Source organism: Dromiciops gliroides, chromosome 2 (assembly GCF_019393635.1).
Source record: "Dromiciops gliroides isolate mDroGli1 chromosome 2, mDroGli1.pri, whole genome shotgun sequence".
Classification (NCBI taxonomy): Eukaryota; Metazoa; Chordata; class Mammalia; order Microbiotheria; family Microbiotheriidae; genus Dromiciops; species Dromiciops gliroides.
In genome coordinates, this window is record NC_057862.1 from 437,782,872 (window position 1) to 437,913,997 (window position 131,126).

Sequence of the window (131,126 nt, forward strand, 5' to 3'; positions counted from 1 at the left end):
TGGGGATAGAAAGGAATATACCTTTTTCTCAGCAGTACATGGCACATTTTCAAAAATTGACCATGTATTAGGGCACAAAAACATCATAGTCAAATGTAGAAAGGCAGAAATAGTAAATGCATCCTTCTCAGATCATGATGCAATAAAAATTACATGTAAGAAAGAGCATATGGGACACCAGATTTCATTATAGCCCTGGGGACTCCTCAGATAATTCCTAGCTAGGCCTGTAGCCTTAGAGGAAAGAAACAGCTACTTCTGGGTAAATTAGTCAAACTTTCATAGACACTATCCCTATGCCTCCTTGACTTTAACCAGCTCATGCTCCCTACTGAAGCATGCACCAAAAGTTTAAACACTAGTTCATGTTGTAGCAAGGAGGTAGCAGGCATTGTTGACCCCATATAGCTGATCTCAGTGGCTCCGGGTCTCCCCTTCCTATGCTTAGCCTAGACATTCTTATTTTTTTTTTTTTTGCAGGGCAGTGAGGGTTAAGTGACTTGCCCAGGATCACATAGCTAGTAAGTGTTAAATGTCTGAGGCAAGATTAGAACTCAGGTCCTCCTGAATCCAGGGCTGGTGCTTTATCCATTACACCACCTAGCTGCCCCTAGCCTAGACATTCTTAATATTCAGGGGCTTTGCCCCATGGAGAGCCCAACTCTGTGGACATTTTTCCTGGACCAAGCACACCTCTAAGAGGATGCAATCCCATAGGCATCAGGCCCAGGGCTCAGAACTGACACTTCCTTTGCATGCATAGAGCATAGACTTCCTCCTGGGAATGGCTAGTGGGCTATAGAAACTCTAGGTCTTCCCCCGTAGTCCTAGACAGGCATTCTGTCATAGGAATTGTTAGAATCAGGAGTCCCCTTGAATCATTTCATCTGCTGTAGTTCTAACTTCTTCTTTCCTATAGAGATATACAGGCACATACTTGACACGTGTACTCATCCAAAATAAGGGGGCCAGGGATGGGTCACTTGGGGAATGGCTTGCTTTCTGAGCCTAGGGGTTCCCCCAAAAGTCAATTTGGAAAAGAGAAAGTAAAAACACATTCTAGTATATAATGAAATGTATTTTGTAAACTTTGAGGGTGATCTGTGTTCCAAATTGTGGCTAAAAAGAGTATTATCTGTAGCTATCCTCTATTTTCTCATTTTTCCTTGAGTTTTCTGGGGTTAAAGAGGAATCTAGATTGCAAGTGATTAAATGGGAATTTATAAGAAACATTCTTCAAACCCATCATGCAACAAGGAAATGTCCTGATTGGCTAAAGAGTTAAATGAAATTGTGTGATAGACCAATAAATTTAAGCTATTTTGGGGTAGGAGACACCGTTTTCTATGGTGGCTATTCAAACCTAGAGACAGGCAAAACCCAACCTAGAGAAGTATATCTAGTTTTGGATGTTTAACCTGGGACTAGGTATTTTTCTGGCACATGCTAGGTTCTTAATAAAAACTTGATTGATTAATTTATTTGAATATTTAATGAAATTTCCCATGACTTTTTTTTCTGAATTCACATGTTCTATTTGCTTTTATGAATAAACTCTAGAAATATACTTGTTTTGTAAAGAGAATAGGAACAGAAGTAGTAACAAAAAGTATTTACAGTGGCAGAGGTAGAGAGACAGGTAATCAGGATTAGTGTGTAGCAGATCTCTCAACATAGGAAGTAAAATAGACTTGGAGGCCAAGAAGGTCGGGTTTCCACTGCCTAGATTGGGGGGGTGGGAGAGGGGTTCAGTGATCAGAGAAGGTTTAGAAAGGAGTGTAGGGGGGCAGCTAGGTGGCACAGTGGATAACACACCGGCTCTGGATTCAGGAGGGCCTGAGTTCAAATCTGGCCTCAGACACTTGACACTTACTAGCTGTGTGACCCTGGGCAAGTCACTTAACCCTCATTGCCCTGCAAAAAAAAAAAAAATCAGGATCAGGGGGCGATTGAAGTTAGCATATATGTGTATGTTAACAGATAAAAATTAAGCATTCCTAGATTTAAAAGGACAGGGGAATCTGGTAGCAAAAGGAAAACATTAAAGTCCCCAGTTCAAGGAACTACTCCACTAAACACACACACACACACACACACACACACACATGCAATGCACGTGCAAGTGTGCTATCCCCTCATACCAGAAGTTTGGAGACTTGGGGTCATCTATTCCTCTTTCCCCTCAAAGGACCCATAGGACAGGCTTTCTCACACTACCGTTACCCCCCAATCAGAGGTTCTGTTCCACCGCCCCAAGGAAAGGAACAAAGTGGAGTAAGGCACCACTTGAGCTACTACAAGAAGACACTGGAGGCTGAGTGAGGAAGAATAGCTAGAAGATCTCAATAGCTAGCTGATCTCCCTAATCTCCCCCTTCATTCCAGCTACCACCACTTCATAATCCAGGATCATGAGGGTTCAGGGGCTCAGTCACATGTGGTACATGGTTTCATCTCTGTGCCCCTCCCCAAAGTGCCCTAGCCCCCATTCCTGCCAACATATGTCCAATACGACACAAAGCCTCTGATCCTGAGGCCTCCTCAGGGCCCCCCTGAGACCCTGTGGTTTCTGTTTGAACCTTTTAGGAGAGTGGGGAGGGGGTGGTAACCCCCACTCAGCCTTTGATCTCAGCCAGGAGCTGGGAGGGAAGTGAGGGTCCCTGGCAGAACAGGGCCTGGCCAGATGTGAGGGCAGCCCTGGGGGTGGGGGGGGGAAGGTTGCAGCTGCAGACAGCTGTTGAGCAGCTTCAGGCCAAGTTCAGGGGCACAAACCTGAGGTCTAAAAGAAATCCTGAAAGAGACATGCTGAGCTTGACCTATTCTCTCCCCACCATTGCATTCCCCTCATGGGATTGGGGAGGGATAATTTTCTTCAAATCTGTATAGAGTAGAAATACATCCTCCCAACCCCAACACACAATTATTTGAGCTCTGCCACACACATACAAACAAACACACATCTGAAGGATGGGGAAATAGTCAAAGCTCTTCTTCTCTGACCTCATCCCCAGTAGAAGCAGTAGAAGCTGCTCCAGGGGAGAAACTGAGGCACGAGGACTGTAGAGGAGGCAAGACGCTCTTGGGATGAGCCAATGTTCGGATTCCTTCCCATCTTCCCCTAGCCCCTGGTCCAATAGGATAAAAGGAGGGGGTACTGTAAGAAAACCCCTGGCCCCAGGCTCACTGAAGCTCTCCACCTTCTAAAGTGAGGAACTTGTCCCTGAAGAAACCCATCCCTGGGCCAAGGCTTTCCTCTGTACAATCACTACTCTTTAGAACTCCTGCATATTGGCCTGTCTTCCTAGCTGGCCATTCGGCACCTGCACGCCCTGGGTTCAGAGGTCTGCCACATCCTGTCTTTGGCTGCCTTGTAATTGGTTGGTGTCACTGCCACCATGCTAGCACACCCTCGCTCCAAAAGCACTCCACCTTTCTCTTTCAACAACCCATTCTCTGTGCACTTCAGTCTACAAGTGGATTTAACCACAAAGGAAAGCATTGTACACAGAGGTAACAATTAGTGTTTTTGATCTTCACGTATATATGATAGTAACTATAAAAATCACTTGGTTTTCATCCTTTAAGGGTTTTTTAAAATTTATTTGTGTGTGGTGGGTGTTTTTTTTTGGCGGGGGGAGCAGTAAGAGGGGAGAGGAAGAGAAGGTTGAGACTGAGTCTCCTGATCTCTCCCAAGCTGAGACCTGCTCCATTCTGACTTGGCCTGGTTGACCCCACCTTAGTCAGCCTGGTGCCTTAACCCATTCCAGGACTCACTTGTATTGGTGCCAGACTTAGTGAGGACAACTAGTAAGCTTCAACTCTACTAGAAGTCAGATTGCTTGGTTCAAGCAATCTACCAGCCTCAGCCCCAACCTCAGCCTCATTGGTGTTTGAGACTCTAGGCATGCACCACTATGTCCAACTTCTTCAAGGTTTACAAAGCACTTCCTTCACCTTGGCCCTGTAAGGACGACACTTCAATGGCTCAAGGACCTTACTGAGATCTGCATTCTCTTTACCACTGCAGATGGCAACTCATTTCCCTTCCACTGGCTCTGAACCATGTTGCTTCTCCTCCAGCCTTCATCCCCAACACTTCTCCACCATAACTTGGACTATGACCAGTGAACCCCACAGAGCTCTGACAGGTGAGTTATTGTCTTGCCCAGGACCTTCTACCTCACTTCCCCAACACCAGCACCAAATCATGCTGACTCAAGGATAGCACCATGTCCCCAGCTCTCCATCTCCCCTTTGTAGGTTGTCTTCCCCCACTAAAAGATAATCAAGCCCCCTGAAGTCAGGGACTGCCTTGCTTGCTTGTATTTGTATGATCATAACAGCACAGTGTCTGGCCTGTAGTAAGAACTTAGTAAATACTTTACCTGTCTATTCACATCTTCTCATCCTGGACAATCCCCCTTCATATCCTCCCAGAAATCCTCCATAGAGGATTCACCCAATGAATGGAGAATGAATGAGAGGAAGCTCTGGGCTTTTTTAATATTTTCTAGCTAACTAATGAAAGCCCACAAACCATCCATTTATTAAGCTAAACTCTTGATACATGACCAGCTTGCCTCCTTCTCTGATCATATATGATGTCCTTGATGACATCTCTCATTAATAAATCATTGTTGGTAATATGCTTTGTCCCATTTGCACCCTTCAGGTCACCCACAGCTCTGGTCTTTCAGACATTGCAGTATTCTACATAGCCCCATATGGTGCTCCCCAGCCATTTAACATCACTAGGAGAACACAAGTGCTTTCTTCAAAAATATTTTGGAGTCAGTGAGCAGTTTAAGGTCACTGATAGCTGATAATCTAATCCATTCTCTTCTTCCAACTCAGTTCAAGGTTCAACTGTTGTTATTCAGTCATTTTTCAGTAGTATTTGACTCTTCATGATCCCTTTTTGGGGTTTTCTCAGCAGAGATACCTCAGTAGTTTGCCATTTCCTTCTCCAGCTCAGATGAAGAAATAGAGGTGAACAGGTTTAAGTGACTTGTCCAGGGTAATAGAGCTAGTAAGTGTCTGAGGCCACATTTGAATTCAAGAATATAAGTCTTTCTGACTGGAGGCCCAGTGTTCTATCCACTACACCCCCAAAGCTGCCTCTGTTATAGGGACAGCTCATTAACCATCTCCAATACTTTTCCCACATGTTATACTAATAGACTAACTCTGTGGGTTCATCAGTCCAACTGCAGATCATACTCTGGGCAATAGGCATTCCTTTTTCACTTGGTTCTTGGGTGATAATTATAAAAACAACCATTGTTAACATTTATATTGTGCTTTAAGCACTTTTACAAATATTATCTGATCCTTACAAGAACCTAGGGAGGTAGATGTTATTATGGATTCCCATTTTGCAGTTCTGGAAATCAAGAAAGTGAGGCCAAGGGACTTGCTCAGAATCACACAGCCAGGATAAGGTTGGATTTGAACTTAAGTATTGAGGACTCCAGGTCGGTGCACTATGACGCTGCTTCCTGCAAGACCAATCTCTCTCTCTCTCTCTCTCTCTCTCTCTCTCTCTCTCTCTCTCTCTCTCTCTCTCTCCCTCCCTCCCTCCCTCCCTCCCTCTCTCTCTCTCTCTCTCTCTCTCTCTATCTCTCTCTCTCTCTCTCTCTCTTTCTCTCTCTCTCTGGCAATGAAGGCTAAGTGACTTGCCCAGGGTCACACAGCTAGTAAGTGTCTAGTGTGTAAGGCCGGATTTGAACTCAGATCCTAAAGAATCCAGAGCCAGTGCTTTATTTACTGTACCTCCTAGCCGCCCCCAGGGACTAATCTCTTTTAAATGGTCATGGATTTTATAAAAGAGGTTCTGTGGTTCTTTGAGGGTTTACCAATAGCAGTGTAATGGTATCTATCTGCACACAGGAATATCTGGAAAAACTTACTATCTATAGAGATTCACCTTACAGTTGAACTATGTCTAGGACATGATGAATCTTTTTGGTAACATTATGTCTCCCCGTGTTATGCTTCACTTGATTCTTGATGCACTTATTAATCCCATTTTACAGATGAGGAAACAGAAGTGTGATTCGACTTGCCCTACAGCATAAGGCTAATAAGTTGCAGAACCAGCACTCAAATCCAGGTCCTCTGATTCTAAATCTAGTATTTTTTCCACCCAAAGCTAAATACAAAGAAAGAAAAAATGACCCAATGTAGGCTGCAGAATTCTGTGGCTCATCCCAATCTCACTGGTCCACTGTGAAGTCCTAACCAACCATGATTTAAAAGACTCCCACCATCACTAACACGCACACAACACACACATCATCCTAGCAAAAGCCCCACACAGCACTCATTTGTCTGTTGTAGAAAATTGCACCAAATATTAGCCAATAGGGAAGGCTCTAGGTGTCCATCTCTCGCTCTCCACCCATATATTCCCCACTGACTCACTAATTAAACTCTGTCCCTACCTCTCCCCCAGAGAGAGGAAGGAAATATCATCACACAGTGTCACAGATAGCTCTTCCCATCATCCAGGGAAAAAAGGAAAAAGAAAACAATTAGTCATCCAGGTCATCCCCAAAGGTTACCAGAGATACCTCTTTCTTTACAGAGGTCTAAGTCAAAGTAGGGGGAAGAACTCTTGTGCTCACCCTCAGCTCTCCAAAAGGTGATACTATAGAGTTAGTCGGAACTCAGAGAACAAACACACCTGACTATGACTGAGCCCAATCAGAGGACCAACCTGCAGTAGGTATGTGGCCAACAATGTCCCTACACAAAAATAAATACGAGATTATTCTTTGCTTGGCATTATTGGTACCTTGGCTCTCACTCTGTCTTCCCATTAACTTAGAGGTGAAGGCCTTTAAAAGGACCTGAAACTCTGGTTATTACTCCAGGCCTTGGAGGGAGAGAGAGAAGAAGGGAAGGAAGAAGGGAGGGAGGGAGACTGGATTTCTTCCCCCCACATCAGAGACTCACCCAGCCTGGATAGCATTTTCAAAGCACATGGCAATGTATAGCAAGCCCTACTAAGCATGACAAAGATACAAATGTGGGAGGGGGAAGAAGGATCCCCCAAGGGAGGGGATTATTCCAGAGGAAGAAGCAGGAGTTGCTGGAGCCTTTGACACTGGGCCTTTGCATCTGGCACTTAACAAATGATACTTGGCAGAGATACTCAGTGGCCTCAGGATGGCTGGAGGGTGGGATGGGGAGGTGACAATCACTCTTGAAAACTGTCTTCCCCTAGAACCGGGGACATATGAGGGGGCACATTCCATCCTATACCCATGATTGAGACCCCTAGGAATAAACCCTAATAAAGGGGAGGGAGGGACAGAACTTGTGAATCGGAAGAGGACCAGACACTCTAAGTAAGGGGTAGGGTAGAGAACCAGATCCTGAGGGGGAAGGGTAGCCAAAGTTCATGGTTTGGAGGGGGCGGATAACATCCAACAAGACTCCAAATGGAGGGAGGGCACAAGACCCTGACTGGGGGGCATGGAGAAGAAGGGTTAAGCCTTCTAAAGGGGGTGGGACTTGGAAGATAGCAAACCCCTATCAAACCACCTCCCTTTCATTGCAGAAGAAAACTTCGATGAATTTTTCCCCTTTTAAGCACTCTGAAGAAGCTATCTTCAGATCTGATTAGGGCCATGGCACAGCTCATACCAGCCCCCAGTCTCTTCCTTGGCCAACCCTGGAGGCACCAGAACCTGTGAGTGAAAAGTAACTAGACTCAGTTGGGAGAGGAAGATAGAGAACTAGACCCTCCCATGGATGGGGGAAGCAACCTCCTCTCCCTGAGATGGCCTGGGGCAGCTCTGAGTTATTTCTGTTTCCTCTTCTCGCCAGTTTCCTTTTTCCGGTTGTTTTTGCTCTGAATCCACCTAAAGCCCTAGAGGTTCCCCCTGGATCTCATTCCATCTTTGGCTTTGTCCTTCCAAGGCCCCTCCCCTTCCCTCTTTTTTCCCATGATCACCCCACATGAGAATGCACATATACTCACAGGGACAGAGAGACGAACGTACAGTCACACCCATGGAAAACACACACAAACATCTTATAGTCCAAAAACATTTTCCCCAAAGTATGTCCCCCACCTCCTAATTTTTCAACTTCTGTTAAGGGCATCACCATCCTTCTAGTCACCCAGATTCAAAAACTCAGGGTCATCTTTGATCATTTCTTCCCCTTAATTCCCCACCCCCTAACCTAATGAGTTACTAAGTCCTTGGAGCCTAAGAATAGTGGTGGAGATGGAGAACCAGACCTTGTGGGACAGAGAAGACGAACCAAAAAACTGTGCAAAGGGTTTGATAATACCTCCCCTTCTACCCCTTCCTCTCTATTCCTATTGCCAGGACCTTGGCCAAGAACTATTTCTTTCAAGGGCAGCTAGGTGGTGCAGTGGATGAAGCACTGGCCCTGGATTCAGGAGGACCTGAGTTCAAATCCAGCCTCAGACACTTGACACTTACTAGCTGTGTGAGCCTGGGCAAGTCACTTAACCCTCACTGCCCTGCAAAAAAAAGCAACAACAACAACAACAACAAAAACTATTTCTTTCATCACCCAGATTATTGCAATAGTTGCCTACTGATCTTCCTGCCTCCTGTCTCTCCCCCTTTCCATTTCATCCTTAACACAGCTGCTAATATAATCTTCCCAATGCATAGATATTGCTTGTAGACAATGAGTTCCCTGTGAACAGTGATACTATCTTATCTATATTTGTATCTCCTCCGATGTTGAATATGTGACTCTTTATATTTTGGCCTATAGTAGGCTATTAATAAATATTTAAGGAATGATGATTGACTGGATGGTATTCCCCTGTTCACAAGTGTTGCTGAACAAGAGACAAACTCCTCAGTCTGGCATTCAGAGTTTTTCATGATCTCCCCTTATCTTACCATTCTAGCCTTATATCATGCTGGTTTTCCCCCAAGTGTCTTATTCTACAGACAAACCATTCCCCAAAGGTTCTGGTTCTTTTCCAGCCTTGCCTTTACTTACACCTTAGCCTGGGATGGATTCCCTCCTTCCCCTCACCCTTTCCCCATCCCTGGTCCTCCAAGGTCTCATGTTCCACCTCCTCCATGAAGCTTTTCCCAGCCACCCCCAAGCTATCAGTGCCCTCTTCCTCCTCTAGACTCCTACAACATTCTGTCTCTCTGTTATAATACTCATTACATATTTCCTTGTATTCTAGATATTTGGGTCCATGCCTAATTGCTCCTATTGGCCTGTAAGCTCAGCAAAAACAGAATTACTGTGAAATACCAACTTTCCCTAGGTCTCAGGTCTTATTGATCTGGCTCAACTTCCTGTGGATTTCGATATAGCCTTAGAGACAGTCTTAGGGATCCTTGCCCTGGCCCCAGGAATTTCCCTACTTACCAAATATTTTCAGATTCCTGAACTTCAATTTGAGATACCACATCTTCTGATCTCCATGCCTTTTGAACCTCCTTGGCTATCTGGATTCAGAGATCTGCCTTAGCCCTTCCCTGATTAGCCTGCTCCCTTTCTTCTGACACTGCACTATAATGAGATGCCCAGTTCTAACATTTGCTCCCTCTCCTCCTTTCTGTCTCCATACTACATTAATCAAGAGGAGGGTTTTCTAGGGAATACATAACCTCATAAATACCTCACCAAAAGAAGGCTATTAGAAGAAAACTACCAAATTCTAACCTGGATATTACTTAAGACTTTTGGCCTAACCTTTAAGTAAAGTTCCCAAAACATAAGTTTCATGATCCTCACTAGGCTGGAAGTGTCCAGCTTCTTCATGGTCCCAGAAGAGAATTATGTCTTCCAACTCCAAACAACCCCCACTCTTCTGATTTGGGAGTTGGTTTGCTTTGGCTCTTTAGAACAAACTCATTGGTCCTTTCTATAATATCAAGTTTACTTTCATACAATCAGAGCTTGTCCCAATTTCATGGAAGACTGGGGAGAGTGATAAGTTCCATCCATTTAAAAAATTTTTTTTGCAGGGCAATGAGGGTTAAGTGACTTGCCCAGGGTCACACAGCTAGTAAGTGTCAAGTGTCTGATGCCAGATTTGAACTCAGGTCCTCCTGAATCCAGGGCCGGTGCTCTATCCACTGTGTCACCTAACTGCCTCTCATCCATTTTTTTTTAACTTCATTAAGAAAATCTAGAACCCTGGGTTCTAGAATGCTACATCAGTGCAAGCTCTGGTAGGCCCTATTAAGCTGGAAAAGCTTCATATACGGTGTCAGAGATAGATATGAGACTCGGAGACATTAGGTAAATACCAAAGTAGGTTAACAAATATTACTAAGTTCCTACTATGTTACAGGCTTGATGTTTAGCACTTGGGATACAAAAAAAAGGCCAATTTTTTTTTTATTTTAAATTGGTGCCTCAGGGAAATTAAAGTTTAATGGGGGAGATAAAATTATGTATATTCTTAAAAAGGAACAGCCTGGAAGGGTTCATCCCTCAAAAGTTAACTGCTAGATAGTGAATTCCTTGGATACAGCACTCCACCAAACAGACAAAAATACAACACAATCTTTAGTATTTTTCAGTTCCTTTCCATTTCTACAGTTTCTCCAGGTTGTGGCAGAAAAGGAGACAAGATGTTAAGAATCACATCATTTTTAGCCATCTACAAACATTAATTTAATTGTGGTTCATTTAAATATGAGATCTTTACCAAGTGGATAAATTGCTGAGGAAATTTAATCACATCCATGTTGATATTCTTCTATAAATGTCTAGAAGGCAAATAAGTTGTATCCAGTGGAAGGCTGGCTCACAGGTTCTCCTCAGTGGAACCTACAAAAGAGTTGTGAAAGTTAGTTTCAACACGTTCCCAAGACAACAACAAACATCACTTCACAGGGCACTGTCATTATGCAGTCCTCATCTTGAGCTTAAGCAAAAAAGCTACCTTGAGGACAATTGCAGTTTACATGCCAACATCTGTTGCAAAGGATGAAGAAACAGAGGAACTCTACAAATAACTCAACAACATCCTCTAAATAAAGACAATGTTTACCTTAATATTTAGAATTTTGATTTCAATGCAAAGGGAAGAACAGCAAAAACCATCTTGGAAAATATTGTTAAGACTTAAGAAATGAGAGTGGCTAAGAATTTACTGATTACTCATAAGCCTTATATTTATATGATATGAATATTTTCTTTGAGAAGATAATCTGGAAGCAATGGACATGGTGAGAACAAGGCAATGTTACCAAATAAAATTAAGTTATTGATAACTTAAATGACAGGAAACAAATTGACATAGAAGTTGTTTACAAATTAGTTGCCTATGTGCACTCAGATCATTGAATAGTTAGCATGAAGGGCAAGGTAAATACCAAATTAGGGGGGAAAAAACAAGCTAAAAACAAGACAATACAGCATCTGGTTACAGCAATTCTAACTTGCATAATCTATTGACTCCAAAAAATAGGAAATAGACCAAAATAAAGATATTGACGGTGCTCTGCCTATCACCATTTCTTAGAGAAATTTCATCTGATGAAAAATTGCCACAATGAGGATGCCAAAAGAGCAGAAAAATTGTTTCAGCTAACAAATAGTAGATGACCTTGCCACTTAAAGGGCAGCCAAGGGCAATAAATACTTAATAAGTTCACTTGCAAAACATTATACAGAATATCAGATTATATTCGGTATCACCTTACAAAAAAGCAAAAAGCAGGAAAGAAGAAAATGCTGCTACAGAAAGCTTGGTGTGGTACTCAACTAAACCATAGAATCCCAAGCACATTTACATATGGAATAGGAAGAAGGAGAACAAATGGATGTGAAATGGAACAGATTGGTTATTGAAGACAATGGAACCACCACTTTTGGACTCCTCCACTTCAGTACTCAATATGCTATTTGGAAATAGTGCTAAGGAGATGCAATCAGAAAGAGGAGCTAGACCCAAACAAACCTATACATTTTTATAACCAAGCAGGGATCAACTTCCAAGATATTGCTAAAAGAGAGGAAGGAGATATTTTGTTTTAGTCAAAAAGTCCATAGTACCCAAAAAGGGTAATTAAGAAGATATTGGCACTACCTCTATAAAATCATTATGGTAATCATCTTTGAAGTTATGCTTTATGGAAACATGAGAAGAGGCTTGTGTACATAATTTTGTATAATAGACCATATCTCCACAATCACACAACTGATTGAGAGGTCAAGAATGCAAAATCTTGCTGTGTTTGTTATTTGTTGATTCAAAAAAAGCATCTGACTAGGTAAGATGAAATGTTGCCTTAAAGTTTCCCTTTGAGTGTTAAGATGGTGCAAGAGTTCATGACAAACATCTACAAAGATACATTTGCTTAATGTTCCTCTAAACATAAAGCAAGTCACAAAATGGGAAGATATTTGTTCTCTAGGGTCATGGAGGATGTTCTGTGAAAAGTCTAAATAGAACAGGAATTCCCTACATGGGGTAAGAATCTACAGATGTTCATGTTTGCAGATATTATAATAATTGCATTGAATCCCAGAACACTACAAGGTCAATCTCTTCATGTTTCGTGAGTCAAGTTTCATGGCTGTACAAAAGACATCAATCCAGCCCTTCACAATGGAAAAACCCAGAGAATGAAAAAATACATATTACCCAGATTATATAAACAGTTAGATAAGCAGACCAAAGAGTTAGCTCATTAGTCAATAATCAATAAACATTTATTAAGCACCTACCATGTGCTAAGCACTAGGAATACAAATATGAAAAAAAGAAAGTTGCTGCCCTCAAGGGGCTTACAATCTAATGGGGGAAGACAATACATAAAAAGCTAAAGAGTGGGCAGGGGGCCTGATGTGAGGCACGGTGGAGAAGTCCCAAGGTAGTGCAGCTAGATGAGAAATGAGGAGATAGCTGAGTTACACTCCATCCTTAAATTGAGATTTTTAGAGCATAGCTCCACACTCTAATCAAAGGGGCACAAGGTAGTCATGAGGTAGAGTACCAAGGCTGATAGGATCTTGTAGGATGATAAGGTTTTCCCAATAATGACAAAGAGTTCATATGGGGGATGATCGTCCCATAAAGAAAAGGAAGATCAGGTTAGATCACATTTGGGAAGTTGTTCTGTGCTTTTTATCATCACAAGCTGCCACAAAAGTCCATTTTTTCAACATCAATACTGGGGGCAGATAGTACAGTGGACAGGGCATTGTGCCTGGAGTTAGGAAGACCTAAGTTCAAATCTTGCTTTAGACACTTACAAGCTGTGTGATCCTGTCTAAATCACCTGATCGCTTTCTGCTTTAGTTTACTCATCTGAAAAATGTGGGAAATAATAGAACTCACAGGATCATTATGAGGATCAAAGGAGATATTATTTGTACAGCCCTTATCACAGTGCCTAGCACATAGGAGGTGCTTATTAAATGATTTTCTTCCCTTCCTTTCATCATCCAACTCTGAATTATGGAACAAAACACTCAGAAGAATAAAAAGTGCAGACCATCCAAAAGACCAATGGAGAGACATCTAAAGGAATTGAATTGCCAACAATTATTTGTTTGAGAAGTTACATATAAGGCATCATAAAAGAAATCTATGACCTGAAAATGAGGAGGACAGTCACTATAGTGAGGAGTAATAGAGGGAGAACCTGAGCACTGTATTGTTATCTATTAAAAGAACCAAAGGAAATCCTCCATCTAGTTGGATAGAATTCATGGACTACATATGGACAAGAATCACCCAGGATGAAAAGGTATAGATAACTCATGGCTCTCACAAGTGAGAGGTGGGAGCACTCAGACCTAGGAAATAATGGATCCTCTTGTGTGAATGCCTAACTTCCTCTCCACCCAACCAAAAAGTAGACAAGGACATATAAATATAACAAATCACCTCAAAAATAAATTACCGCTGGGGCAGCTAGGTGGTGCAGTAGATAAAGTACCGGCCCTGGATTCAGGAGAACTTGAGTTCAAATATGACCTCAGATGCTTGACACTTACTACCCATGTGACCCTGGGCAAGTCACTTAACCCTCATTGCCCCGCAAAAAAAAAAAAATTAACTCTTTTCTCCCCTCCATAGTGCTCAGAACTGTGCCTTTGCAGGGCTTGGCACACAGATAATTATCAGTAAATGTTTGTTGAGTTGAACTCAGAAATGGCTATGCATAAACAGGCACTTATAAACACACTCTCCCTTGGGAAATGGGCCTCAAAATCCCTTGGTTTGGGGGGAGGAAACAGAATCCTGTGAGTCACAACCCCTTCCACATCAAGCCTGACTGCCTATAAATCTGCCCTGACCTTGCACTGAGTCTACAAAGGAGACTTAGTGAATGCAGAAATCATAACCAAATCTTGACTGGGAAAGGTGGAAGGGCTATTACATAGAGGGGTCAGTCTTTATCTGCTTGTCCCCAGAGGGCAGAAATGAGCAATAGGTGGAAGCTGCAAAGAGGACAATGTAAGTTTGATGTCAGGAAAACTCTCCTAACAATGAGATCCATTCAAACGTGCAGTGGGTTACCTCAAGAGGGGGTCGGTTCCCCTTCAATGGAGGTCTTCAAGCAGAGGCTAGATGCCCACTTATTGGGTACATTATAGTGATATTTCCTTCCAGGTCTGAGTTGGACTAGATGGTCAAAGAAAAGTCCTTTCCAACTGTCAAATTCTGTGGTTCTGTACTTGCTTGAAAAGTCAGACCAGCCACCTGTGCATCCTTCTTTCCCTAATTGGTCTATTGCCCACCTGGGGTGGGGGGGTGGGGCAATTCACGGCAACACCTCACTACATCGTAGTTAACCGTGGCAATCTCCCAACTCCACCCCCAGAAGATATTCCTAACTTCCATCCCCATCAGATGTCCCTCATTGGGAGGACAGGTCCCAACTTTCTCCTTTCCAACCCTCTTTCCACAAATGCAGGTGGGAGGAACAGAGAAAGGAGGAAAATAAAGACTGGGGTAAGGAAGGAGCCTTGGGCTGCGATGGGGCCAAGGGAAGCCATAGGATCTGGAAGCAAGGAGTTCCTGGATCTTCTGACTATGGCATCTCCCAGAGCCTCCTAAAGGACAAAGTGTCCAGTGTGTCCTACGCCCGCCCCCTGCTGGCCACTAACATAGCCAAGACTTGAGAAGGGAGAAGAGTGAATGGGAAGAGAGGAGGCTTTGTTGGGAGGAGCTGGGCCCTGGGGGACAGCTTGCCACCCCAGGTCATACTGACCCCTGGTGGCCTCAGCATAAGATATGGACCAGAATATACACTGTATTGTATATCAGAACCAGCATTAAATCAAAATATCCCTCCCACTTCCTCAGACCTCTGGGACCACTAGAAAGAGCAGGGAGACAGTTCTGGTCTAGATCCAAAGGAGTAGGGGTGGGGTTGAAGTGGGCCTAAGAAAGGTTATGCAGACCTTCTCTCTCATAAGTCGCTGACTGACCCAGATGAGTCCCACCCAAGATAGCATCACTCAGGTGAACTGGTTGAGGAGAGATTCTGCCTAGGTGAGCCTGGCCAAAAATAGTTTGGCTTAGGAGAGACTTTTCATTAGCGTGGGGAACATTTTCCTGAGTTGCTAAGGGACTTCATTAAGCTAATTTGCCAGGAATGAGGAGGGGGGTTCAGAAGAACAACCAATACCCAATACACTGTAGGAGAGCCCTACCTGTTTCTGGAAATTAGGAGGGTTTATGCCCAGGAAACCTGACTAAATATCCACTAGGATAACGCCACAGTGGCCTTCTAGGTTTTGGGGTTCAGCTTTCCCCTGTTACAAAAGTCCCTGTATCCCCTTAACAGAAAGACTATACAAGAACAAAAAGGGGAGACAGAGACATGGAATGGGACTGAAGTGAGAAGGGGATACTAGAAGGTAGAATTAAATGGCATCTCCATAAGCAGTTCTCCACTCTCCCTTCTTAGGAAACTCAGTAGAGGGACTGAGCTATATATCTGAAGAAGAGTCCTTTTTCCTTGGGATTCTAGTGACCCAACAGGGAAGTCAGAGATATCAGGGCTGTCCACACCCTGTGACTAAGCTTAACACAAAAAGCTGGAATGGGGAAAATGGGGGGAGGGGAGGAGCATGGCAGGAGTGTCACAAGGAGGCTCAGGTTAATCCAGAAGTGATGTGAGCAAAACAGACCATACTGGTGTAAATGCCTAAGCTGCAGCATCTGTCCAAACCTAGAATCTGATTCCAGGACAGAGAAACTGGACAGTTGTTCCCCTGGAAGTTCCAGCCCAGGCTTGGCTCTTAATCACCCCCACAGACAGCCTTTAAGCACAGCAGGGTCTCTGGAGCCATTTGGTTGAAAATTATTCCTCTCATACCAGTAAATTCTGGAGAACTAGAGAGGAGACTTGATCAGGTTCGGAGTGACCTCTTTCTCTGTGAGCAGATCCATGACTAAGTACCCTTCCCCAAACCCTTCTACCTCTTTCCCCCAGAACTATAAGGGCCCTACTGCCTTCCCTATAGGATAGGATAGACTGGATTGCAAAATCAGGTTGGGTCAATCATTCCCCCGTCTATGAGACTGAGCTATGTATACAAGCCTCTTCTCCAGCTCCCAATTAGATACATTAATGTCTGCAAGAGTCAGTGCCTGGGCAGATGAATACCTGAACAAGTCAGTGTCCAGAAAGTTAGTGCCCAGAAAAGTGAGTACTGGGACGGGGTTAGTGGAGAGATGCCAGCCTGATGTAATTACTGCCCCGGTGACATCCGGGTGTTACAGCCAAAAATCATTTATTTCCTAGAGGTGTTGAGATGGGAGTGAGGAGGATTTTCAAAGAAGTAGCTGGAAACCTGGACCAACAGACCCACACTCAGGTAAACAATGAGGCATTCCACCAACTACAGACCTATATTCTCTTGGCATCCCGAACAGGGAAAGGAGTGATGTAGCAGGGTAAAAAGGTGCATATAACATGTATCAAGTTAAAGTGAAGGGGCTGGGAGAGGCTATTCTTCCTTGTCTTCAAATTGTCTCAGAAGCCCCAGGTCCTGCCTTGTGTCTGTAAGCCTGGCGCGGTCACTATTCAACATCCCCTCCCGCTACCCTCCTCTATCCAGTCATCTACCCACCCCTGAGGCCTCGGAGGGGGAATATGGCCCTTGTCAAGGGCCGGATCCTTGGGGAGAATAGGTGGCTTGGCAGGCTGCCATATCCAGACAGTAGGGAGGTTCAGCTTCAGCGTGGGCTCTGAAGCGTGTTGGTCCAGAAAAGCCTCCAGTGTGGTGTTAGGGGAGCGCATTAAGATAGCACCATAATCGCGCTGCCGCATCACCTCTCCCCTTGCACCCCTCGGCCCCACCCCGCACCCCCGCCAGTACTCAGGTGATATACAAAGGCGTAAATTGCTAATGTAGTTGCGGGGACACTAGACTAGGGCTCCTACTCTCCATCCCTCCACCCCCAATTTGCATCAGGGGGTAAACTCAGCCGAGGGAGGGGCAGCTAGATGGCGCAGTGGATAGAGCACCGGCCCTGGATTCAGGAGTACCTGAGTTCAAAACCGGCCTCAGACACTTAACACTAACTAGCTGTGTGACCCTAGGCAAGTCACTTAACCCCAATTCCCTCACTAAAACCAAAACAAAACAAAAAAAAAAAACCTCAGCCGAGAGAGCGTGGAAGCAGACGGTGAAGCGTTAAAAAGTCCTGTTTAGCCTTAAAGCCCCCCAGCCTCAGGCGCCGCCGACCAAAGGGAATTCTCCTTTCCACCCTCCCCGCCCACACATCCAGCCACATATGTAGACTATTGGTGGAAGGAGGGGAGACTTGGTAGGGGGAAGACATAGCACCTACCCTTCCCTTTCTCCAGCCCAGAAGCCCCCAGAGACTAAGTCCCGAGGCACCGAGGAGGATACACCACGGACCTCCCCAGACCCACCCCCGCAGCCCCCCCGCCCTCTTCCCCGCCCCCCCTAGTAGCTCCCAGTGGCCGAAGCCAAGGAGCGCAGAGAGAACAATTTCTCCCAACAGGCTGCCAAGTGTTCCACGGCTCCCAATAGACGCCGTCTCTGGCCCCGACCCCGACTCCGACCCGGGGCAAGGGCCGGCTCCAGGTTCAGCTCTGGCTCCATCTCCGGACCCCGCTTCCGCTCCTGCCACTCCTGGCTCAGCCGCTTCTGGCTTCGCTGACAGTGGGGACAGTGACAAGGAGAGGGTCAGCGGGAGCCCCTGGTGCCCCCCTTCTCCCAACCCTCATCCCTGTCCTACATGCAGCCCACACCGCTCTTCTCCGGAAAAACCGCGGGCAAAGCCGTGAGGGATCCCTGTCCAGATGACCCTTTGAGGGACAAGAAGGCTCCTCACAAGTTAACTGCGACCTCTGATCTGAGTGGAGAAGGTCTCTCCTGGGTTGGGAGTGAGGGGCGGGGACGGACCTGATGCAGAGTCCCGCAGTACTCTCGGGTCACTGCCTCAGTGTGCATGGCCACCGTCCACACAGCCTTCTCCAGGGCTCCGCGGCGGCGTCCAGGTCCGGCCCCGGTCCCTGCCACTGTCTTGCGCAGAGCGCGTCCCATGGATGAGATAGACATCAAGATGCGGTGCTCCTGAGGGGGCAAGGAGAAAGAGATTGTAGTTTCAGCGGGTCTAGTTTCGCCCGTCATCCCTGCTCCGCCCCTGCTCCCGCATTCCGGCCCAAGTCCTGGAAGAGTTCCAATTCTTTTCAAACTGATGAGGTGGGGCAAGAACCCTTCTCTGAGAAGGGGCCCATCCAGTTACCTTTTCTGCCCGGCAGGAGGCTCCCCCTGCTCGCCCTCGTCCCCGGCGCCTGAGTGCCCCGGCGCCCGTCAAGTTTTTCTGAACAAAATCAAAGAAGGAACTTGGAGAGTGACCCTTGCCCCCCTCCTCAACAGGCCAGAAAAAGGCATTCCTGCGACTCCCCCCACTCCATTCCCAGAAGCAGTCTCCTGTCCCCCTGTCGCAGGCTCTGCTCCCCCATCCCATGTACCTCCCCAAGAAAAGCCAGTCCCCACGGGGTCGCCCTCACCACAGTCTGTAACTCCTCAAAGATGACAGCGCGGTAATGTCGAAGCACGTCGGGAACGTTGCAGTCCCTGCGCCTGCCGCCGCGCCCTAGAGCGGAGCCCAGGATAGCCAGGAGCAGCACACACAAAGCAGGCTTGGCAAGCACCTGGGTGAAAGCAGGGTCTCGGGGTTCATAGTCCCAGCACCAGTCACCTGGAGGAGAACTTATCACTTCTCCTACCTCACTCTCTCCCACCACCACCCTCCATCTCTCCAGATGGGGCCCCGCACCCCCCAGCTGACCAATCAATTCACCATTCCATTCAGGCATACTTCCCCAGTCATAGCATACTGCACTCTCCCATCCACCCCCTGGTAGTTCACATCCTACAGCTCTGGGAGAATTTGGAGGGTGGTAGCGAAGTCACTTGCTATATGCACTTCTCCCCTTACTGCCTGTTAAGTGCAAGGGTCACAACCAAGGATATGAATATGACAGATACATCCACTGATGTCTGTATTTCAGCTGCCATTGTCCTCTCCCCAAATCATCATTCTCTCTGTTCCCAAACATGGTATCCAACTGAGTCCTCTGCTAAGATGCTGTTCGGTTGCCTCTCCATGATCCACTTGTAGGATTAATGTAAGATATCATCCTTCCTGGATCACAGAATTAAATCTAGAAACACGCTGGGAAACTCATAAAGAACACTCCAGAGGCAGATTGGAGTCTGGATACATTGTACCCTGTGGATTACCCATGCTACACCAGATTGCCAAGGCTTGAAAAATGGAGATCTGGGTGCACTTCAGGGCCAAATAGAATAATCACCTCCCTGTGATCCCCACTCAACATTTCACCTCCAAAGGCAGAACATGAAAAACATCTTTCTCCTGAATCCCTGTTAAATTGGCTTCCTAATCTAACCAGTGCCGCAACTTTTCAGTGATTGCCTGTAATCCAAGGCCACACACATACTCCCCAAGGAGGAGCTGGGAATCCTCCTTCCCCCCCCCACCCCCAACACTGGAGCAATTAGAGATCAGGAAGGTTACTATTATGATCTAAGTGGGTCTCTGAAGGCTTCTCCAGGACACATTACTTTTTGCCAAGAGCATAGGCAGCAAGTGGGTGAGTAGAGTAGTTTGGGTTAAGGGGGAAGGAACATTTTTGAGTGGATACCTTGAATGAGAGAGCAGGTAGGTTGGAAAGATTTGGTCAGTGGGAGTTAGTGAGTGAGTGGATGGATGTTTCTGGTCCTCTGTAGAGAAGTTAAACCCTGCTCGACCACACAAGTGCATTCAGATCCTCTGGAGAAACCATATTAGGACAACTGGACAGAGTTTCCCCACAAGAAAATGGGGAAGAACAGGTCATCTGTTTAGAGGGAGGACAATACAATGCTTCCTGAAAGCAAAGTGCCGGATAAGGTGACCTTGGATGTGCAGCCTTTCTCCTCAGTAGAGATCCCCCTAAGGCTCCAGTCTGTTGGGTAGAACAGGTTTCTTTCATGAGGGACACTCGATCTTGAAAGCCTGTTACATGTAGGAGAGGGCAAATGGACACGGCCAGGTCCTGGTTCTTTGTTCAACCCACCCTGAGGGAGGCAACTGGAAGTTAGGGGCAGCCTCAGTGGATTCCTAGGGTAAAGCCTGATCCTGTGAGTGCCTCTTCTTTGTGCACCCAAATTATGTACTCCCCACACCTCAGCACATATATATGTGTGTGTACACACACACACACACACACACACACACACACACACACGCATCTCTACAGACTGAGGGCACTTTAGATATTGCCTCCCAGCATACCAAGTTCCACTGTATACTGTTTGCAGCCAGAGAATCCAGTCCCAGAGAGGGTCTGAGTCTCTACCCAACCCCCTCCTCCCTAGCAAGACTTTCTTCCAGAGGCCAATTTGTTAGCCAGGAAAGGGGCCCCGGGGCTCCTGCTGGGTTACAGGAACCATTTCAGGGAGTTTCCCGAAGGGAAAGGAAATGAAAAACTGACTAGTATTAAGGCAGTCTATTTCTCCCAATTTGCTCAAACCTCAGTTTTGGGGGATTGGCTCACCTAGGAGTATACTCTGGCTTCCAACCCACAAAACCTGGGGTACTTATAAGGACTCTCAACTGCCAAGCTTCATCTAGAGTTCACCTTTTCTTCAGGCTGCATCCCAGTGCCCCAAAGTTCCAGCCAGGGGCCCTTTTTTCCAGACCCCCCCAAAAGTCAAAGTTTCCTTCCTCTTCTTACCCGGACCTATTAACCTGATTCCCCAACCTCAACCCAGCCCCCTTCCTTCAAGACCCATTCCAAGGACCCTCGCCACCCCTCCAAACCTCAGATGGGGTCCCCGCTCACCATTGGGCTCTCTAGGAGCCGGGTCCCCCACGGGGCCCCCCACTCAGGCAGAGCAGCCTCAAAGCATGGCCCCTGCAGGACCGTGCTATGGGGGGGGTCCCTGCCCCAGCCTCCCTTTCAAGCTGAGGTCCGGTAGCTCAGTCGCTCCCCCTTGGGCCGATGACTGCCAGACTCCCTAAAAGTGCCCAAGGCTCTGCATTTGAAGTTGGCTCCACCAGGCGATAGGGGAGCGCGAGGAGGGAGTGAAAGGGGGAGGGAAGGGGAGGGGAGGAGAGGGGAGCACTTCGGAACTGCCAGTCCTCCCCTCTCCGCCTCTTCATATCCTGTCTCATCAAGTCTTTCAGGCAGATGATCAATTAACCAGCCTTCTGCGCCGCCTCCCTCAGCCAAGATCCCCTCCGGAGGGCCTTCGTCCTTGATTAAACTGTTATCGGCCAAAAGGAAAAAAAGACATCACAGGAGCAACGTGTTGGTCTGGCGGGTCGGTGTGAGGTCAGTGAAGGTAGGAGAGAGCCCAAGCCATCTTTAGCCTGGTCTGCCTGGAAGCAGAAAGAACTCAATTGTACAAGCCTGTGCTCATCCCAACAGAGGCCAATTCCGTGAGACTCCCACTGTCTCTGCAGCGCCCCGAACTCATTTATCATGAACAAATAACCTTGAGAGTCAGGAAGGTCAGAGCCGTGAAGTACTCTTGAGGGTGAAACCCAAAGTTAAATTTCCCCTGGGGCCAGTTGCCGAATACCGGTCTCGCCACCAACCAGGGAAAAGCTCAACTTAGGTGTTACTCGAGTAACAACCATTCCCAGAGCCCCACAGCTTGGGAGATGAGTGGGGACAGGGCTCTGTGGGGTGAGACCAGCACCAAACTTCCACCTGGCCCCAATTAGAAGCCCAATACCAAGTTGTTTTCTTCCCTTTCTGATGAGACCTGCGACAGGACTTGCTTGAGGGCTTGCAAGGCAGTGAAAGCAGAGGCCTGTATCCATCCTGTGGCTCTCTGTCTGAGGTGCTAACCAGTCCCAATGTTCCCAGGGAAAAAAACGTACGGGTCACATTCCTGCTATTTTGGCGGCGGCTGCTGCTTCTGCTGCTGCTGCTTTGGGATTCTGTGAAATGGCTGTTTCTTATCTCCAATTAAGAAAGATTGGGCTTTCATGCATTTCAGCCCCTATAATTCAATGGAAAGCTTTCTCCCAAAAGACTCATTTTCTGCTGATTACAAGAAAACAAAGCAAAGCGAGAATGTCAGCTTCCCTAAGCAACCAATGCCAGACAATGTGAATGTGACCTGACACCATCCAGTCCTGTCACGTCCTAGCAGCTTTGACCTAGCTCCCTGACGCGGGGACTTCCAGAGACCACTGTGGGAGAAGTTTGTTGCCAAACCAGGGAGCACTTTCCTTCTCCACAGAATCCAGGATTTCAAGCCAGGGGCTGGCCTGCACCTAATTCCTGGCAGCCACCTACTCCTCCAAACTCAAAGCCCTTGTTTGAATAAGTGGGGGTGGGGAACAGGTCTCTTGGCTTGCTCAACATGGTGACTTGATTTCTCCAAGTTATAGTAAAAAGGCCATTATAAAAGACCTGTCCTGGTGTGTACAGAGATAGCTAACACGGCACAGAGCAGCTGTTTTTGTTTTTTTCTCATTTCTGAAACAAAGAAGTCTTTCATACTTTAGAGTGGCTCTTCACACAGAGCACAGGAAAAAGGTTCATTCCACCTCAAGTTAACTTTTCTTCTCCAAATATTCAACAAAAACAGTAATCAAACTGCCCCCCTAACCTCCCCCCCTTTCTTCTCATGCATAAAGCCCTTTAAATCAAGTGGGTGGTAAACCAAGGACAGGCTGGTAGGTAGGCCTGGACCTGAAATTAACTGGAGAGCACAAACAGCAATTTCCTTCATGGAACCAGTGTTCCTAGCCTATTCTCAGGGACTCAGTTTCCATCTCTGTAAAATAAGTCTCTCTCCTGGTTTCATTTCCTAGAAATCTCTGAATTTATAAAGGATAACTCAGCAAAGACAAATGACTTCACCTCATCAGACAATACACCAGGGCCCTGAATTCAAAGAAATACCTGATTCTTCTTTCTTCTACTTCTATAGATTATCTACTTTCAAGGAATTATGGGAGAGCTGGAAAAGGAATCCCACTAACCATAAATTTTATGAGCAATTCCAAACACCAGGTTTCAGATTTGAAGATACATACTCCTCAGGAAATTATGTACTTCTCAGCAACAGTATAGTCTGCCAGAGAAGGAAACATCTTAGGTGTTTAACATCTTTTCTTTTTCCTTGGGTCACCTATGGTATTCATCCTTTCCTTTAGGGTTACCATTTCAATATAGGGTTGACTATGAGATTATAGACTAGTGAAGGCTAGATGGAGGGTAAGCAGAGAGATGACTGAACAGTTTAAACCAAGAATACAGCAGAAAATAATCCGTAGAACTGAACTTGCTTTTATTTTTGAAGCTAACATTTGAAGTTCAGTTTTCCACTCATTCTAGAAATACTGCTAATTTCAAAAGTCAATAGCAAGTAATCAGAATAGTGTAGGTAGTATAGCTGTCGCAATCTTTTTTTGTAAAAACAGCACTAAATACCAAAGAGGAAATTCAAATGTGATTGGGGGATAGGGGAGAGATACACAGGACACATCTTAAATGAACCATGTTGCAGTGGGGAACAGATCTGAATAATTTTCTCACCAAGTGCCCTGCTGTGGGTCACCACCTGAGGAAACAGGAGGTGTTCCCCTCAACTATGGATTTCTTTGTTTCTGTAAATTTATCTCTATAATCACTTAATGTGGTGGTGTGTATACACAAGGCCTCCAGAGAGGAAGGGATATTTCTAAATGAAATTAAAACATAAGTGAAATCTGGAAGTCTATACTATCACTCCCTACACATTAAATCATCATGGATTAAATCAGCTCAACATTGGAAGGAAAGAATTGCAAAGCACTTAGACTATCCAAGAGATGTGGGTATCCTAACCTTACTCCTATGCTCTCTCTCTGTAGGCAACTGAAATGAAAAACATCAAGCTCATTCCTGGAGCTATATCTACATAATCAACAAGGTCTTTGGTCACATATATTATTTTTGCCACTCAAAAGTTTTCTAGACAAAATCTCATAAGAAGCTTTCTGTATATTTTCTATAACAATGTATTTTCCTTACCCATCTCCCCAAAGGCAACACAATGTAGACCAGTAAAAAGCTGGTAATTAAACTGGCTTTTAGATTTCCATACATAACATCATGCATATAGATTAGGGCCTCAATGTCTAGAGCAGTGCCTCATATACTAAAAGTTTAATGAATGTTTGTTGAAAAGTGATCATCACTCACATTCAATTCATCCTTGAAGAAAGAGACAGATTACTTTTCCATGGAAAATAGTGAAGTTTGGGGTTTTATTTTTGTAGAGTTAAGAAGGTTGGAAAACCAGTGAGCCATCATTTGTAATCACATCCTTCAGGTTTTGCTAATAAGGCCTTTAGAAAATACTATCATAGGCAGTACCTTCCTCACACACAAAGTTTCCCCAGGAAGGAATCCTCATTTCTCAGGAAAATGTGTGGTTAGCAATTTCCCTACCGACCTGCCACCGGGTGCAAAATCAAATTTACATCTCTTAGTCTTTCCTTTCTTTATCATAACCATCAGAAAACTCTCTTGGTAAATTTAAGATACTGCAAGCAAGATAACATGACTTTTCCACCAGCTTTAGTATTCTGGTAAACTAAGAAATGTAAAATTAAGATGACATTCTCAATCCTAAATTAGGTCATATCTCTACATTCCCCTAAACTTGAAAGTCTGTATTTTTCAATGTCATTAGAACAAAGTTTTATACAGAAACACAAAATAGTCACATAACTGGTTCATTTCAATGCCTATGTACTTTCTGCATAGCTAGTAAGATAAAGAAGTCATCCCTCCAAATGTCCAAAACCAGTACTCCTTTCCTTTCCTCCAGAAAGAATGGCTGTCTATCATTACAACATATATATGGAAAAGATTCAATTCTCTCAGGTAACTATTTTGTGTGTTCAGCAATGAGGATAAGGTATTTTTGCTGGATAAATGCTGATTACAAGTAAAAAAAAATCGCCTGTAAAAAATGAAAAGAGCCTCTTGCTGATGAGCCAAGAATATATACCCAAAACAGGCCATGTCTGACAGCACCAGATGAGACTTTCCAAAAAAGGTGATAGGGAGACATGAAGAGGACTTGGCTTCCCTTTTTCTTCTGTTCAGCCCTGCATCAGCTCATGATCCAGATCCAGAGGGGCCCAGGGAACTGTTAGCTTGAACTGTAGCTAGAAACTTGTATTCTCATATAATCCCTGGGGAGAACCCATGCACACAAGTCAATGAACACCTAACCATTTTTTATTACAGTTATTTGAAGAAATATACTTTAAAACTTCAAATTTTGCATTATATTTGCTGAATGAAGGAAATAACATCTCTCCCTCCCTCCTCCTCTCTCTCCCTCTCTCTCTCTCACACACACACACACACACACACACACACACCCCTCTCATGCAGGCTGTACTTTGTAGTAAAGTAAATTATAGTGAATTGAATTCTAAGTAAGGAATACAAGATGGCTAAGAAAGCCAAACCCAATTTTCCCAATTTAGAGATTCAAATAGCATAGCAACATTGTTTGTTTTTCTTCCACTGAGTTCTCCACAGTCTTGTTAAGTGACAACTTCTCAGTCCATACCTACTTACTGTGAACTTGAGTTGTTAGTCTATGACAAACTTCTTTGGAGAAAACTCAGAGCTGGACAAGCCCAAAAATGGAAATGGAAGCAAAATAGGCCAGTTAAAGAACAATCCAATAACAAACGATAGGTTACCAAACCTGACACATGGATTTAAAAAAAAAAAAGATTTAATTAAATTTAAAGAGCAAGCCAACCCGCTTAAAGAGATTGCTTGTTCAGCACATCAGCACTCAAAATCCTAGTGTCTCAAAGACCACTGCTCATGGTATGCACAGTTCATCTGAAAAGCATCTTCAGCACAGCTACTAGGAGGCCTTCCTTTACCACCCTCCTTCTGCACCTTGGATAGCAAGACAATACTACTTTCTCCAGGGGCAGTGACAGGAATGGATAGAGCAACAGCTAGAAGGTGTTTTTAATCTTGGCTGCTACAAGCACAAGGATCTCTCCAATCTTTTTCTGCCAGTTCTCAATGTCCTTGGACACTTCACACCACAGCTCCCCATGGCGAGGCTCCACATTCTCACAGCGCTTCTTGACCTCCTCCTGCTGCTCCTGGAAGAAGAACCAAAACAGTACTTTAAGCAAGCATCTAGCTACTTTCATGTGGAGTGTATCAGCTCCAAGGTCCCCATAGATTTACTCTATCCCAAACCCCAGCACAAGCAGTCAAAGCATATGACAAGACTTCAGTTCATAAAGGTTGTGTTGTATAATTAAGGGACAATGAGTTTCCAGCAACAAGGGGGTCAAATGTTAATCAGTGACAGAGTAAAGAGATGTGCTTTTGTTTAGCCCTATTTATTTTCAATCTGACAATTAACATATGGTCAACTGAAGCAAGAATAACACAAAAAAGCAAATAACCTTAAAGTCCTTTAGAGCTGACTTTAGCATACATAACTACCATGTTTTCTATAATTTTGTTGTTGGGGAGGATGGGGGGGGAGGGGGGAGAGAAGGAATGCATTTGGAAGTCTAGACAATTTATTCATCTATGTTTAGCTCAGGTTGAAATAAAAAGTCTACCTTCCCTAAATTCAAAACATCTAAGCATGTGTGTAAACAGCCCAGGGAAGTGTTAAGTAGAAAGAAGTAGTCATTTGGGATTAAAAATTCACCACAGATAATGGGATAATCAATATGCGGATGACAGAGTTGATTCTACTGTTTATCCTTAAAATCAAACATTTTCTTCACCAGCACACAGTCCAATGGGCAAGTGGCAGGTGGAACAGAGGAAAATATATGTCTACTCTCCCAGGGATTTCTTAACACTCATGACTTCTAGCACACCTGGGCTACCCTTGCACTGACTGGCTCTTCTGTCCCAAGCACAAGGATGTGCCTGAGATGATTTCTTCTGGGAAGGGATCACACTAACCCATTCCTAAAGGTGACATGATGGGATAAGGTGCTGGGCCTGGAGTCTTGAATTTAAATTCAGCTTCAGACTCTTACTGTGTGGCTCTGGACAAGTCACTTAAACTATCTCAGTTTTCTCAACTATAAAAATGGAAATAATATTAGCACCTACAGATAATATCTGTCAAGAGCTTAGTACAGTCCCTGGCACATAGTAGGTGATTAATAAATGCTTGTTTCCTCTTCCTACACTATCTCCTCCCTAGGGAACCATCTCTATAAAGAGACTAACATAGCATCTTGGACCATATTTTAGAAGAGGAAGGGAAAAACTGAGCTCAAATCTTAGCACCATTAGCTAAAGAAGTTTATAGTCAAGTACTTAAGGTTCATGTCAGAGAGCAAATTTTTTTCTAATACTCTTGTAATGATGGTAGTACATAATTTGCTGTCCTGGAATAAATATTTAGTGTGTGTTATCTTTCCCAAGGTAGATACAGGTTCAGCAGAGAGGAATTAAAAATGACTAGAAATTAACATAGGCCAGTAACTCCACTATATGCTGTAATATATCCCAATGCGTAACTCCTGTGAGTGACCAAGGCACTGCTAAGCAACCTCACTCATTCTTCTCAAAAAGCATCCCCAGAACTTAGGTCAAAGAAAATGTAAACCTGTTTAGGACGCAAGATACTTCCACATTAGAATGCTATACTTTTACAATTGCCCCATAAAAACAGGTCACAAATTAAAAACCTCAAAATGTCTACTTCTGGATTAAAGAATAGGGTTCTTAACCTTTTTTGTGTCAAGGACCTCTTTTAGAAATCTAGTGAAACCTATGGATACCTTCACAGAATAATATTTTCAAACACATAAAACAAAATACATAGGATTACAAGGAAATCAATCATACTGAAATAGTTCTTTTAAAATATTTGAATATTTTAATGCAAAATAAAAATATTTTTTTAAATTAAAAAAAATTATTTTAAAGTTCATAGACCCAAGGAAGTACTAAGATTTTTAAAAAACAATAAATTCCTTAACCATCATCTAACAATTTACTATCAGTTCAAAATTGCTTTTAACTTGTTTAAAAATTATTTAGGATGGTATATTTAGTTTGGGAGTCAACTGCTAAAAAACAGATATAGATTCAAAACAGACTGCAAGATATGATATTTGACCTACTTATGGTACTGTAAACATTTTACATTCTTATCATTACTATAGAAGGCCATTCCTTTTTTTCATTAAAAAAAAAAAAGAAAATCATGATCTAATTAGCAGCCTCTAAGAACTGGTATTTAGAAGGCAAAAGCTCATATTACTGAAGAGAAGGCTGTTCAGAAGCCCAGCCTTGAGTAAATTCAAGCAGTATTCACAACAAACCCCAAATCAGAGAATATTAAAAAGATAGACAGGTACCCCAGAGATCCTCTAGATTCTTTCATTTTATAGAGGATAAACCTAAGGTTCAAAGAGATGGAATGATTTACCTATGGTCACAAAGCAGAACCAGGACCCTAACACGGGTCTCCCAACTTTAAGTACCATGATCTCCTGCCTCACAATCTCAAATCACCTCAGCCTTTCACCTCAGGCTAGAGAAGGGAAATGGGAAGATAAGGGGTTACAGAACAGAATAGCAGCTGTTATTTTAAAAGCTGCCTTACCTCTGTCCCATGCTGTAATTCAAATTTGTAGAAGAAAGCCCAGGCATCCCCCAGGTCTGAGTCAATCTTTACTGTACGGTGGAACCACTCCCTGGCCTTGGTGATCTTCCGTTCACTCCAGAACAGTCTATGGCAGAGAACAAAAAGAACTAAGAGAAGGCTGTGCATCATTTCCAGCACACGCTTATTTGGTGACCACAAAGCTGTACAGGGCTAACAGGTTTAGGTGCTCCAAGCCCGAGAGTACTAAAAGCTCTGAGCCAGGAAAAAAAACAAAACCAAAACCAACGAACTAGCTTTATTGTTAAAGATAGGGAAATGTACGGTCTCTCGGAATTAATAATCCATCATTTTGAGAAAGTTCTTCATTATGTCTAGACAAATTGTTTCTCAAGACATAAGATCCAGATTTTCAAATCCTAATAAATTATCATTTTCCCATAGGTCAGACAAGGAAATACAAAACTGAATGCTCATAACTGCATTAAATTCATGATATTACCAAGGGAGGGACAAAAAGAAATTTTCGTGGAAATTAACCTCAATTAAGGGATTTCCTGCATGTTCCTGTCTTGCCCAATCTAAAGCAGGACTATGAGTACCCAATCCATGAAAGATAGAAATTTCCTTGGAAGAAAGCTGATGCTGTCTATTAATACCAATAAATACATCATATTTATGAAATCTTTAGGACTGAAGTTTCCAAAGGGTCTTTATCTCCTTCTTATTCCATACCAGCAAAACCCTATTCATCACTCAAAAACATAATACAAGAATTGTAAAGGAAAACAAAAGAGAAAAAATGAAAAGGAATTGGTAAATTGGGGTGCTAAGACAACAACGGGGGAGGGGGGGATGAATTATGTTTGCTAAAATTCAAAAATTCAGTCTCCAGATTAAGCCATAACCAGCTACAAATCAGGACCAGACTGCACTACAGTCTAGCTAGACATAGGTTCAAAGGGACACCACATCAAAGAAAATTCAGTGGGAACCTTAAGGCCACTACCAAGTCAGATGGGGGACCACAACAGTTATATCCATGTCCAGGGCAGGTATAATTTAATTTTCCCTCTCTGGCTACAGCTACCACTGTGCAAATATTTTATGGGCTTGGTTTCTGCACATCAAACAGGGCTCAATTATGCCAGTCAATCTCTTATGAATAAGGTGACTGTTTTGGCTAGTACAAGTTACTAAATGATATAATTTCATGGCCTGATAACATGATTGTTTTTTAAGCCTTATGGTTCTGTAAATTGCCTAGTGTTAGATAAACTGTGATTTAAAGAGCATGAACCCTGATAAGAGAGATACAAAAGACCAGCATGAGAACAGCTAGGAGTAACTTATTTACTTTAACCAAAGCCTTTTACAAGGCTGTTATAGTTATCCCTATCAGATCATCATATATGAAAGTTATCAGAGGCAGTAGAAGCACATGTACTGGATTTAGTTGTATAACTAAAGAAGTACAAGTTGGACCAAGAGGGGGTCTGGAAAGTCTTCTCCTTCGTTGACTAAACTGAACTTGTCACATTATCTGTCAGTCTCTGGCAGCCCATAGTGCTAAAGCCACTAGAGCCTGTGGGGCCTCATTTGCTTTGGCTTGGAAGAGATTGTGAAAGAGCAGGACACTAATTTCTACTCTTCATCTATTAAATGCTTTTGGCACTAAAGAGAAAAATGAGCAATAGAGTACTTGGCTCTGTTTACTACAAACCAAAGCCAGTCATGCTCTGGAATAGAAGCCATTAAAAAGTCACTGTGGGGGCCAGGAGAAAGCAGGGGGCAAACTTTAGCAAGGAGACTTAAGTTCAAATAAATAGGACCTGACCACTAAGAAGAAATAGGGAAAGGGGAATTTTCATCAAGCCTAATTTCAATATCAATATATGCTTAGTCAGTCTTTCAAATAAACTGTATCAAGAAAATGAGTGGCCAGGGTCAACCTTTTTTTTTTTTTCCCATGGGGCAATGGGGGTTAAATGACTTGCTCAGGGTCACACAGTTAGTAAGTGTCAAGTATCTGAGGCTGGATTTGAACTCAGTTCCTCCTGAATCCAGAGTCGGTGCTTTTTCCGCTGCGCCACCTAGCTGCCCCACAGGGTCAACTTTATAACAAATGAACCTCTCCCTGGAAGAGTACAGGCCACCAACCTAATGGAAACAAGTGTATCTGTGCTAAAGAGCTGTTTTCTACTTCAAAGTATTCTAGACAAAGTCTTGTAAGAAGTTTTCTATATATTGTAACTAAGTTCTTATCTTAGAAAATACAAGGGTCAAAGTAACAAGAGCAGTACTACTAGACGAAAGAGTGGAGATGGACAAGGTAACCATCTAAAGAAAGAGAAACTTTAAAGGGAAAAAGAGAACATGCAAGATTTCATTCACAGACTATTGGGACAACCAGGATTGTGTTTCCGAGATGCCTTTAGTCAGGGAAAAACTAGCTAAACTCCCAAAGAGAAAGTACAGCCTTCCCACTACACAAGAAAAGACCTACTCAGAAAACATAACCCATGTACATTTCAGGGAGGAGGTAGGGAAAAAACACTTATAAGAAAGCTCTTTCCACAGACCCTACTTAACTTAAATAAAAATAAAAGGCCTAAATCGTGAAGATTACAGCAGCTCTGAATCTTCTTTATCATAGCCTAATCACAAGGCGTATGATGACTAAGGATAAAAGAGAAAAATAGCCTCACTCAGAGAGTAACTAACTCAGAGAGAAACAAGCATTTTCTTCCCTAGGGAACTTGCACAACTAAAATGCCTGTAACTATCTTGGGATGATTAATAAAGAATCATTATCTGATTAGATGAAGGGGCCTGGAAAAGATTACAAAATTACATATTAAAAATAAAGTCCCACAACAAAGCACACATTTCTCTAAATCAGCAGGCAGATTCTAATAATCTATAATCTTAAAAATATCAGAGTTGGAAGGAATCTTATCAATGATCTAACCCAATTCATACAACCACCACCACTATCACCCCAAATCCCTAACATAAACCCACCTGACAAGTAGTCGTCCAATACAAGGGTGCCTGAAGACCTCCAATGAGGTCTCAGTATCCCCAAAGCAGGTCATTCCACTTTGGGATGGTTCTTACTTTTAAGCAGTTTCCCCTTGACATCAAGCCTAAATTTGCCTCTTTCCAACTTCCACCTGGTTTTGTACACTAGGGCCCAGCAAAACAAATCTAATCCCTCCCTCCATACGACAGCCTTGACAAAATTAAAGAGTCATCATATCTGTCACCTAATAAATAACCGCAGGTTCTCCTAGCTACCCTCTAATGGGATAAACTTGAAACTCATGCTGTATCAAAGACAGGAATTTCTTGGGAGACATTGCTATCCACTAATGCCAACAAACCCATCATGTATATGAAATCTTTGGGACTAAAGTTCCTGTTCTGCACCTGAAAAACCACATTTATCACCCAATTACATAAAATTGCAAGAATTGTAAAGAAAAATAAAGTAAAATGGAATTGGTAATCTGGGGTGCTAAAACAACAACACATTGTTAGCCCTTTCTTCTTCTTCTTCCTTTTTTTTGGTGAGGCAATTGGAGTTAAGTGACTTGCCCAGGGTCACACAGCTAGTGTCACTCTATCCACTGTGCCACCTAGCTACCCCTAGCCCTTTCTTCTTTTTTTTTTGGTGAGACAATTGTGGGTTAAGTGACTTGCCCACAGTCACACAGCTAGTTAGTGTTAAGTGTCTGAGGCCGGATTTGAACACAGGTCCTCCTGACTCCAGGTCCGGTGCTCTATCCACTCTACCACCCAGATGCCCCCCTTTCTTCTTAAGGCTAAATAACCCCAGTTCCTCCTACCTATCTTCCTTTTTCTTTTTTTTCTTTTTAGTGAGGCAATTGGGGTTAAGTGACTTGCCCAGGGTCACACAGCTAGTAAGTGTTAAGTGTCTGAGGTCGGATTTGAACTCAGGTACTCCTGACTCCAGGGCCGGTGCTCTATCCACTGCGCCACCTAGCTGCCCCCCTACCTATCTTCCAATTGCATAAGCTTGAAGCCCTTCAACAATCCAGTTGTCAGATTTGGGATGTTCTACAGAGTTCCATCAATGTCCTTTCTATAATATGATGCAAAAAACTGAACATAATACTTGAGATGTGGTATCACCATAATGAGATTATCACCACTTTATTCCTGAAACCCATGCCTCTCTTGATACAGCCACATAGCACACTAAACATATAAAGGGAAGAGTTACTCACTTAGCCACAGCTAGCAGGACATGGGGGTCATGTTCACACTTCTTCAGGGCATCTACACTCTTGGTCTTCCTCTGGGGTCTTGCCTCAAGGAAAATTGCTTCTGACCACAGGATGCCTAAAATTGAAACAAAAAAAATCTAGCCATTGGTTATCTCAGGATCCAACTCCTAATTTTAAAAAAGTTTCATAATAAAAGTCTATTTAAAGTAAATGTGACATTCCCGAACTAGAAATCCATAAGCAAATGTACTTGATCCTCAATTTTCACATCCTCTGAACCTCTGATGTATGTAATGATCTGGCACACTTATGTAACATCTACCAATCAATAAACATTCACTATGCACCTACTATGTACCAGGCAATTTGCTAAGCTACTAAAAGAGGCAAAAAACAGTCTGTGCCCTCAGGAGCTTATAAACTAACAGAGCAGACAACATGCAAAAATATATATACACAAAAAGGTACATGCAAGATAAACAGGAAACAACAGTAGGAAGGCATTAAAATTAAAAGAGGTTGATGAAAGTATCCAGTAAAAGAAGAGATTTTAGTTGGGACTTAAAGGAATCCAGGAAGGTCAGTAGTGAGAGCAGAAAAAGAAGAGCATGGAACTTGGATTCAGAAGGATCTGAGTTCAAATCTAACCTCAGACACTTGACACTTACTAGCTGTGTGACCCTGGGCAAGTCACTTAACCTTCACTGCCCCGCCTCCCCTCCAAAAAAAATCAGCTGTGAAAAAGAAGAGCATTATAGGCTCAGAGGGCAACTAGGGAAAACACCCAGAAATGAGAGATGAAGTGTCTCATTCCTTGAACATCTAGGAGGCCAGAGTCACCAGATCAGAAGAATATGTGTCTAGGAGTAAAGTATAAAACATTCTCCTATCATTCTATGGTAGGAGCAGGCTAGAAGGGTTTTGAATGCCAGAGCATTTTGTATTTGATCTTGGAGGGACTAGGAAGCCACTGGAGTTTATTTGGGGGAGGACCTGCAGATGGAGGTGACCTGTGCTTTAGGAAAATTACTTCAGTGGCTGAATGTTTTGGAGTGGGGAAAGACTTAAGGCAGGCAGACCCACCGCAGGTTAATGAAGTAATCCAGGCATAAGGTGATGAGGGCTTTCACCAGAACACTGGTAGTGTCAGAGGATGGGAAGGAGCTTATTCAAGACAAAGGCGAAATTGATAGGCCTTGGAACCAGTTGGATATGGGGGGTAAGAGACAGTGAGGAATCTAGGATGACGCCTAGGTTGTGAGCCCAAATGACTAAGATAATGTTTTTTCCCTCTACAGTAATAGCAAAGGTAGAAGGGGCAGAGGGAGTTTACAGAGAAAGATAAATTTTATTTTGGATATACTGAGTTTAAGATATCTACTGTACATTCAGTGAAGAAATGTCTGAAAGGCAGTTAAAGATGCCAAGATGGGAAGTCAGCAGAGATTTTGATCAGAAATGACAAATTCAATAAGAGATGAAATCACCCTATTTTCCCTAAGACTAAGAATTTATTTCAAATAAAAAGTATCACCTTAGAGGGTAACAAAGACAATCTCTGTCATCTAAAAATGTACAGTATACAGGGTAGCTAGGTGGCGCAGTGGATAGAGCACCGGCCCTGGATTCAGGAGGACCTGAGTTCAAATCTGACCTCAGACACTTAACAATTACTAGCTGTGTGACCCTGGGCAAGTCATTTAACCCCAACTGCCCTGCAAATATATATATATATATATATATACACACACACATACATACAGTATGAAATTAAAAGCTGAAGTACAAACAATATAATATAGTAGAAAAAGCACTAACTAAAGAATTTAAGGGTTCAAATCTCATCTCTGACACTAGCTGCATGACCTAGAACAAATTAATCACTTAACAGTTTAAGTGTCAGTTTCCTCATCAGAGCTGGTAAGGACATCAAGGAAACAGGGACAAAGTGAGCAACTTGTGCAAAGCCACAGAGTTAGTAAGTAGCAAAGCTAGGGTATAAATCCAGGTTCTCTGGCTCCAAATACAGCATTCTTTTTGCTATATTGTATGCCAATGTGCAAGATATAGATGTACACTTTGTAAGGTTTAAAGTATTATATAAATATTAATTGTTTCAACCTGAGACATTTGATAGAACATGGGCAGAGACTGGCTAGTTTGGCAAGTAGAGAATCCTACTTTGACCCTAATGAATCTCCCCTTCATACCATCACATCCTCTTTCAGTCATTCTAGTGCTGTTTTTTTTTTAATATTTTGTTTTAATCATCTGCAATCTGCCTTCTTACCCTCCTGAACCCAACCCCCAAATAAGAATACAAGAAAAACAAAACCTATTGCAAATTTTCACATTGGCCACGTCCAAAAAGTATTTCTCTCATTCTAAATTCTGAATTCTTCATCTATCAGGAAGTGGATAGCATGTTTCATTATTAGTCCTCTGGATTCCTGGTTGGTCATTATGCTAATAAGAGTTCAGTACAGTAGTATTCTATCATATTTATATACCATCACTTGTTCATCCATTCCCCAATTTATCGACACCTCCTCAGTTTCCATTTTTTTGCACCTCAAGAAGAGCTATAAATATTTTTGTACATCCTGAGAATCTGCTTTGTTTTCAACTAATCCCTCCCTTAATCTCCCTTCCCATCTAATTTCCCTTCCTCCCTTCTGCCCTTTTCCTATTTCCTTGTAGAGTAAAATATATTTTTGTACTTATGTGTATGTATGCTTCCTTCTTTTCACCAATTCAGATGAGTGAGGTTCATATGCCAGTCACTTATTTGTGACATTTAACAATTGGGGAATGACTCATGTTCTTATAAATTTGATAAAGTCTCTAAATATTTGAGATGAGACCATTAACCAAGAAACTGTCAACAAAATTTTTTTCTAAATTTTCTACTTTCCTTCTAATCTCAGCTACGTTAGTTTTATTTGTACAAAACCTTTTTAATTTAATGTAATCAAAACTATCCATTTTCTATCTCCCAATGCCCTCTCTTGTTTGGTCATAAATTCTTCTCCATCTGCAAATCTGATAAGTAATATATTCCATGTTCTTCTAATTTACGGATATCTCCCTTTATATCTAGGCCATGTATCCATTTTGACCATATCTTGGTAAATGGTGTGTAAGATATTGTTTAATATTAGTTTCTGCCAGACTGCTTTCCAGTTGTCCCAACAAATTTACCAAATAGTGAATTCTTATCCCCAAAGCTTAAATCTTTACATTTGTCAAACACAAGATTACTATAATCATTCACTGCTGTGTCTTATATGTCTACTCTGTTCCACTGATCCATCTTTATTTCTTAGCCAGTACCAGATAGCTTTGATAATATCACCTTATAATATAGTTTAAGACCTGGTATTGCTATTTACTTCTTTCTTTCTGGCTACCTGCAGTATTTTTCCTTTGACCAGGAAGTTCTGGATTTTAGTTATGATGTTCCTGGAATTTACCATTTGGAGTTTTCTTTCAAGAGGTGAACAGTGGATGCTTTCTATTTCTACTCTGGCTTCTGGTTCTAAGAGATCTGGGCATTTATCTTTGAAGATTTCTTGAAATAAATGTCTAGACTCTTTTTGGGGGTCATAACAGTCAAATAGTGTGATTATTTTTCTTTTTTTCCTTTACCATTTTCAGGTCATTTATTTTTGCTCTATGATTATCTTACTTTTTTTTTTTTAGTGAGGCAATTGGGGTTAAGTGACTTGCCCAGGGTCACACAGTTAGTAAGTGTTAAGTGTCTGAGGCCAGATTTGAACTCAGGTACTCCTGAATCCAGGGCCAGTGCTTTATCCATTGCACCACCTAGCTGCCCCTATCTTACATTTTTTAAAAAAAATTTTTTTAGCCTTTCAACTTTGTTTGAATATTTCTTGTTGCCCCATAAAGTCATTGGCTTCTACTTGGTCCATTCAAATTTTCTGGGATTTTTGTTGCTTGGACAAGGTTTTGTACCTCTTGTGACAAGATGTTAATTCCCTTTCCATTTCTTTCTTTTGTAGCTCATTTTGTTTCCAATTTGTTCCTTAAGCATTCCTATTACATTTATAGAAACATTTTACACTTTTAACCTCTTGCTTCATCTCTTCTAAGAATTCTAGTTGAGTTTGAGCCCAAGTTGTGCTTTTCTCTGAGACATTGCCTGCAGATGTTTTGGAATCATTCTCTTCTGTATTTGAGTCCTGAGCATCCCTATCACCATAAATAGTTTATTACGGTGGAGTTTTTTTTGTTTGTTTGCCCATTGTTCTAGCCTACTTTCTGACTTCATACTCAGTGTTAGGGCCTGCCTCTGCTACACTTCTAGAGAGAAGGCCTGAGCTATTTCTGTTGCTTCTTTCTTGGGGTATGGAATGTTATGTTATTCCAAGGTTTCAATGACAGTCTGAAGACCAGCAAACTTTCAAGGTTCCCAAAGTGGTTTGATCTAGGGCAAAGCCTGATAGCTGTGACCTATTCTGAGTTTTTTAAGTTCCTTACCTGGGTTTGGGTCTGAGCAACAGTAGTCTGCTGCTGGACTTACCTCCAATCAGACAGCTGGAAAGCTCTATTGACAGAGTTACCATATGGTAGGCACCTCTTTGGTATGGGCTTCCTGTTCTGCTTATTCCTTTGCAGGCTAGGCTAAATGCTAAAAGTGAGACTCTGTTCTAAGCCTGGGGTCTGAGCCACACTACCTTCTGTGACTGTCTTCTGAGCTTCCTCTTTTCTCCACAGGTAGCCCAAGGTATTTATTTAGAGATGCTACTTCCTATGCAGGTCCCCTTATCAGCCTGCCCTGTATATCTGTGACATGGAACTAGGTTGGCATGGCTCTTTATCTTGATGAAGAGGTTTTGTGCTATTTCAGAGCTCAATGCTATTAGTACATCACTTTCACATATGAACATTTAGAGAACCTTGCCATCAACAGGGAAGTCCTTTTTTTGGACTTTGCAGAGACATCTTTTATAACAGTGATGAACACCCTCTACGAGTGTAAGTCTCACTTTGATGCCAATATCCAGTAGTTCGCAGCTCAAATTTACCTTCATGAGTTTATCTGTCATTGATTCTTGTGTAATCTTCATGTTTAATGTTTCACATTTTGTGCAAAGAAAACATTCAGGGTTCTATTTTACTCTACCAAAACAAATACCATTTTAAAAATCAATCAAGGAGAGATAGAAAGAGAAATTCCATTTAAAGTAACGGTAGGTAATATAAAATACTTGGGAGTCTACTTGCCAAGACAAACCCAGGAACTCTATGAACACAACTACCAAACACTCTTCACACAAATCAAATCAGATCTAAATAATTGGAAAGATATCAATTGCTCATGGATAGGCAGAGCTAATATAGTAAAAATGACAATACTGCCTAAATTAATTTACTTATTCAGTGCCATACCAATCAGACTACCTAAAAATTATTTTATACAGCTAGAAAAAATAGTAACAAAATTCATCTGGAAAAACAAAAAATCAAGAATATCCAGGGAAATGATGAAAAAAAATTCACAGGAAGGTGGGTTAGCTGTACCAAATCTGGAGCTTTACTATAAAGCGGCAGTCATCAAAACTATCTGGTACTGGCTAAAAAATAGAGTGGTAGATCAATGGAATAGGCTAGGCTCAGGAAATGCAGTAGTAAATGACACTAGTAATGTAGTGTTTGATAAACCCAAAGACTCCAGCTTCTGGGATAGGAACTCAGTATTTGACAAAAACTGCTGGGAAAACTGGAAGATAGTATGTCAGAAATTAGGCATAGACCAACATCTTACACCTTATACTAAAATAAGGTCAAAATGGGTACATGATTTAGACATGAGGTGATACCATAGGTAAATTAGGAGAGGAAGGAATAGTGTACCTATCAGATCTTTGGAAAGGAAAACAGTTTTTGACCAAACAAGAGATAGAGTATATTATAAAATGCAAAATGGATGATTTTGATTATATCAAATTAAAAAATTTTTGTACAAACAGAAGCAATGCATCCAAAATTGGAAGGGAGGCAGAAAGCTGGGAAACGATTTTTGAGGCCAGTACTTCTGATAAAGGCCTCATCTCTAAAATATATAGGGAATTAAATCAAATTTATAAGAATCCAAGTCATTCCCCAATTGAGAAATGATCAAAGGATATGAACAGGCAGTTTTCTGATGAAGAAACCAAAGCTATCTATTCCCATATGAAAAAATGCTCTAAATCTCTAATGATTAGAGAGATGCAAATTAAAACAACTCTGAGGTACCACCTGACACCTATCAGATTGGCTAAAATGACAAAAAAGGAAGATAATAAATGTTGGAGAAGCTGTGGGAAAATTGGAACACTAATGCATTGTTGGTGGAGCTGTGAACTGATCCAACCATTCTGGAGAGCAATTTGGAATTATGCCCAAAGGGTGATAAAGCTGTGCATACCCTTTGACCCAGCAATTCCACTTTTAGGTCTTTTTCCCAAAGAAATCATGGAAGGGGGAAAGGAACCCACCTGTACAAAAATATAGCTGCTCTTTACGTGGTACCAAGGAATTGGAAGTTGAGGGGGTGCCCATCAATTGGGGAATGGCTGGACAAGTTGTGGTATATGAATACAATGGAATACTATTGTGCTGTAAGAAATGATGAGCAGGAGGAGTTCAGAGAAACCTGGAGGGTCTTACATGAGCTGATGATGAGTGAGATAAGCAGAACCAGAAGAACATTGTACACAGTATCATCAACATTGAGTGTTGAACTACTGTAATGGACTATATTCTTCTCACCAATGCAATGGTACAGAAGAGTTCCAGGGAACTCATGATAGAAGAGGATCTCCAAATCCAAGGGAAAAAAAAAAAGAACTGAGTATAGATGCTGATTGAACCATACTATTTCTTTTGTTTTGGGTGCTGTTTTTTTTTTTCTATTTTGAGGTTTTGCATCACTGCTCTGATTTTTTCTCTTGTAACAGGATTAATGCAGAAATAGGATTAATGTTATTATGTGTATATATATATGTATATATAGATATATCTATATGTGTATGTATATAGATATATAGATATAACGATATAACCTATATCAGATTACCTGCTGTCTAGGGGAGGGGGGAGGGAGGGAGAAAAATCTGAAATTGTAAAGCTTGTATAAACAAAAGTTGAGAACTATCTTTACATGTAACGGAAAAAATAAAATACCTAATATGTTAAAAAAAAAAATCAATCAAGGGGCAGCTAGGTGGTGCAGTGGATGGAGTACTGGCCTTGGATTCCGGAGGACCTGAGTTCAAATCCGGCCTCAGACACTTGACACTTACTAGCTGTGTGACCCTGGGCAAGTCACTTAACCCCAATTGCCTCACCAAAAAAAAAAAAAAAAAAAAAAAAAGGAAAAAATCAAGTACTGAAGTGGAGTACTGAATGTGGGTACTAGTTATGTGACCCTAGTAATTTACTTAACTACTCTGTGCTTCAGCTTACTCATCTGTAAAATGAGGAGATTGGATTTGATAACTACTGTGACCCTAAAATCTAATACTTTCTATAACAATCATTTGCAAGACTCTAAAGACATTTGCCTTAGAAAATCATAAACAAGTAAAGAAAGTATACCTGTTTATTTATCACATTTTCATAAAGGATTACTATAGATGCATTTATTGTTCAGTTGTTTCAGTCCTGTTCAACTCTTCATGATTCCTATTTGGGGTTTTCTTGGTAATGATACTGGAGTGATTTGCCATTTCCTTCTCCGGCTCATTTAGAGACAAGGAAACTGAAGCAAACAGGGTTAAATAACTTGCCCAGGGTCACACAACTAGTAAGTGTTTGAGGCCATCCACTGTGCCACATTACATAAACTATTATCATAAAGATTCTATAGAAAGAAACTGGATCATTAGCAATCTTCTTTGTCTTTTTTGATTAAAGCATCATCAGAAATATTTTGCAACCTTTTGGAAATGGAAAATTTCCCCCCTTTTAAAAATATATTTTTTCTTCTCTTTAAATATCTTTAAAGAAGATCTGTTACTACCTTTAAAAATGTAATGCCTTTAGTATGGATGTTTTTCTGCATTTGGTCAGGTCCAGACACTTTATTAGAGTACATCTTTTTTCAATGCCATTTCTACTCCTTTAAATATATTAGATACTGAAGGGATAAGTCTAAATATAATTGTTAAACTAGCATCACTTGAGAAAACAAATCAATAACAATGCCAATCTCTAATATGACAGAAAAGGAAAATGATAAATATTGGAGAGGATGTGGGAAAACTGGGACACTAATGTACTATTGGTGGAGTTATAAACTGATTTAACCTTTCTGGAGAGCAATTTGGAATTATATCCAAAGAGTTATAAAACTGTGCACACCCTTTGAAACAGCAAGACCACTACTAGGTCTGTATTCCAAAGAGATCACAAAAAAGGGATAAGGACCTACCTGTACCAAAATATTTATAGTAGCTCTTTTTGTGATGGCAAAGAATTGGAAGTTGAGGGAATGCCCCTTAATTGGGAAATGGCTAAGTAAGTTGTGGTATATGAATGTAATGGTGCCATAAGAAATGTCAAGCAGGCAGATTTCAGAAAAACCTGGAAAGGTTTACATGAACTGATGCAAAGTGAAGTGAGCAGAACCAGAACATTGTACACAATATCAGCAACACTGTACAATGATCAAGTATGAACAACTTAGCTCTTCTCAGCAATATGATGATCTAATACATTCCCAAAAGACTCAAAATGGAAAATGCTATCCACATCCAGAGAAACAATGGAATCTGAATGCAGATAGAAGCATGCTATTTTCACTTTATTATTATTTTTTTGTGATTCTTTTCTTTTGGCCTGTTTCTTCTTTCATAACATGACTAATATAGAAATGTTTTACATGATTGCACATACATAACCTATATCAAACTGCTTACCATCCTAAGAAGAACATGATAAGAAAGGGAGGGAAATAATTTAGAACTCAAACTTTTTAATAAACAAACATTAAAAATTGTCTTTATGTATAATTGGAAAAAATACTATTAAAAATAACAATGCGCTGTGTGACCCTGGGCAAGTCACTTAACCCCAATTGCCTCACTAAATAAATAAATAAATAAAATAACAATGCCAATCTGTTCCTTTTTTAAATGTATGTAGTGTTCTCTTTCCAACTTCATGTATAAATGTTCTCAGTATGATCTAAGTTCTCTACAGACTAATTTTCTGAACTGTCTTTCATTGTTTTGTGAGATGATACAATACAAAGTCTTCCAACATGTTCCCTTCAAATATTTTGCAAATGGACTTATCTTTTAAAGGAATGCTGCCCTTGGCTGCCATGTCTCTCTGCTTGGCAAGAAGATTGTGTTTGCAGACTGAGGAAATTTCTTGGCTCTTTCCAACTCCATATTCTAGCAACTGTTTTGTATCAGTTTAACTTCTCTAACAAATGGTAACAGAATGTCTTTACTGTTGTTTATTTTAAATTTTTTGTAATTTGTAACATATTTAAAACGGTCAGGTTAGAGCTGTTTGTAATCCAAATGCCTCATTTTACAGATGAAGAAACTGAGCCCTAGAAAAGTTAAGAGATTTGCCAAAGGGTACACATATTCTAATTTTATCCTTTCTCCTAATTTAGTATTTACTTTGGTCTCTGCTATAACCAGCTAATAAGCTGACCACACACAGACAGCTGATTTTAAAATACTGCTACATCTATACTCAGTTGCTTTCATGTCTTTTAAGATTGTCATTTTCATTTTTATGTTGTTATTTGATGCCCATCATGTCCAATACCTTTCAACTCTCACTGAAGTGTACAGAATATTCAGGTACGAAGCTTCTTAATCTACAAGCCTTTGATTTTTCTCTCTTTTATTTCTTGATCCTTGAACATATTTTCCGACAACTTTTGCTGTCCTCCTTCTGCCCCTATTTTCATTCTAAAGTCTGTACCAAGGCATATGCTGACTCTTGTTAAGTTCTTCATAGAATTTCTGTGTTTTTTCATGCTCCACAACAGATGTTAGTGTATAAGCTCCAATTATCTTCATGGTGGTCTATTCATTTACATTTACTATAGATGACCAAGCTTAAATGTTTCTTGTTCCCTTTGGGCACAAGATGAAGCCAATTTCACCAACCTTTTTTATTTACCTCTCTGAGGTGATTCTGTAACCATCCTTAAATTTGGCTGCAGCTTTGTGTCTTCTAGCTTCAATCATTGCAAAAAGTCTAACCATAGCAGTCCCCTATTCCGTAAACTCCAATGGCTCCCTATTGCCTTTAGGATCAAATACAAACCTCTCTGTTTGTCATTTACAGCCCTTTATAACCTGGTCCCAACTTCCCTTTATACAGCCTTGGCCTATTCAATGTCCCTTACATCACACTCCATCCCTCCCACTACCCTTTACACTGGCTGTCTCCCATGTGCATTCCTTCTTCACCACCTCTTATAATCCCTTGTTGAATCAAAACTCAGCTCAAATGCCACATCTTCATGTAGAATTTCTTGATCTCTCCATCTGCTAGTGCCATCCTCTTCAAAATCGCCTACTAATCTGTGTGTGTGTGTGTGTGTGTGTGTGTGTGTGTGTGTGTGTGTGTGTGTGTGTGTCCCCTCTTGAGAGAAAGTAAACCCAAGGACAGCAGGATCTTTTTTCTTTATATCCTTAGCTCTTAGCACACTCCCAGGCACAGAGAAGGTACTTAATAAAATAACATATGGTTGGTGATTGAATGATTGATATCTCACCTCTAACATTTACTGGCTGTGCAGCCATGAACAAATTATTTAACCTCTCTGAAGGTCTGTTTCCTCATCTGTTAAACAGAGACAATACCCACAATACCTATATTCCAGTTCTGTTGTGAGGACCAAATTAGAACGTATACAAAGTACTCTGTGAAACAATGTACTAAATGCCAGCTATTATTAAGAGCAAACATTTGATTCAGGAAATCCTTTGTAACTTATACAGATAAGAATACCTGCTCTCTGAAACAGTAAATAGCATATGATTCTTAGTTCTACTAATCAAGCTTACCTATATCTCCTTAGCTAACTTTTTGAATCTGGGACTTAGTCAAGCAGATTGGAGAGATCCAAACTCTAAGCAAATTCAAACACAATAGCTTTTTTTTTTTTTTGGACAGGGCAATGAGGGTTAAGTGACTTGTCCAGGGACACACAGCTAGTGTCAAGTGTCTGATGCCGGATTTGAACTCAGGTCCTCCTGAATCCAGGGCCAGTGCTTTATCTACTGTGCCACCTAGCTGCCCCCAACATAATAGCTTTTAATGAAATATGAATTTTAATCTTAGATTCTAAAGGATCTATTGCTGTCTGTCAACAGAGAATAGCTATATACTAAAGAAACTCATTCCTTACCTGAGTTGGGACATTCCTGGAGTGCCTTTGCCATGAGTGTATTGGCAATGTTCTTTAGTCCAGCTCGATATTCTAATCTCACAGATTCTAACCTGAAGTCACAGATATAAAATAGCCAATCAAAAATAAGCAACTAACCCAATTACTACCCAAGTAGCTTCAAAAGAGTTCTAGCTAAAAGACCAGTGTTTTAAACTTACTAAACAATAGGACTAATAGCCATAAGATACTTGGATCACTTAATAGTTCCACTGTACCTTGAATAATGCATTTATGAAGAGTAGTGGAAAAGATTCTGATGTGCCTATCCCATTACCATTCTTTGATATAAAACAGATAATTTTAATAGCCGCCAAGAAAAGGTTGAAACTTGATGTTCCTTAATGTTATTCAAGTCAAAAAGGGAAGATACACTGAAAAATGATAGGGCTGGTGGCTAAAGATACTTTTCACTTAGGACACTCAGCATGGCCAAAAGAAACAAAAAGTAATCAGCACTTACAACCACTCAAAGCATAAATATAAATTCAACCACTCCAGAGAAAGCCAGGCTATCAAAAAGGAACTGAACAAGAAGGAAGAAGTTCCCTGTATCTCCTTTTTAGCAAGGCATAGTTAAGAAACTCTCATTTTACAGAGCCTAGAAGTAGAAGTTCAAATGCACATTAAACATGACTGTGACTCACCACAAATCAGGGTTCTTTGGGTTTTTCAAACGAGATTTCTCCAAGATGGCTCTTGCTCTGGTTAGCTGTCCAACCTTTTCCTCCAGTCTTGAAAGTAAAAGCCATAGGGGTGTAGAGTGGGGACACTTCTTCAACTATTTCCCAAAAAGTTTGAAGACAGAGTAGAAATCAGGAAATTACTCCACCTTCTACAGAGATCTAGGAAACAGAACTAAACAAGCCTCAAAATAAATCTGTCTCTGCTACATGACTACCTCATTTTTTTCTTGCAGGCTTTTCATATGTTGCCTAAGAATGTCCTATCTTTTCAATGTTTAGTCTCAACCAGAATGACTGAAAAAAAGAAATCTCTAATGTATATCACCATAGACACAAACAAGGTACATAATAGGCAGTTGTAACGATTGGAATAACGCCACCTGCTGGATACTTACTGTAGAGGAGTTCTGCCCATGAAGGGAAGGTCTTTGAGGGCAAGACCAGGAGTCAGGAAGTGACGCGGGCTAGTGGGAGGAGGAAGGAAGAGACTGGCGCTCAGTCTCGGGCTTTTTCCTGAGGACGCTGGTGGAGAGCGGAGCTAGAAATGTGCTCTCCCTTTAATAGTTAGGAATCTAGGCCTTTCTCTCTCTCTTTACCAAATTCTTATTCTCCTTAATAAATGCTTAAAAGTCTAACTCTTGCTAAAGCTTATAATTTATTGGCGACCACTCATTAAATAGTTTAGACAGACTAGCTAGAATTTTAACCCTCAACAGATGGCTGACCACGAAGAGGAAAGCTAAACCTCAGTCTTCTGATCTTCTGGTTGGGTAAGGCATTTTCTCTACCCTCTCCCTTTAACTGCCAAGTACTGGCGTACTGGCTGTGTTTTCCCTTTAAATTTTTTCAAATGGACCTTTTAAACTCCCTAATTACCCTATTTTTGATTTTAGTCTGTTTAACCAGACAAATGGGAGATAAGATCATGTTAATGCTTTGTTTTTGTGGATTTTCTATTTTTCTTTTTATTTTTGTTAAAAGAGCCAGCAACTTACTCACACAAGGAAATATCACTCCCTCTCCCAACCATGCTTTTTCAGAGAAACCTGAAGAGATTCCTGCAGCTTTTCCCAATTCTAACACTAATTGTTGCTCTAATTTTGCATGCCTGGAGGCAATGGCCCACCCTCTAGAAGCTTTTAATCCCCTAGCACCTGGAGGCAAAGTGGGGGAAGAGGAATCCAGGCCTGAGTTCAAAATCAAGTCTGATTCAAATTGTGCTGGTCCCTCCCCTCCTCTCCAAACCCCACCCTCTACTCCTCCCATGGCCAAGCCCATTGCTTCCCCTGCCTGGGAAGTCCAGAGAACTGATGCGCATGCTCAACTTTCTCTAACTACATTTGCAGCTTCAGGCTCAGCTCTTCCCCAGCCTGGCTGTGCTTCTGAGACAACCTTAGAAAGCCCTTTAAATTCCAGATATGCTTGTTTTGTTCATAATTTTGCTAACCTGCTTTTGTCTTTAATTAGTAATCTTATAAAGCATTTGTATGGTGAAAAGCCCGACAGACAATATAGAGGGGTCAAAGAAGAAAAACTTAAGCTGAATAAGAATGACAATCAACATAGTTCAAGACTCTGCTTCTTTTGCCATGGAAGGGTATATATTTTACAGAAATGTAGAAGTCAGCAGCAAGGTATTGATATGAGTATTGGGGATTTTAGATATCTGAATCAAAAGTGTTCTGAATTCACTCAGAGTAATAATGTCAGTTCAGAGGTTACATAGGATTTCTATGCTATTACACATACATTTTGAAATTAATGGTATGGGTTTATTTTCATAGAGATTTTCATGCTTTTGAGATTGTGTCTTATACTTAGTTTTTAAAACAAGGAGAATATTTGTAAAAGCTTTTTAGTCATGTAATCAAGTTTATATTTTATAATACTCTTATTAATATTAAGTTCATGCTCATTTAGATTTCCTTAGTTTGAATTTCACTGTCTTTTATTGTTCCATGTGTTTTTTCTTCTATTCATTTGTCTATCTAATTTTGAAACATTGCAAGATGGTTTTGATTTTATTATACAATGTTAATTCTAGGAGTATTGTGCTCCCATATTCTGAGTTGTTTGTTTTTGTTATTTTTTCTCAACTGATTATTTGATCAAACTCTTTAAAGCATTTCCCTGGCAAATTGTTTGCCATGGCAAGTGTAAATTGATTCTAGAAGTATTATTTTTGATAAGCATATTCCAAAAAAAAAAAAAAAAAGAGGGGAACATTTGTAAAAGTTTTCTTTTTTCAAAAAAAAAAAGTTTTGAGATTCTGTTGTGCTTTAACTTGTATTTAAATATGTTCTGATTTTTCACAAAAGTAATTGTATACTAAGTAAAAAAAAGGGGTATTATTTGAAATTGTTGCATAATTATATATAATATTCTGAGTCAAGATGTATTCACATTTTTTGCAATCATTTATTATCCTCAATTTTTAAATCCATATGAGACTTGGATTATGGGAACTTATCATTTAAGACATTAATTGCCTTTATTCTGAGTTATCAGATGCCAGTTGGCCAAGATGCCATCCAATCACAAGAGGAACACACGCAAGAGCAGACACTGAACTGTCACATGAGGGGAGACATGCATGAAGTCAAGGTATGGCCAAGGGAACGGCTTTTGACAAATGTTGAGGTTGGATTCTCTTGGTTTAATATTTTATTTTATTTTTCCCCACAATATTGTACGGATGGCTGGAAGTATTGATCCCACCCATCTCACTTCTACACCTGGCTTCTATGCTCCCTCCTATATGCCTGATGCCATGGACATCTTAATCCCATGGATCTGATTAAGTCTGACTCAGTTTCCTCCAATATGTTCGGTGGCATGGACGTATATTCCATCCACCTATTTTAAGCCTGGCATACTGTATGGGCAGTATATATTGCTCAAGTGTGGGAATGCTCATATCCCATCATTTCTCTGTTCTTTTATGGTAACCCCCATAATTATCTCAGGTGTCATGATAAATACAGTGTTGAATTTGGCCTTGACACCTGTTACCAATTATATTAGATTTTCTAATTTCTCATAATGGCATGAGGATAATTAGGCAGATGATGCAAAAAGTGATGAAACAAAGATAAAAATTATTTTTAAAAATTAATATCGCAGCAATTGTCTTCTCAATTACCCTCCATAAAGGGGGACTATAATAATATTATAATTTTAAAGAATGGTTCAATTTTTGTTTTATTATATGTTTCATGTGTAACAACTAAGATTCTGAATTCCCTTAGACATGTTTTTGAGAACTTTCATTGTTTGATTTGATTATTGACAAAGCTATTTTAAAGTTCTGTTAAGCTCAATTTTGTAGGAAATTTTCCTGGCTGATTACCAGCATCCACACATCAACCCCTGAAGAGACTTCCATTCTACGACTACACCTAGAGGACATCTGAGAAAAGACTTTCAGAGACTTTAAATGAACAGTTTTGATTTGTTGTTTTTGTTGTTTTTTTTCTCTTTCTATTATAATATACACCATCTGTAACATGTATTCTCTGCAGAGGCCCTCCCTTTGCAAGACTAATGTCAAAGCGTCGGTTCATGAGGACAAAAAAAAAAAAAATCGCCCCTCTGGACAAAACTTTCCTCTCTTCCTTTTCTATATTGTCGTTCACATATTATTAGTTAGCTTACTGTTCCGTCAAGGAAACATTTTGTTTCTTGAGGAACAACAGGGGGGACTGTAACGATTGGAATAACGCCACCTGCTGGATACTTACTGTAGAGGAGTTCTGCCCATGAAGGGAAGGTCTTTGAGGGCAAGACCAGGAGTCAGGAAGTGACGCGGGCTAGTGGGAGGAGGAAGGAAGAGACTGGCGCTCAGTCTCGGGCTCTTTCCTCTGGACTCTGGTGGAGAGCGGAGCTAGAAATGTGCTCTCCCTTTAATAGATAGGAATCTAGGCCTTTTTCTCTCTCTTTACCAAATTCTTATTCTCCTTAATAAATGCTTAAAAGTCTAACTCTTGCTAAAGTTTATAATTTATTGGCGACCACTCATTAGATATTTTAGACAGTTTAGCTAGAATTTTACCCCTTAACACAGTATAGAAACCAAAGGTGTTATATAAATCTGGATTCCTTTTCCAAACCTTAGCTCTTAAAATAGTTTCATTTGTGCCACTGCCAAGTTAACACTGCAATTTGTATTCATAGTTCTCAAAGGAATTTACAAGGTTTACACATATCTAATGAAGTTAAGAAGGCAACACTCAATAATCTTGGCCAAGTCATTTTACTTAGCAGTGCCTCACTACTAAGCCCAGGGCTTTATCAGTATGCCTACCAATAAAGATTAACAGCTAATTCACTAATGGAGACCACCACTTTGAAAGCGACAGCCAGGAGAGCCATTTGATGAACGAAAAACAGTTTGATTCACAGCTCCCTTACCCCCTGGTTATAGGCTTCCCGGGCTTTTTCGGTCAGCTCCTCCTGCTCCTCAATCTGCCCTTTCATCATCCACAGTTTGGGAAAATCTTCATAGTGCTTCAAGGCTTCTTCACAGAGATCCTGAGCAGCTGCAATGTTCCCCAGCACCCATTCAAGCTTCACAGATTTCATGAACACCTGGGAAAGGACAGAATGTGTTTTATCACTTATTAACGACAAACCTATTTATTGGTATTCTTTTTGTCATGCAAAGAAAGAAGCTTCACCTAAGTGCAAGCCACCAAATGGGAAGAGATTAGAATAAAAGGCATCACTGCTGCAGTGTTACTAGGACCATCATATTTTCTTCAAGGAATACTATAAAAAACCCTTCTGTATACCAGCTTTTAGCCATAGCATGTATGGGCATAAAAGATGGTCCTGTCTTCTTCCAAACATAACAAAATCATAGAGTACTTGAATAACAAAGGGACCTCAGAGATCATTTGGTCCAATCCATACCTGAAGCATGAATCCCTTCTTCAACATCTTTGATATTCAATTTCAATTGAAAACCACAAAATAAGGGGGAATTCACTACTTCCAAAAATAGCTCTTTGCACTTCAAAACAACTCTAGTCATTAGGAAGTTTTTCATCATATTCAGCCAAAATTTACCTTTCGACAATTTCCACCTATTGGTCCTCCTTCTGCCCTCTGAGGCCAAGTCAAAAGGTCTAAATATCCCCCCTTTTACATGCCTGTCTTTCAAATATTTGAAAGCAAGTATTATGTTATTCTAAGTTCTCTCTTCTCCAGGGTCAACATCCCTATTTCTTCAAAAGATACTACTATATTGAAATCCCTCACCATCCTATTTACATTCTTCTATATGAACTGCAGAATAAATAAGAGCAAAGTTCTGATCAGGACAGAACAGAAGTGAACCTATCACCTTCTCTCCTTCTGCACACTACGCTTCTATTAATGCACTAAAAGATACCATCAGCTTTACTGGCTGCCTTGTCACTCTGCTAACTCATACTGAGCTTAAAGTTCCTTAAACCCTCTAGATCTTTTTTTTTTCACATGAAACGCTTTCCAGCTATAGACTGCTCAAGCTACACTTATGCAATTGATTTTTTAAATTTCAGTGTAGGTCATTACATTTGTCCTTATTTAATTTTATCTTATTAGATTTGGTCCATAATTCTAGTCTGTTGAGTTATTTTCAGATCATGATTCTGACATTTAAGCATAATTAGTTTTCCTTCCACTTTTGTGTCACTGCAAATATAATGAAGACATGTTGTCATATCTTCATAAAATAATTTACATCTATATAGTAGGGGTTTTTTGTTCTGTCTGTGTGGTTTTGTTTGATTTGGTTTTGGTTTGTTTTGGTTTGGTTTGGTTTTGGTTTTGTTTGCAGGGGCAATGAGGGTTAAGTGACTTGCCCAGGGTCACACAGCTAGGAAGTGTCAAGTGTCTGAGGCTGGATTTGAACTCAGGTCCTCCTGAATCCAGGGCCAGTGCTTTATCCACTGCACCACCTAGCTGCCCCTTGTTTTGTTTTTAATGAGAGGTACAGTGGAGCTGGCCTTGCAGCCCAGAAGCCCTGGGTTTAAGACTCACCTCTGACATATACTGACTGTATGACTTTGGGCCAGTCACAGCCTCTAAGTCCCCTAGACAGCTCTCTAAGACTGTAAGCTGCAAAGAAGGTAATGACATGGGGCAGCTAGATGGCGTAGTGGACAGAGCACTGGCCCTGGATTCAGGAGTACCTGAGTTCAAATCCGACCTCAGACACTTAACACTTACTAGCTGTGTGACCCTGGGCAAGTCACTTAACCTCAATCGCCTCACCGAGAAAGAAAGAAAAGAAAAGAAAAGAAAAGAAAAGAAAAGAAAAGAAAAGAAAAGAAAAGAAAAGAAAAGAAAAGAAAAGAAAAGAAAAGAAAAGAAAAGAAAAGAAAAGAAAAGAAAAGAAAAGAAAAGAAAAGAAAGGAAAAGAAAGGAAAAGAAAAGAAAGAAGGTAATGACTTTCATTGTCAGAGGAAATCCCTCACTGGGATCTCCCTGCACCAATGAACTCACAGATCCAGGCCCTCTTGTTATACAAGGAGGCCCAAAAGTCTTAATGGGAGTTTAAAAGGTTAAAGCTTAAAACTGCCCTAAACTCTAGGGACAATCTGTGGGATTTTAAGGTTTACAAAGTGCTTTCCACATCATCACAATATGAAATAATTGGGAGAAATAGTATTTTCATTTTATACACAGGGAAATCAAGTGAAGTAAAGTAACAAAACTGCTAAGTAAAAGAAAGAAGACTAAGACTCTCCCTAAGCCCTCTGACTTCAGAGCCACCTGCCCTTTTCCACCATCACCAGCTTCTCATCAAAATGGGAACAATGATGAACAGAACAAAACCAAGAACAGAACCTCCTGGACCTAGACCTACCCAATTTCTGTCTTATGATAATACCAGATCCTAAGGACAAAAACCTAGCCCACCTGTGTGCTGAGCAAACATTTTTTTTTCAAAGAATGGCATTGTTCCTCCACAAGAAAACCACAATCATAAGCAATAAAGATATTTTCCAATATATTTAACAACCCCAGATTCCTCCAACTCCCCCACCCTGATCTGCCAGAACAAAATTCTTGAGTGCTTCCTCACAATACCCATTCCAGAGGATGCCCACAAAGCATGGTCAGGCCTGTTCCTCCTCTTCCCTTGCTTACCCTTGCAGTGGGAGCACTACTCCGAGCCTTGGCCAGCAGCCTCCTTGCCCGTTCATATTCATTGTTTTCTGACTCAAGTTTCACAGCAGCCAACCAGATATCTTCACTGTTAGGGTTGGCCTGTAAGAAAAAACAAGCAAAGGACATACAGCTTATCAACAGTACATTTATTTCTTGCCTCATTAAAACTTCTGAGCTACCTCATAGCATTAGAGGAAATCACAAAATTATGCCCAATGGATATACTATAAATGTATATTATCTAACCACTGCCTCTCCCTCCCTTCCTTCTTCCCCTTCTCTCTCAGACACACACACACACCACCACCACCACCACCATTACTAGACAATAAATATTTATGATAGCCAATCCTTGATAACTAAAGTATAGATTACTGATGACAAAATAAACAACAACAACACAGCTAATATCCTTCTGCTACTCAGCAACATTCTAAGTTGCTTCTCCCTGATTTAAATCTATGTTTAATCAAGGAAATGTACTCAGGTTAAATACACACACACACACACACACACACGCACACGCACACACACGCACACATATCAGTTATTTTAAAAAAGGATAATGTACTCTCAAGTCAAATATAAATACTTCTGGATTATTTTGTTTGGGATTATACAAGTACTATCATACTACTTCCCTTTCCTACGTTCACCCTATCTACTTAATTAATACAGAGCAATGAAGTCATTTTACATGTCTCTAGTAAGGGAGTTAGAACAACTGTAAAAGTTCAAGAGATATTCACTTAAGAAACTGAGAAAGCATCAATTTTTAAAATAATGCATTTAGTTAATGCCAAAGATGTTAGGATGTATTAAAAAGAGCAACAAAAAAATAAAATTAACAACTATTTGAATGCAACCAAGGCCAAATTAACCAAATGTATGATTTTGTAAACTCAGAGCAATGAATGAATTCCTTGCTATCTTAGGCCCCATTAAAATTTAGTAGCAGGGGGGCAACTAGGTGGTGCAGTGGATAAAGCACAGGCCCTGGATTCAGGAGGACCCGAGTTCAAATCCAGCCTCAGACCCTTGACACTTACTAGTTGTGTGACCCTGGGCAAGTCACTTTACCCTCATTGCCCCACCAAAACAAAAAAAAATTAGTGGCACAGAAATCAGAGTCTCTTACACAAAGAATGATTCACTCTTTAACATATTTTCATGGCCCCCTTCTTAAGTTGGTCTGTACTATCTTCAATGTAGATCTAGAAGTTGCTATATATTTCTGATGTGGAATTGGGATTTCTTTGACTTCTTCTCTGATAAAGATATCTATCCATAAAGTTGCAGAATATTTGCATTGCAGTCCATTTTAGATAGAGAGAGCTTGAAGTGTGATGACTTAAGATGTAAGGTGCCACTAACTGCAACAAATTTCCCATTTTTGAGAGCAAATACTGAACCAAGCAGCAGAAGCCAAGTATGACTCAGCTTAACTTAGAGACCAGAGAGATACAGAAAGCATCATGTTTGAGTAATACAGAAGCTACATAGGATGAAGTAGACCTTGCCTTTTGCCCTTCTGCTAAGTGAGCACCCCAAAACTCTAAAAACCTCTCAAACAATATGTATAACATCTCATATCCTAGTTTTTAGCTTATCCCATCACCTCTCAATTATTTTAACAGAGAGGAGATAAGATGTTGAGATCAAAGCATCCAAAAATCATTTCTATTTGACTTAAGAAGGTAGCCAGATATATTCTGATCTTCACTCCTCCCTCCTGCTTCAGACCTACTGTCAATGCAGGGACTAACCCATTCCTCAGTAATCACAAGGTCTTGGGGAAAGAAAAGGTGGCATATCCTTTGAGGAGTTTTGCTATTTCCCATGTCCAAATTCCCTCAGGCCTTGACATTTCCCCTGCTTGTGTTAATGACAGTTATACCCACCTGGAAAGCCAAGGCCAAGATGCTTCTTGCAGCAGGCACATCTCCCGCCAACCACTTGGACTTGGCACCCATGAGCCAAAGCACCTCAGCCTTTGGGCAGTGGGCCACTGCTCTCTGCAGGAGTGCTTCAAGGGATTCCCTACAAGACAAGAGGGAGTTGTAGTTACTCAGACATGGCCATAAAACTTGTGGAAGCCAGTGTGCTAACTTCCACTATCATTTGATGTTGTAAATATAGTTAGTGTTTCAAAGTCCAAAACTATAAATGATTCATCAAGTTTTACAATGGGGAGGATTCGGGAAACTCTTTTTGCCCATAAAAATCCTAAAACCAACTTCACAATAAGGTTCTACAAAGCACCTCATTGTTTAACTACCACTCTCTGATAAAAGCAACTTCAGGAGAGACCCCTTTTACAGCTTGTGTGTCTTGGAAAGAGTCTACCCACTGAAGCAATAATTCTCATAGGATATGGTGTTAAGTCAGGCATTTTCACCTTGAATCATTGAAAACAGTCTGGATACCAGTGATAAAAAAATTATAGTCAAGTCTATTCTTCCGACAGGAAAAGAAGAAAATTACAAACACCATATTATTTTAGAAGAGTTATTTTAAGGCGGTTGAGCTTGACATTTCAAGGTTCCCTTTTAAAAAAAATATTTTATTGAGGCTTTTAAAAAACATCATTGTCACTTCTAAATGATTCCCTGTCCCCCACAAAAAGACATCCCCCCAAGTAACAAAGTTCCTTGATCTCTGACATTGTCAGTAAAAATAATAATAGCTAACATTTATATAGTGCTTGAAAGTTTGCAAAGCACTTTACATATTTTGTTACATTTTATCCTCACAACAGCCAAGGGAGGTACTTAGAATTATCTATATTTTACATGAGGGAATTAAAACAGACAGAGGTTAAGTGCTTTGCCTAGGGTCACACAGGAACTTGAGTCTTCCTGGCTACTGTCCAGTGTTCTATCAACTGTGCCACCTAGCTGCCTCAAGACTAGAAACTGAAGGGGGCAGCTAGGTGGTGCAGTGGACTAAAGCACTAGCCCTGGATTCCAGCCTCAGACACTTGACACTTACTAGCTGTGTGACCCTGGGCAAGTCACTTAACCCCAATTGCTTCACTAAAAAAAAGAAGGTGAATATACTGCATCCAAAGTCCAGTGATCCACTGTGAAACCTTGTAAAAATATAAGGACTAAGGCTGAAGTTGTGTGGTCCTATGCATACACCATCCAAACCCAAAGAACAATTCCTTTACTTCTTTAGCTTCTGGTCTGGAGTAAATTGGGAATTAAAGAACTACAAACAAAGATATAGTCATGTAGCGTGGTAGCTGATCACTCTAAAGTTATAACTTTAGGGATTCACATAGAGAAATGCCCTGAAAAAATTAACAACCTTAAAAAAGAGAGAGAAATAAAATATAGTCTTTTAAAACAACTTGGCCCTAGAATAAATCCAATAGGGTAGATCCAGATTCAAGAAATATCAGATGTACATCATACACAGTAAACATTTAGAATCACTAGCAAGATTATGTTTGTATGCTAACACCCTCAAGAGTTAAACGTTTAAGAAATTGCAACACTTAATTTAATCAGAGCTTATATCCAATAAACAAAACCTCAAATATTTTTTCAATTAAAGAGACAATTAAAAATTATCCAGGACCTCCTCAGAGCATAAGCATTAGCCAAAAATCAAAACCAAGTTTAAATGAAAAGCATATGATTCTAATCCCAAATGATTCACCCTCCCACACTGTTAAAAGCCCAATTCAATTGTATGAAGATCTCTCAACACCTTTATTCTCATATCCATTCTAAATAAGCAATTTATCAGAATTCCCCCCTGAATCAAGCATTCTAAACACCTGACTGACACCCCCCCCCCAAAAAAAAGCCTTAGGTCAGCAGCAGTTAAAATTCTCAGGCTGTGCATTCTAACTCTGGACCTGCCACCAACTAAATGGGTGATACTTCTCCCTTAGTGTTTCAGCTTCTCCACCTGAAGAATGATGATGATAATGCTGTACACAATGGTTGTAAAAATTAACTAGCAAGACTACAAAGTAGTTGGCCAACAAAGTGTTATAAAAAGACTTTTATCCTCATCACGACCTGCCTCTGAGTACCTCTTCCCCCATAAATCACTCCAAAGGATCAGAGTTTAACCATATAGAAAGAAGAGAGTTAATGCACTCTTAAGAGATTTTAATCAAGCTGCTACTCAAATCAGAAGTTAAAACTGTTCTTATGGATTTACCCCCATCTGAAAGGTACTGACCATCCCACAACTCACCTGGTCCCATGGGTCTTCTCAAAGTAAGCAGCTCGCAACCACACACTCTTCTTGCTAGGGAAAACTTGCAGGGCATAGGCATAAATAGCTCGGGCACACTCCAGTGCATTGTGGGCAACACACTACACAGAAGAGCAAAATAGATAAAAATAGGCATCAGAATATTCTCCAATGGGAACAGATGGAATGATTCATCCTTGCACAGTCATGATTCCCAGTGAATGATACTTACTAGGAATTGCATAATATTACTTGATCACAATTAAATGTAATAATCGAAGGCAGAGGAAATGCTGTATAAGAAATGGAAAACCAAACAAGAAACACATGGGCTTTCTGTTGCTGGTTAGTGCTGCTTGCTAATAATTTTAAGTAAAATTCAAGTACATTAATTGTCTGATACAGGTGTTCTCTCTTGATGACATCATCAGTTCACACTAGTTTTATTAAAATCTCTATTATTATTTATTAAAATTAAAATTCTAGGGGGCAGCTAAGTGGTGCAGTGGATAAAGCACTGGTCCTGGATTCAGGAGGATCTGAGTTCAAATCCGACCTCAGACACTTGACCCTGGGCAAGTCACTTAATCCTCATTGCCCTGCCCTCCCCCTTCCCCCCCCAAAAATTAAAATTCTAGATCTATATATCCAACTCTAGTCTCTCTCTTGAGCGCCACTTGTACATAAACAGCTGCCTAATGAACAGTCAAACCAAGTGTCCCATATGTATCTAAAACAAACTCATCATAATTTTCTTAAAATCTGCCCTCCTCCCAAACTTCTGTATTTCTATTTAGGGTACCACAATTCTTCCAGTCATTCTTGACTCCTCACCCTCATTCACTGAATATAACTAAATTCAATCAGTTGCCAAATTTTGTTTCTATCTCTTAACACACCTCTTGAATCTGTCTCCTTTCTCCATTCAACCACTACCCTAATCCAGACCCTCATTACCTCTCACCTGGACTACTATAATAACTTTCTAATTCATCTCTCTGGCTGAAGTTTCTCTCCACTCTAATCCATCCTCCACAAGATCGTCAAAGTGATTCTCTTAAAGTATAAATCTGACCATGTCACTCCCCTACTCAATAAACTCCAGTGACTATTTATTGCCTTTGAGATCAAATGTAAACTCTTCTGATTATAGATATCTAAAGCCCTTCACAACCTGGTCCCAATCTACCTTTCTAGACTTTTTTACACAGTACTCTTCTTCAAAAATACTAGTAAAAGTGGTTTTCTTACTATTCCTCATATACTACACTCCATCTCTCAACTCCATGACTTTACATCATGTATCTGTGCCTGCAATTCACTCCTTCCTCACCTCCACCTCTTTAGAATCTCTAGATTCCTTCAACATGGCTCAAATATCACCTTTTATACGAAGCCTTTACTGATCCCCCCAGCTGCCAATGCCCTCCTACCAAAAAGACCTCGTATCTATTTGATACATACACACATGTGCATGTTGTATCCCCAGGTAGCTTATAAGCACCTTGAGAGTAGGGTTTGTTTTTTAAAGTAAATTTTTAATGATTTCTTTTGTTTTTAAATCATCTATATTTTCCAATGTATCCCTTCCCCTCACAGAAGGCAATCCCTTAAAACATTGTTTCATTTTTGTTTTTCTATCTCAGGTGCCTAGAACAGTAACTGACACATTGTAAATGCTTAATGTCTGATTTCAATTAAAAATATTATTACGCAATCAACTGATAAATATTTATTAAGTGCTTACTATATGCCAAACACTCTGCTAGGTGCTGGAGATACAAGTACAAAGAATTAAATTAAGCAAAAACTCAAAAGGAGGTGACAAATTTTTTAAAATTATACAGGGTATTCCAAAAGTCTTAGGACAGTTTTAAGCTTTAATAGCATTAATCTATTAAGGTAGCTAAGTGGTACAATGGATAGACCTCTGGACCTGAAGTCAAGAAGACAGGAGTTCAATTCAAGCCACAGACATTTATTACCTGTATGACTGTGGACAAGTCATGTAACCTGTCTGCCTCACTTTCCTCAACTATAAAAGAGGGGGTAACATTTACCTCCCAGGGTTGCAATAAGGATCAAAGAAGATAATATTTGTAAAGTATTTATTGCAGTGCCTGACATAAATAAGCCTTAATAAATGTTTGCTTCCTTTCTTCTTAGTAAGCCTTATGAGGAACCCTATATAGGGCAAATATAAAGTGAAAAAATACAAAGTAGTTAAATCAAGGTAATAGGGGAACATAAAAGGTTGGGAAATCAGGATGGCATTATGTAGAAGATGATGCTTGAAGTGAGGACACTATGAGGAGGCTATAAGGAGGAAATACATACATTCCAGATATGTGAGGTGGCCAATGCAAATGTATGCATTTGGGAGATGGAACACCATGTATGAGAATCAGAAAGAAGGCTAGTTTGGCTAGACCACTGAAGTTGGGAGCGAGGGGTAATACTCAACAAAATTAGAAAGAAAGGTAAAGCCCAGGTTATATAAGGATTTAAAAGTTAAACAGAAGAGTTTATATTTTATCCTACAGATAAGAGGAAGCCATTAGAGTTGGTTGAATGAGAAAGTCACAAAATTATATCTATGTTGACAAGAAAATTACTTTGGCAGCAGTATGTAGGAAAGAGAGTCCTGAGGCATACACACCAATTAGGAAGCTGTTCCAACTAAACATGAGGTGATATGGGTCTGATCTGGCGGGAGCTATATGAGTAGAAAAAAGATCTGGCAACTGAATGGATATATGTGCTGAGGAAAAAGTGAAGACCTGAGGATAATGCCAAGATTATAAACCAGGGAGATCAGCAGAATGGTGTTGCCTTTGACAGAATAAGAAAATTTGGAAGAGGAGAGAATTTAGGGGAAAAGATGATGAAATGAGTTTTGGATATATTGAGCTGAAGAGGACATTCAGTTTTGAAATATATCCAATAGGCAACTGATGATGTGGAACTGAAACTGAGGGGACAGACATGGGCTGGATATATCAATCTTGGAAGTCATCTGCACAGAAATAGTTAAATGCCTTGAGAAGGAATCTACTAAGAGAAATTACCCAGAGAGAGTGTAGAGGGAAAAGAGAAAAGAGCCTATATGGAACTGTTAAGGGTTAAAATTCTAGCTAAACTGTCTAAAATATCTAATGAGTGGTCGCCAATAAATTATAAGCTTTAGCAAGAGTTAGACTTTTAAGCATTTATTAAGGAGAATGAGAATTTGGTAAAGAGAGAGAGAAAGGCCTAGATTCCTATCTATTAAAGGGAGAGCACATTTCTAGCTCCGCTCTCCACCCGAGTCCAGAGGAAAGAGCTCGAGAGTGAGCGCCAGTCTCTTCCTTCCTCCTCCCACTAGCTCGCGTCACTTCCTGACTCCTGGTCTTGCCCTCAAAGTCCTTCCCTTCATGGGCAGAACTCTTCTACAGTAAGTATCCAGCAGGTGGCGTTATTCCAATCGTTACAGAACCCTGGGAGAACAACTACACTTAGGGGACATTATGTGGATGAGCCAGCAAAAGAAATTGAGAAAAAGCACTCAGACAGGTAGGAGGTGAGCCAGGAGAGGAAAGTGTCCAAAAAAATGCAGAGAATAGGCTCCAGTACAAATGAGGGGAGGGTAGCTAGGAAAGGGGACAGACTTTTTTGTCAGACTGAGAAAAGAGGCTAGAAGGAGAGACAGGATGCTATTAAGGGGCTCTGAGATGAAAAGAATGAGAAGGGAAAAAAGCTATCAAAGGGTTTCAATTCTCTCAGAAAAGAGATAATATTCTCAGCTGAGAGTGGGGAGAAGAAAATTGCTTAGGTTCCCTCCCTAAGGAGGGAAGAGAAGGTTTGGAAGAGCAGGTTTGGAAGAGCTTCTGCAGAGAGATAGGGAATACACAGAAATAAAAAGACTGTCTTGCTGCAGTGAGGGCCCAGTTGAGGTTAGATAACATGAATTTGTAATGAACTCACTTTTTCCAACTGTGTTCTGTGACTCATGAATACGAGCAGAAGTGAGAGCTGGGAAAAATCTAGGGCTGAGGTTTGGCAAGAGAAAAGTAGCACTAGGTTAAGGGGGTTAGGAATTCAAGAGCCAAGTACAAGATAAGGATGAAACAGCTAACTACTGGGTTGAGGTCAAAGACAAAGGAAATTAAGATCAGAGCAGCTCCCAGAGCAGATTGGGAAAGTACTGAGAGGCAGAGGGACTTGAGAGTTCTTAATGAAGACAAAAAACAGGTTTAGAAGATGTAAAGCAAAGGGAGAAGTAGAATGATAGGAGACTGAATGGTTATAGAAATGACCAGTGTTGAAGCTAAATGCCAGTTTCTAAAAAACATAAATTGCCCTTGCCACAAAAAGTACCAAAGAAGAAGTCAGACACAAGACAGACAAAATAAATATTACTTGTCAAGTACAATTCAAACAAAAATAATGCAGGAGTGACTAAAAACCTGAAGTTTATAGAAACCAGTATAAAAGCTGCTTTCCAAGTTTCCAACTACCTTCCTGGAGAGTATGAATTATCACCAATCCTCAAATAATAAGGCATCAATTATGGAAAACATTTCAAACAGCAACAGAAATGGTAGAGGGATTCTTTTGTTGTTGTTGTTGTTGTTGTTGTAGCAGGGCAATGAGGGTTAAATGACTTGCCCAGGGTCACACAGCTAGTTAAGTGTCAAGTGTCTGAGGCTGGATTTGAACTCAGGTCCTCCTGAATCCAAGGCCGGTGCTTTATCCACCGTACCACCTAGCTGCTCCTGGCAGAGGGATTCTTTTTTTTTTTCTTTTTTTTTTTTGTGAGGCAATTGGGGTTAAGTGACTTGCCCAGGGTCACACAGCTAGTAAGTGTTAAGTGTCTAAGGCTGGATTTGAACTCAGGTCCTCCTGAATCCAGGGCTGGTGCTCTATCCACTGTGCCACCTAGCTGCCCTGGCAGAGGGAGTCTTACTTCAGATTGGTTCCTTCATGAGTAAGATAACCAGACTATGTACCTTTGACCAGCCTAGAAAGCAGAAATGTCACACCTACCACAAAACTTCTAGTACCCAGTCAGGCAGATACATCAGAATGAAAAAGGACACTATACTATAGACAAATTAGACAATCCATTGTTCTTAAATCTTGAACTTTCTGCTCCCACCTTCACACAAAGCTTGTGTCCTATACTTGGAACTGACTATGCAGCCCCAACCCCCAATTCAAATCTGTCTATTGAAATCCTTCTCTTTCTTCAAGGCCCAAATCAGGTGGAACATTTTGCATAAAACTTTCCCTGACAGTTTCTACTAGAAGTGATCCTTCCCTCTTCAAACCATTCGTGCCACTCTATCTGACATCTCCTGTACACTAAGCTGTATTGTAATCTGTATCATAGTTAGCTGTATATGCCTCTTTCTCCCTACTGGGTTGTAAATTTCTTAAGTGAAGAGGACATCATCATCTTTTATGTTGTTATCACCAGAGTTTCCTCTGGGGTCTTACACATAGTAAAAACACTTATGAATGAATGTCTGATAAATTGAAAAGTATGCAGAGAAAAAAATATATAATCATTTCCATGCAGAGGAAATAACTGTTTTTGTCCCAGGGGTGAACAGAGCCAGTCCTTGGTATTGTGGACAGTAGTACAAAGAATGTTCTACCCTTTGGCACAGAAAAAGCTTTAGGTTTCATTGTTTCTGATAGAGCTGATTTAGAAAATAGGCACTGATGAGTTATGTGTGAAAGACAAAGAAGCTGTTTAGAGGAATAATCTAAAAAGGCATAAACATCCCCATTATATGTTAGTCACATTTAAACAGACTGTTATCAAATAAGCAAAAATAAGGAAGAGAATAGCTAAACAGAGAGGACTGGCTCTAAATTCATAGGAAAAAATATGGCTCTGAACAGTTAGAAAAAAAATACAAATTTGGTGGTCTATGGATATGATGACTTATTCTCTACTTCAGTGAGTTACTGCTCATTTGCTACTGAGCTACTTGTGATTCAGTGACAAAGCTGCTTCCAAATACACATCATCTTATTCTCTATAGATAGTCCATTTATTAAATATTGTCATTTGTGAATTCAAAAACACTTACTAAGCATTAATATTCGACCGGGGAAATACAAAGATAAATAAGACTTGATTCATTATCTCAAGGAATTTACTGGAGGACATAATATATGTATACAGATAAATTTCACATATGCTATTAAATGACAAAGTGTCTTACTATAAAACGGGACTGTAATTAATCCTTCCTCAGCTATAGTCATTGTAGCCAGGCAAGAGTCCAACAACCACAAATTCAACGTCCCCCATGAATTCATAACAATATAAATTTGTTTGTATACTTTCAGAAATAATGGCAAGAAAGAAAAAGGGTGAAGACTGGTCAGAAATTGTGTGACTATTTTGTCTAGCTTCCTGCAAAGCTCTGTTCAAGTGTCACCTCCTAACCAAGGCCTTTTCTGATCACCTCCAATTTTTGGTATTCCCTCTGATCTCCAAACTACATATATATTTTATATATACTTCACACTTAGTTATTTGTATTCATATTGTTTTGCCCCATTAGAATGTAAGATGGCTGGACTAGCCAGAGGACTGGGACTGTTTCATTTTTGTTTTTGTATTATAATACCTAGCTCAGTACATGGCATGTAGTATTTAATAAAAAAAATTTATTTAAGTGAACTGTTAAAACCCACCCCACCCACCACCCACATAGAATTATATATATCCCTGACTTACACTATCTGCATCCTCCATCCAGGTATGTTTTCTATCTTCTTCCTCAATCCCAATTCCAATGACTGCACGCATAACAGCCTGGCAGGTGGCCACACTCCCAGCTTTATCACACTCCTCAGCATCCTAAATATAGAGATATAATATTAAGTGTAAATACTCTAGAGTCTAATTTTGAGCACGGTGTTCTCCCCATGTCAAAGATTCTCCGAAGGATGACAGAAATTTTTCCGATACAGGAGCTTCTGCATTATTGCACGCTTTTTTTTTTCCTAGAATCATCCATCTCTTAATCATTGATGCTATTTTTCATCTCCATTGGCAAACTATAACATGCCTCATAAACATACAATGTAAATTCTTCAGAAATCTGTACTCAAAAAGTGGTTGAGCAAAGTGGTTATTGTGAAAGAATGAAAAGCTAGGTGTTACAGGCATTTGGCAAATATACATTTATATCTGATATTTATTTGTCACTGCTACTAACAGTATACAAATGCTAATTACTTATCTTATGTGAGATTCCTCTCTCCTAAATGTGCTGGTTGGTTTTCCCTAATATTGATGTTTCCAATATTTCATTATAGTTTTAAAACATTTTGAAATATCTGATTCTATATTGTAGTCATTTAAGACAAGACAAATATTGGTTAGTACCTGGATCCACTGCTCTCTGTTGATTTCTACACCATTTGCTCTAAGTGATGTGATGGCTCTGTCAATGATTTTCTCCACCATCTGAGTATTTCCATTAGCTTCCTCTAGTTTTGCTGCAGTAATCCAGATATGCCGATCTGTGGGAATGTTCTCACGTGCTTTGTTTAAGACCTTTCTTGCATTCTCATAGGTCTCCAGCCTTGCCAAAGCAAGCCAAAGCTATATGGAAAGACACCAGATAATGAGATAGATTACTATGGCAAAAGAGACAGTACTTAAGGCAGCAGTGCCAACCTACATGGTGAATAAACTTAAATGTGTACCACCAAAAAGGAACTAGGGAATGCTACTACAGAAATTCAATCTCTTGATTTTAAAACTGAATTAGTTCGTTTTTCTTACAACAACAATTCTTACTTAATGAACCTTCTTTTAAGTTAACTACTAACTTATTCAGGAGTTTTTCAGTTAGCATTTTAAAAACTCAAATAGAATTCCAAGCCAATTTATCCAATAACTAGACTAAATCAAGTCAATGATTCTGTGATATTATTTATTAAATACATTCCTTTAAAAAAAATACCCAGCGTCTCTACTTCTCACCAAAGCTGAAAATGCAGTGCCTACTCATGGATCTGATCCTACTACAGACTGGCACAAGAACTTAGACTGCTTCATTTATGACCTAGACTGGTTAACCACTCCATCAGCAATAACCTAGTACGGTTCAAAATGATCAAGCTCAGAGATATGCCAGCCTCAGTCTCCACAAGATTAAGAACCACTGCATTAAACAATGAAAGGGAAAAAGCTTTAAAAAGCTAGATTTGGTAGGGTTTCAGGACACAGATGACTATGCTAGACTGGGTAGACACATCATATTATTTCTATCTTGCCACTTTTCTCCCCCCAACTATTAGTCCTAGAAGCATGAACAAATACTGAACATAAACATAAAGGTAATGCCCACTTGAGTCAGAAAACACAAAGTGACTCTTCTTACTCATCATATAAGCAAAAAACCCCATAAGCCCACACTACAAAGATACAATAAATACAATAAACCTAAAAAAGGTTTAATACACAACTTATTTCCAAGATTCCAAACTTCTAACCTATGCCAAACCTGAAACAATTACTTAGAAATAACTTCAATACCTTACCTCCACACTAGTGGGGCAACATTCCACAGCTCGGCTGAGCATTATTCTAGCATCTTCTGGCTCTTCCAACTCCACAGCTGCCTTCCACAAGCGAACAGAGTTTGGAACATGTTCAAGAGCTAGTAGAGATAAAATGAGAAATGTTAATCATGGAAAAAGGGGTACAGAGAAGACACTTATGTGAACTATGAATGCTACTGCCAATGTGATAAAACAGTACCTCCTCTAGGACTACAGTCAAATAACAAGGTTACACATTTATCCATTAAAAGTATCAAAAACCCGGGGGCAGCTAGGTGGCGCAGTGGATAAAGCACTGGCCCTGGATTCAGAAGGACCTGAGTTCAAATCCAGCCTCAGACATTTGACACTTACTAGCTGGGTGACCCTGGGCAAGTCACTTAACCCCCATAGCCCCGCAAAAAAAAAAAGTATCGAAAACCAGCCATCCCCCAAAGGAAGGGCAGATGCCCCTTTCCTTTTGGGGTTTGTTTTGGTGGGGGATTTTTTAAAGTCAAACCAAATGATACACTAGGGGGGAAAAAATCAAATTCTATACCTGCATGGATGTGTTTAAGTTGTGCATTAATCCATTCCTATTCAAGTAGTTTCAACCAAAATTACTTTGGAGCACAAAGAAACAAATTCACTTTCTGAATTTGTTGAAGACTTCATAGGCATCTTCATCAGTTTTCAACCTCGATCAAGTCAAATCTATGCAGAGTTTTAAAATTTTAATATGTATTTTAAATAACAAAGCTAGAGACCCTTTGGCATAAATCAAACACCACTGCCTGCTCACTACTGAAAATGTTTCTTACGTATTTGCTACAGCAAAGCATATCATTCCTTTGAACACATTTGTTCTGAACAAGGTATGTGATAGATTTGGGAGGGAGGGGGGGAGCAATGAGGGTTAATGGCTTGCCCAAGGTCACACAGCTAGTAAGTGTCAAGTGTCTGAGACCAGATTTGAACTCAGGTTCTCCTGAATCCAGGGCCGGTGCTTTATCTACTGTGCCACCTGGCTGCCCCCCTAGATTTTTTTTTTTAACAGTGAAACAGATCACCATTGTTATATTCCTCTGAGAAGTGTCTATTTAAGGAACTTATGACCCCAGTAAATGATGAAATAACTTACTTGTAGACCCAAAGCTAGGAAGGGGTTTAGAAATCATCTAGCCCCATGTTCTTCATTTTATAGAAGGGGGTGTGGGGGGAAGGTCCAGAAAAAGGAAGCAATGTGCCCAGAGCAATACAGCTAGTTAATGGCACAACCCAAATTTAGTGAAAAATAATACTATTCAGGAGACTAGAACCCAAATACAACCTAACAATTCAATAAACATTCATTAAGTGTACAAAGTTTTTTATCTTTCTTATTCGATTGGGGCAACACAGCTTAATGGATAGAGTGCTGGACTTAGAGACCTGGGTTCACTTATACAACAGATAATATTCATCTTGACTGATGTATCTTAATATCTGCATACATCTACAAATTCTTATGAATAGTAGCCACTACTTCAATTCTCTAAGTCAGATGCCCAAAATGCAGCTTTATTTTAAGCATTCACTGACAGCTTAATGGAAAATAACCTAACTTTCTCAAAAGTAATTTATCATTGAGTCACCCCAAAAAAGTCAGAAGAATGCTGGTTTCAGAAACACTAAAAAGAAAAAAAAGGAATGTGTTGGGACAATACCAACATTAACATCCAACCAGTTGAAATCTAAGTGTCATTTTGGTAACTCAATATTCTTTCAATTTCACCAAGGGGTTTTCAGCTTAATGTTGTCCAAGCATTCTCTCTCAGAGAAAACATGCTGTCAAGAGACTTGTTTTTGCTATACAGTTCAGAGCATCCCAAGCTAACAACTATTCAAGACATGCCTTCTGATGACCTTGAAACATAATTATGCTAACAATGTCCCAAAGAGACTCTGCCACCCTACGTATGCAAAACCAATCAAAAATGTATTCAAGAAATTTGCTTTCTCCAGTGAATAGTAAAGTATCCACACATACATTAATTGCCTTTCATTACATTCAATGCAGCAGGAGAATCTGTAGAGCTTTTCTAAATGAATAATGCTAATTGCTAATAGCCTGATGTGTTATTCATTAGTAAACTGTTTTCCTGCTTGCAAAGATAAGCAATCCATTTCTATAACCCAAGACAGATGCTAGTTTTCTGCTTGTGGCCTCACTGTAGAGAGATGCTGGCTCAGAATCCTCCAATGAATAAGTGAGATTACAGTAATGAAACCAGACTTCAGCAAAGGAAGACACACATGAACACACACACAAAAACAAGTACAATGCCAATAAGAACTTAGGAGAGCAGAGATCACACGACATACAAATTTCTTCTGGCAACTTAGAATAGGTCATAAAATTATCAGAAACCACAATGAGGTGATTTTAAATAGCCACAGCTGAACACTCCTAGATGTCAGTTTTTCATTGCACTTTGGCATGAAGTGGATAAATATTAATATATGAAGCTGAGAGCCAGGTGGTGAAAAATAAGAAATAGATGAAAATTTTAACATTAACTCTAGTACTCTAGTAGAGCTTATTAAGGCAGACTTTCCTCAAATTCTCTTGCCATAATGTAGGAAACAGATTATCCTAGACCTGCTACCCTTCCTTTTCACTTATATATTTTTTTATGACATCCTTTAAACTATTTTTCTCTCATAACTGCCAATTTGCAATATATTACAATTTGGTCATACCCATTGCCTTTAGGTGACACCCAACTTCAATTCTTCAGAAACCATACTGTTGGGGGCAGCTAGGTGGAGCAGTGGATAGAGCACTGGCCCTGGATTCAGGAGGACCTGAGTTCAAATCCAGCCTCAGACCCTTGACACTTACTAGCTGTGTGACCCTGGGCAAGTCACTTAACCCCCATTGCCCCACAAAAACAAAACAAAAAAAATATATAATGATCATGCCTGGCCCCAAACAAGAGACCAGAGAATCAGTATATTGGGAGAGACTGAAGATTAGAGAGGATGACAGAAGAGAAATCTACCTTGCTTTTGCTACAGTCCACAGTAACATTCCAACTAACAAATTCAAGACATGCTTTCTGATTACCTTGAAAAGTAAATATAAAAACAGTGCCTCAAAGATACTGCAACCTTATACATATAAAATTTTTTCATGCATTAAGGAAATTTACTGCTCTAATTCTCCAGTGAACAGTAGGGTAACCAATGAGACATTATATGCCCTTCAGCAAATTCACTGAGAAAATGAATGGGAAAGAGTTATAGTAGAGGAGGGAAAGAATTCCAGTTCTGGTTAACAGCTATAGAAAATGCCAGGAACCAAGAAATGGAATGTCTTGTTTGTAGAGCAGCCAAGAGGCCAGTGCCACTGAATCAAAGAGTACATGTGGGGGACTAAGGTGTCAGAAGACTAGAAAGGTGGTCTTTGAAACGTCTTAAAGATTAATCCCCAAGTTCCTTGATTTTAGAATGTGTTGTCACCAATTTGGATGTCTTCTGAATATATCTGGCCAAATTCAGCTGCTCTTCCAAAATTTCATCTTTGCAGGAGCCATCCATTTCCATTTCCTCACATAGTCCATTATATACTGAAGGACTAAGCCCAATAAATTGCTAGAAAAACATCAGCTGAACTGGACTATGGATTATGCTTATTGTGAATGAAATAATCCTTGTAAAGTGTTTGGCCAAACTCACCACAGGTTCCTTTTCAAATAATCAATCAATAGACATTTGCTAAGAGCCTAGTATGTACCAGGTATTGTGCTAAAACTCAATTCTTTGGGGCTGTTTTGTGAAATGACTGCTTATAGCCTTCTGGGACCCTTGCAATGTTTCCTAAATGGATTTTTACTCTAAAGTGATCTTAACCCACTTCTCTACAGTTAACTGGGTATTAGCCAACATAGTCTCTTGCTATGGCAACTGTTAGGGATTGGTTAAACTTCTCTAATAAACAGTCAAAGAATTAAAAAAGGACCCAATTAAGATTTAATAGCAGTAGTTTCATGACTTCCTCCAGCTTCATTCAACAACATCTGAGGACATGAGGAGAATGGTAGAAGTAATCCAGAACTGGGGTTTGGCAAAGCATGATGAAGTACAAGAGGGCAAGGAATCTGAGAGCAAAGGGTATTACAGAATTGAAATGTTTTGCCAAGGGTGAAAAGTGGAAATGGAATAGAGTGTAGGTAGGAACGGTCTGAAAAGCAGTGAGGGGTGAAAAAACTGAAGGTTATGGGAGGGCAAATAAGAGGGTTGAGTTGTAACATAAAAGGAAACATGGAATGATAAGAGATGATCATCTTTCTATTGACCTGAGGTGAAGTGAAGGAATAGGTCATATGAACCGAAGAGAAATGAGGAACAGGAAAGTTAGGGTACTTGCGGAAACATTCATGCTGAAGACCCCTAGCATAAGGGTAGTTTTTGAAGTAAAGAGGAAGACTATGAGCCATGCACTGAAATCCCTGAGGAAGAAGAGAGAATATCATGAGACTGTGGAAAATGACCAACAGCAATGTAAATCAGGTGATAAATTTCAAGAGTGTGAACCTCAAAGGTGGAAAGCTTGATAAGTGGTAAAAGGTGTCTAGAAGTACTAAGAGATCGAAAGAAGTATTCTGACAATCATTAGGATCAGAGTTGGGGATTATGAGAAAAAGTACAGCCAGTAATGAAAAAAGCAGACAGGAAAAACTACAGCCAGTAATGAAAAGAACAGCAACACAATGTTGTCTATAAGACAGGTCTTAGTGAGTGCCTGAAGATGGAAGGAGAGAGAAAAAGGTTTAAAATGAAAAGGAAGCTTGTTTAATTATAGAGGGGTATTCCAGAGGGCATAGTAAAAAAAAAAAAAAGTAGTCCGAGCTATATAATGGGACATTGTTGGGGGATAGGGTTGAATCAGGTAAGAATGATGGAGTAGGGGCAGGTAGGTGGCGCAGTGGATAAAGTGCCGGCCCTGGATTCAGGAGGATCTGAGTTCAAATCTGGCCTCAGACACTTGACACTTACTAGCTGTGTGACCCTGGGAAAGTCACTTAATCCTCATTGCCCTGCAAAAAAAAAGAATGATGGAGTAGACAGATGGCCCTGGGGAAGGGGGACCATGGGATAGGAAGAATAAGGGGACAGGAACATGGAACCATTAAAGATGACCAAGAAGAACATCAGTAGATAAGAAGAGAAAGACAGGTGATTAGAAGGTTCAAGGTCATTCTCTGATGATATCCCACAGTGTTGCAGTACCCTGGGAGGCCTGAGGCAACCTGCATAGACCCAACACTATGGTTTATAAAAAGCATCAAATTCAACACTCTCAGGTGCATGGAGTGAGCCAGTGGACCTGAGCCAGATTAAATAATCAAGAAATAGTTAACAAATCAAAAATACAATAAAATATGTTAATTTATGGTTTTCTAAGTCAATATGCAGGCCACAGGGATCCATTTCTTTTTGAGTCTGACACCACTGGTCTACAAACATGACAATGTTTCCTCCATGCTTCAAAAATTCTCACTAGATTCCATAATTCCCATTAGCTATGGTCCTGTATCTCTCCTCTCCTATTGCTAAACTTCTTGAAAAATCCATCTAACACTTATTGCCTCTACTTCCTCTCTTCTCACTCTCTTCTAAACAATTGACAATCTATCTTCTGACCTCATCGTTAAACTGAAACTGCTTTCTCCAAAGTTACCAATGATCTCTCAATTGCCAAATCTACTGAGACTTTTCTCAATCCTCATCCTTTCTAACCTCTCTGGTGTAATCTTGTATACCTCTGATATAAGCACAGAGATACTTTGCTGCAGAATTAAGATGCATTTTCCTCTACTGAATCAAATGCTTTTTTATGGTCAAGAAACAATCAGCACACTGGTTTCTTCTATACTCCACATCTTTGGCCAACCTTATGATAGTAAGATGTGATCTTCTTTGGAATATTACCATGTATAAGTCAGCCTGTTCCCTTCTAATAGCCTCATCAAGAAAGATCTCAATGTGCATGAATACAAGATTATTTTTGTAAAATTTTTATACAGCAGAGAAAATGGGAATGGGGTTAGTAGTTAGTTAAAGTTCTCTCAATAACCTTTTTATGACACTGACAATCTCTGATATTTTTTTCTGTGTCTTTGGCTTATCAAGTTCTTCAAGTAATGTCTCTACTTCATAGTGCTTCAAAGTAGCTATTGACATATAAGCCAAAAATTATTTTCCTGGCAGTATCTCTACAAATACTTATCATAATTATTATTAAATAGAAAATGACCCCAAAAGTCTCATGACATTTGTCTTTGGATACATAATATGATAAACTCTATCAAATCTTTTGTTTCTCCAAAGATCTGTCTATCCCCTTTCCATTTAGCTAAAACTTCCTTTTGTCTTCTGGCATCTTATCAAGATTGATATAATTCAATTATTTCAATTAGTATGTGTTTGCTCATTAGCCATTGGACAAAAATCTCATATTCAAAGTAGCAATACTTTGGTTAATGTTCATGGTCTAAAAATTTTGTGTTTCTTAGCACCTTTTACTTCCTTTTCATCCACTCTGACATTACTGAAGAAGAAGGAGGAGGTAGCACAAGACAAAGGGGTATTTTGTATCTTTTTTTGCTTCACAGATTGCCAAGGCCAAATACTTCTTCACTAAATGTAAAGCCTAGTAATGATAAGCTATTTACTGAGAGGTAAGGAGTAAAGTAATTAGAAAGAGAAAAATGCCAAGATCCAAATGATACAATTACCTTTAAAAACTCTGAAGTTGGGGCAGCTAGGTGGCACAGTGGATTAAAGCACTTGCCCTGGATTCAGGAGGACCTGAGTACAAATCCAGCCTCAGACACTTGACATTTACTAGCTATGTGACCCTGGGCAAGTCACTTAACCCTCATTGCCCAGCAAAAACAAAAACAAACCAACCCTGCCCCCCCCCCAAAAAAAAACCCCTCCAAAGTTTATGCTTTAAAGGACAGAAATTGTCCTTGAACAAGAGACTAATTGTTCAAAGGTCTCACCTTTCCTAAGAACACGCTTCTTTGCTCGTATGTCTGTTTCTAGTTCTGCTGCTCTGATATAAATCCGGACAGACTGTGGGAGGTGACGAACAGCTTGGGCAACCACAGCCTTGGCAGTATCACCAGGCTGTAGACGTGCTGCTTCCAGCCATACATCTTCACTCTGTGGAGCAAAATAATAGGAGTAAAAAGTATCTATGGCACCTGAAAACAGTAAGAAAGTCCAAGTGGCTTCTCAGCAGTACTGACTGTTAAAAGAGGAAGGTTTATCTTCTCTTAAGATCACAAACATCTACGAGAAATTCAACTATACAAATTTCATATTACTTGTGCCCAAAAGATCTTTGCTAGTATTCTGGAATATGGCTAATCATCATTTTAACTTTCTATGTTACAGGGATGAAGGTACCCTCTATCAATGGTCTCCAGTATAGGGGCCAGGATCCCCTGGGTTGAGAAAACAGGACAACTTCCACCCTTGCTGCAACAGTCAACTGAAGGGTTTGTCTCCAATAAACCCACACCTATCATTGTTCTCCAACACACATACCTCCCACCAATTCAGTTCAAGTTTGCAACCTCTCCACTTCTGGGCCTGGTGTTGAACTTTAAGAGCAGTTAAAACCTAAACTAACTGTAACCCCCTGCAATTGCACAGGTGCCACTGAGAAAACTCCACCCTGATTCCTGCCCCCCAGATCACCATGTGGCTATATCATGTGCCCCCAGAGGGTGATCTCTGTATTTGGGAGTAATGTCTGGTAAGAGCTTGGCCTTCCACCTTTTCATTTTGGAATGGAAAGTCTAAATCATACTGTTGAGCAAGCAGAGGTGGATTTGTGATCTGATTTCATTACATTATCTTTACCCTGAAAATCTGCTCCTCTGCCAAACTTCCCCACCAAGGACACTACCATTCTTCCAATCACCCAGGTTTTTACCACCTTATTGTCATCTATGACTTCACTCTCACTCCACATCCATGTAATCAATCGAGATGCCAAATCTTGTTGGTTCTCTGTCCACATATTTCCCATGTACCTTTTTTCTATTCACAAAGACATCATCTACATAAAAATGTAGACTCCTGTGATAGTCTTCGATTTGGTCTCTCTGCATCAAGTCTCTATCCCCTCCGATCCATCCTCCACACAACTGCCAAAATGATTTTTCTGAAGCATTGGTAAATGTCACTCCCTTACTTAATAAACTCTTGCAATTTTTCATAACCTCTAGAATCTCTAGAAGTTTGCAAGGGCCCAGGACTCCAGGACATTTCTTGACTGTCCCCTCACTATGATCCTGTGTAAGTACCCTCCTCTCTCCTTATCTCTCTTGTAACCTTCCCCACCCTTCTCCCCCATCCCAGCCAGCTTTCCAGCACCATTTTATGTGTTTTCTTTCCCCATTAAAATGTAAGTTCTTTCAGGGCAGGAACTGTCTTACTTGCTTTTATAACTGTATTACCATACTTAGCACAATGCCTGACATATATCACTTAAATGCTTACCTAACTATATCACATCCTTCTTAAATTTTTGTATAAATTTTATAATGTACATAATTACTAATATATTAGCACATGTGTATAATTTATAAATCTATTAACAAACACATATGGATGGGGAATGCAAACAAAAAACCTTAAAAATCATTGGTCTAAGTGACAGCTAGGTGGCACAGTGGATAAAGCACCAGCCCTGGATTCAGGAGGACCTGAGTTCAAATCCGGCCTCAGACACTTGACACTTACTAGCTGTGTGACCCTGGGCAAGTCACTTAACCCTCAATGACACACACCCCCCCCAAAATCACTGGTCTATATAATGCTCTGAACCTGAAGACACAATTTGAACTTCACTGAATCTACTGAATAAATGAATGCTACGAACTGAAGCTACTGACTAAATGAATAAATGATGCCATTATAATGGGGCTTTATAAAGTTTTTTAAAATCACAACAAAGGTTTTTGGCATTCCATTTCTACCTTTTAATCCCTTCTAGAAAATGTGTAAGCAACACTGTCTTAAGATGTTGGACTACTGCATTTAATTATTTTTATATAAGGCGACAGGGGAGGGCTGGGGCAGTGGGGTACTTTTTTCCTAGTTAGCAGTGCTAAATTATTTTTCAGTTCACTAGATCCCACAGTAAATCTTTTATTATCTACTAAGATGAAAAGAAAATAAAGCCACCATGGTGATTCAATCTTCAATCCATATGGGCAAGATGGAAAAACCTTTTCCACTCTCCCCTACTTGAGATGCATTTAATATCTAAAAGTCATTGTTCTAATTTAAGTATTTCTCTCTCTTTAGATGTTGGAACATAACATGGACTCTTAGAATCACAAATTCAACTGAAGACAAGTGAATATTTTCTTTTCTTTTCTTTTTTTGACAAGTGAATATTTTCAACAAATTTACAATTATCAAATAAGAGGAAAAAAGTCTTACCTTGGGACACATTTCTGTCCCTTTCATAATGAGGTTTCTAGCTACTTGTAATTTTCCAGTGACTTCTTCCAAGCGGGCTGAAGCAATCCATGCTGGAGGATGATGGGGATTTGTCTCTCTCACAGATTTTAGAAGTAGACGGGCTTTTTTAATGTCACTAGGAAAACAGGAAAATTCACACTGTTAAATTTTTCATGACATCATAATCAATATCATAAATATATAAAGTGGCTACCCAGGTCCATATGATTAACTCAATAAAAAACATTAAGATACATACAGACCAGGGGCAGCTAGGTGGCACAGTGGATCAAGCAATGGCCCTGGATTCAGGAGGTCCTGAGTTCAAATTTGACCTCAGACACTTACTAGCTTGTGTGACCTTGGGCAAGTCACTTAACCCTCATTGCCCCATTAAAAAAAAAAAAGATACATGCAGACCAACACATTAAAGAATCTAAATTATTTGCTGGTTCTTCAAAAAGAGGTTGTGAATGCAGTAACAGAATACAACCAAATAAGTTTGGGACATGCATGGGGATGCAAATATTTATGGACAGGACATACATCTGTGATTTCAGTGGTTACAGGGAATTCCCAAGTGAGGAAACTGTCCCTTATTTGTAGTTTGGAACTTTCTCAGCAACTCTTAGTCTTAGAGGGTTATCTAAAGCAGAAACATCAAACTCAAGCCCAAATCACATTAAAATGTAAATGGAGGGGGGCAGCTAGGTGGCGCAGTGGATAGAGCACCAACCCTGGAGTCAGGAGTACCTAAGTTCAAATCAGGCCTCAGACACTTAACACTGACTAGCTGTGTGACCCTAGGCAAGCCACTTAACCCCAATTGCCTCACTTAAAAAAAAAAAAAAGGAAATGGAAATGGTTTAAAAAAAACAATATAGATAATGTTAATTTGTGGTTTTTAAGTTAATATGTGTGTCCTTCTCACCCAAGGATTTGTTTCTATTTGTTTGCTATTCCTGGCCTAGAGCATTGAGAGGTTAAGTAACTTGCCAAGATCACACAGCCAATATGTGTCAAAGGCAGGACTTAAATCCAAGTTTTCCTGGCTTTGAGGTCAGTTCTCTTTCATGCTACCTCTATGCAAATATTTAAAAGAAAACAAAAAGCTAGAAGGCTCCTGACTCCAGGGTTGGTGGCAATTTTATATGATCACAAAATGAAATACTTACAATTAAGAAATTTAACATATCATCCCAAACACAGTATTCCCCTAAACTACCTACTTGATATCTCCTCCATGTGTGGGAATCATAGAATTCAAATCTGTGAGATAACCCTTGGGATCCACCACAGTCTGCCCACTCACAGAATCAGAGACCTGCAAATGGAATTTTGAGACAAATAAAACTGAAAATCATTTTGGTCACAAAAATTCTACCTACTGGATTCCTGGAGGGGGGGAATCCCAAGGCCTGGTGATTAGTTGTGAAAATCTGGAGAGTATAAACTCAGATAACAATTATTAGCTCAAATAACAATTATTTACAAAAACTGCTAACAATATGGCAGGGAAAGAAATAGCAATGATGTAAAAACCCATGTTCCCCGGAATGCACTATATTCTAATATTATACCTGGCTCAATCGCATATCCATCAAAGTGTTCCTGGCTTGGCCAATCTTCCTCATATCCAATTCACCTGTTCCAGGTGTCATTAGCCCAGGCGTCATTCCACCTGGATATGGAGTATTTAATCCTCCTGGATAAGGTGTATTAAGACCTCCAAATTGCTAAAAGAAAAAGAATGAAAAGGAAATTTATGGGTTGAAGAAGTACTTTACTTTGTAAAGTCTTTCAGGTTAAGTCATGAGCAGTCATGTAGTTTATATAACCACTATATTTGGTTATCTCCAGAATTATTAACTTATAATTTTCCCAAGACTTCATCATAAATATTCCATATTGAGTGCTCTGTTGAGTTTTTTTATTCATATGGAGTCTTACTGTTTGTCGGGGATCTACTGAAGTGTGGTTCTCTCCAGTCTGTAAATGTTTAGCAAAAAAACTGTCAGGAACAGGGGTAAGTTTCTCATATCGTGGATTCCGCTGGCGTTTGTTTCTAGCATCACCAACTTCAGGAATACTTAGCCACTCTTCTTCTGTAACTTCTGCCAACTTTCTCTGGGGAAAAAAGAATCAGCCACTTAAGTTAATACTTCAATTTTTCAAGCGTTTCTAGTTTTATTAAGGGAGGTGTTTCTCTCTCTCTCTCTCTCTCTCTCTCTCTCTCTCTCTCTCTCTCTCTCTCTCTCTCTCTCTCTGCCAATGAAGATCACAATCTCTCCTACACAATCTTCAAAAGTTGAAAAAATCCATCAATCCTGTGGCCAACCTGCTAGTATAGTCTTCAGGCAAGAGATATATACAGTCCATGACAGGCCTAAAATAGAAGTCCTTCCATTTTGGCGAGACTTCCCCAGCCTATGCTTCATTGGCACAGCATCTAAGAACCAATGTAATATCCACACAATGGTGGAGGAATTTGGTGCAGTTAATTAACTTTTAGTTATAAAAGTCCATACTCAAAACTTAAACCTACAGCACCCAAATTCTTATGTAGTTAATCAGAAAAGATTTTAACATTAGAATAGTTTTATGAAGGTATAGTTTTTACTTTACTAGCAACTCATCATGTCTTCTCCATTCCACAGGACTGAAAAAAACCTCCTCTAAGAGCCCAAACAGCATATCTTATGAGGCAAACTAATCTGTGTTAAACTAGGAAAACTTTCAGAGTTTAGGCAAGGGCTTACATTTTTTTTATTGTATTTGTCTACAAATTTTTTTTCAGTTATCCATCAGCAAATATTCAGTTATTTATTTTTGTGGTTTTGCTTTAACATTCTTTTTTTGGGGGGGGGGGGGCGAGGCAATCGGGGTTAAGTGACTTGCCCAGGGTCACACAGCTAGTAAGTGTCAAGTGTCTAAGGCCAGATTTGAACTCAGGTCCTCCTGAATCCAGGGCCAGCGCTTTATCCACTGGGCCACCTAGCTGCCCCATACCATTCATTTTTTTAAATTTTAGAGTTCCAAATTTTCTCTTCCCTCCAAGCCCAATGGAGAAGGCCACAATATATCAATTATAGACATAAAGTCATGCAAAACATATTTCCATAATAGCCATGTTGGGGGAAAAAGAGTAAGGAAAATAAAGTGAAGAAAGCATGCATTCAGAGTTCATACAGATTAAAAAAAAAACAGGAACCCCACACACACATTCATTATTCTGAATAAATTAAATGATAACTGATAGGCACACTATTTCTGTGCCAAAATTAATAAAAACAGAATGGCTCTCTTGAGTGTTGTATCAGAAGCACTAGAACTGGCTTGCTAAAGTTTGCTTACTTTCAGATCAGAGAACTGCTGCTGAATTTTAGGACGTTCCATACGGTATTTTTCAATTTCTTCTTTTTCCCTCTGTTCCCTAGAAAAGGAAACATTTACAAAAAATATTGGGTCTCCATTCTGCAAGGATACTTGAGCGTTACAACACTTTTCAAGCATATGTCCACATAGAAACAACTTCTTAAGCTCTGCATCTAATCCAAATGATGAATGTTTTATATAACAAACATTCATTCACAGATGCAACTATTTAATTATCTTTTCTAATGGAGCAATGCAGTAGTACAAATAATGCAACAATTAACATACTAGAATCTTAGGAACCTGCCTACCAGAATCTTAGGATGTTAGCACATTAATTTTTACATTACTTGTACTTCTGCATTTCTCCATTAGCAAAGAAAATGAAATTTTATTGTATCCATAAATGATGCTTGTTATACTTGTTTACTTTAGTGAAGAAACTATCAGTAACAAGTGTAAGTTTTTGGAACATGTTTCCATATTGACAATTGAAAGGTGTATCTGATGCTCCAGGAATCAACAATACTTCAAACAATTAAATGATACTAGAAATATGCAGTTCAGGAGGAGGTAAATGCTGTCTACCTTCTCCAACCTTTTTCTACTCAACACCTTCCCCTCTCCAACGTGGTAAACTGCACTGCTTCTCAAATCATGCTAAATATGCATCACAGTTGCACTGGCCCATTTCTCAAAATTTACAATTTATCTTGTTTTTTTACGCTTCCTAGAAAAAGGAGGATGATTAAGTGTTCTTGTGTAACAGGATTATCCTTGTAGCAGAACCTCACTCAGTACATAGTGGAAACTTACACACTGCCTTCAAAAATAAGAAAAAACAAGAAAGATTAAATTAACCAAGAAGTTAAACAGGAGACCCTAATATGAACAAAATTTTTAAAAAGCTTAAAGATGGCTATGTCACTTAAATTCTCAGTATACAAAGGCCACTAAGATCATAATTAGTGATGGGGTTTCTTCACTTGTCAAATTAAATCCCAATGAAATTGAAGTTCTAGTTGGGGGGAGGGGATGGACTTTGACTAAAGTAGAAAGCAGTTACAAGTGGATAAGGAGTTAATTTTTATTCTGAAAAACTGTGCAATGAAAAATTCTTACTTTACATCCCCATGTCAATTTTTTCCCCTCAATAACTTTGCCTTCCTATTCCAACAGGCTATCCAAAGCTCTACACCGTTCAACATTTTTATCAATGTTTTCAATGGAGCAATAGATAGCATGTTTTTCAAATCTTCAGATCATACAGATAAGATGAATAGCTGACACACTGGATAATAGAATTATAACTTGACAAAAGATCAGATGGATGGCCAATTTCTGATGAGATGAAATTTAATGAAATGCTAAATCCAACATCTGAGCTAAAAAAAAAAAAATCAACTGTACAGGATAAAATACTCAGAAGTAGTTCATGACTAAAAAGTAGTTCACCTGAAAAAGACCTGAAAGTTTTAGTGGATGGACACTCAGTGTGACACGATAACCAAAAAACCTCTTATTCAATCTTAGGCTACATTAATAGAAAAATATCAAAAAATGAGGAAGGTGACAGTTATCACATTTTATTCTCTTCATTTTAGATGATACCTAAAATATTATCTCCAGTTTTGGCTACTGCATTTTCAAAAAGGTTTGAAACTGATGAGCTAAAATGAATCCAGGAAACAAATAATCCGAGACAATGCTGCACTCTCTCCTTCACTTCATAGAATATCCCTCTCTTGAAGACACCGCTGAAACATGCCTATGTATGAAGCATTTCCTGATCCTTTCAACTGCTCATGCCTTCCTTTCCAAACTACTTTGTATCTATTTAGATGTATTCACTTTACACTTTGGCAACATGTTTTTACATGTGCTTGATTCCCCCATTAGACAAGTTCTTTGTGAATAGGGATTGCTTCATGCTTTGTACTTGTACCCTCAGCACCTGGCACAGTGTACACAGCACAGAGCAGACATTTAATAAATAATTGTTGATTGAGGGGTATCAAAACGCCTCATGAAAGGACTGGTTGACAGAAATGTTTAACCTTGAGAAAAGAAGCAACTGGAAGAAAAAGATGACCAAGTGAAAAGCCTAGCTCCCCCACAAAAAATTCCCAACAAAAATTTAAAAGGGAATCAGATTAAGCAGTGATCAATAAAACAAAAGACAGACACCAGTAATTTCCTCCATCCAATTCAGGACTGCAGAAAAAGGCAGCCAGCAGCCTCTAAGTATTCTGTGCAGGCAAAGGCCAAAGGGTCCTTTATTTAAGCCTACTCTCCAGTGAAGAGGGTCTAAAGTTGGCACAATCTTAGCCCTGGCCTGTTGGAATCAAAACAGGAGGAAAAGCCAGATCTGAGTAAGTCATTGTATAAGGAGACTGAGACAACTTAAGAGTCATCCAAATGACCTCAAGCCAGTCAGCTCCCAAGAAGGGACCATGCAGAGAAACAAGTAGCAATTATCTAGGGAAATAGAAGTGACAGTACATGGATTAATGGACTGAGTCTGATTGGAAAGGAGGATAAACTAGGGGAGAGAAGAGAACTTCCAAGCAACTGACACTAACCCCCTTATTTGGTGGTTGTACCACTGGAATTTAGGAGACAAAAATGAGGGAAGGCAGCTTGAGGTTATCTGGTAGGGGCCTATTAGGTCCTCAGCAGAAGACAGAGCTAAGTCCCAAGATAGGATAAGGAAAAGAGAGGCATGAGGAGACTAAAGCAGAGAGCATGGCTTTTATCTCAGCCCCAAACCAACCAACCTCTCCCAGGACGGGCCCAAAGAAGGAAATGAATGGAACCTGGAAACAGTCATCCCATCCAGAACTTTAGGCAGGGCACTAGCAGCATCTAGGCCACATATATACTTAGATATACATACATATACATGTATATATATTTACAATGTTTTTGCTTATTTTAAAGAAATTTAAAATGACTAGAATTATAAACTTGGGCAAGAAACTGAAGATGATAAGGGCTTCAGAAAACAATGGCAAGTTTGGATTTGTGAACAAGATTTGGATTTTTGGACATCTTACAATATAAGAGTGATAGACTTTTGGCCAAAGATGGAGTACATAAAAGAAGAGTTGCTAAGAATGCATTTGCTGGGGGCAGCTAGGTGGCGCAGTGGATAGAGCACCGGCCCTGGAGTCAGGAGGACCTGAGTTCAAATCCGACCTCAGACACTTGACATTGACTAGCTGTGTGACCCTGGGCAAGTCACTTAACCCCAATGAAGGAGAAGGAGAAGAAGAGACAGGATGGTAAAAAGACCAATCTGGACGCATGGGAAATTCTTTTTTTCCCCCAATAAATGTCCTTTATTGTTTTTATTGTATGTTTTAAATAATAATAAACATTTTTATTTAAAGTTTTGAGTTCCAGGGGCAGCTAAGTGGCGCAGTAGATAAAGCACCAGCCCTGGATTCAGGAGGACCTGAGTTCAAATCTGGCCTCAGACACTTGACACTTACTAGCTGTGTGACCCTGGGCAAGTCACTTAACCCCCATAGCCCCGCAAAAACAAAAACAAAAACAAAAAAAAACACAAAAAATAAAATTTTGAGTTCCAAATTCTATCTCTCCTTCCCTCCCTCTCCTCCTCCCTCCCTGAGGCAGTAAGCAGTCAAATATAGGTTATACATGTGCAATTATGTAAAACATTACCATATTAGTCATTTTGTATAAAAAAAAACTTGAATAAAAGAAAAAAATGAAAGAGTAAAAAATAGCATGCTTCAGTCTGTGTCTAATCAGTGTCAGTTCTTTCTTTGGAGGTAGATAGTATGCTTCATCATTAGTAAAGGTAAAAAATTGTCTCAAATCATTGTATTACTGAGAATAGTTAAGTCATTCACAATTCTTCATCAAGCAATATTGCTGTCACTGTGCACAATGTTCTCCTGGGTTGTGCTCATTTCACTATACATCAATTCATATAAGTCTTTCCAGACCTTTATGAAATCATCTTGTCATTTCTTATAGCACAATAATATTCCATCACCATCACATACCACAGCCTGTTTAACCATTCCCCAATTGATGGGCATTCCTTTGATTTCCAATTCTTAACCACCACAAAATGAGCTGCTATAAATATTTTTGTACAGATAGATCTTTTTCTCTTTTGGGAGATATATTTGGGATATAAACCTAGTAGTGGTATTGCTGGATCAAAGGGTATGCACAGTTTTTTGGGGGTTTTTTGTAGGGCAATGAGGATTAAGTAACTTGCCCAGGGTCACACAGCTAGTAAGGGGTATGGACAGTTTTATAGCCCTTTGAGCATAGTTCGAAATTGCTCTCTGGAATGGCTGGATGAATTCACAACTTCACTAACAGTGGATTATTGTCCCAGTTTTACCACATCCCCTCCAATATCCAACATTTTCCTTTTTTGTTATATTGCCACTCTTATAGGTGTGAGGTGATACCTCAGAGTTGTTTAAATTTTCATTTCTCTAATCAAGTGATCGATAGCATTTTTTCATATGACTATAGATAGCTTTAATTTCTTTCTCTGAAAACTGCCGGTTCATATTCTTTAACCATATATCAATTGGGGAATGACTTCTATTTTTATAAATTTGACTCAATTCTCTATATATTTGAGAAATGAAGCCTTTATCAGAGACAAAAATTCTTTCCCAGTTTTCTGCTTTCTTTATAATCTTGGTCACATTAATTTTGTTTGTGCAAAAGCTTTTTAATTTTATATAATCAAAATTATCTGTTTTAGGGGCAGCTAGGTGGCGCAGTGGATAAAGCGCCGGCCCTGGATTCAGGAGTGCCTGAGTTCAGATCCAGCCTCCGACACTTGACACTTACTAGCTATGTGACCCTGGGCAAGTCACTTAGCCCTCATTGCCTAGCAAAAAAAAAAAAAAATTATCTGTTTTACATTTTGTGGTCCTAAATTCTTCCTCTGTCCATAAATCTAACAGATAAACTATTCCATGCTCTCTTAATTTGCTTATGGTATCACCTTGTATGTGTAAATCATGTACCCATTTTGACCTTATTTTAGTATACATTGTGAGATGTTGGTCTATACCTACTTTCTGCCATAGAGTTTTAGAGTTTTCCCAGCAGTTTTTGACAAATAATGAGTTTCTGTTCCAAAACCTTGGATCTTTGGGTTTATCATATACTAGATTACTATAGTCATTTCCTATAGTATAATTTGTACCTATTTTATTCCACTGATCCACTTCTCTATTTCTTAGCAATTACCAGATTGTTTTGATAATTACCACCTTATAATATAGCTTAAGATCTGGTACTGGGGCAGCTAGATGGCACAGTGGATAAAGCACCAGCCCTGGATTCAGGAGGACCTGAGTTCAAATCCAGCCTCAGACACTTAACACTTACTAGCTGTGTGACCCTGGGTAAGTCACTTAACCCCAACTGCCTCACTTTTTTTAAAAAATTGTTTTAAATAAAATAAAAGTATAAGGACTAGATGGCCCCTGAGGTCCCTTCCAGTTCTAGATTTGTGATCCAAGCAAATACTACCACAGTCTAGAGATCTAGCTGTTCTCAGAAATTAAATAAACAAAAAAGTATGGAGCAAAAGTTGTCCTTACCTTCTTTCTTTTCTTCTTTCATCCATCCTTTTGTCCAATGCTGCATAAATAGCATCTGCTTCCTCATCATCTTTTTCATAAGGACCACTTGAAAAAAGACTTCCCGCATAACCATTAAACTAAAATCCAAAGAAATAATTTCTAAGTTAATTTATGTTGGAGAACCCAGGGGGTTCTCTGTCGCCCCTCTGACTGAGTTCCCCCTCCCCATACTTGCATTGGCCTGCGACCCTGACAAATTTGTTCCGTTAATATGAATAACATCAACAGAAATAAGGATAACCACCTCTATCAACATAATCCTAGGTAAAAATGTCTCTTCCACACTTTCAGGAAAGGTACTTACTATAGAATATTTTAAAGAATAAAACCTTAATTTACAAAGCATCATACAATTAGGAATCACAGAATACCACAATTCCAAAGTCAAAAATGTAGGGTGTAACTAGGTCAGATGGATCATATTAATGATGACATGTTCAAATAGTGGTATAAAAGATGTTTGTCATGGGGGGCAGCTAGGTGGCGCAGTGGATAGAGCACCGGCCCTGGATTCAGGAGGACCTGAGTTCAAATCTGACCTCAGACACTTAACACTTACTAGCTGTGTGACCCAAGGCAAGTCACTTAACCCCAGTTGCCCTGCCCAAAAAAAAAAAAAAAAAGATGTTGCCTTAGACACCTAACTAGGAAAAAAAGGTCAAATTTTAAGAACAAAGAATAAGAGACAGACTACTTAAGTAGTGAACTGGTACCCAAGAAATACTCAAAGAAAAAGAGAAATGTCTCCAGGATATTGGAAAGATACTCCTGAGAGAAATTTAGCATAAGATGACAAGATATGAATAGAATGAAGTCTAATCAGATGAAGAGAGTATCTATCTAGATGAGAACATGTATCTAAATTATTTCTCTGCAAAAGTATAACAAAAAAAACCCAACAAAACCCAGCAACCAAACTTGTGAGTATTCATTATCATTCACACTGAAGACAAAATGCCCTTGGCCTCAAGGAACAGATAGAGAATGCATCTCCCTTCTTGGCAAAGGGGACTACCAGAACAGTGATGTGTTAATTAGTTTTTTGGGGGTTTTTTGGGGTTTTTTTTTTTTGGTGGGTCAATTGGGGTTAAGTGACTTGCCCAAGGTCACACAGCTAGTAAGTGTCAAGTGTCTGAGGCCGGATTTGAACTCAGGTCCTCCTGAATCCAGGGCCGGTGCTTTATCCACTGCACCACCTAGCCGCCCCCATGTGTTAATTAGTTTTACTGAACTTTCTCCTCTTTTTTATTATAAGTGAAAGCTCAGGATAGGGTGGAGGAATACACTGGAAAATGTAAATATAATATAACAAAATATATCAATAATTTTTTTGAAGTCAAGATGCTACTTATTAATGCAAACAATTCTCTTGCTTTTTACTTGTTATTCTGGTATCGTTGAACCTAAAGGATCTCTTCTGGGGAGATGCAAAAGCTATACAAACATTTCAATTTACTCTTACCCTTTCTCATGTTGTTAATGGTATCATAAGTAGCTAAAATATAAAAAACAAATCAGCTACCCAGAGTATTCTCTAGCATAGGTGTGGTAGTGTAACAATAGGAGGAGTTTAGAGAGTCTGTCTTCCTAGGTAGGGGTGGTCAAAAAAGTCCATGAAAGGCCAATTATAAGTTATAACCTCATCATAGTTAGTGTCATTCAGATCTTCATCATCATCATCTGCAGCCTGGTTTTTCTTCATCTGGTCTCCTACAGTCCTCTTGCCTGGTGGAGCATGTCGATCATCCACTGGGTCATTGGCATCCCGAGCAGGACCAATATCTGACCGGGTGGTGAAACCAGTAGCTCTGTAGGAAAAGACATGAATTCAGCTACTGATGTATGAGCACTCTTAACAAATGCCTAAGAGGCTTGGCTTGTTTTATATATATAGATGGTCCCAGAGAATTGAGGCAAGTGTGGTTAAGTGACTTGCCCAGGGTTACACAGCTAGTAAGTGTCAAGTGTCTAAGACCAGATTTGAACTTAAGTCCTCCTGACTTCAGGGGCAGTGCTCTATCCACAGCACCACCTAGCTGCCCATAGATCCAAAATAACCCTGTGAAGTATATTCCTCTATTACCCTATCCATTTATTAATGAAGAAGCTAAGGTTCAGAAAAGTTAAGTGATGTGCATGGTCACACATCTAGTAAGTATAGTATAAGATAGAATTTTAAACAGTCTTTCTGACTCCCATGTGCAGCCAGCCTCTATCCACGATGCCACAATGCTTCTTAATAGATTTCAATCAACTCAAAAAGTATTTATTTAGTACCTACTATGTTGCAGGATGCTGAGACACTGGGGATACAAAGAAAAGCAAAAACAGTGTCTGCCCTCAAAGAGCAACAACTCCTAATGAGGGGAGAGAACATGCAAACATAGGACAAAGGGGAGAAAATCCCAGAGAGAAAGCACTCAAATTCAGGAGGACCAGGAAAGGAAGGTTTCTTGCGGAAGGTGGGATTTTAACAGACATGAAATAAGCCAGGTAAGGTTTGGAAGGAGAGAAATTCCATTTCATCTACTTTACCTTTATACCCATTTCCCGCCTCTTTTTTTCTAGCATTCACCTAAACACTTTTACTTCTTTAAGTAAATAGAAATTTAAAGTAAATGGAAATTTAAGGGGGGGAAAAGCAATTTTAAGATGCCACTGTTATTTCAATGGAAATTAACTAATCATTGCTGTATTCAAAAAACCAAATCTAAGTGCTATAAACTGTAAAGGAAGATGAAATCTCTAATGTATTGTTGAAAAAACAGTGCATTCAGTTTTTGTCTTTTCCATAACTGGATAAATTTAAGTTATGGCAGAAGAGAGAATGGTATGAAAAAGGGAAAGATGATAGTGAGGATAACGTGGGGGAAACTGAAATAGAACGAGATTTTACAATCCAACCATCCCAGGATTAAGAAACTGAGCTTGGGGGGCGGCTAGGTGGCGCAGTGGATAAAGCACCGGCCCTGGATTCAGGAGTACCTGAGTTCAAATCCGGCCTCAGACACTTACTAGCTGTGTGACCCTGGGCAAGTCACTTAACCCCCATTGCCCCCCCCCCAAAAAAAAAAAAGAAAAAAAAAGAAACTGAGCTTGAGTGCAGGGCACTGGGGTTTTCCAGAAAGACCCTGGACTGAATCAAGAATCCTGAAGTTGAAAATCCCTGTAGTGACATTTACTGACTAAGGTGGCAAATTCATCTAACCTCCCTAAACTCCAGTTTATCAGACTTGAAAAATGTAGGTGTCGTACACATGCACCAGTCACATCAGAGTTGCAAGGGAAGTCCTTTGCAAACCCTGAAGCCTAATGAAAATATGGCTTCGTTATTATCTAAACGTGAACTACTGTGATTATTGTTACGAGGCGGTACTTATTTGGGGGAAGATGGGTAAGAAGAACAAACAGAAGATTGGGAAATAGAAGGGAAGGAGGACAGAGAGAGACAGGAGAGGAATAGAATGAGGAGAGGCAGAGACAGAGAGAGAAAAGAAAGGAGAGGGAGGGAGAGGCAGAGAGAGGAAAGAACGAGAGCTCTTGGGGGTAGGGGGAAGTGCGTTTGTGTGCGTAGCGGGGGGGGGGGGGGCGGGTGTCAGCTTTAGCGACCAGCCCTCCCCAGAGCAGCCTCCACAACTCCCCACCCCTCCCCCGAGGACACGGGCGGACGACAACAAGAGGGCTGAAGTGGGATGAGGGGCGCAGCTTCCAGGGCCCGGGTCCGCCTTGCTCCTGTTTTGGCCCCGGACGGCTGCAGCCTTTAGCTCACCCGCGGCCCAGCCCCGGCACGTAGCCAAGAGGCGCGGGCATTCCTAGGAACGGCTTCTTCTTTTTGTTCATGGTGGCGGCTGGAAGGGGGAAGGCCGGGGGTCTCCGGGAAAACGGAGGGGACTGTCTGCTTTAGTCCTCCGAGACGAGGTGTCGCAGAACCGCTCACCCGAGGGGGCGGACGTGCGTCACCCGAAACACGGAAGTGTAGGACGTCTCCTTTGCGACGCCCCACCCCGCCTCTTCCTCCCAGGAAGTTGACAGGAAGTGCTTTTCCCCTAGCCTTCCGGCCGACGGTGTCAAAATGGCGAGATACCTAAGTGGTGGGTGTGTACGCATGCGTAGGAGTTCTACGCTAGGGATGTTGTCGTGGGCGTGTGAATGCGGGAAGCTTCTTTTGTGCACATGCGCACAGGTACACAACTTCAGCTACTACCTGCATAAATCTGCCCACGGTTTTCCTACCTCGCTCAACCCACAGGTGCAATACACACAGCAAAAACACATGCAAATACAGTTCAATTCATTCAACAAGAATTTATTTAACAGGGGGTGGCTAGGTGGCGTAGTGGATAAAGCACCAGCCCTGGATTCAGGCGTACCTGAGTTCAAATCTGACCTCAGACACTTGACACTTACTAGCTGTGTGACCCTGGGCAAGTCACTTAACCCCCATTGCCCCGCAAAAAACAAAACAAAAATAAATATATATTAAGAATTTATTTAACACCTGCCAAATTTGCCCAGGTATTCTGCTAGGACCTGGAGATATAATGACAAAAATGAAACAATGCCGACCCTCAAGTAGCTTACATTCTACCTTTGGAAACAGGCACACACGAGTAAATACAAAATAATTTAGTGGGTAGCACTAGGGAATCAGAAAAGGCCATGATCAGGTGATTACACTAGAGCTGAGATATGAAAGTAGCTGTTTGGGGCAAACTGCCTCAGTTTACCCAAATAACTCGAGGAGACCACCAAGTCAAGCAAAGACAGATTTATTACATTCCCTCGGGAATGGGCAAACTCAATGCCTGAGTCGCAATAGCTAATACATGTCTTGACCTTTTATAGGAATGTTGGTCAGAGGGGAAGTCCCCACGCACACTAGGGCGAGCTCACAATCTAACATCCAATCCTGTCTCACCCAGGGTGCGTGTTTAGCTCTCGATCAATGTATGGAGACATGCATACGTGTTCCAGAAACAAGGGGAAAAAGGGGAGGGGGAACAACGTCAAACCAAAGGAAGAGGGAACGGGGGAGTGACAGATGTTTCAGATCTCACAGTTCCCACTGGCTCCCCTCTCCTGGCCTCTATCTCTAAAGATATTCAACTTGAATAACAGGAAGAGTCATTCAGGTGTTTCAGCATTGTTTTGTAGTCGTGTTAATTTTAGAAGGATGACAGGGTTAAAATTTATCTTCGGCTATGTTGGGAAATCAAAGAAATAGAATAAAGAATAAAAGAATAATCCATTGTTGGGACCCCAGGGTCAAGGGGATTCTGCTCTGAGAAAAAGAGACATGTCACTTAACATTTGGTCTCAACTCAATTGCTGCATCCTGTGCCGAGCCCTGTCCTTTCTTCTTGAGTCCCGAGTATTGAATTGGTGGGCAAACTCCCCGACCCACTCAACAGGGACTGGGGTTCTAACACATGATGGATTCCAGATAAAACTAAGATGTAGCTGACAAGTGGGGAGACTGAGCAGAAGTAAAAATACTGTTAATTGGCAATAAAACTTAAAGGAGACAGTGAGAATTTAACAAGCAATAAACTTTTAAACTAACTATACTGGGGCGGGGCTGGGTACCTTCCAGACCCCATCCTCAGAGTTTAATCTGACTCAAATCCATAATCATCTCATACATAGCTAAGGTTTCCAAAAAGCAAAAGTGAGGAAAAAACTTTTTAAGTGTGTGGAACAGCCTGAATAAAGGAAGATAGGATATGGATTTCAGAGGAATAGCAAGTAGGTCGGTTTGGCTGAAAGGCAGAATTTGTAAGTGGGACTAATGTTTGGAAAGAGAGTTTGAGGCCAGATTTTGTAGGGCTTTACAGACTAAATAGAGGAGTTTGTATTTTACCCAAAATGCAACTGTATGACTTGAAGAGCACAAATGTGAGAGATGTAAAGGTTAGATCTCAATAAAATTTAGCAATTGATTGGATGTAGAGGATAAGATAGAATTAAGGGTCAAGGATGATACCCCAACATTCTATATGAACCTGATTGAAAGGATTGTGGTGCTTTCAGCAGTAATATGAAAATTAAAAAGAGTGGGCTTCTGTGATGGACTATATTCTTCTCACCAATGCAATGGTACAGAAGAGTTCCAGGGAACTCATGATAGAAGAGGATCTCCAAATCCAAGAAAAAAAAAAGAAAGAAAGAGCTGTGGAGTATAGATGCTGATTGAACCATATTATTTCTTTTGTTTTGGGTGCTGTTGGTTTTTTTTTTCTTTCTATTTTGAGGTTTTGCATCACTGCTCTGATTCTTTCTCTTGTAACAGGATTAATGCAGAAATAGGATTAATGTTATTATGTGTATATATATGTGTGTGTGTATATATATCTATATGTATATGTATAGAGATATATAGATATAACCTATATCAGATTACCTGCTGTCTAGGGGAGGGGGGAGGGAGGGGTGGGAGGGAGAAAAATCTGAAATTGTAAAGCATGTATAAACAAAAGTTGAGAACTATCTTTACATGTAATGGAAAAAATAAAATACCTCATACATTAAAAAAAAATAAATTAAAAAAAAAAGAGTGGGCTTAAGAAGGAACATTATGAAATTCTGTTGTGAACATGTTGAGTGTGAGATGCCTACAGGGCATCCAGGCAAAAATGTCCAGTAGGGAGTTGGTGATGTAAGGTTGGAACTGAAGAATGAGATGTAGGCTAGATATGTAGACCTGGAAAACATTCAGAGATGATATTTGAATCCATGAGAAGCTGATGATATCACCTACAAGAGGGGCTTTTAACTTGGGAACTAAGAGCTTGGGGTTTTTTGTTGTTTTTTGTTTTTTTTAAGAGCTTGGGTTTTTTAAAATAGTTTGATAATAACTTCACTTTAATTGTTTTACTTTGCAATCCTATGTATTTTATTTTATACATTCAAAAATATTGTCTGAAATTGGGTTTGTTGCTTCACCTTACTGCCAAAAGGTGGCAAAAAAAATATTAAGAACACTAGTTGGGGACAGAAATTAAGATGGTACATGGCACCAAAAAAAAAAAAAAAGATGGTACATGGCATCTTGCAGGTGGGGAGGGGGTGAAGTATATGGACAATGATCCAACAAAGGAGATTGAGAAGGATCTATCACACAAGCTGGAAAAGAAATGAGAGTACATAATAATAACTAACATTTATATAGTGTTTATTATGTGCCAGGTACTATTATGTTACAATTATTATCTTATTTGATCTTCACAACAACCCTGAGCCAGGCTGCTGGCAGGGGAAATGCAGAGAAGAATTTTGTTGTTGTTCAGTCGTTTCAGTCATGTCCAACTAACTCTTCATGACTCCATTTGGGGTTTTCTTTGCAAAGACATAACATTTTCTATCATGAGTCCTTTGGAACTATCTTGGACCATTGTATTGCTGAGAAGAGTCAAGTCTATCACAGTTGATCAACACATAATGTTGTTGATACTGTGTACAATGTTCTCCTGGTTCTGCTCATCTCACTCATCATCAGTTCATGCAAGTCCTTCCAGATTTCTCTGAAATCCACCTGCTCATCGTTTCTTATAGCACAATAGTATTCCATTATATTCATATACCACAACTTAGAGAAAGCCAGGGAAGTCAGTATTTGGACTGGAGGAAGAACATTCAATGCACGGAGTGACATCGGATGGAATTTGGGGTCAGATTGATCGTGAGTCGTCCCAAAAGAATTACAGGACACAGTGACTCAGTTTCCCAAGTTTTATTGCAATACTGTGAGTGACCACAGGGAGAGAACCAGAATAGTGAAAAGGTATCTCTCCAATAAGGAAAGGAAAGACAGTTATATTTATAGTATGGATAAATTGATTATCAGTCTCATTATAATAATCTCCACCTTGGGGAGGTACAAGGGAGGGCCTGTCCTATCATTATAATATTCTCCACCTTGGGGAGGTACAGGGGAGGGCTTATCCTAATTTGGAGTTCCTGGAATCCTAAACCAACTCCTGAGGTGGGTACCTTTTTCCGTGGAGGTGTGTTTTGGGGGTTTACATATCATAAGGTGAATCTGGGAACAAATTTGGCCTTTTCTGCGCATGTCCGATTCCCTTGGCTAGTTTCAACATATCTTCATTTTTCATTTATTTCTAGTCTGTCAATTCCTTTATTGTTATAGTCTTAGGCCTTCACGGCCTAGTTTCCTCTGTTCTGTTATGGGCACTGATTTCTGTGGGTAAGAGAACCTAGCATCCTGACTTGTAAGTTATCCATTAACTGGGGTCTAACTCCCTTTTGGAGCTAATATCTGAATTAAAGCTTGGGTCTTAGGTTTTTCGGTTAACCCTTTTCTCACCTCCTACATCAGAAAAATGCCCAGAGCTGAGAGATGGAGTATCTTGTTCATGGAACAGCCAGGAAGCCAGTCCCTGGATTGAAGAATATGTATTGGGGAATAAAATGTTAGAAGACTGGCAAGGTAGGAGGGGGATAGATTGTGAAGGACTTTGAATGTTAAACAGAGCATTTTATATTTGATCCTGGAGTTTGAGAGCATTGGAGTTTGAGCTGCAGAGGAGGTGGGGGAGTGACATAATCAGTCCTGTACTTTAGGAAAATCTCTTTAGTGGCTGAATGGAGGAAGGAGTGGAGTGGGGAGAGACTTGAGACAGGCAGCCCCACCAGTTGGCTATTGCAATAATCCAGGCTTGAGGTGATGAGGGCCTGCACTAGAATGGTGGCTGTCAGAGAAGAGGGGGCCTATTGGAGAAATGTAACAAAAGTGAAATCGACAAGCCTTGGCAATGGATTGGATATGGGGGGGGGGGGAAGGAGGGGCTGAGATCATGAGGAATCCAGGATGACTTCTAAATTATGAGCCTGAGGGACTGGGAAAATGGTGTTGCCCTCTACAGTAATAGGGAAGCTAGGATATAGGGAGAGTGTAGGGAGAAAGAAGTAATGAATTCCATTTTGGACATACTGAGTTTCAGATTATCTACTGGACTTCCAGTTAGAGATATCTGAAAGGCAATAGGAGATGTGAGATTAGAAGTCAGCAGACAGTTTGGGTCGGGTTAGGTAGATTTGAAAATCATCAACATAGAGGTGGGCCTGGAGTCAGGAAGACTCCTCTTCCTGAGTTCAAATCATTATCCCTGTTTGCCTCAGTTCCTCATCTGTAGAAAGAACCAGAGAAGGAAATAGCAAACCACTCTAGTACCTTTGCCAAGAAAATCCTCAATGAGGTCAGGAAGAGTCCAGCACAACTAAACAACAAAGAATTTATTGTTTTGTTGATTGTCTAAACTTAAGAAAGGGGTGGAGAAAATGTTAATAATACTGATTAAACTTACAAGTGTCACCTGCTTTTCAGGGTTGAGTGTTAAACATTTACCAACATATCCCTGGATCAAAGGCATACCTAACACATGTAAATGTGCACACAGATGAGTCCCCAAAATTCCTAAGACAAGACTTATCATAGGCTGACAGTTTCTCAATATGGCCATCACATTTCCAAAGTCTTTCATTCCTCGGGCAGTCACCTTAATGTGCCCAGCCATAGACAGGGCCCTGGGGAGGTCTAAAGGAAAGCGACAAGGACTACTGACTTACTCATAGCACGCTTTACTGGGTAGGAAAGATTCTACAAGATGGGCCTGGATCTCAACTTCAGTTGGGGTTGGGGTTGGTTTTCAGGGGCTGGTACAGAGGAACTTTATACCTAAGGCCCTCCCTAAGCCATCTCTCAGTTGTTTACTTGTCTTTTTATCTCCTTTAAATTTCACTTTATCTTAGTGTGGTTCTGGGGTTCTTATATCCAGGTCCCATCTAGACAGTCTGACATGTCCCTTCCCTCACCTGAAGAAAGAGGAGAGACTGGAGAAACATACACACACACACACACACACACACACACACACACACACACACACACACCACCTTCTAGCTGGGCAGAGTTTATCCCCTATCCCCTTTTCAGGGTCCCCTGGCTCTTGTAGCCCCTGCTAGATAGATCCTGTGACATATGTAGTCCTCCATTTCTGTCCTGAAACATTCAGGAGTGGGAGGAAGACTAGATTAAGGTCATTTGGTATGGGCTAATTGATGTCTCAGCCATTGTGCTTCAGAACCAGTAGAAGGGGAAGAAAGATCAGAATCTAAGGGAACATCCTCTGAGCCAAATTTCCCTCATTCTTCCTCATATTCCATGTGTTTGCTCATGTACGTGAGAAAGTATCTCTAGACACATCAGCATGCTACCATTTTCTCTTTATAACCCCTTGGCCCAGACTTGTGACACACATGTGACCTATGTAACTATCAAGCCACCCATCTGGAAGAGATTTGCTCAAGATCACACAGAAAGTGTCCCGTGCATGTAGTTAGGTACCCTGTTCAGATAGCCAGTTCTGAGGGAAGAAGCTAGAGGGCCTGAGGCTATGAACTCTTCCACTAATACCACCACCACCACCCCTATACATACTCACTCAGGGGTGTGCTAATAAATGCTTAAAAATAGGCTCTCTAGAAAAATGCACATATGACAAACTTTTAAGTTTAATCTGCATCTAACAGTTTTTCCAACACTTTCTTAAGTCTAAACAATCAGAAAAGTAATAGATGAAACCCTGATTTATAAAACTGTTCAATTTCTGAGATGAAATACACAGAAAATTTAACATTCAACTCTCCCAAGAAGGTTTGAGCTGGCTCCAGCATACTCCTGCCACTCACTCCCGAAACCTACAGGAGTCCCTCCCACAAGGTGAACTTGAGGAAGTGGGTAAGACTGAACATTCATTAGCTTTAGGAACTGTCCATCATCAGTTCTTCTCTGCTTTCCCTAACTAGCTCAACTAGCCTCAGAAATTATAGTTGCTGTAGTGGTGGGCATGGTTAGACAACAGGAAGGGGAGACAGTCTCCTAGCTGTGGGAGCTTGTGGGCGTGGTAGCAACCCCCACCCCCATCCCAGGGTAAAACCACAAGGTCACTAAAATAGGAATGAGACTAAAATATATAGAACCAGAGCACTAGAAAGAGTCCTACGCCAGGTCAGTGCAGCCAAACGGATCCTGAGAAGCTGCCCTGGGATCAGATAAAGACGGACTGTTCTCACACAAAGCTCCTAAAACAAGACTAAGGTAAAGGTTGAGCATGGGAATAGAAATGGAGCCCCTAAATTATCCCAGCCAAGCCTTTCTGTATTAAGAGATTTAGACTCTGTGTTCTGAAGATCCTGTACTGTCACATGCTGTTTGTCATCATCACTGACTTAATAAAGCTTCTTTTGAAAAACTCAGGCTTTCTCTTTGTAGTGTAGGGTTTAGGGCAGCAATTCTCAGGAGGGTGCATGGGGTAAAAACTATTTTTATAATTATACTAAGACATCTTGATTTAAAATACAATAAATATCATCATATAACTCTACACGAAATAAAGCTCTTTGGGACAACCTCAGTAATTTTTAAGAGTTACTATAAAGAGACCCAAAAGTTTGAGAACTGATGGTATATAGTGTATCCACACTTAGGATGAAGGAGCTTGAAATTGCTGCGCCCCCTGGGGGTTCATATTGTGGCTGATTTCTCTTACTTCCTTGAGCCTTCCCCTTAACAGGACTTCCCCAGGGTATCTGACTGAACCTCCAATCTATCTAAGTCAGAATTAGGGGAGCTCCATACACAATGAGATGCAGCCAACCCTATTCTCCCCAAACTAGTCACTGAATTCACTCAAAGCTGGACCATATCTAGGGTTGACTGGACAACTCTTCCGTCTTTGGGGGTTTTATCCAAAGAAAGGATAGTTCCCTGGTGCCCAGGACATTCAAGATATCTTAAGCAGGAGGAGCATGATGAATCTCCAGAGTCCATGAGGAAAATATTCACCTTACTGGATTAAAAAATTCAAAGGAAGAGCAAGGACTGTCTTGTTTTTATAGTTATATCCCCTGGGCTTACAGTGTTGGCATATAGGCACTTAATAAATGCTTCATTAATTGACTGATTGATGAATCACCTCTTGGTTCTGCCTGAAGCTCTCAGACAATCCATACCTTTAAGGATTTTACATCTCCTTTAAATCTTGAAATTCACTATGGGGGATAGTGGCTTGACACCCAACTCCTATCCCCCTTAAGGATATCTCAATTATCCCAAGTGCCTGGAAACTAACTTTCTTTTGACCAAAACTTCCTGAGCTCAGCCTCTACGTCCCCTTTTCCCTTAGCCATTGTGTTTTCCTTAAATCTCGTATGGGAGGGAGCTGCCTCTGATTTGGGAAATTTATTACCTACCCCATAAAAGGAGCATCCAAGGCAGAATTCTTATCCTTGGGCTTGGAAGAACCAGGAAGAAAAAGGAGACTAGGTTGAAGGACAGAGCCTTAACTTACCCCAAACCATACAACTTAGCATCAATAATGAGGACTCAATTGAAAGCAAGTCTTTTGACTTCATCTAATATTCATTTCACCAAACACATACATCACTTCTTCTGAACAAATGAGGAAATGTAGGTCGAGAGTAGAGGTGACCACAAATCATAGACTTAAATAGCAGTCAGGATTTGTACAGAAACAGTTCGATGGAAAAACTGTTCCATACACATAATGACTTGATGAAGTTTCACCATCATATTTTGTTGTTTTATTTTCCTTTTAGCTTGCTAGTAAAGATTTTTAAAACCCTTATTTTCAATAGGATTTGATTGAACAAATATTTATTAATAAGAGATAGCATTTACATGGCACTTACAGGTTTGCAAAGCCCTTTATAAATATTATCTCATTTGATCCTTACAGCAACCTTCAGGGGTAGATGCTATTATTATCCCTATTTTACTGATTCAGAAACAGAGGTAAATAGAGGTAAAGTGACTTACCTAGGGTTACACAGCTAGCAAGTGTTTGAAATAGAATTTGAACTCGGGTCTTTTGACTCCAGGTCCAGGGCTCTAACTGTGTACAGAGCACTTTGATAGTGCAGCATTCTCTCTAGACTCATTCTCCCAAAGCCCATTAGACTCAGTCCCCAGAAAGTGGTATCTTCTGTAAGGATTGTGGTTTCTACTTCTATCACTGTCAAGCTAATATCTGGTGTGCTCCCAAATAGCAATTAAGCAGTCAACATCTCTCCAATATCAAGCAACTGACATCAGTTTTTTACAAAAGGAATTTACTGAGAAGGTAATAATCATCATAGCAGACATTTACCAAGTGTTATGTGCCAGACATTGCAAAGCTCTTTACAACTATTATCTCATATGATCCTTGCAACAACCCTAAGAGGTAGATGCTATTATTAGACCCATTTTACAGATGAGGAAACTGAAGCAAACATAGGTTAAATGACTTGCCCAGGGTCACACAGCTAGTAAGCAAAGTAAGTACGTTATAGCAAGAATAGTAATTCCAAAATCCTCTTTCTCAAGCCAGGAGTAACTCTCTCACTCGCTCTCTCCCTCTCTCTCTCTCTTTCTCTCTCTCTCACACACACACACACATACACAAAATCCCTGGAGATAGTGCTTTGAAATTTAATGTACAACTAAAAAAAAAGAAATTTAATATACAAAGGCAGTGAGATATATCTGTAGAGAATATGTGAGAAGTAGGAGGATTTCAATAATCCTGGGCCTGAGAGTCCTTTTTTTCCCCTTACAAAATTTCCCCCCAACAACTTTGCTTCTAGGTGTGGTGTCCTCAAAGGGTGAGTCTCTCCCTTGTTAAACTAGTCTAGCTCCTTACAGGACTCAGTGTCTCAGGTGACAGGTCAATCCATTGATGGGCTGAATAAAGGTTATTTGGCTGCTGCTGTTAACTTTGGATCTCTAGTTAGTGGGACCTCAGGTGGCTTTGATAGATCTCCCCGTCTCCATGGCCACATGGGCACTCCCCTTTCAGAATCCTCATTCACCCAAGATCAGGAGAGAAGCAGCACAAAAGAAATAGGTACAATGTCCTTAGGGACACATGGCAGCCAGGTTGGGAGATAAGGTAACCACTGTGCTCACCTGATGGTTCATACCAACCCTCCTCACTGGAAAACCACTAGGGAAGAGAGACTCTCTGCTCAGTCAAGGCACACTAGGTTCAGCTTCAGCCTCTCCTATATCCTCAGTCCTTCCAGCTCCTTAGCCAATCAGAAGACTCCCTCAGGTCACAGAACCAGCCTATCAATCACTAGGGGTCGCTAGGGGGCAACTAGGTGGCACAGTGGATAAAGCAGCAGCCCTGGATTCAGGAGGAACAGAGTTCAAATCCAGCCTCAGACACATGACACTTACTAGCTGTGTGGACCTGGGAAAGTCACTTAACCCTCATTGCCCTGTACAATAAATAAATGAATGAATGAATGAATGAATGAATGAATGAATGAATGAATGAATGAATGAATGAATGAATGAAGAGAGAAAGAAAGAAAGAAAGATCACTAAGCCGCCATATAATAGATCAGCAGCAAGCAAAAACACTGAAATTCCTCAGAATAACCTACTAGGACTAGTTAATCTGTAAATGCTGGGCCCTCATTGGCTTAATCCCCCATTATGTCAGATACTGAGTGAAAAACAAACTTTAGCTAAAAGTTAAAGCTCTAATGTAGCTTAGGATCTGGTAGTTATCACATGCAGAGATAACTATAATATAAATCCAGTATATATTGAAAGCCAGCATGATGTAGTCAATAGGGCACTAAACTTAGAAACAGGAAGACCTGGGTTAAAAGCCTGCCTCAGATACTAGCTGTGTGATCCTGGAAAAGTCACTTAACCTCTGTTTGCTTCATTTTCCTCATCTATAAAATGAAGGGGCTGGACCTTAACAACCTGGTGGTCTCTAAGGTCGTTCCTAGTTCTATATCTATGATTCTATGTCCCTTTGATCTAGTGATCTATTTTTTATGATCCATCACAAAGTGCCATGCTGAGGTCAGAGAAGAGAAAGGGGTGGCTAGGTGTTGTAGTAGGTAGAGTGCTAGGCCTCATCTTCCTGGGTTCAAATTTGGCCTCAGACACTTACTAGCTGTGTGACCCTGGGCAAATCACTTAACCCTTTTTGTTTCAATTTCCTCATCTATAAAATGGGCAGGAGAAGGAAATGGCAAACCACTCCAGTATCTTTGCCAAGAAAACCCCAAATGGGGTCAGGAGAAGTTGGACACAATTGGACAACAACAACAAAGAATCTAATAGGTGAAAATTGGGATTGGGAGGTCATTAAAGATGTATAGAACAGTATGAACAAATCACAGAAGTGTAGGTTTCGTACCAGGAAAAGTTCAATTTAGGGAGAGCCCAGAGCATGTGGAAGAGAGCAATATGAAATAAAATTGGAAAGGTAAGATGCCACAAGGCTGTGGAGGGCCTTGAATGATTGGCAAAGACATTTTAACTTTACTCCATAGATAATAAGTGACTACAAGTGAGTTTGTTGTTGTTGTTAGCAGGCATGAACAGATATACAAATAAACAAGATTAGTCTGGTATCAGTATGAAGAAATATTGCAGGGAAGAGAGTGAAGTCATTGATTTCATAGTTAGTCTGGGAAAGTGGTAGATGTGAGAGATTTTATGGAATGAAGGAAAGAAAGAGTGTTATCCTTACATAGGCTATGAGGGCTTGGAATGTTGGTCTGGTGGTATCTACACCAGGAGATCTGAGGAAATCTCTCTCATGGAGAATGAACTGGGGCTTAACTATGAGTGATATTCCCCTCTCCATTTGGGACTTTTCTGGGCAGGGAAAAAATGTCCTCAGCCCAAATCTACATTCTTTTGTTGCCAAATTCCACTTCTACCCAACCTCTCCTCCCCAAATCCTTCATTGTCCCTGATTCCTGCTGTGTTCCACAAGTGAGGCTCTCTCTTTATCTTCTTCCTGTGTAAGCAAAAGTGGGAGCTCCTGAATAATCTTCTAAAAGTGGTTTCTTTTTCTTTCTAAACCAGAGGTCGAAGAAGACAGAAGCACCTTGCCTAGCCTTCAGTCCCAAAACTCCAAAACACAGGAGTCACTACAAGTCCTTCACTACAGGTGATATTTCAAACAATTGTAGTGAGCCGGGTATGCATGCTGGCTCCTTTCTGGGGAGATGTCCTCTGGCACTTTGCTAAAGGTTGTGGGTGTCCCAGCAACTGGAGATAGACCCACTTTTCCCCTAAACTGAAGTGAGTAGCATCAAAGATGACTGGCTTTGGAGTGAAGAGAAACCTCCTCCCCCAGTGTAGGCTATCTGAGCCATAAAAAGAAACTGAACCAACAAAGTCCAGCAGCAAGAGATAGAAAGAGAAATTCCATTTAAAGTAACAGTAGACAATATAAGATACTTGGAAGTCTACTTGCCAAGACAAACCCAGGAACTCTATGAACACACTTACAAAACACTTTTCACACAAATCAAATCAGGTCTAAATAATTGGAAAAATATCAATTGCTCATGGATACACCAAGCTAATATAATAAAAATGACAATTCTGCCTAAATTAATTTACTTATTCAGTGCCATACCAATCAGATTACCTAAAAAGTATTTTATAGAGCTAGAAAAAAATTTTTTCATCTGGAAAAACAAAAGGTCAAGAATATCAAGGGAACTAAAGAAAAAAATGCACAGGAAGATGGGCTAGCTGTACCAAATCTGAAACTTTACTATAAAGTGGCAGTCATCAAAACTATTTGGTACTGGCTAAGAAATAGAGTGGTGGATCAATGGAATATGTTAGGCACAGGAGACATAGTAGTAAATTACCTTAGTAGTGTACTGTTTGATAAACCCAAAGACTCCAGCTTCTGGATTAGGAACTCAGTATTTTACAAAATCTGCTGGGAAAACTGGAAAATAGTATGGCAAAAATTAGGCATAGACCAACATCTTACACGTTATACTAAAATAAGGTCAAAATGGGTACATGATTTAGACATAAAAGGTGATACCATAGGTAAATTAGGAGAGGAAGGAATAGTTTACCTCTCAGATCTTTGGAAAGGAGAACAGTTTATGACCAAACAAGAAATAGAGAATATTATGAAATACAAAATGGGTGATTTTGATTACATTAAATTAAAAAGGGTTTATACAAACAGAAACAATGCATCCAAAATTAGAAAGCTGGGAAACAATTTTTATAGCCAGTAATTCTAATAAAAACCTCATTTCTAAAATATATCAGGAACTAAATCAAATTTATAAGAATCCAAGTCATTCCCCAATTGAGAAATGGTCAAAGGATATGAATAGGCTGTTTTCTGATGATCAAAGCTATCTATTGCCATATGAAAAAATGCTCTAAATCACTATTGATTAGAAAAATACAAATTAAAACAACTCTGAGGTACCACCTCACACCTATCAGATTGGCTAATATGACAAAAAAGGAAAATAATAAATGTTGGAGAAGCTGTGGAAAAATTGGAACACTAATGCATTGTTGGTGGAGCTGTGAACTGATCCAACCATTCTGGAGAGCAATTTAGAACTATGCCCAAAGGGCTATAAAGCTGTGCATACCCTTTGACCCAGCAATACCACTATTAGGTCTTTTTCCCAAAGAGATCATAAAAAAGGGAAAAGGACCCACATGTACAAAAATATTTATAGCTGCTCTTTTTGTGGTGGCAAGGAATTGGAAATTGAGGAGATGCCCATTAATTGGGGAATGGCTGAACAAATTGTAGCATATGAACATAATGGAATACTATTGTGCTATAAGAAACAATGATCAGGCAGATTTCAAAGAGACCTAGAAAGACTTACATGAACTGATGCTGAGTGAGTTGAGCAGAACCAGGAGAACATTGTACACAGTATCAACAACATTGTGTATTGATCAACTGTGATAGACTTGACTCTTCTCAGCAATACAATGGTCCAAGATAGTTCCAAAGGACTCATGATGGAAAATGCTCTCCAAATCCAGAAAGAAAAAAAAATTGTGGAATCTAGATGCAGATTGAACCATACTGTTTCTATTTTTTGGTTGTTGTTTTTCTTTTTTGTTCTAATTCTTCTTTCACAGAATGACTAATGCAGAAATATGTTTAATGTGACTGTACATATATAATCTATATCAGATTGTTTGCTGTCTTGGGAAGGGGGGAGGGAGGGGAGGGAGGGAGAAAAATTTGAAACTAGAAATCTCATAAAAGCAAATGTTGAAAACTATCTCTACGTGTAACTGGAAAATAATAAAATACTTTCATGAAAAGAAAGAAAGAAACTGAACCTGTGTAGCCAGTGTGCTCTGGCTCATCATCCCAGAACCTATATCTCCCCAGAACAAAAGGTTCTAGGGATACCCTAGGGGCTTAGGAGTATTTTCTTCTCTAAATGTGCTATGACTTTCAGGTAAGTGCTTGTCTCAGCTGTAGCTGGGCTGGGTCATGAAGGACACTCCTTGATGTTGGGCTGCTTTCCAAACCTGGCATGGAATGGACTCTGCATTCCCCAGACTCTGCAGTCTCCCAGATGCCTATGCTTAGATACCCGGGGGGCTCATTCTTCTAACTTTTCAAAACTCAGGTCAGTCCCTCCAATTCCTCCACCTAAAATGAAATAACAGGTGAAGCAATTTTCATACCATTTTCATAGGGCTACATGTTAGCCTCAAAGGGAAAAAACCCAAGCCTTTCCTCTTTTTTAAAAAAAATTTGTTTTTGCCTTTCCTCTTAATAGGATTGTACTGAACACTATGAATAAGTCAGTCAACAAGTATTTATTGGGGCAGCTAGGTGGTGCAGTAGATAGAACACTGGCCCTAGAGTCAGGAGGACCTGAGTTCAAATCTGGCCTCAGACACTTGACACTTACTAGCTGTGTGACCCTGGGCAAGTCACTTAACCCCAATTGCCTCACCAAAAAAAAAAAAAAAAAAAACCAACAACAAAAAAACCCCACCAAGTATTTATTAAATATCTACTATGTGTCAGACACTGTGTTAGGTACCAGGGATACAAAGAAAGACAAAGCATAGTCTCTACTCTCCAGAATCTCATGGTCTAGTGGATTCTATCACTGAAAGTCATACCAGGAGCCAAGATCCACCAAGAAAGAACACCGAAAGAGAAAAGCCTGGACTCTGTTAGGCTAGTGTCTCCTCAGTCCACCCTTCCCATCCCCCCAGTTCCAGCTATGTAGCTAAATGGAAAGACTTCTCATCACATTGTTAGCAGACCAAAACAGTTACCAAATGTCTATGTAAGCTCCAAAGTCTCTCCAAGGACTATTATTAAACATCATTCCAACTCTCTCAGAAACAGCTCTCCAGCTTCTTCTTGAGGGGTGGGGCAAATCAATGGCACTTTGCATATGTACTGGGTCCCATTATACTTGAAATGATCATAGGCCTGGGTGAATTATGTCTCAGACACTAGCTATGCAACCCTGGGCAAGTCACTTGTCTTAGACTGTTCACACAATTTGAAGTAATCAATAGTCAAACATTTCATTGTTGTTGTTGATTCGTTTCTGACCCCATTTGGGGTTTCCTTGACAAAGATGCTGGAGTGGTTTGCCATTTCCTTCTCCAGCTCACTTTGGAGATGAGGAAACTGAGGCAAACAGGGTTAAGTGACTTGCCCATGGTCACACAACTAATAAGTATCTGAGGTCAGATTTGAACTCTGGAAGATGAGTCTTCCTGACTCCAGGCCCAATACTTTATCTGCTACACAACATAGCTTGATTAACTATAAAAGAGACTGTTTTCTCTCACAACTAGCTAATATGGGAATTTTTCCATGACTACTCATGTATAACTTATTTTGAATTGCTTGAGTTCTTGTGGGTGGGGGGGGTGCGAATGGAGTGGGGGAAGAGAAGTTGGAACATAAAGTTTTTTAATAATTGATGTTAAAATTTTGTTTTTACATATATTTTGGAAAAATTCTATTCATAAATATCTATTGAATATAAATTTTTTAAAAAGAGAGAAAAGTAGCACATACTGTCAGTCACATTCTGTAGGTTGCTTTGGTTTATTTGTTTTTCAGGTGTAACAAATAGCTCTGGTTCACTCTTCCAGAGCCAGGCCAGATAGATCTCCCATTAAAGCTCCCTGAGGTTTTAAGGGTATTTCATCTAAAACCATTAGCTCAAGTCCCCATCAGGCACTTCCCTCCTACTGTTAGGTACCAGTAACTAGCACTTCAATTCCATTTAACCACTTAATATCAATTAACATTTAGAAAGGGAAAATTATTTCAAAGATATAGCAATAATTAAAGAGCAAATATTTCCTCCCCTGCCCCGACTCCTGCACTTCCTCATGAACACACTTTCCCCTATAACTTCTTGGTCTCTGAGAAGAATGGATTCACTATTAGCACAGTTTTTACATAAGATTAGTCCCTCCAAGTTCATGTCTCAACTACCACTGCTCTGGGTCCTGAAGATCACTCCTTTTCTTGATTGCAAAATCTGCCAAGGGCTTAGTCTCCTGACCTTTAGGTCAGTCTCCCATCCCTTCACCTAGAATTGAAAAGAATAAATGCAGAAGTCAAGGTACTGAATCCCATTTCACTGGGTCATATTTGGGCCTAAGTAGGGAGTACCCAAGTCTCAACACTTACATCATTGTAAACATCTTTAAAACTAATATTCTTCAAGTGATTCTACTTGACAGCTAGTTCTGGCATGGTATGATCTGAGAAGTATGAAAATTACAGATGACCCACAGGGTAATGGGAGGAATATGGTGGACCTAAGTACACTGCAACATGGTTACAATGATAACTTGCATACATAATATTATCAGTGGAAAAAGAGGTCATGGAAAAAGAATGAGAGAAAACCAATGAATATCCTGGTACCAATGGAGAAGGGTATCTTGGTACTCTGGAAATACTTAAAAAACAAGAAAAAAGGAACACTTGGAAGCCCATTGGGTGACTCCTCTATGAGATATTTATGGGACAGCAGGGACAAGAATACCATAGGATAAGAGAGGCTAGAATCTGGGTGAAGAGAACATTCACACCATGGCTGTCTCACATCCCCCATGATAGGATACAGTGTAAATAAATTCAAACACTTGTTTATTCGTTTAACATCGTAACCCAGTCCTCTGTTCCTTCTTAGATGTAGGGTTGACATTAGTGTGTCATTCCTCAAGACAAGATCTCCTGTGTCTTAGTCTTATTAACAGACATGGGGCTAGGGACCCATTTATCTTTCCTTTTTTTCCCTTTTTAGAAGTGGGTGTATGGAAATATTTCCTTCCAGGGAAGGAAGCTTTGCAAATATCTTTGGGAGCTTTGTCTGAAAGTAAGGTTGTGATTGCAATAATGAAAAGGAAAATAACACTGAAAAACTTAAGAACCCTAGTCAATGCAGTAAGGAGGCACCGAATGAGGTACATGCTATCAGACATGGCCAATGTGTTAATTTTGTTTTAACTCAACTTTTTTTTATTAGACGGTTGGGGGAAAAGAATCGTTGAAAAGATAGATTGATGCAAAAAAAAGCATTAATAAAACAGAGAGACAGAAAGATAGATAAGACAGTCAGACAGACAGATAGATTACATGAGAAAGAATTCCACAACCTACCTCCAAAAATGTGCTAAAAGTCTACAGACCCAATGATCCTGGGCAGAGAAAACAAAAACTGACATGGGCTCAGTCTCCTGACCTTTCAAAATACAAAAGGTCAGAGTCTCCAATCCCTTCACCTAAAATTAAAAAGAATAAATGAGGGGGCAGCTAGGTGGTGTAGTAGATAAAGCACTGGCCCTGGATTCAGGAGTACCTAAGTTCAAATGGGGCCTCAGACACTTGACACTTACTAGCTGTGTGACCCTAGGCAAGTCACTTAACCCCCATTGCCCAGCAAAACAAAACAAAACAAAACAACAAAAAGAATAAATGAAGAGGCCAATTACTGAATTACATTTTACAGGACCATATTGTAAATATATATAATGATATGAGTTGAAACTTTGGGTACTCCCTACTGAAATATGTAGTATCACTTGAAGAATATTAGTGTTTATATATATATATACATATAAAACATACACATGTTATGTATACCCATGTGTATATTATATATATACATATATACATATATATATGCTAATATTCTCCAAGTGATTCTATTTGACAGCTAGCTTGACAGTTCAGTGGATATCTTAGGGCCCTGGGGGCATCTTCCAGCATGGTTTCTCATTCAAGCTGCCACCACCCAAGGTGGTCAGAGATTCAGATTCTGACCCTAAATCCCATACCTACCCATAAAGTGGAGCCTTTCAAAATTTGGTGGGGATGGGGGAGGAGACAACATCTCTGTAGGGGCTCATCTTCCGGGCAGAGGTAGCAGGCTTTAGGAGTTCAACCCTGCTCCTCTGGCTCCTGAGGAATTAGACTATAACAAAAACCTCCTTCATAAATAACACTTTTCTACTCCCACATCCCTTCCCTCTTTTGACCCTCTCCACTTCTCACCCCTACTCCTACTCCACATCCCTTCCCTTCCTCCACCCCAATCACACAGCTGCCTTGTTCTCTTGGGAGACTTTATCCAAGAGACTCTCATCCCCTCCCCCAATACCCCTGCCTCAATGTTGACAAATCCCACTAATTTTCCCTGAACCTACAAACTGGTCCATACCAGGGAAGGGAGAGGTGTTTTGGGGGATGAAAGGTAGTTAACTTGTTACAAAGCATACCTCAGCCCACACAGACCTTTATGCTAGTGTCTATGTCTGGTACTGCTTTGGCTAGAAGCAACCCCAAGATGACCATTATTACCCTGGGCACTTGATGCTTAGTCAATAAGTCTTTGTCCTTGGGTGCTACAGTCTCCACAACCATTTCCCTTCCCCCATGCAGAAGCCAAATGTTCTTTATGTGTTTTCCTTGAGTCTTTTGGGGGCAGGGAGGAGTGACCAAAGCCGGAAGTCACCCAGATTTCCTTGTATCTAACAGCACAGATTGGGCTAGAACCCTATGACCTGACATAATCTTTAAATCCTGCTTTGGCCCGTGGCCCATGAGGATACAAAGAGGAGTGAATAATAACTCCCAGCCTATTAACAGTAATATGTTCTAGGGAGTGGCATCAGAGAGAGGAGTATCTGTATATGTCTGGATATCTGGGTAAATGTATACTTGTGTGCATGTGAACTTATAAGAATTTGTGTCTATGCGTGTGAATATCTATGCATGTATTTTCTATATGCTGTACATATACATTTTGGATAAGGTGAATGCATGCATGTGAGCGAGTATGTATAAGGGGGAATCCATAAGGATCCATGTCTAAATTCGCCCATTTATGCTATATACATCTTGCCCATTCAGGGCATAGAAACTGAATCTTCACAGCCTCTTCCCTGGGCTTTTCCTTGAATGATCCTGTGATGAGCTCCTAGGCACAACTCCACAGGGCAGGCCTCATCTTAGAGCCAAAGCAGGACTCAGGTCACAGCTGATGTCATTAATTGAATTAAAGGCAGTATTGTGTAGACCACAGAAAAAAAAAACAATGGAATTTGGAAGAGGAGGATCTCAGTTCTGTGGTGGGATCTGGGATAAGGGACTTCTCTCTGGACCTTAATTTTTCTATCTGTAAAATGAGGGATGGGATCAAATGTCCTCTAGTTTTAATTCCTGTGGTCTTGGGATGAGTATTGAACCTACCCAGCAATAACAATTTAGATATACAATTACCATTTTTCTAACTACAGCAGTGTCCACACTCATCATGGTTGATGTTGCTACAACCAAGGCTTTGTACACTGTAGTAACATTGGGTGTGAGGGAGGGCTTTGAGGAGAGAGTGGACTAAGCTCTGGTCTGACAGGATCTCAAGTCACCTAAATTAATTCTCAGACCAGAAAAGGAATAGTTTTCATCTACTTCTCTTCTGCCCAAGGAAATGACAGATGGAATAGGTGAGAGTCCCTAACCTATAGTGTAAGGGAGATATACCCCCTAGTGGATATCAGGCCTTCTTAGGTCATCATCCTCAAGGGGAAAAAAAAGTTAGCGACCTAGGAACAAAACTGTAAATCACAGGAAATTCCCACCCATCCAGTGTACCTTGAGGCAGAGAACCAGAAGAACCCATAGACTCCCCCACCCCAAACAAAGATTCTTTGAATTTCCTCAATACCTCCCCCCTCAAACATACCCCTTTTCTGGGTACCAAGCCCCATCCCCCAAATGCTAGCAGTTAAACTACCATATGGGACTCCATATGGCCTTACCCCACCCTCACTCCCCACCCACCACGCCCCCTCCAAGCTGTGGCTTCTGCTTTTTAGGAAAATTCAATTCTTCCAGAAAAGCTCAGAGAGACTCAATGGCCTGTCTAGGTACCCTCCACAAGTCCTCCTAGATCCCTAAAAAGCAATCAGTCCAATTAACCTTCCCTCCTTCCCCCATCAATTTGACCTAGATCTTTAAAATGCAAGCCTGCAGCAAACCGAAGTAGGAAGGTAAACATGCTGGGGAAAGGCATATTCTATGATGACTTTCAAATAAAAGGAGGAATGATTTGTGGATTATCCAGTTTTATTTTATCTATTTTGTCAGTACCTAGCCCTGGTATAATTGAGAGCCAACAGCATTTGTGAGCAACTTTGGTCGAAGAAAGACATATTTGCTTTCAGACTTCATAGGTTCCTGACCCACGGGGGATAGGATCCTCTCCCTGCTTAAGGCAGGGGCTAGAATCCCAAAATACTGCACAAATACTGCAGTGAAGCAGGAGCAGAAAACAGCTCTACTCTGTTTCTTTGTCCTACAACCCTAAAGGGATAGTAAAGGATCCATGGGGAGGGAGGAAAGGCTGAGGAAAGGTGTCTTTTCTCACTCTTTGACTCGGGAGATTCTTACTCGACTTCAGCCACTTTGGTGGGATGGACACCACCCAAACCCAAAGCAGATTAAAACCACATCAACGTGATGGGGGGGGGGGGGAGGGTTCAAACACAAAATCACAGAGACAGAGAGACGTGGAGACAAACACAGAACAGATTAAAAAACAGGTACCGCATACATACACACAGATAAACAAAACCAAACATTCATGCATTCATTCATTTGGCAAACACTTATTAATCTCCAAGGCACTGCACTGGTGCTGAAGATACAAATATTAAAAAAACCGAAAAAATACAGATACACATAAACCCAGATCCAGGTGTACACACATACACACACACACACACACACACACACACACACACACACACACACACCCGGCATTTCAAATGAGACTCATAGACAGCCGGACGTAGAGAGGCGTAAGACATAGATGGTACACACACACACATGTGCCAGTAAGGACAGGGAATGATCTGCGCCGACCATCTGAGGCCGCTGTTTCCGGTGTCTATTTGTCCTGAGTGGAGCCCGGGGGTAGCTGGGGAGGGTGTCTTCCTCACCCTCCGGCCTGAAACCCGAAAGGTTGGGAGAGGTAAAGGGGTCACACCCAGGGAAAGAGCTTGGGTCATTTACCTTCATAGCTAGCTTTCCCCACCCACGGGGCGGGGGTGGAGGGGCACCGGAGAAGCAGGGCGGGGCTGGCAGATCTGGGGGCGGGTCCGAGGAGACCTGGGCAGTCGGAGAGCGGGGGTGGGGGTAAAGAAACCTCGACCGGGTAAGCATAGGCATACTAGAACACACACAGGCACACGCATACACCGAAAGACACACAGCTAGACCAGCACACACGTTCCCTCTCTGTGACATATTCCCCGCCCCTCTGCACTTCCCGAAGAGGGGTGTGTGAATTGTCTGTTTGTCCGTGTGTGTGTGCGTGTTTGTGTGCGTGTGCGTGTGTGTGTGTGTGTGCGTGTGTGTGTGTGTGTGTGTGTGTGTGTGTGTGTGTGTGTGTGTGTGTATGAACCTCAGCCTAGGTGCTGCCTGGGAACCGGGTTCGGACCAGAGCCGGTGCCGGAGCCGGAGCCGGAGCCGGGGCGGGACCCCGAGCCCGTGTCCACGCTTCTATCCCGAGCCTCTCTGATTTCCCCCCGCGGCGCGGATGCCCCATGTTCACGGAGCTGAGGTCCAAGCTGAGCCCTCCGAGAGGCCGCGCTGGGGCGGTGAGGACGAGCTTCGGGGATCGCAGAGATGTGGACGGTGAGAGCTGGCAGGGGGCTGGGCTCCGGGGAGCCGGGGGGCACTGGGGCCAAGGTGAGGAGAGGGTTCGGGAAGAAGGCGCAAGGGTGGCAAAGGAGACCAGAATCTAGGACTGATGGGCGGGAGGCTCCCATTCAGCTAATAAAACTGCGGCATAGTGGAGAAGAAGCAAGCTGGGACCCCGAGTCGCCCCCACTTTGCCTCAGCTCCAATTTATGGTTTCTCAAGCTGACGCTGCGCAGCCGGGTTGGGTGAGGGGAGGGGTTTGGGGGAGGAGAGCCCTAGCCTGAGGTCTGTCCTAAGCCTGGCCGGACTGGGTTCTGGGCCGAGGTCTCTTGGGGACCAAGAAGGGAAATGGTTGGGGGCATGTCTGAGGCGGGGATTTCTAGCTCCTTTCAAATCTAGTCAGTCAGTGCTAAGGAGAGAAGCCCCCTTTCTCCCGAAGGGTTGGGGTGGCTTCCTCCGTGACAGCTTTCCCCATTCCCCCAGCAAAGGTGGGGGGGGGGGCGGGAGGGGGTGTGTGGAAGAAAGGAAGCAACGACAAATTGGTCGCCTTTGTAGTGGGGGGCGGAGGGGGGAGAGAAGGCGGAGCTGTCTTTGATTTCCCATCTTCCTGTTGTTCCCAGCCATGGTCCGATCCCCCGGGAAGGAAGGAAGGAAATGGAGGGGGACGGAGCCCACACCCTCTATCCCAGGGGACCCTCGTTAGAGACATTGGCCCTCCAAAGAATCCTCTGCTCCCTCAAGGGCGCTACCTCCCTAAGGGACACTTGCCTCTCTCAGAGATATTGACCCTTACAGAGATTCAGCTCTCTCTTAGGAATGCAGCTCTTCTTATAGGGAAAATTATACACCTCTCTTCCCACACACATACCCAAGATGAAGAGGCCTCGGCTTAAACAGCATTTTGTAAATGTCAGAGCTGGGGGGAAGAGAGGAAAGACCTAAGGTTAAGGCCATTTCCATTCCTTAGAGGAAGCGCCCTCCAATGATTCACCTTCACTTTTCCTCTCCTCCTTCCCAAGGGAACCCGGATGCAAAAAAGGTCTGGTAAGTGGCGAGTCTAGGACCCCTGCCTCCCAATTAGACTGTATGTGTGAAAGTCTTTAGCCCGGTTTGGTGGTGAGTGGGAGGGTAGCCCTGCCCCTCTGCCTCCAAAAGGGAAAAGCAGGAAATGAGGGGAGGTGCTAGGCAGGCTCAGAAGGCAGGTATGTACAGATGCCAGTTAGGAAGAGACGCCAGGGCGTCAGACAGGTTTCCCTAGCGAGGGAGGGTCCTGGGGCAGGGTGATTTTATTCCAAACTTCTTTTCTCGCTTGAGGAGTCCCAGTAGCCCAGACTCAATTCCCCCCATTGAGTCCCCAAGACTCCGTAGTCATAGGAGTACTTAATATAATTTCAATCCAGGCACTGGAGGGTTAGAATGATCAAAAGTCCACCTGTCTTACCCCTGCTCCCCCCCCCACACACACACACACACGACAACAGTGGATACTGGAAAGTATCAGCAAAGTTCTGGTCCTCAAAGCTAAAGGAAAGGAGATGTTCAAAGAAGGCTCTGGATCTGACCCCCTCCTCACTAGGGTTCCCTATTAGTTTACTACAGGATTTCATCTCTCTCTGGCCTCTTGGAACTATGCCTCCTGCATAATGTCAAAGAGGGAAACATGTCCCCTGTGTCAGACAGAAGAGGTCTGAAGGGAGCTTAGATAGCTGCACAGCAGATGGACTCTGTCATCCTGTGTTCCCTCATCAGCCCTCTTTTCCCCCTTCCCCCACCATTAGCCAATAGCAGCTACAGCAAGGCCAAGTGTCCTGGGCTGAGGTGTCATGGGTGACTTGGTTAGTTTTTCCAAGGGCAGAGGGTCCAAGCAAGACAAAGTGCTGAGTTGAATCTCAGGGACAATATAGATAGAGTCCTATATCTAAAGGTCCTCTGATATTTGAGTTGTATTTCTCAAGGAGGGAGGGGTAACAGTTTCCTCACCTATAAATTGAGGAGAGCCACACTTGCTATATTTTGTGCACCAATGACTGGGGCAGCTAAGTGGTGCGGTGGATAGAGCACTGGCCCTGAAGTTAGGAGAACCTGAGTTCAAATGTGACCTCAGACACCAGCTGTGTGACCCTCAGCAAGTCATTTAATCCCAATTCCCTTAAACTACCACTGAACTGAAACCTAGGGCTTTATGTTCACAGCTAGACCTTAGGTTCCTCCAAAGTAATAGTACCCTGAAACTGAACAGGCTGATCTTGGGAGGTGCTGGGACTTATAAAGAAGATTTATGGATCAATAGTTTGTATGAGTCAAAGAACTTTTAAAGCACCCCCTTCTCCTCTCCCTTATCACTCTTTGAATCACTGCCCAGACCAGTGGAAAAAGCACAACCCCTAAGTCCCTGTATAATGGTCAGAAAGAGGGTGGGGGCAAGACTAGATTTTTTTTTTTAAGAAGTCCTATAATTATCCTTTTCAGAATCTCAAGTCTTAGAGTTGGAAGAGACCTTAAAGATCTAACCCTTTCACTGACACTTCAATGATGGGAAACTCATTACCTATTAAGGCAGCCCATTTTATTTTGGGACAGCACTACATTTTAAGAAGTTTTTTCCCCTTAAATCAGATAGAATACTACTTTTACTCATTGCTCTTTTTGTTGTTGTTCAATCATGTCCAATTTTTTGTAACCCCATTTGGGAGGGTTTTTTTGGTGGGGCAATGAGGGTTAAGTGACTTGCCCAGGGTCACACAGCTAATAAGTGTCAAGTGGATTTGAACTCAGGTCCTCCTGAATCCAGGGCCAGTACTTGATCTACTGCACCACTTGGCTGCCCCTCATTTGGGAGTTTCTTGACAGAGATACTAGAATGGTTTGCCATTTCCTTTTCCAGTTCATTTTACAGAGGAGGAAACTAAGGCAGACAGGGTTATGTGACTTGCCCAGGGTCACACAGCTAGTATATGTCTGAATCCAGATTTGAACTCAGGAAGAGGAATCTTCCTGACTCCAGGCCTAGTGCTCTACCCCCATGCCACCTACCAACATTGCTCTTAATTCTGCCCTTTATTGTACATGTCAGTGTGTATATGTATGGGTGTATGACATATATATGTATATGTATAGTGAAGTCAAGATACGAACAATACTCCTAATTTTTCACTTTGCATTATCACACTGACTTTTTCTTCAATTATCAAACATTTTTTCTCCTTCCTACTAAACCCCCCACAAAACCATTGTATCATATAAGCATAGTTAAGCAAAACACATGAAAAAATGTGTTTTGTATTCTGCATATTAATCCATTATTGATAATTACTACATTGATCAGAGTTCTTAAATTGTTTGTATTTATAATGTTGAGGTTATAGTCTAAATTGTTCTGGTTCAGCTCACTCTGCATCAATTCAAATAAGTCATCTCTGGTATCTCTGAATAGTCCCCTTCATTATTTCCCTCCTTCCTTCCTTCTTTCTCTCCTTTCTTCTATTCTTTTTTGAGGCAATCAGGGTTAAATGACTTGCCCAGGGTCACACAGCAAGTATCTGAGGCTGGATTTGAACTCAAGTCCTCCTGACTCCAGGGCCAGTGCTCTATCCTCTACACCCTAGCTTCTTAAACTATGGGTCTCAACCCCATATGGGGTCACATAACTGAATGTGGGGACCTCAAAAAATTTGGCAACAGTAAAAGGTAGAGAGCATAGGAATAAGTGGAGCTTTCCTTAAAATAATAAACAGTAAAAGGTTCTATATACCTATTTGATATACCTACATGCCCAGGGTTGCATAAAAATTTCTCAGGCAAAAAGGGGTCTCAAGTGGGAGAAGCTGAAATCCTGCTCTGTACCACCTAGCTGTCCCCACTTTATTATTTCTTACAGCACACTGGTATCCCAATACATTCATATGTCATAATTTGTTCTGCCATTCCTCAGTTGATGGTACCCCCTTAAATTCCAGTTCTTTGCCACCACAAAGAGAGCCTCTGTAAATATTTTTGTGTGTATAAGACCTTTTATTTCTTCTTTGATCTCTTTGGGGCTCAGGCCTAGAAGTGATGTCATTGGAACAAAGGGCATGCACAGTTTAGTCACTTTAGAAGGGACAATTCTAAACTGCTTTCCAGGACAACTGGGACCAATGCACAGTTCTGCCAATGGTGCATCATTGTGCCTGTTTTCTGGCAGCCTCTCCAACATTTCTCAGTTTCTTTTTTTGTCACCTTTGCCAATCTGATGGTTCTACTGTTGTGGATCTGATTTTGACCACAAAGAAAAAAGCTGGTTGGTGAAACAGAAAGGAACCTTGGAAGGCAGTTGCCATGACATCTTAGAGTATGAGATAGATAAGGACAAGATCACCAGGTATAGTATAACATCCCCCCACCACCACCACCTCCACCCCGATTTTGGAAAAGCAAATTTCAAAGAGTTAAGAGAAAGAATAAGTAGGATGCTACAGCTTAAATCTATATAGGGGAAGTTAGCACAGGAAGCATATTTCAATAAGAAAGAAAAGGGAAAGTTCTCTAAAGAAACAGGTATGAATATACAGGGAATGAATTGACCATCTCAATTTTTTTGTTTCTTTTTTTTAAAAGAGCTTATACAGGGTGTCCCAAAAGTCTTAGTGCAGTTTAAGCTTTAATAAGTTTATTGGATAATTTATTTATATTTCATTACTTTTAATTTACTGTTTTATTGATATTAATATAATGGGCTTATTAAAGCTTAAACTGCACTAAGCCTTTTGGAATACCCTGTGCATAAGAAAGAAGAAAGAGAAGAAAGAGCAGGTAACTAGGGATAAATAAGAAAAAAAAGTGTCACATTCCTTTAAGAACAATACTAGGAGGGGCAGCTAGGTGGCGCAGTAGATAGAGCACCGGCCCTGGAGTCAGGAGAACCTGAGTTCAAAACCAGCCTCAGACACATAACACTTACTAGCTATGTGACCCTGGGCAAGTCACTTAACCCCAATTGCCTCACCGAAGGGGGGGAAAAAAAAAGAACAATACTAGGAACACTAGAGCTAAAACTTAACTAAATTAAATGAAATTAAAGGAGGGGGGTATTTTAAAAAAATTTGACTGATGAAGGGAATAAACATTTATTCAGCACCTCCTAAGTGCCATGAAGTATACTAAGTGATTTTTACAAATATTATTTTAGTTGATCTTCACAACAACCCTGTGAGGTAGGTGCTATTATTATCCCCATTTTACATATGAGGAAAGTGAGTCACTCAAAGGTTAAATTACTTGTTCAGGATCACACAGCTAGTAAGTGTCCAAAGTCACTTTTGAACTCCTCTCTTCCTGACTGTAGGCATATTTCTCTAACCACTGAACCGCCATCTGCCTCAGCTTGCCCCTCTTGGGGACAAGAAGAACAAAAACAGGAAAAGAATTATAGTAAATGTACAACAGGCAGAAGGACCCAACTCTATTTTGCTTCTGTTTCCTCTAACAAGAAAAATTATCTTTGTACTGGCAAGGACAGAATAAAAACATTTACTGGGGAAATGAAATGAAAGATAAGTGAGGCAATGGTAAGAAAGCAACTATGTAATTGTTTTTAGTGAGTTCAAGGCACCTGGCCTGTACAAACTATATCTCAGGGTCTGGAAGGAACTGATAAATGTTATTACTGAGCTGCTATCAGTGATCTTTGGAAAATTCATGAAGAGTGGGAGAGGTGCTGTTAAACTGGAGACGGGCAATTGTACTAATCATTTTTGAAAATGAGAAGTGGATTCTTCCAACAGCAGGCCAGTGAACTTGATTTTTATTCCTGGCAAAATGATAGAATGTTATTAAAGGGATGCTTTGTGAGCACTGAGAAATGGAAAGTCCTGTTCCACTTAAACCTTTCCAAGGGGAGGTAAAGCACGCTGTGTGGCCAAAGGGCCAGTGGCTTGACAACCAAATGGGGCACGGATGAAAACTGACTTATGACCAATGTCCTAGGAGATCAGAGGATTTAGAGCTGGCAGATAATTTAAAGATGATATATTTCCCCTTCCCCCTCTTATTTTACAGATAAGGAAACAAGTCACAAAAGGTTAAGTGACTTGCCAAAGGTCACATAGGGAGCAAGCAGTAGAAAGAGGATTTAATCCCAAATTCTCTGACTTCAAATCTCATTCTTTTCCCCCTATATCACACTATCCTAAAAGTTGTTGTTTTTTGACTTGTGTCTATTTGACTAACAGTTTGTTCAGCAGGGAATTCATGAAAGGAATTAAATTCAGTCCAGCAGCTCCTGCAAAGTCAACTATTGATAATTTAAAAGAAATAAATTACTCAAATTTCTAGAGTCCTTTAATATGTTAAAAGTGCCTTACTCATATTAATCCTGGAATAGGTAGTAAAAGAGATTATCCCCATTTTACAGATGAGGAAGCTGAGGCTCAGAATGACTTGCCCAAAGTTACACAGCTAGGAGATATTGAAGCTGGAACTTAAACCTAGAACTTTTGCTTCCAAGTAGGGTGTTCTTTCCATTACTCTTAGCTGATATTATAAAAGGGCAACATTTATTAATTGGTAGCTTTGGGCATCTGGCTTAACTCATCCCAGACTGCCCTCTCAGCCTTTTCTTTTCTTTTCTTTTTTTTTTTAGTGAGGCAATTGGGGTTAAGTGACTTGCCCAGGGTCACACAGCTAGTAAGTGTTAAGTGTCTGAGTCTGGATTTGAACTCAGGTCCTCCTGAATCCAGGGCCGTTGCTCTATCCACTGCGCCACCTAGCTGCCCCCTCAGCCTTTTCTGAACACGCCAATATTGCCCCCCTACTTACTTGATTTGATGATGCAGCCTCTGTGAGGAATCTCTGATCGTTCATGAATTCACTAAGAAAAAATCATGCTAGAATAACCTCATGTCTTCTTTTGACAGAGCTACCCAACCTGATAGACGAATTAGGAGAATTCTATATTAATTAATGCATAGGTATTAACCCTGGATTTCAGTAAGGCATTTGACAAAGTTTCTCCCAATATCCTTTTAGTCGAAATGGAAATGAGGACTAGATGACAGTACAGTTAGGTGGATCTCAAGCTAATTGGATCACTGGACCCAACAATCGGTCAATGCATTGATGTGAACTGGAGGAAGGCTTTTAGTAGAGTGACCTAGAAATCCGTCTTTGGATCTATTCTATTCAACATTTTGATCAATAACTTGGGTGAAGACATTAATGGCTACTTATTGAATTTGTGAATGACACAAAGCTAGGGGGATTAGTAACTTGCTAGGGAATAGAATGGGGATCTCAAAACATCTGCAGAATGGAACAATGCAGTGACTATAGTAAGGTGAAACTTAATAGGAACAAATATAACTCCTGTACTTCAGTTCCAAAAATAATGACTAGATAAATGTAGAATGGGAGAGGTATGACTAGGCAACAGTCATGTGAAAAATATCTGGGCTTGTAAGTAGGCTATAAATTCAACAAGAGTTAATGTTGTGATAAGGCAGACCACACACACACACACACACACACACACACACACACACACACACACACACACACACACACCAGATGCAATATTAGGCTGCATTAATAAGAGCTGAGTGCCAGGACTAAGTAAGGTGACAATTCCATTGTCCTCTACCCTGGTCAGACTCTATCTGCAGTACTGTGTTCACTGCCAAAACCCAGTTTAGGAAGGACATAGGCAAACTGGAGCGTGTCCAGGGGAGGGTGCTTGAGATGTTGAGAGGACTTCAAACTCTTCTTCTGGAGGATCAGTTGAAAGAAGTGGAACTGGTTACCCTAGAAAATAAAAGGTTTAGGGATTCCAGAAAGCAGTCTTTGAAGGATTTGTGTAAGGAAATACAATTAGACTTGTTTTGCTTGGCCCCGAAAAACAATGTGTGGATGTTAAAAGGAGACAGATCTTGGATCTATATAAAGGGAAAACTTCCTCAGTAGATAGTGAACTCTCCATCACCAGAGGTCTTTAAGTAAAGGCTTGATTACCACTGTGTATTTTTGGTATATTTTAGTATGTAGAGAGGATTCCTTTGGGTTAAACTCAATTACTTTTATGATTCTATGAAGATAAATCTAATTCTTCAACACTATTGCTCTTCACATATTTGGTTTTTTCTTTTCCTTTTTTCCGGGGCAATGACTTGCCCCGGAAAATGACTTGCCTAGGGTCACATAGCTAGTAAGTGTCAAGTATCCGAGGCTGGATTTGAACTCAGATATTCCTGAATCCAGGGCCAGTGCTTTATCCACTGTGCCACCTAGCTGCCCCGCCCTTCACATATTTGAAGACAGATATCATGCTTTCTATTCTCCCTCTCCCACCCCCAGATTGTTTTCTTCTTCAAGCTAAGTATCCCAGTATTTTCTGTCCATCCTTGTATGACTCAGATTTATCTATGTAATGGGTATTCTGGAACTGCCCACTCTCTCAAGAATGAAAAACGTTGTGCTCATTCTTCATCACCTAGTGCCCAGTGAATGTCTCAGAAGGAAGGAAAGAAAGAAAAGATGGATGAAGGGAGGAAGAAAAAGAAGTAGAATGGAAATAACAACACCCATTTACTTAAGTTGTAGGGAAAACTGAGACACATTATGAAGAAAGGTTAGATACATGACCATAGGCATACTAGAGCCAGCTCCTACCAACTTAGCAAATTGTTAAATTTTCAGTTTGAGTATTTATATCTCAGAAATCAGCAAATGCTAAAAAAAATCAGGGCTTTGATTTATTGTTTTGTTAATTGTCTAGATGTAAGAAAGTGATGGAGAAAATGTTAATAATGTTAAACTTAAAAGTGCATTGTGGGTACAATTTTTTCCCCAGATAGTCAGTTATCAAACATTTATCAGCACATCCCTTGTCTGGGATCCAGGAATCCTAGTTCTTTCTGGGTTTGGTAAGGCAGGGGAGGGGAATAGGTTTAGGATCTGGGTTCAAGTCTTGCTGATTATCCTCAAATAGCATTCTCTCCCCCCCCCCCCCCAAATCTCCTTGTGCCTCTATAGCTGCTGCACATTTCAGCTTCTGCCGGAGTCTTTTGGAGCACACTGTGTCTGCTGAGAACCTTCCCTGCCGGCTCCAGCGGGCACCGGGCTCCAGCCTCACTTGGCATGATAGTCGGAGCCAACGAGCTGCTGGGGGCAGGACAGTCAAGCTCCTGCAGCAGCCTGGCACTGAAACACAGCAGGTAGTCCCCTCCCCATACCCTCACCCAGATCCCTCCAATACCCTCCCAAGTCTCCCGATTCATTCTTATGTGTAACTTCAGTCTTTCCCACTACACGATTGGCCTATTTTTCTCTGTCTATCCACCCCACCCCCACCCCAGCTACCTGTCCCACTGTTTCACTACTTTTGTGGCTAGGAAGTCCTTCCTTGGGTCTATCCAGCACCCTTCCTGCTACAGGGCCGGCACTATGACCACTATGGGTTCTACCACACCAGCCCCACACTGGGTGGCCTGATGCGGCCAGTGGTCCTGTGGAGCCAGCAGGATGTCTGCAAGTGGTTGAAGAAGCACTGTCCCCACAACTACCTCATCTACGTGGAAGCCTTCTCCCACCATGCCATCACTGGTGCGCTGGGAGATCGGGGAATTGAAGTGTTTAGTGTGGGTTTGTGGGGCTATGTCTATGCCCAAGTGTGTGTGCTAGTGTTTATGTGTTTGGGTCTGTTTGTCTGTGCTTGTGGTGTGTCAATGTTGGTTAGCTATGTCTCTGAGTGTATATGTGTGACAGTAAAGGTCTATGTGTGTCTTTATGCCTGGGTGTTTATCCCTTACTCCAGCCTAGATTAGAGGGTAACATCTCTCCATGTTCTCCAGGCCTGATATTGTGCATGTTTATCCCTCATTCTAACTGTAGCTTTTCTCGGTGTCACCACCGTGTGGGCCTGTGTGACTAGCTTTGGCCTCTCCCCATGTCTCCCAGTGTGTTTCTGTGTTTCTGTGTCTATCTTCACTCTAGCCATGGCCTTTCTGGGTATACCTAGGTCGGGCACTGCTGAGGCTGAATGCAGAAAAGCTTCAGCGTATGGGGCTGCTCCAGGAGGCCCAGAGGCAAGAGGTGCTGCAGCAGGTCCTGCAGCTGCAGGTACGGGAAGAAGTCCGGAACCTGCACCTGCTGAGCCAAGGTGAGGGTTCTATTAAACCTTCAGCATTTATAGGGTTGGGGGAAAGGAGGTGGGGAAAAGGAAGACCTCGTGGGCTTTTAAGTAGGGGATGGAGACAGCTATAAAGACACAGGACCTGAACCTTTGGATATTATCCCCAAATCTGGCCTGGCAGGAGGAACTTGGTCAGTTAGGGGCTATTAGTCAGGCAGGTTTGGAATGAGGATCAAGATAAGAAACCTAAAGGGGAAGGATGCCTAGGAAATTCAGAGGGAGACTGACTCAGCTTATTATCTTTGACAAGTGTCTTCCCCTCTCAGAGCCACAGTTTGCTCATCTGTAAAATGAAATAGTTGGACTAGATGATTTCTGAAATCTTTTCCAGTTCTGACATTCTATGGTTTTGAGAGATGGTTTCTGTTGAGGGGCTGAAATCTCTGGCTGGGAAGAAAACACTGAGGGTGAACACAGTCCGGACCAGAGCCAGGTAGCATCTCCCATGAGCTAGGTTCTCAGGAAGAAAAGATAGAGTGTAGACATCAGGCAGAATTTCCTGAAGCTGGTGCTCTGAAAAGGTTTCCATGTTCAGGTGAGGCTTTCAGAGGCAACTGAGAGGCATGAATCCCTAACTGTGCACAGATGCCTCACTTCCTAGCTCCTCTTCATTCTTATTGTCCTCTACAGCTTCCTTTGGAAACATCTCCTAGCTCCACTCCTTCAAGGGGTGTGGGTGAGACCCCAGCACTGTGATGGCTGACCTGGACTAGAAAGAATGACAGACTGCTGGGTCAGATGAGGCATCAAACAGCAGTTTCCAGACCAGCAGGCAGTGATGGACCAGAGGCTGAAGCTTGTGTAGCCACTCCTGGCCAGAATATACACAACTTTACCCTGAGATCAGAGGTCTGTCTTGATCCAGCTGGCTACAAGTTGCAGAACCTTCAGGACATCTACTGGCATCAAGAGACTCAGTCTTCTTATATCCTGACAGATCCAGGGAATCCAGCCCCAGTAGGGTTGGACTCCAACACCCAAAGTCGGGGGCAGAGAGGGGAAAGAAGACAGACATCTAGCACTGGCTCCTCCGGCAACAAAGATTCTGGAGTTTTCCCCTCCTAGACCCTTATGCCACCTATAGCACATGTTGACATCTGTTTGGGAGGAGCCACGGTTCTAGGAGTATTTGATGCACTAGCTCCTGTCTGTGATTTCCCTAAAGAAGATGTCTATTTATAGCCTTTCTCCCCAATATTGATGACCCTTCCTTATCTGTAAAATCCTGGGAAATGCCCAGGCATGGAGGCTGATCCTATCACCCCCCCCCTCCCCTATGGCTATGTCTCTCTCATACCCCAAACACCAGGACTTGAATCACAGGGAGGCTTACTGGTGAGACTGGCTGCTCAGTGATCAGTTTCTACCCCACCCCATCCATTTATTTATTTCCCCCTCCTCAGGCCACATCTTCCCTGTTTGTCTCATTAATACTAGGGATTTAGTTCCTCTTAGCTTCTTCCTCCCAACTCCCAAGTTTCTCCTCCCAGAGACCCTCCTGATCAGTCTCTGAACAAGTGTGACCCACCAATGGAGGTATTTCCCTTTCTAATAGGACTCCCTGAGCTCCCCCAGGGAATCAAATGAATTCAGTTTACACAGAGCTTTGCAGAGATCAGCTCTGCTCTGAGGTCTTAGGTTTATAGCATCTTTTTTTTTTTTTTTTTTTTTTACTAAGGCAATTGGGGTTAAGTGACTTGCCCAGGGTCACACAGCTAGTAAGTGTTAAGTGTCTGAGGCCGGATTTGAACTCAGGTACTCCTGAATCCAGGGCCAGTGCTCTATCCACTGCGCCATCTAGCTGCCCCGGTTTATAGCATCTTACTGGCTGCAAAAGTCCCATTTTGGGGTGGTTACAGGTTCTCTGCATTACAGTACATATGTGATGGGGAGGCTATTAGTTTAGAATTTGGTCTAGGCCTTGGGCACAGCTGCTGATGCCTTCGGGGGCTGGTGGAACAGTAGGACCTTTTCAGTCACTGGCAGTGATCCTAGAGCATGATGATGCCATCTAGGAACTGGGCTGGGCAGTACAAGGTTGGGTTACAACACATCACAGAACTGGAATTGCGTCTGCTCAGCTGGGAAATGCAGTGAGAAGGAGAAGAGGTAGAACTAGTTAGCTATCCTCCCCAGTCTAAGTCCTGCTTATTCCACTCTTGTCTTCCTATTCTACACCCCTTTAGAAAAATCTCAGGAACAGAAGAGCCAGGGGCTTTACATCCAGCCCCTCCCCCATCAGATCTATTCCACAGCCCAAGCTAGACAATGGTGTAGTAGGGATGGGGAGAAACCCAGCTTTGGCACACCGTATCTAGGCAGATCCTATCCTTTTTCTCAACAATATGCCCAGTTCTGTGCTAGGCAGTGAAAACTGCTGTCCTCCCTTCAAGGTGTCAGAGGAGATCATCTGTCAACCCTAGGGAAAAAAATTAAGAGGGGAATTTAAGATCCCTAGAAGTAGAAGGGGAACTGTTCCCTGCTCCCCAACTTACCCTGAAGCATTTCCTCAAATCCTAACCCCAACCCTGACTTATCCCTGGTAAATGAGCCCTTGAAAATGCAATAACATTGGCATAGAATTTTGAGATATAAGGTCATCTAATTTAACCCCCTCATTTTACAGTTGAGAAAATGGAACCCCAGAGATGTTAAGTGATTTGCCCATGGCCACATCATTAATAAATGGCAGAGCCAGGATTTGAACCCAGGCCCTCTGACTCCAAATCCAGCACTCTTTCCACTCACTGCACAATGTTGGTTCCTGTTGTCCCTGGAGCAATATATGAACCTGAGCATCTCCCTCTTCCCCTGCCCAGCCACTGTGCCATGTACACTTGTTGGTTCTCTTTGTCTCTGTTTTTGTCTCTGTTTCTGTCTCTGTCTCATTTTTTATAAACTTGATGTAAAGATATGAAATAAAACCTGGTTCTTAAGTGACTGTTCAGTTGGTGAAATAGGTGCCAAAGGAAGACTGTGCAATTCAGTTTAATTCAACACAGATACACCAAGCATTTACTATGTGCAAAGGAACTGTGTGGGACAATGAAGATACAGACATAAAGTTAAACCTAGTTCTTGCCCTGAAGAACCTTACACTCTACTAGGGGAAAGTGAAAGTATACAGAAAAATACAGTACAAGGTAGATGGTTATGAGTCAAGGGGACATCCAGACAAATAAGGCATAAGAAATATTCAGGGGAGGGTAACGGGGAGAGTTTATTTTCAACTAGAAGGCTCAGGAAAGACTTAAGAGAGGAGGTGGCATGGGATCTTAAATGAAGAAGATTGCAACAGGCAGAGATGTGGAGATAGTGAAGATGGGATCCATTCCAGGCATGAAAGATGGCTTTCAGGAATGCAAGATTGTTGGAGGGTGTACGATGAAATTATTGAGTAGTTCAGTTTGGCCAAGATGGCAGAGTGAAATCAAGCTGCATTCAGATTCTGGAGGGCTTTAAACACCCAGGTAGGAAGTTTATATTTTATGACATAGCAATGCTTCCTGAGTAGGGGAGAACAGTTGCTCAGCAACCAGTTTCTACCCCCACCCCATCCATTTATTTACTTCCCCCTCCTCAGGCCACATCCTCCCTGTTTGTCTCACTAATACTATGGATTTAGATTCTTTGTTAGCAAGTTTTGGCAAGTTTGTGCATTTAGCAGCTGTGTGAAGGATGGATTGGAGAAGGAAGGGACTGAAGGCACACAGGCCAGTAAGGAGGCTATTCCAATAATCTTAACTATTCCAGTAGCCTGGGTAAAAGGTAATGGAGACTTGGGTTTGGGTGGAGGAAGTGTGAATGGAAATGAGGAGGAAGATTCAAGAGATATTGTGGAAGTAAAATTGTTAGGACTTATTAAGTGATTGGATCTGGAGAATAAAGGAGTGAGGACTGTCAAAGATGACCCCCAAATTATAAATTTGGATAAAGATTGGGTGGATGGTAATGGACTAAAGAAAAATAGTGGTTTGGAAAACAGGAAGGTTTAGGAAGGAAGATGAAAAGTTCATTTTTGGACATGTTGAGTCTAAGATGCTAAAAAGATACCCCTGATAGATATGTCTAGTAGGCAGTTGGGAGAACAGAGATCTGGAGAGATTTTAGGGTTGGATGTGGCAGGCTTCTGCATAGAGGTGACAACTGAAGCCATTGTAGTGGATAAGCTTCCTGAGAGAGGAGGCGTAGATCAAGAAGAGAATCAGGCTGAAGACAACCTGGGAAGGAGGAGGGGAGAGCAGGGAGGAATATGAACCACTGAAGAAGACTGAGAAAGGAAAATCAGGCTGACAAGAAGAGAATCAAGAAAAACAGTGTTTCCAAAGCCACCAATACAGAACAAATCAAGGAAGTGTTATGCATTCATGTTCAATGCTTAAAAGAGGTGAGGTTGAGAAGGATGACAGACGACCAAGACCATTGGATTTTGCAATTAGGAGGTCACTGGGGACCTTGGAGAAATCACTTTCAATAGAGTGGCAGAGGCAGAAGCCAGATGGCAGGGGATTAAGGAATAAGTGGGTGGTGAGGAGGAGTGAGTTGTGGGTATAGAGTATGCTTTTCTAGAAGTCATTTTGTTTTATACATTAGGAGAGACCTCAGAATGTTTATAGGCAATGGAGAAGGAGACAGTAGAGAAGGAGAGATTGAAGATGAATAAAAAATGGAATGATTAATAGGACAAAATCTCAAAGGAAATGGAAAGGGATGATAATAATAATAATGGTTCATAGTTACATAACTATAGTTCTCATAAAAATCTTGCTGAAATCAGTACATATATTATTACCCTTATAATTTACAGATAAGAAAAGGGAGAAATCAAGTAACTTGATCAAGGTCACAGAGCTAGTAAGTTGCAGCACTCTAACTCAAATCCTTTCATTCCAAGTCCACTGCCTCTCTGAGAATGGAATCACAGGAACATAGATTTAGAGCCAGAAGGGCCCCTAGAAACAATCTAGTCCAATGCCCTCATCTTACAGAGGAACTGAAGCTCAGAGAGCTATGAGACTTGCCCAATGTCACAAAGGTATTAAGTGGAAGATCCAGAATTTGAACCCAGGTCCTTTGACTGCAAATCTAGATCTCCTACTGTGTCACACTGCCTGGCATAAGAGGAAGGCACAAGTTTCAGTGTGAGCATTGTTCAAGAGAGCCACTTTGGCCTCTGAACTGAAAGAATGAAGAGAGGCTGGATAAAAAGTTTTGAACTAGAGAAGAGAAATGAGGGAACCCAGTATAGGAGGCCTAAATTGAGTAATAAAGTGAAAAGTAAGGTTATATGCTAAGGGAGAAGGGTACAGGTAGGGTGCAATTGGATGCTTGAGTAGAGAGTAGAAGTTTTGGAACAGATGCTGTGACTGTGTGATATGAAGGAAATCACAGATAAGTAGAAGGATTGCAGTCAGTAGGGAGGGCTCAAGGGAGGTCAGAGAACATGAGTTTTGGTGGATCTGATCAGCATAATGACTTCCTCCTGAAGTGCTGGACTGTTCAGAATTAAGAAGAGCCATTATAGGGGCAGCTAGGTGGCGGTGGATAGAGCCCTGGAGTCAGGAGTACCTGAATTCAAATCCGGTCTCAGACACTTAACACTTACTAGCTGTGTGACCCTGGGCAAGTCACTTAACCCCAATTGCCTCACTAAAAAAAAAAAAAAAAAAAAAAAAGCCATTATAAATGCTGAGAGATAACCTTGGGTTGTTTGTATCTCTGTGTGCCAGCTTGGGGAGAAAAAAGGAAAGCAAGGAATTCAAAAAAACAGGCCAGTGTCTTTGTCATAATTGCCAACCATAGGTTAAGACTATGAAGGGAAGAAAAAGAAACCACAACAGGAGAGAGAGAGTAGGAGGAAAGGTTGAGAAAAAAGTACCAGAGCATCCTGATTAAGACAAAGAGAAACTTCAGAAGAGGGAGGTGGAAGAATTCAAGCTTGAGATCAAATAAAGGAATTTCAGAATTCAGTATTTTGGAGGTGGAACAATTTCAAGTGATGATGGGCAACCACATTACCCACTGATCATTGAAATTGATTGAGTTCAGGAACTAAGAAGCCAAGGAATTGAAAAAGTGAACAATGAAATGACAGAAGATGATATTGGGGGTGGAATGGAGCAGAGGACTATTATCCAAATGCTTAAGTTATTGGAGAACCTTAATAGATAGATGATAGCAACAATGAAGGGGAGAGGATGATATTAGATAAAAGAAGGCTGTTGACTGCTGCAAGTAGTGCAAGGTTCTGGTAGCAGCAAGAGGGAGTTATATGTGTTTTGCTGACCTCTTCTGACCCCGTGAGTCTATGAGTGTGAGAGGATGACAGCATAGTAAAGTATTCCAAGGGACAGTGTGACAGCATGTTTCCAAGATAAAGCTAGTTTTCACTTAGTACCAGAAAATGGAGGGGATGCAAAAGAAAAAGGTCTAGGATTAGAGATTCAGAGCTGAAAGGGATCTTAAAGGTCATCAAATCCAACCCTGTCATCATACAATTGAGGAAACTAAGGCCAAGAGTAGTGTGACTTGACTAAGGTTACAGGGTCTGGCCAGTGCATCCATTGAAGGCTGGGGTTTTCCCAGTAAAGGGCTGGGAAATTTGCTTCAAGGAATCTACAGAGACCAAATGCTCAGAAGGATGTGGAAAGGGAGTTCACGAATCCCTACACTCTGGTTGCCCCAGGAATAATCAGGCCCTGCTGTAGAACCTGATCCACCAGCCTGTGGCTTCAGGTGACCAGCCACCTGGTCAGGTCATAGGCCTGTTCAAGCCACTAGGTGGCGATGGTGCTACATCCCTTCTGCTCTTATATGACCCTAGTCTCCATTCCTACACCCCTCTGCACATTCCCACCCCTTTCCAAGTCGCTGTGGATTCTTCAGACCCAACCCTTGCATCTCTTCACCGTGGTTCAACCACTCACCTTTCCTTTCTGGCCTCTTTCTCCTCCCCAGCCCCAGGCTATTCCACCCATCTACCCAAGCTCTGGACCATGGGCATATCTTTACAAACCGAAGACTGCTTTGGAACGAGGATCTGAGGAGGCAGGGAATGATGTTTCCATCATTACAACACAAATCCAGTGTTGAATTGTACCTCTCAGCTCTGTGTGAGTTTCCTTATCTGTAAAACAAGGGAGTGACTCACTGATGTCTGTGGGATAAAATACAAACTCCTTTTCCTGGCATTCAAGGCCTTTCATAATCTAGCTCCATTGGGCCCTTTCAATTTTACCCTTATCTACTCTTCCCCTTTACATAGTCTAAATTACAGATAAACCAGACTATTACTACTCAGAGACCTGGTCCTTCTAATCTCTCTGCTTCTATCTTTGTTCCTTTACATGTGCTCTCCACCCCACCCCACCCCCATATAGAAACACAATTAGAAAACTGTGCCAGGACAAGCTACCCTGGGGTGAAGAGGGGGAGTAGAAGGGTGGGAGCCAGAACCTGGACTGCTAGGAAAGCTGTTATTTGGAGGGGGGGAAGAAGAGAAGCAGTTCACACCCTAGCTCAGAATCTATCTCTCTATTCTACCTCTGAATCTAAGATGCTGTGGTTCTTAGATTCCTATTTTAAATGATTTTTGCTAAGTATTAAGTTCTCTTATTTCTGTGCTGCTGGAGCATTATAATTGCTTTTTCAACTTTGTATCTTCAGTCCAAAGAACTAAATGCACTTAATAAATGCACATAGTAGGTGCTTAATAAGTGTTGGTTGAATTGAATACTTTCTTTCCTCCAGTAGTTAATGAACTTTGAGTGGTTTGTACTACTCCCCTGGGAAGGGATGGATGGGTAGATTTGAGGGAATACAGGTAGGGCTAGATCCATGGGAAGGTCCCTGGGTAGGGGTTAAAGGTAAGGGGTTAGGATGATTGGGGATTGAAGTAGATAAAGTCATGTAGTAAAGTGTGGGACAGATTTAGAGAACACTCAGGCTCAACTTTTAAAGCTAGATAGAGAGAGGAAGTGATATAGATTCAATAGGCTGTCTGGAAAACACAAAATTATCAGAGCAGGAGTTCTTAACCTAGAGGTCATAAATTCATTTAAAAATATTTTGATAATTATATTTCAACATAATTTCTTTCTTTTGTAATCCTATGTATTTTATTTTATGCATTTAAAAACATTATTAAGGTTCATAAGAGTTCAGCAGATAGCCAAAAGAATATATGACATAAAAAACAGTTAAGAACCCCTGCCCTAAAGTAATGAAGAGATAGAAGTTACTAGTATAGAACTTTCATTTCTGAACTTTATTTTCTTTATAAATTTTTTAAAATTTTAGTTTTTTCTAATTACCTGTAAAAACATTTTTGTGTTCCAAATTCTCTTCCTCTCTCCCTGAGAAGGCAAGAAATTTGACATAGATTATACATGTGCAGTCATACAAAACATATTTTCAAATTAATTATGTTGTAAAAGAAAACACAGACCCCAAAAAGCTCCCCCAAAAAGTCTTTTAAAGTATGCTTCTATTTGCAATCAGACTCCATCAGTTCTTTCTCTGGAGGTGAATAGCATTTTTCATCCTAAGTCCTTTGGAATTGTTTTGGATAATTATATTACTGAGAATTGCTAAGCCATTCACAGTTGATCATTTAAAAATATTGCTGTTCCTTTGTACAATGTTTCCCTGGTTCTGCTTACCTCACTTTGCATCAGTTCTTGCAAGTTTTTCCAGGTTTTTCTGAAACCATCCTGCTCACTCTTTTTGTGGTGGCTAAGAACTGGGAATCAAGGGGATGCCCATCAATTGAGGAATGGCTAAACAAGCTGTGTTTTATGATTGTGATGGAATATTATTGTGCTATAAGAAACAACAAACAGGATGATTTCAGAAAGGCCTGGAAAGACTTATATGAACTGATGTATAGTGAAGTGAGCAGAACCAGAAGAACATTGTGCACAGTGATAGTAATATTGTTTATATGACAAACTGTAAATGACTAAATCATTCTCAGTATTACAATGATCCAAGATAATCCCAAAGGACTAATGATGAAGCATACTATCCACCTCCAAAGAAAGAACTGATATTGATTGAACACAGACTGAAGCATTCTATTTTTCACTTTTTTTTCCATTTTTTCTTTTATCCAAGTTTCCTTGTACAAAATGACTAATATGGTAATGTTTTACATAATTGCACATATATAACCTATATCTGATTGCTTACTGCCTCGGGGAAGGGGGAGGGGAGGGAGAGGAGTAATAAAATTTGGAACTCAAAACTTTAAATAAAAATGTTTATTATTTTTTAAAAAGAAATCATCCTATTTTTACTTCTTATGGCACAATAGTATTTCATTACAATCATATACCACAACTTGCTCAGCCATTCCCCAATTGATTGGCATTCCCTCAATTGCTGATTCTTTACCACCACAAAAAATGTTGCTATAAATATTTTTGTACACATAGGTTCCTTCTGTCTCCCCCCCCCACCCTGTTTTAAATCTTTTTAGGACTACATTTAGATCTTGTAGTGGTATTAGGTCAAAGGATATGCATGGCTTTATATCCCTTTAGGCACAGTTCCAAATTACTCTCCAGAATGGTTGGATCAATTTACAACTCTACCAACCATGCATTAATGTACCAATTTTTTCACATCCTCCCCAACATTTACCATTTCCCTTTTATGTTATATTAGTTAATCTGATAGGTATGAGGAGCGGCTAGGTGGCTGTGGATTCAGGAGTACCTGAGTTCAAATCCTGTCTCAGACACTTGACACTTACTAGCTGTGTGACCCTGGGCAAGTCACTTAACCCCCACTGCCCCACAAAAAAACCCCCAAACTAATCTGATAGGTATGAGGTGGTACCTCAGAGCTGTTTCAACTTGAATTATTTTCAAAGTGTTGGGATGGAGGAATATGTTGCTTTTATTTTATTAAGTTTGGAAGAAAAAGTGTTATTGAAGTTCTTGTTCCTAACCTGAAGATAACTATATCTCCTCACTCAACTTCTTCCCAAATGGAGGGCCACTTCCCTGAGGCAGGGACTTCTGAATACCCAAGCTACAGAAATTGCAAAATTTTGTCTCAGAGGGGGTCCCAAGATTTCAGATCTCCTGGTCAGCCCCTCCTCCAAATAGAGCAGAGACCTGTGTCTTCTAATCAACACCTGATTCCTTTTCCTCTGAACTCCTTTCTATTACCTCTAGAATCAAATATAGATTCCTCCTTTGTCCTTTCCATTCCTTTAGCTCCAACCTACTTTTTGCAATTTAACATGCTTTACTTTGTTCAAGTATGCTAAGGTCCAGCCAAACTGTCCCTTTCCTCATTCTTCATATATGATACTCCCCCTCCTCAAATCTTTGCATAGGCTCTCCTCCATCCCCCAGATTCACAGCCTTCTTGCTTCTGCCTCTTCCAATCCCAAGCTTCCTTTAAAATTCAGCTCATAAGCTACCACCTACCAGAGACTTCTGATATTCCAATTTATGCCTTTCCTAAATGAGATATCTGTAAAGCAGTTAGTAAAGTGCCTGGAACATAGTCCATACTTAATAAATACTTATTCTGATCTTCTTAGTTCCCCACTACCCAAATTACTTTGTGTTTACTTTGTATATATTTTGTATCTACTTATATTCATACTGTAAGGGGCTAAAATTCTAGCTATACTATCTAAAATCTAATGAGTGGTCGCCAATAAATTATAAGCTTTAGCAAGAGTAAGTGTTTAAGTATTTATTACAGAGCATTAAGATCAGAGAGAAAGGTAAAAATCTATTTCTAAGAGACCCTATCATCCAACCTACCATGGCAAGGTCAGGAACCAAAAAAAGAGACAGCACCCCTTCACCTGCATCTGATTCCTACTTCGTGTCCTCCTCCCAGAAATGGGAGGCTTCTCAAGTTGATTGGCTGGTAGCCTTGATAGACAGTACCCATGAGCAAACGTCACT

At 40.9% G+C, this 131,126-nt stretch overlaps 3 protein-coding genes across 8 annotated transcripts; 1 reads left to right on the forward strand and 2 right to left on the reverse strand.

Annotated features, from left to right (window-relative positions):
• Positions 1–17,906: 17,906 nt before the first annotated feature.
• On the reverse strand, positions 17,907–19,288 carry C2H20orf204 (chromosome 2 C20orf204 homolog). Its single transcript, XM_043980934.1, has 4 exons — positions 18,980–19,288; positions 18,712–18,789; positions 18,369–18,539; positions 17,907–18,119 (listed from the first exon to the last, which is right to left on the reverse strand). The coding sequence occupies exons 1-4, from the start codon at positions 19,286–19,288 to the stop codon at positions 17,907–17,909; spliced, it is 771 nt and encodes a 256-aa protein (XP_043836869.1).
• A 4,584-nt stretch (positions 19,289–23,872) lies between these two features.
• Positions 23,873–87,946, reverse strand: PRPF6 (pre-mRNA processing factor 6). Its single transcript, XM_043985959.1, has 21 exons — positions 87,743–87,946; positions 85,613–85,781; positions 83,932–84,050; positions 78,302–78,380; positions 76,898–77,074; positions 76,528–76,683; positions 76,177–76,271; positions 74,927–75,083; positions 72,469–72,631; positions 65,417–65,535; positions 64,254–64,472; positions 63,600–63,722; positions 56,864–56,985; positions 54,550–54,688; positions 52,628–52,747; positions 49,901–50,077; positions 45,452–45,585; positions 44,766–44,857; positions 33,374–33,488; positions 29,121–29,247; positions 23,873–26,631 (listed from the first exon to the last, which is right to left on the reverse strand). Exons 1-21 carry the CDS (start codon positions 87,811–87,813, stop codon positions 26,479–26,481), a joined length of 2,826 nt encoding a protein of 941 aa, XP_043841894.1. The 5' UTR covers positions 87,814–87,946; the 3' UTR covers positions 23,873–26,478.
• A 21,316-nt stretch (positions 87,947–109,262) lies between these two features.
• SAMD10 (sterile alpha motif domain containing 10) lies at positions 109,263–123,131 on the forward strand. Of its 6 annotated transcripts, none has more exons than XM_043989469.1 (6): positions 109,263–109,352; positions 109,800–110,027; positions 119,037–119,218; positions 119,396–119,606; positions 120,022–120,162; positions 120,826–123,131. In XM_043989469.1, exons 2-6 carry the CDS (start codon positions 109,937–109,939, stop codon positions 120,846–120,848), a joined length of 648 nt encoding a protein of 215 aa, XP_043845404.1. In that variant the 5' UTR covers positions 109,263–109,352; positions 109,800–109,936; the 3' UTR covers positions 120,849–123,131. The 6 variants fall into 6 exon arrangements, with proteins under 6 accessions (XP_043845404.1, XP_043845403.1, XP_043845407.1 ...); XM_043989468.1 differs by having other exon boundaries at positions 109,298–109,362; XM_043989471.1 differs by lacking the exon at positions 109,263–109,352 and adding an exon at positions 111,053–111,077 and having other exon boundaries at positions 109,929–110,027.
• Positions 123,132–131,126: the final 7,995 nt, after the last annotated feature.

Excerpts from the sequence above, each read along its gene's own strand:
- C2H20orf204 (XM_043980934.1), bottom strand. The coding sequence starts at position 19,288 with ATGCCTGAATGGAATGGTGAATTGATTGGTCAGCTGGGGGGTGCGGGG. Across the intron at positions 18,790-18,979 it reads TTGAGGAGTTACAGACTGTG|AAAAACTTGACGGGCGCCGG; the intron begins GTGAGGGCGACC and ends GATTTTGTTCAG. Across the intron at positions 18,540-18,711 it reads CCTCCTGCCGGGCAGAAAAG|GAGCACCGCATCTTGATGTC; the intron begins GTAACTGGATGG and ends TTGCCCCCTCAG.
- PRPF6 (XM_043985959.1), bottom strand. The coding sequence starts at position 87,813 with ATGAACAAAAAGAAGAAGCCGTTCCTAGGAATGCCCGCGCCTCTTGGC. Across the intron at positions 65,536-72,468 it reads GAAGCGTGTTCTTAGGAAAG|CTCTTGAACATGTTCCAAAC; the intron begins GTGAGACCTTTG and ends TATCTCTACTAG. Across the intron at positions 33,489-44,765 it reads CCAGGAATGTCCCAACTCAG|GCATCCTGTGGTCAGAAGCA; the intron begins GTAAGGAATGAG and ends TTTCAATTTTAG.
- SAMD10 (XM_043989469.1), top strand. The coding sequence starts at position 109,937 with ATGTTCACGGAGCTGAGGTCCAAGCTGAGCCCTCCGAGAGGCCGCGCT. Across the intron at positions 119,607-120,021 it reads CTCCCACCATGCCATCACTG|GTCGGGCACTGCTGAGGCTG; the intron begins GTGCGCTGGGAG and ends GGGTATACCTAG. Across the intron at positions 120,163-120,825 it reads CCTGCACCTGCTGAGCCAAG|CTTCCTTTGGAAACATCTCC; the intron begins GTGAGGGTTCTA and ends TGTCCTCTACAG.